We start from the raw sequence: 144179 nt of genomic DNA, 5'->3' as shown, positions 1-144179 counted from the left end.
GAGTGAAGATGTTTCTCCTCATCTCAGTTTTGAAAGAGCAGCCCCTTATTTTAAGATTGTGCCCCCTAGTTCTAGTTTCACCCATTATTGGGAACATCCTCACCGCATCCACCCGATCAAGCCCCTTCACAATCTTATATGTTTCAATAAGATCGCCTCTCATTCTTCTGAACTCCAATGAGTAGAGTCCCAATCTACTCAACCTCTCCTCATATGACCACCCCCTCATCCCCGGGATTAACCGAGTGAACCTTCTTTGTACTGACTCGAGAGCAAGTATGTCTTTTCTTAAGTATGGACACCAAAACTGTATGCAGTATTCCAGGTGCGGTCTCACCAATACCTTGTACAACTGCAGCAATACCTCCCTGCTTTTATATTCCATCCCCCTAGCAATAAAAGCCAACATTCCATTGGCCTTCTTGATCACTTGCTGCACCTGCATACTAACTTTTTGAGTTTCGTGCACCAGGACCCCCAGATCCTTTTGTACTACAGTACTTTCCAGTTTCTTGCCATTAAGATAATAACTTGCTCTATGATTTTTCCTGCCAAAGTGCATAACCTCACACTTTCCAGTATTGTATTCCATCTGCCAAATCTCTGCCCACTTACTTAGCCTGTCTATGTCCCTTTGCAGGTTTTTTATGTCCTCCTCACTCTCTACTTTCCGTCCCATCTTTGTATCATCTGCAAACTTTGATATGTTACACTCGGTCCCCTCCTCCAAATCGTTAATATAGATTGTAAAGAGTTGGGGACCCAGCACTGACCCCTGCGGAACACCACTAGTTACTGGTTGCCAATCTGAGAACGAACCATTTATCCCAACTCTCTGCTTTCTGTTAGAGAGCCAATCCTCCACCCACGCCAGAATATTACCCCCAATCCTGTGATTTTTTATCTTGAGCAATAATCTTTTGTGTGGCACCTTGTCAAATGCCTTTTGGAAGTCTAAATACACTACGGCCACTGGTTCCCCTTTATCCACCCTGTATGTTACTTCCTCAAAAAACTCCAGCAAATTTGTCAAACATGACTTCCCCTTCATGAAACCATGCTGAGTTTGTCCTATTAAATTATGTTTATCCAAATGTCCCATTACTGTCTCCTTAATAATGGACTCTAACATTTTACCAACCACAGATGTTAGGCTAACAGGTCTATAGTTTCCAGCCTTCTGCCTACTACCCTTTTTAAATAAGGGTGTTACATTAGCAGTTTTCCAATCTGCCGGGACCTTTGCTGAGTTCAGTGAGTTTTGGAAAATTATTACCAATGCATCCACAATCCCTACCGCTACTTCCCTCAAGACCCTAGGATGCAAGCCATCAGGTCCAGGGGATTTATCCACCTTGAGTCCCATTATTTTAACAAGTACCACTTCCTTAGTGATTTTAATCGTATTTAGTTCCTCCCCCCCTAGAGCCCCCTGTTTGTCCAGTGTTGCGATATTCTTGGTGTCCTCTACTGTAAAGACTGATACAAAATAATTGTTCAGTGTTTTTGCCATCTCCATGTTTCCCACCATTAATTTCCCGGTCTCATCCTTTAATGGACCAACATTTACTTTAGCCACCTTTTTTCTTTTTATATAACTATAGAAACTTTTACTGTCTGTTTTTATATTTTTTGCTAATTTACTTTCATAATCTATCTTCCCTTTCTTAATCAATCTTTTAGTTATTTTTTGCTGTCTTTTAAAGACTTCCCAATCTTCCATCCTCCCACTAGATTTGGCTACCTTATATGCCCTTGTTTTTAGTCGGATACTATCCTTAATTACTTTACTTAGCCACGGATGGCTATCTTTTCTTTTACACCCTTTTTTCCCTCAGTGGAATATATATTTTTTGGAAGTTGTAAAATAACTCCTTAAATGTACACCACTGATCATGTACCGCCTTACTCTTTAATCTATTTTCCCAGTCCACTCTAATCAATTCCGCTCTCATACCTTCATAGTCTCCTTTATTCAAGCTCAGCACGCTTGTTTGAGATCCAACCTTCTCACCCTCTAATTGAATATGGAACTCAACCATGTTATGGTCACTCATTCCAAGGGGATCCTTTACTAGGACATTTTAAATTCATCCTGTCTCATTACACAGGACCCAATCTAAGGTTGCTTGCCCCCTGGTTGGTTCAGTTACATACTGCTCAAGAAACCCATCCCTAATACACTCAATGAACTCATCCTCAAGGCTGCTCTGCCCAATTTGATTTGTCCAGTTAATATGATAATTAAAATCCCCCATAATTATAGCTGTTCCCTTATTACAAGCCTCAACTATTTCCTGATTAATACTCCGTCCAACAGAGTTGCAACTGTTCGGAGGCCTATAGACTACACCCACTAGTGTTTTTTTCCCCTTATTATTCCTTATCTCCACCCAAACTGTTTCACTATCCTGCTCCTTCGACCCAATATCATTTCTCTGTATTTCAGTGATTCCTTCCTTTATTAACATAGCCACCCCACCTCCTCTCCCTTCCTGCCTGTCCTTCCTGATTGTTAAATAACCTGGTATGTTTAATTCCCAGTCATGGTCACCCTGCAGCCATGTTTCTGTAATGGCCACAAGATCATACCCATATGTCGTTATTTGTGCCGTTAACTCATTCATTTTGTTACGAATGCTACGTGCATTCAGATAAAGAACTTTCAAATATGTTTTATAATACTTAGTTCCTGTTTTTTCCCTTTTTAGTACTTTACTTTTTGCTCCATACCTTCTGTCCCTTCCTGACACATTCTGCTTTTTAATTCCCCCACTGCTACCTAAGTCTATGACCTTCTCTGTTGTCATTTCTATTATTTGCTCTCTAGAAACCTACCCCCAAATAATTAGTTTAAAGCCCTCTCTACAGCCCTAGTTACATGATTCGCCAGGACTCTAGTCCCAGCACTGGCCAAGTGGAGTCCGTCCCAACGGAACAGCTCCCTCCTGTCCCTGTATTGGTGCCAGTGTCCCAAGAAGCAAAACCCATTTCTCCCAGTCTCTCTCTCTCTCACACTCCCACTCTCTCTCTCTCACTCCAGTCTCTCTCTCTCACACTCCCACTCTCTCTCACTCCAGTCTCTCTCTCTCACACTCCCAATCTCTCTGTCTCGCTCTCACACTCCCAGTCTCTCTCTCTCTCTCTCTCTCACTCCCAGTCTCTCTCTCTCACTCCCAGTCTCTCTCCCTCACACACTCCCAATCTCTCTCTCTCTCACACACTCCCAATCTCTCTCTCTCTCACACACTCCCAATCACTCTCTCTCACACTCCCAGTCTCTCTCTCTCTCTCACACACTCCCAATCTCTCTCACACTCCCAGTCTCTCTCTCGCTCGCTCTCACGCACTCCCAGTCAGTCTCCCTCTCTCTCACTCTAAATCTCTCTCTCTCTCACTCCCAGTCTCTCTCTCGCTCTCACACTCCCAGTCTCTCTCTCTCTCACTCCCAGTCTCTCTCTCTCTCACACTCCCAGTCTCTCTCTCGCTCTCACACTCCCAGTCTCTCTCTCTCTCACTCCCAGTCTCTCTCCCTCACACTCCCAATCTCTCTCTCTCTCTCACACTCCCAGTCTCTCTCTATCTCACACACACACTCCCAGTCTCTCTCACGCTCCCAGTCTCTCTCTCTCTCTCACACACTCCCAATCTCTCTCACACTCCCAGTCTCTCTCTCTCTCGCTCTCACGCACTCCCAGTCAGTCTCCCTCTCTCACACTCTAAATCTCTCTCTCTCTCACACACACTCCCAGTCAGTCTCTCTCTCTCTCACACACACACACTCCCAGTCTCTCTCTCTCACACACTCCCAGTCTCTCTCTCTCACACACTCCCAGTCCCTCTCTCTCACACTCCCAGTCTCTCTCTCTCACACTCCCAGTCAGTCTCTCTCTCTCACACTCCCAATCTCTCTCTCTCTCTCACACACTCCCAGTCTCTCTCTCTCTCACACACTCCCAGTCTCTCTCTCTCACACTCCCAATCTCTCTCTCTCACACACTGCCAGTCTCTCTCTCTCTCTCTCACACACTCCCAGTCCCTCTCTCACACTCCCAGTCAGTCTCTCTCTCACACTCCCAATCTCTCTCTCTCTCTCTCTCTCACACTCCCTATCTCTCTCTCACACACTCCCAATCTCTCTCTCTCTCTCACACTCTCTCTCTCTCACACTCCCAATCTCTCTCTCTCTCACACACTGCCAGTCTCTCTCTCTCTCTCTCTCACACACTCTCAGTCCCTCTCTCACACTCCCAGTCAGTCTCTCTCTCACACTCCCAATCTCTCTCTCTCTCTCTCTCTCTCACACTCCCTATCTCTCTCTCTCTCACACTCCCAATCTCTCTCTCTCTCTCACACTCTCTCTCTCTCTCACACTCCCAATCTCTCTCTCTCTCTCACACACTCCCAATCTCTCTCTCACACACTCCCAGTCTCTCTCTCTCTCTCACACACTCCCAGTCTCTCTCTCTCTCACACACCCAGTCTCTCTCTTTCACACTCCCAGTCAGTCTCTCACACACACTCCCAGTCTCTCTCTCTCTCTCACTCCCAGTCTATCTCTCTCACACTCCCAGTCTCTCTCTCTCTCTCGCACACTCCCAGTCAGTCTCTCTCTCTCTCTCTCTCTCACTCCCAGTCTCTCTCTCACACTCCCAGTCAGTCTCTCTCTCACACACTCCCAGTCTCTCTCTCACACACTCCCAGTCTCTCTCACTCCCAGTCTCTCTCTCTCTCACTCTCCCAGTCTCTCTCTCTCACACTCCCAGTCTATCTCTCTCACACTCCCAGTCTCTCTCTCACTCTCCCAGTCTCTCTCACACACTCCCAGTCTCTCTCTCTCTCTCTCACACACTCCCAGTCAGTCTCTCTCTCTCTCTCTCTCACACTCCCAATCTCTCTCTCTCACACACTCCCAGTCTCTCTCTCTCTTTCTCTCACACTCCCAATCTCTCTCTCTTTCTCACACACACTTCCAATCTCTCTCTCTCACGCCCAGTCTCTCTCTCTCACACACACTCCCAGTCAGTCTCTCTCTCTCTCACACTCCCAATCTCTCTCACACACTCCCAATCTCTCTCTCTCTCTCTCTCTCTCACTCCCAGTCTCTCTCTCTCACACACTCCCAGTCAGTCTCTCTCTCTCTCTCTCACACACTACCAGTCTTTCTCTCTCTCTCACACACTCCCAGTCTCTCTCTCTCTCACTCCCAGTCTCTCTCTCTCTCTCTCTCTCTCTCTCTCTCACTCCCAGTCTATCTCTCTCACACACTCCCAGTCAGTCTCTCTCTCTCTCTCTCTCTCTCTCTCTCTCTCACACTCCCAATCTCTCTCTCTCACTCCCAATCTCTCTCTCTCTCACTCCCGGTCGCTCTCTCTCTCTCACACACACTCCCAGTCTCTCTCTCTCACACACTCCCAGTCAGTCTCTCTCTCTCTCTCTCACACACTCCCAATCTCTCTCTCTCTCTCACACACTCCCAGTCTCTCTCTCTCTCTCGCTCACACACTCCCAGTCTCTCTCTCTCTCACACACTCCCAGTCAGTCTCTCTCTCTCACACTCCCAATCTCTCTCTCTCACTCCCAATCTCTCTCTCACACACACACTCCCAGTATCTCTCTCTCACACTCCCAGTCTCTCTCTCTCTCACACTCCCAGTCAGTCTCTCTCTCTCACACTCCCAGTCTCTCTCATACTTCCAGTCTATCTCTCTCTCACACTCCCAGTCTCTCTCACACACTCCCAGTCAGTCTCTCTCTCTCACACTCCCAATCTCTCTCTCTCACTCCCAATCTCTCTCTCACACACACACTCCCAGTATCTCTCTCTCACACTCCCAGTCTCTCTCTCTCTCACACTCCCAGTCAGTCTCTCTCTCTCACACTCCCAGTCTCTCTCATACTTCCAGTCTATCTCTCTCTCACACTCCCAGTCTCTCTCACACACTCCCAGTCCCTCTCTCTCACACTCCCAGTCAGTCTCTCTCTCACACTCCCAATCTCTCTCTCTCTCACACTCCCAATCTCTCTCTCTCTCTCACACACACACTCCCAATCTCTGTCTCTCACACTCCCAGTCTCTCTCTCTCTCACACTCCCAGTCTATCTCTCTCTCTCACACTCCCAGTCTCTCTCTCTCTCTCACACACACACACTCCCAGTCTCTCTCTCTCTCACACACTCCCAGTCAGTCTCTCTCTCTCACACACTCCCAATCTCTCTCTCTCACTCCCGGTCGCTCTCTCTCTCACACACACTCCCAGTCTCTCTCTCTCACACACTCCCAGTCTCTCTCTCTCACACACTCCCAGTCAGTCTCTCTCTCTCACACACTCCCAATCTCTCTCACACACTCCCAATCTCTCTCTCTCTCTCTCACACTCCCAGTCTCTCTCTCTCTCACACTCCCAGTCAGTCTCTCTCTCTCACACTCCAATCTCTCTCTCTCTCACACACACTCCCAATCTCTATCTCTCTCACAGACTCCCAATCTCTCTCTCTCTCACACTCCCAGTCTCGCTCTCTCACACTCCCAGTCTCTCTCTCTCTCACACACACTCCCAGTCTTTCTCTCTCTCTCACACACTCCCAGTCTCTCTCTCTCACACTCCAGTCTCTCTCTCTCTCTCTCTCTCACACTCCCAGTCTCTCTCTCTCTCTCTCTCTCACACTCCCAGTCTCTCTCTCTCTCTCTCTCACACTCCCAGTCTCTCTCTCTCACAATTTCTCTCTCTCTCTCACACACACACTCCCAATCTCTCTCTCTCCCACTCCCAGTCTCTCTCTCTCTCACACACACTCCCAGTCAGTCTCTCTCTCTCTCTCACACACTCCCAGTCTCTCTCTCTCTCTCACTCCCAGTCCTCTCTCTCTCTCTCTCACTCCCAGTCTCTCTCTCACACTCCCAGTCTATCTCTCTCTCTCACACTCCCAGTCTCTCTTTCTCTCACTCCCCAGTCTATCTCTCTCACACACTCCCAGTCTCTCTCTCTCTCACACTCCATCTCTCTCTCTCACACACTCCCAATCTCTCTCTCACTCCCAACTCTATCTCTCTCACACACTCCCAGTCTCTCTCTCTCTCGCTCACACACTCCCAATCTCTCTCTCTCTCACACTCCCAGTCTCTCTCTCTCTCGCTCACACACTCCCAGTCTCTCTCTCTCTCACACACTCCCAGTCAGTCTCTCTCTCTCACACTCCCAATCTCTCTCTCTCACTCCCAATCTCTCTCTCACACACACACTCCCAGTATCTCTCTCTCACACTCCCAGTCTCTCTCTCTCTCACACTCCCAGTCAGTCTCTCTCTCTCACACTCCCAGTCTCTCTCATACTTCCAGTCTATCTCTCTCTCACACTCCCAGTCTCTCTCACACACTCCCAGTCCCTCTCTCTCACACTCCCAGTCAGTCTCTCTCTCACACTCCCAATCTCTCTCTCTCTCACACTCCCAATCTCTCTCTCTCTCTCTCTCACACACACACTCCCAATCTCTGTCTCTCACACTCCCAGTCTCTCTCTCTCACACACACTCCCAGTCTCTCTCTCTCTCACACTCCCAATCTCTCTCTCTCTCTCACACACTCCCAGTCTCTCTCTCTCTCTCTCACTCCCAGTCTCTCTCTCTCTCACACTCCCAGTCTCTCTCTCTCTCTCTCACACACACACTCCCAGTCTCTCTCTCTCTCACACACTCCCAGTCAGTCTCTCTCTCTCACACACTCCCAATCTCTCTCTCTCACTCCCGGTCGCTCTCTCTCTCACACACACTCCCAGTCTCTCTCTCTCACACACTCCCAGTCTCTCTCTCTCACACACTCCCAGTCAGTCTCTCTCTCTCACACACTCCCAATCTCTCTCACACACTCCCAATCTCTCTCTCTCTCTCTCACACTCCCAGTCTCTCTCTCTCTCTCTCTCACACTCCCAGTCAGTCTCTCTCTCTCACACTCCCAATCTCTCTCTCTCTCACACACACTCCCAATCTCTATCTCTCTCACAGACTCCCAATCTCTCTCTCTCTCACACTCCCAGTCTCGCTCTCTCACACTCCCAGTCTCTCTCTCTCTCACACACTCCCAGTCTCTCTCTCTCACACTCCCAGTCTCTCTCTCTCTCTCTCTCACACTCCCAGTCTCTCTCTCTCTCACACTCCCAGTCTCTCTCTCTCTCTCTCACACTCCCAGTCTCTCTCTCTCACAATTTCTCTCTCTCTCTCACACACACACTCCCAATCTCTCTCTCTCTCCCACTCCCAGTCTCTCTCTCTCTCACACACACTCCCAGTCAGTCTCTCTCTCTCTCACACACTCCCAGTCTCTCTCTCTCTCTCACTCCCAGTCTCTCTCTCTCACACTCCCAGTCTCTCTCTCCCTCACTCCCAGTCTCTCTCTCACACTCCCAGTCTATCTCTCTCTCTCACACTCCCAGTCTCTCTTTCTCTCACACTCCCAGTCTATCTCTCTCACACACTCCCAGTCTCTCTCTCTCACACACTCCCAATCTCTCTCTCACTCCCAAACTCTATCTCTCTCACACACTCCCAGTCTCTCTCTCTCTCGCTCACACACTCCCAATCTCTCTCTCTCTCACACTCCCAATCTCTCTCTCTCTCTCTCACACTCCCAGTCTCTCTCTCTCTCACACACTCCGTCTCTCTCTCTCACACTCCCAGTCTCTCTCTCTCTCACACTCCCAATCTCTCTCTCTCTCTCACACACTCCCAGTCTCTCTCTCACACTCCCAGTCTCTCTCTCTCTCTCACACACTCCCAGTCTCTCTCTCTCTCTCTCTCACACTCCCAGTCTCTCTCTCTCACTCCCAGTCTCTCTCTCCCCCTCACTCCCAGTCTCTCTCTCACACTCCCAGTCTCTCTCTCTCTCTCTCACACTCCCAATCTCTCTCTCTCACTCCCAGTCTCTCTCTCTCTCACACTCCCAATCTCTCTCTCTCTCACACACTCCCAGTCTCTCTCTCACACTCCCAGTCTCTCTCTCTCTCTCACACTCCCAGTCTCTCTCTCTCTCACACTCCCAATCTCTCTCTCTCTCACACACTCCAAGTCTCTCTCTCACACTCCCAGTCTCTCTCTCTCTCTCACACACTCCCAGTATCTCTCTCTCTCACACTCCCAGTCTCCCTCTCTCTCTCTCACTCCCAGTCTCTCTCTCTCACACTCCCAGTCTCTCTCTCCTCACTCCCAGTCTCTCTCTCACACTCCCAGTCTATCTCTCTCTCTCACACTCCCAGTCTCTCTCTCTCTCACACTCCCAGTCTCTCTTTCTCTCACACTCCCAGTCTATCTCTCTCTCACACACTCCCAGTCTCTCTCTCTCACACTCCCAATCTCTCTCTCTCACTCCCAATCTCGCTCTCTCTCACACACTCCCAATCTCTCTCTCACTCCCAAACTCTATCTCTCTCACACACTCCCAGTCTCTCTCTCTCGCTCACACACTCCCAGTCTCTCTCTCACACTCCCAGTCTCTCTCTCTCTCTCACACACTCCCAGTCTCTCTCTCTCTCGCTCACACACTCCCAGTCTCTCTCTCTCTCTCACACACTCCCAGTCTCTCTCTCACGCTCACAGTCTCTCTCTCTCACACTCCGTCGCTCTCGCTCTCTCTCTCACACATACACTCCCAGTCAGTCTCTCTCTCTCTCGCTCACACTCCCAGTCTCTCTCTCTCTCACACACACTCCCAATCTCTCTCTCACACTCCCAGTCTCTCTCTCTCACACTCCCAGTCTCTCTCTCTCTCACACACACACTCCCAGTCTCTCTCTCTCGCTCACACACTCCCAGTCTGTCTCGCTCTCTTGCTCTCACACTCGCAGTCAGTCTCTCTCTCTCTCACACACTCCCAATCTCTCTCTCTCTCGCTCACACACACCCAGTCAGTCTCTCTCTCTCACACACTCCCAATCTCTCTCTCTCTCACACACGCACTCCCAGTCTCTCTCTCTCTCGCTCTCACACACTCCCAGTCTGTCTCTCTCTCTCACACACACACTCCCAATCTCTCTCTCTCTCTCGCTCACACACACACACACTCCCAGTCTCTCTCTCTCTCTCTCACACTCCATCTCTCTCTCACACTCCCAATCTCTCTCTCTCTCACACTCCCAGTCCCAGTCTCTCTCTCACACTCCCAGTCTCTCTCTCTCACACTCCCAGTCTCTCTCTCTGTCTCTCTCTCACACTCCCAGTCTCTCTCTCTCACACTCCCAGTCTCTCTCGCTCACACACCCCCAGTCTCTCTCTCTCGCTCACACACCCCGTCGCTCTCTCTTCCCCCCCAGTCGCTCTCTCTCTTCCCCCCAGTCGCTCGCTCTCTTCCCCACCAGTCGCGCGCTCTCTTCCCCCCAGTCGCGCGCTCTCTTCCCCCCAGTCGCGCGCTCTCTTCCCCCCAGTCGCGCGCTCTCTTCCCCCCAGTCGCGCGCTCTCTTCCCCCCAGTCGCGCGCTCTCTTCCCCCCAGTCGCGCGCTCTCTTCCCCCCAGTCGCTCCCACTCTTCCCCCCAGTCGCTCCCACTCTTCCCCCCAGTCGCTCCCACTCTTCCCCCCAGTCGCTCCCACTCTTCCCCCCAGTCGCTCCCACTCTTCCCCCCAGTCGCTCCCTCTCTTCCCCCCAGTCGCTCCCTCTCTTCCCCCCAGTCGCTCCCTCTCTTCCCCCCAGTCGCTCCCTCTCTTCCCCCCAGTCGTTCTCTCTCTTCCCCCCAGTCGCTCTCTCCCTTCCCCCCAGTCGCTCTCTCTCTTCCCCCCAGTCGCTCTCTCTTCCCCCCAGTCGCTCTCTCTTCCCCCCAGGTCTCTCTCTCTCCCCCCCCCCCCAGTCTCTCTCTCCCCCCCCCCCAGTCTCTCTCTCCCCCCCCCAGTCTCTCTCGCTCCCCCCCCCAGTCTCTCTCGCTCCCCCCCCCAGTCTCTCTCGCTCTCTCTCTCTCTCTCTCTTCCCCCCAGTCACTCTCTTCCCCCACCCCCAGTCTCTCTCTTCTCCCCCCAGTCTCTCTCGCTCTCTCTCTTCCAACAACAACATGCCCTCAAAAAACCCTCGGTACCGCCGGGCACTCCAGCTAGTAGTAGCATAAATAGAGGATTGGTTAACAGACAGAAAACCGAGAGTAGGGATAAATGGATCTTTTTCAGGTTGGCAGGCTGTAACTAGTGGGGTGCCGCAAGGATCATTGCTGGGGCCTCAGCTATTTACAATCTATATTACTGACCTAGACGAAGGGACCGCGTGTAATGCATCCAAGTTTGCTGATGATACAAAGCTAGGTGGGACAGTAAGCTATGAGAACACAAAGAATCTGCAAAGGGATATAGACTAAGTGAGTGAGCAGTAAGGTGGCAGATGGAGTATAATGTAGGGAAATGTGAGGTTATTCAGTTTGGTAGGAAGAATAGAAAAACAGAATATTTTTTAAATGGTGAGAAACTTTCAAATGTTGGTGTTCAGAGAGATTTGGGTGTTCTAGTGCAAGAAACACAGAAACCTAGCATGCAGGTACAGCAAGCAATAGGGAAGGCAAATGGCATGTTGGCCTTTATTGCCAGGGGGTTGGAGTACAAGAGTAAGGAAGTCTTGCTACAATTGTACAGGGCCTTGGTGAGACCACACCTGAAGTACTGTGCACAGTTTTGGTCTCCTTATCTAAGGAAGGATATATTTGCCTTGGAGGCGGTGCAACGAAGGTTCACTAGATTGATTCCTGGGATGAGAGGGCTGTCCTATGATGAGAGATTGTGTAGAATGGGCCTATGCCCTCTGGAGTTTAGAAGAATGAGAGGTGATCTCATTGAAACATTCAAGATTCTGAAGGGGATTGACAGGGCAGATGCCGAGAGGTTGTTTCCCCGGGCTGGAGTGTCTAGAACTAGGGGGCAGGTCATTTAAGACAGAGATGAGGAGGAATTTCTTCACTCAGAGGGCTGTGAATCTTTGGAATTCTCTGTCCCAGAGGGCTGTGAATGCTGAGTCTTTGAGTATATCCAAGCCAGAGATAGTTAGATTTTTGGACTCTAGGGGAATCATGGGATGTGGAGATCGGGCGGGAAAGTGGAGTTGAGGTCAATGATCAGCCATGATCTTATTGAATGGCGGAGCAGGCTCGAGGGGTCATATGGCCTACTCCTGCTCTTATTTCTTAAGTACTTAAGCCATGTGGGAATTCTTCACGTGAGCCAAATGTTGACAAGTTATTTAATGATGGGAGAATCTCAGCACAGCCTGATCCCATCCTCGTATAACTCAGTGTTCTTATACATTAGCAGCTGTATGCTTTGACATTCAGCTTCATAATTTGTCAATCTCTCCACTGATGCTGGCTGATCAGTTAAGTGTTTCCTGCATTTTCTGTTTTTATTTCAGCTTTATAATGCAGTGCAACCCATGATCAGATCGGCCCAACCAACTGAGCTGAAAGCAACAAGTCAGAGAGCTGGGACAATGGATTGGTTGAGGTGTTGTTAAAAATTAGGGGACCTAAAATGTATACGGTTATGCGAATGAAATTGTAACGCGAATAATACTGTGTTTAGATGATTGTATTAGAACTTGAGACAAATGTGTCTCTTCAGACTAGTATTAGAATAGCTGGATGCTTAGAATTTGCTTATGTTTTTGGTTCCCTGCGGATGTTATATGACTGGTCACAGTGCAGAATGTTATATGACTTTGCTTCCCAGGCTAATTATCTGCTGTTTGTAAATTAGGATTTCAACTTTGTTTAATGTATTTTTAATTTGACCAAACTAAGGTCCAACGCCTATGTTTCTTCCATTACTGCTAATAACCATATTATAATGCTAAGTTAGGATTTTGACTTTGTTTAACAAAGCTGCTTCAAAATGTGTAAGTTAACCAGTGTATAAAAATAGAATAGAGGATATCTTTGGGAATTTAATGATTCATTCCATGATACAATAGTCTGATAATGGAATGAAATAGTTTGTTTTGCACAGCTAAAGCTGCATGAACAGCTTGAACATAAATAACTGATAACAAGTAGCTACGAACCTCTGAAAGCCAAGAATGGCATGTCTGACTCCAAACTTGGGAGGATAAGGATGGGAGAGAGAAGAGGAATTCAGATAGATGGGCATTCAGTATGTATAAACAGGAAAGAAATGTGAGGGAAAAGCATGAGACCCCTTAGGGGAGGGTTTTCATCTGAAAGTTAAGACAAAGAACCCGACATTGGGCACCCTGGTTTAAGAGGAACCCTTACAGGTTAAATTATCTTATCAATATTCCATCCCAGGCGCACCCCTAAAAAAGGATATAAGAGAAAGACCTGAAAAGCCCTTAGCACAGACAGTGAAGTGGAGAGCTTCCAAAAGAGATCAATGGTCTAACACTCTTCCGAGGGTGGACCTGCGGGAAGGAGGGAGGAGGACAGTAGCATTATGTTTCTGTGTGTATGTGCTAGGCTGATGTAGCAGAGCCTGGTCTCCAATCATCTTGGATCCCCTTGCCATTGGACCAAGACTTTCCTCAGTCAAGCCCGTGTGGTAGCTGGTGTGCAACGGCCACCCCACGGTAAAAGAATTCCCGCACAGGCATCTTCCACCCTTTAAAATGAAGTTTGGGACCTGGAACGTCAGGGCCCTCATGGACAACCTCAACAGCGACAGACCGGAACATCGTGCTGCCATCGTTGCCCGGGAGCTCAGACGTTTCGACATTGACATCGCCGCCCTAAGTGAGACCCGGCAGGCAGGGGAAGGCCAGCTCAAGGAGCAAAGCGGTGGTTACACCTTCTTCTGGAAAGGCAAACCTGAAGAAGAATGCTGCCTCCATGGGGTAGGGGCTTAGCCATAAAAAATGAGCTAGTTGGACGTCTCAGAGACTCACTTTGCGGAATAAACGAACGCCTCATGACTCTTCGGCTCACCCTAGCCCAGAAACAGTGCGCTACGGTCATCAGTGTGTACGCCTCAACACTGGAAGCCACAGACGAGACCAAAGAGGAATTCTACTCCAGCCTCGAACAATCCCAGTCCCGAGTCCCAACGGGCAGCAAGCTGATCCTCCTTGGTGACTTTAACGCCAGAGTTGGAAAGGACACAGACCTCTGGGGAGGTGCGATCGGCAGAGAGGCGGTAGGGAAAGCCAACTCCAACGGCACCCTCCTCCTGACGAAATGCTTAGAACATGGCCTTGTCATAACCAACACCTTGTTCCATCAGACAGACAAGTACAAGGCTTCATGGGAACACCCTCGCTCCAAGCACTAGCATCTGCTGGACTACGCGTCGTCCGAGCGAGGGACCGCAAGGACGTCCGCATCACCCGCACCATGACAGGAGCTGACAACTGCTGGACAGACCACCGCCTAATCCGCTCTGTCATCTCCATCAATGTAGCCCCAAAACAGCAGTTGCAACAGAAACAATGCCATAGGAAAATCAACGCTGGAGTACTCAAAGACCCTGCTAAGAAAGCCCTATAGAGCCTGCGCCTCTCAACCAACCTGATGACTCCTAGTGATTCAGAGACACAGAGTGTCCACAGCACCTGGTCTGCACTCAAAGCCTCCATAATCAGCATCTGTGAAGAGGCGCTCGGTCACTCGACCAGGAAACACCAAGACTGGTTCGACGAGAACGACCAGGAGATCCAGGAGCTAATGAGCTGCAAGCGCAAGGCATTCCTGATCTAGAAACAGCAACAGAACTCGAGAACAAGATAGCAGCTCTACAGATGCCTGAAGGCCGAGGTCCAACAAAAAACTCGCGACCTAAAGAACAGATGGTGGGTGGAGAAAGCGCAGGAGATCCAGCAGCTAGCCGACAACCACGACATGCGTGGATTCTTTAGCGCAGTCAAGGCCCCCTATGACCCAAGCACCCAAGGTCCTACCCCACAGTGGGCCAAGAATGGAGAGGTACCCATCAAGGACAGAGAGGCAGTCAGTGCCCGCAGGAAGGAGCACTTCAAAGATCTCCTTAACCGAGACTCTGTCTTCGACACGAGTGTCCTCAACTCCATCCCGCAGCATGTTACCCGCCATCACCTCAGCACAACCCCAGCCTGGCATGAGGTTGAAAAGGCCATCCGATAACTGAAGAACAACAAGGCCTCAGGAGCAGATGACATCCCCGCCGAGGCACTAAAGCATGGCAGAGAAGCACTATTGGCGCGAATACACAAACTCATTTCTTTTATTTATTTATTTATGCCAGGGAATCTCAGAGACGCTGTAATCGTGACCATCTTCAAGAAAGATGACAAGTCTGATTGCGGTAATTACAGAGGAGTTTCCCTGCTGTCTGCCACAGTGAAAGTCATCGCAAGAATCCTCCTCAATCGCCTTTTCCCAGTGGCTGAAGAGCTCCTCCCAGAGTCACAATGCGGATTTCGCCCACTAAGGGGCAAAATGGACATGATCTTCACTGCGCGTCAAATACAAGAGAAATTCAGGGAACAGCACCAACCACTGTACATGGCCTTCTTTGACCTCACAAAGGCCTTCGACACTGTCAACTATGAGGGCTTATGGAGTGTCCTCCTCAAATTCGGCTGCCCTCAAAAGTTTGACACCATCCTCCGCCTGCTTCATGACAACTTGCAAGCCGTGATTCTGACCAACAGATCCACCACAGACTCAGTTCATGTGCGGACCGGGGTAAAGCAAGGCTGTGTCATCGCACCAATGCTCTTCTCGGTCTTCCTTGCTGCATTGCTCCATCTCGCCCTCAGTAAGCTCCCCGCTGGAGTGGAGCTAATCTACAGAACAAACGGTAAACTGTTCAACCTCCGTCACCTCCAGATCCAAGGTCGTCCCATACTCTGTCATTGAATTACAGTATGCAGATTACACTTGCGTTTGCGCACACTCTGAGGTCGAACTCTAAACCATCATCAACACCTTCACCGAAGCGTGAGCGCGCACGGGCCTTACACTAAACATTGGTAAGACAATGGTCCTCTACCAACCTGCCCCGCCCCGCCCCACCCCGCCCCGCCGATTATCAAAATCCATGACGAGGCCTTGGACAACTGTAGTGTATGTACCTTTAAGAGCCCCTGTGTACTGTAATACCGGTAGTGACCACTCGGGTATATAAGCCTGTATAGCGTCTTGTATCTTTTAGTTCACCTCCAGACTTTGTTCAGTAAACACCTGTTAAACCAACTCCTGCATTCCGTGTCTCCATTAACACACGGATACAACAGTGGCGACGAATTGGAAACGGACTTACCTGCAATTCGGCAGCACCTCAAGGAGATCGATTCCTCAGACTAAGGTCAAAGAAAAAAAAAAAACTGTGAGTTCACCAGCTAGCCGGGCTGGTGGCAGGTACTGCACTAATCCTTCCTGGGCGGCAGGCTGGGGCTCGATCGGGTGGCTCTGCAGCAGGGCCGAGCAGCGAGTCGGAAGGTGGAGGCAAACAGAGACGGAGGGTGGAGCACTCGGGAGACGGCCGGCGCTGCAAAGCAGGTCGGCGTTCGGACCAAGCAGAGGGAGGGAAAAGTCCCAGAGAGTCCGGCGGGAACGAGTCTCCAACTATTAAAAATATCTGTGTAAATAAAAACCGCGGAGAACAGCGTTGTCAGCAGCGGCAGCGGCAGGAAAGCGCGGGAGGCGCCATTTTTGATTTTCAGGATGCCTAAGACTGGCAATATTACTGCTTTCGATAGTGATATAGAGGATTGGACCACATATGTGGAAAGAGTGGAGGTATATTGCACAGCGAATGAAGTAGAGGATGATAAAAAGGCATCGGTACTTCCAAATCTGATGGGCGCAAGGGCATACGGGCTGTTACGAAACTTAATCGCTCCAGCCAAACCGATGGACAAGAATTTTAAGGAGATTGTTGATACCCTACAGGAGCACTTAAACCCAACACCGCTGCGGATAGCGGAACGATTCAAATTCTTCAGGAGGAATCAGCACAAGAATGAAAGGAACGCTGATTACCTCACCGAATTAAGAAAGCTGTCAAAGCACTGCCAATTCGGGGCAGGACTGGCAGATTTTCTACGAGACAAATTCGTCTGCGGTCTCCTAAGTGAAGGAACACAGAAAAGGCTACTTTCAGAGAAAGATTTGACACTGGACAAGGCTTTCAGTGTGGCTGTATCATACGAAGCAGCAGCAAGAGGAGCTGCAGAGATACAGCAAAAGCCACAGGACTTCGGCACCCATGAAATGACACGGGATTTCGAGAGATGTTATCGCTGCGGCAGATCCACCCATGACCAGAGGGACTGCTGGTTCAAGGACAAAGCATGCAGGCAATGCGGAAAGATGGGACACATTGCACGTGTATGCCGATCTGGAAACAAAAAATCCACTGACAGAAAAAAAATCGATAAGGAAAAGTACAGAAAGGTACAAATGATGACGGACAGTAGCTCCGAAGACCAGAAGAGCAATAGCGATTCTGGAAACAAGAGACTAAGCTGTCTCAAATTACATAATGTAATTGCCAAAGAAGATTACCAGACCATTTGGGTTACCCTCACGATAGCGGGGTCCCCAGTTAAAATGGAGCTAGATACAGGATCAGCTCTGACCGTCATAAGTCGACGGGATTACGAGCGGCTATTTCCGCATATACCTTTGAAAGACACATCCATTATCTTGAAGACATATACGGGGCAGAAAGTATACAACGGCAAGGAAATACAGAAGTTGTATTTATACATTCTGCAAGATGGTGGTCCACCGCTGTTGGGACGTGAATGGATCAGGAAGATACGTTTAGACTGGCACTCCATTCAGGCACTGACGGTGACCAGTAAGAAAAAAAATGATGATGACATCATACCTGAACGATTAAAAGACATCTTGGCCAACGCCAAAGAAGTGTTTCAACAGGAACTAGGAACCTTGAAAGGCGTCACCGCCTCAATAAAAGTAGAAGATGCAGCAATTCCCAAGTTTTTTAAGGCAAGGCCGGTGCCATACGCAATTCGTCCAGCAGTCGAGGCAGAGCTGGAGAATTTGGAAAAGGCAGGTGTGTTATCCAAGATAGATTGGAGCGAGTGGGCAACACCCATCGTCCCGGTCATGAAGAAAACGTTGAATAATGATAAATCTGAAGAACAGAGAAAAATTCGCATCTGTGGGGACTTCAAGGTGACTGTAAACCCGGTCCTTCACATGGTACAGTATCCTCTTCCGAGGATAGAAAATATTTTCGCCTCACTATCCGGAGGGAAACGTTTCACCAAAATTGACTTGGCACAGGCATATCTACAGATGGAGGTTGAGGAGGCCTCTAAAAAGTATCTCACGATAAACACACACAAAGGCCTGTACCAGTACAATCGGCTGGTTTTCGGAGTAGCATCAGCTCCAGCTATCTGGCAAAGAGCTATGGAGCAAGTCCTGCAAGGGATTCCGGGGACTCAATGCTACCTAGACGACATCCTTGTAACAGGAGAAAACGACAACGAGCACCTTGCCAATTTGGAGCAGGTGCTCACTAGGCTGAGAGAACGGGGCATACGAGCAAATCGCCCCAAGTGCGAATTTTTCCAGAAACAAATATCATATTGTGGCCATATAATTAACGAAGAAGGGTTGCATAAGTCACCTGAAAAAACTGAAGCGGTCCCAAAAGCCCCAGCACCTGAAAATGTCTCACAATTAAGGTCGTTCCTGGGATTGATAAATTACTATCATAAATTTTTACCGAACTTGTCAACTATTCTGCACCCTCTTAACGCACTGCTACAAACGGGAGTAATTTGGAAATGGAGCGAAGACTGTAAACGTGCCTTCCATAAATGCAAAGGCTTGATCACGTCCAAGGAAGTGTTGGCTCATTACAACCCATCACTGCCAATCAGACTGGCGTGCGATGCATCCCCTTACGGCGTAGGAACGGTATTATCGCTTAGATTCCCTGATGGCTCGGAGCAGCCAATAGCTTTTGCGTCACGCTCATTGAACTCAGCTGAGCGTAACTATGCCCAGATCGACAGGGAAGCACTCAGCCTGGTGTGGGGAGTGAAGAAATTCAACCATTACCTGCACGGACAAAAATTTACCTTGTTGACTGACCATCAACCCCTCGTCTCCATATTCAACCCTAAAAAAGGGCGTTCCCATTATGACAGCACAAAGGCTACAGAGGTGGTCCCTTTCCCTAGGGGCACACCAATATGACATAGAATACAAAGGATCAAAACAGCATGGGAATGCTGACGGTTTATCGCGCCTACCGTTGCCAACGGTAGAAGAGGCACCTACAGTGGACCCAGTGGAGATGTTCCACTCAACCATAGTGGAATGTCTACCAGTAACAAATTCTACCATTGAAAAGGAAACGAGAAATGACCCAACTCTCTCAGGAGTCTACGATTTAACGGTGAAGGGATGGCCAGCACATGGCGAACCGCTGTTGCCAGCATTCTCGCAAAGAAGAGAACAGCTGTCAGTGTGCCGAGGAACCTTGATGTGTGGATCCAGAGTGGTGATTCCACCCAAACTCCAAGATAAAGTGCTAAAGGAGCTTCACAAGGGGCATCTGGGTGGAGTGAAAATGAAGAACCTAGCCAGAGCGTTTGTGTGGTGGCCAGGTATCGATGGAGACATCGAAGAAATTACCAAGGGCTGTCTAGGATGCCAGAAGGTCCAAAACGCTCCACCACAAGCCCCTCTACATCCATGGGAGTGGCCCTCATCTCCATGGCAAAGGGTACACATCGACTTTGCTGGTCCATTTATGGACTCAATGTTCTTAATCGCGGTTGATGCACACTCCAAGTGGCCGGATGTAATAAAGATGTCCTCCACCACCACGGAAAAAACCATCACAGTATTAAGGACCATATTTGCCAGGAATGGGCTGCCTGAACAGATCTGTTCTGCTAATGGACCGCAATTTGTGTCCGAAGAATTCAGGAAGTTCTTAAAAAACAATGGGGTTAAGCACTACACGTCCGCCCCATACCATCCCGCCACCAATGGATTGGCTGAAAGGTTTGTCCAGACCTTCAAGAAGGCCATCAAGGCCATGGGTAATGAAGACATAAATCTACAACATAAGGTAGATAACTTCTTGTTTGCGTACAGGAATGCAACACATGTGGTTACAAACCAAACTCCCGCCATGATGTTTTTCAATAGAAGACGAAGATGCCGGCTGGATTTGATCAAGCCAAACATCAGAAGGGACGTAGAGAACCGGCAATTTCAAGGCATGAATGAAAGGCCAACTAGAACCTTCCAGATAGGTCAACAAGTTTTGGCCCGGGACTACCGTACCGAGAAATGGCAGCCTGGAACTATTTGCACACGACTAGGACCGCTGATGTATACCGTGGACATTGGAGAAAGCATAATAAGGCGCCATGCTGAACAGATCATAGAGTCATCCGAAAAGGGACAACCTACACCACAACTCTATACGCCTAATGATGAAGCAGAGATACCCATAGTATCTACCTCCGATCCGGTGATACTGGAACCAGATGAACCCGACACTGGCATTCAAGCCGAATCGACCTTGCCAAAAGAACCTACTACACCACCGAAAACTACTACACCACCGAGGCATTATCCGGACCGAGTCAGGAAGCCTCCAGAGAGACTGACTTATAATTGATTAACTGCAGCAAATGTGTAGATTATTGTTCTTGTAAACATGTTAATTAATGATTACTTAAAATGTTATGTACTAATTATCTAAAAGGGGAGGAATTGTAGTGTATGTACCTTTAAGAGCCCCTGTGTACTGTAATACCGGTAGTGACCACTCGGGTATATAAGCCTGTATAGCATCTTGTATCTTTTAGTTCACCTCCAGACTTTGTTCAGTAAACACCTGTTAAACCAACTCCTGCATTCCGTGTCTCCATTAACACACGGATACAACAACAACGAGGACCACTTTCCATACCTCGGGAGCCTACCGTCAACAAGGGCAGACGTCGAGGACGAAGTCCAATACCGCCTTCAGTGTGCCAGTGCAGCCTTCGGTCGTCTGAGGAAGAGAGTGTTTGAAGACCAGGACCTCAAACCCGGCACCAAGCTCATGGTCTACAGAGCAGTAGTGATACCCGCCCTCCTGTATGCTTCAGAGACATGGACCATGTACAGCAGATACCTCAAAGCACTGGAGAGGTACCACCAATGCTGCCACCGCAAGATCCTGCAAATCCATTGGCAAGATAGTGTTCTCGCTCAGGCCAACATCCCCAGCATCGAAACTTTGACCACGCTCGATCAGCTCCGTTGGACGGGCCACATCGTCCGCATGCCCGATACGAGACTCCCAAAACAAGCGCTCTACTTGGAGCTCCGACACGGCAGGAGAGCCCCAGGTGGACAGAGGAAACGCTTCAAGGACACCCTCAAAAACTCCTTGAAAAAGTGCAACATCCCCTCCAACACCTGGGAATCCCTGGCCCAAGACCGCACAAAGTGGAGGAGAAGCATCCATGAAGGCACCGAACACCTTGAGTCTCTTCACAGGGAGCAAGTGGAAGCCAAGTGCAAACAGCAAAAGGAGCGCACGTCAACCCAAGCACCCCACCCACCCGCCCCTTCAACCACTGTCTGCCCCACCTGTGACAGACTGTAGGTCCCGCATTGGACTCATCAGTCACCCGAGAACTCATTATTAGTGTGGAAGCAAGTCATCCTCGTTCCGAGGGACTGCCTAAGAAGGAGAAGAAGAACACTCTTCCGAGGGTGGACCCACGTTGACCCTAATTTAACACTCTTGCCGGTTCTAGAAGAGAGGAAGAGAGGGAGAAAGACCGTATGCCAAAGAGCTGTCCACGCACGCCAGACGTCTGTCCGATTGGGATCAGTACCAGCTGCTTATCACAGTCGTATGTTTTTGCTGCATAACTAGTGTATTATATTCCGTCATAAACTCCGATTAAAAGCAATATACCCATCATACTGGTTTGCACTTGATCCTGATTATTTGAAAGACCAGAGATAAGCTAATATCAACAGCGTGTACAAACCTCAAATTGTTAGCTATGTGCCTGCCAGTACCCAATCATGCGCACCCTCCTGCAGGGGTCACTGGATAGCAAATAGGACTAGGAATCCTGGCAGCTTTTTCTCTCCTCCTCCATTACCCAGAGATACTAATTGTAGTTCCCCCACCACTGCTGCAGCCAAGATCAGTTTAAATTACAGCTTATCTGACCTTGAGAGTCCATTTCTCATTTTTTTCTTATTCTCCTCCTTTCCCCAATTGGTTTTAGTCTTCTCTCCTGCACTTGCCTACAAAGTCATTTGTGCCCATTTTTCTTACCATATTTCATCTACCCCTACTTGCAATACTTTAGAGGAATTTTTGTATTACTAACTAAGATTTTTCACCTCTCTGCAGGATGAGGGTAACGCAGTGGATGTGGTATACATGGATTTCAGTAAGGTCTTCGATAAAGTCCCGCACAGGAGACTGGTCAAGAAGGTAAGAGCCCATGGAATCCAGGGTGCCTTGGCACATTGGATACAAAACTGGCTTAGTGGCAGAAGGCAGAGGGTGATGGTCGAAGGTTGTTTTTGTGACTGGAAGCCTGTGGCCAGTGGGGTGCCACAGGGATCGGTGCTGGGTCCCTTGCTGTTTGTGGTCTACATTAATGACTTGTGGTATGATCAGTAAGTTCGCGGATGATACAAAAATTGGTAGGGTGGTAAATAGCGAGGAGGGTAGCCTCAGCCTGCAGGACGATATAGATGGGTTGGTCAGGTGGGCGGAACAGTGGCAAATGGAATTTAACCCGGAAAAGTGCGAGGTGATGCACTTTGGGGGGGACTAACAAGGCAAGGGAATACACAATGAATGGTAAGACCCTAGGCAAGACGGAGGTGCAGAGGGATCTGGGTGTGCAAGTACACAGATCCCTGAAGGCGGCGGAACAGGTGGATAAGGTGGTAAAAAAGGCATATGGGATACTTGCCTTCATTAGCCGAGGCATAGAATATAAGAGCAAGGAGGTTATGATGGAGCTGTATAAAACACTGGTTAGGCCACAGCTGGAATACTGTGTGCAGTTCTGGTCGCCACACTACAGGAAGGATGTGATCGCTTTGGAGAGGGTGCAGAAGAGATTCACCAGGATGTTACCAGGGCTGGAGCGCTTCAGCTATGAAGAAAGACTGGGCAGATTGGGTTTGTTTTCCTTGGAGCAGAGGAGGCTGAGGGGGGACATGATTGAGGTGTACAAAATTATGAGGGGCATAGATAGGATGGATACTGAGGAGCTTTTTCCCTTAGTAGAAGGGTCAATAACTAGGGGGCATAGATTCAAGGTAAAGGGCGGGAGGTTTAGGGGGGATTTGAGAAAGAACTTTTTCACCCAGAGGGTGGTTGGAGTCTGGAACTCACTGCCTGGAAGGGTTGTGGAGGCAGGAACCCTCACAACATTGAAGAAGCATTTGGATGAGCACTTGAAATGCCATAACATACAAGGCTACGGACCAAATGCTGGAATATGGGATTAGATTAGACAGGGCTTGATGGCCGGCACGGACACGATGGGCCTCTATCCGTGCTGTATAACTCTATGACTCTATGACTCTATGATACACATCCAACCCTCATCAAAATACCTTTGTGAAACAACAACTATCACAACATGTTCAAAAATAGTTCAGTTTGGTCACTAATTGGCCATTGTCAATTTAGATCATTTTTTTTATATCAGGAGTTCATTTTAACATCCCCACCATAGTAAAACAAACTTTCATAAGTTTCAGCCTTATCGCCGAGTCAGAAGGTGTGGGTTCAAGCAACACACCGGAGACTTGACCACGTAATCTAGGATAACACTTCAGTGCAGTACTGAGGGAGTGGTACTGTCTTTTGGATGAGACGTTAAACCAAGGTATCATCTGCTAGCTCAGAAGGACTTAAAACATGCCAGGGCTCAACCAACACCACAAAAACAGATTATCTGGTCATTTACCTCACTGCTGTTTGTGGGAATTTGCTGTGCGCAAATTGGCTGTCACATTTGCCTATATATCAACATTGATTACACTTCAAAAATAATTAATTGGCTTTGTATCACTTTGAGACATCGTGAAGACATGAAGCACGCTATATAAATTGAAGTTCTTTCTTTTAAAATAATAAGATGGTGGTCGTTATCAAATATATATATTTTTTAAAACACAAACCTAGAACATGTAAAGTCACAAGATTGGTTCAACCATTTGAATCTGAAGATCCAGCTCTATCGACTTCCCAGTACAACATCTAGTTGTTCCTTAAATCAGTCCAATCTGGCCTAAACTTGCCCTTCACAATCCTTTGCTTGTGTGCTCTGTCCTACTTCCTTGACCTATACATTCCAGGTTTACTTCCTCTATCCCATTAAGTATCTTATATACTTCTATAACATCTGATATGTTACTTTATAAATGCAAGTCTTCCTTTCTTTTCAAGGCTGAAGAATCAAGTCATTCTTCATAGCTTATCACTTTAAATCCAAGTACAGGAAACTCTTTGGTATCCGGCACTGTCGGGACCGGGATGGTGCCGGTTGAATAAAAATTCCGGATGACGGAGAGGGTTATCTACCGAGGCTATTTTTAACAAAGGGCTCGATTTTCCAAGCCCCGAGGAGGTGGGTTTGGAGGCGGGAGTGGTGGGAAAATTGTAGAATCGGGGGACAGGAACCCATCCCGCCCCCAACCCGCCTCCGTGCCAATGTCCCAGGAGGTGGGTACCCGACCTGTGCTGGGAGCCGCCTCCCCGAGCCGGGAAGGGGATTAGTGCCAATTAACTGCCTGTTAACAGGTAGTTAACAGACAGTTTTTTGTCTAATCCCTATTTTTAGCCCTGAAGTGTGGGCTGTCCAACGGCTCCGAACCATGCCAAGTTAGCGAGGCGGACTACCGGTCTGCAGGGGTTGGAGGGGTCGAGATGTCCATTGTGCAGGTGAGTGATGGGTGCATGTGTGCAGAGGTAAGTGTGTGAGGTAAGTGTAAAGTGTTTTATTAAGTTTTACTTACCTTTACTTTCTCCTGCAGGCTTCCTTCCTTCAGTTCTCAGGAGTCCCTCAGCTAACCGGCACAGAAAGCAGAATGGCCGCTGAACTGTCAAAAGCTGCAGCCTCTGCTTTTTGGTCTGGAGAGATCTCTAACTGAGTCTGAGTAGAAGGACTCAAGTTAGAAGACAGATTGTCAGTGTTTGACAGCTTCACAGAGCTGTCAAACACTGATTTTTCATCTGTCAAAAGCTCTTGACAGATGAAATGTCAATCGCTGACATCACCAGTAACCAGGTGTCCCTTAATCAATCAAGGGAAAATCGCATGGGTTGGCCACAAGTTGATGGAGGCGGGACTACAACCCAAAAAGTGGGAGTCCCGCCTCCAAAAGCTCCCCATTGACAAAATCGAGCCCAAAGAGTCAGACTCCTGTTATTGAGGTGTTCGGACTTCCAACAGCGCCAAGAAGCCGAATATTGTAGTGGCAGTTTGGAGAACTACCCCCACTGACTAACTCGGCCACCACGGGAGACTCTGACTCGGACTCGGCAACATTTCCGGTTATTGAGGTGTTGTTTTCGGAGTATGAATTTTGCCAGTTAATAGAAAATTCCGGATATTTAGGTGCCGTTTAAACGAGAGTTTCTTAATAGCTTGATTACTCTCCTATATTTAGCCTCTTTCCCCCTTCATATCATGGATACCCAGAACAGTGCACAGTTCTTCAGGTATCCTGACCAGAGCATTGTATACCCTCTGCATGCATTTTGGGGATTTAACATAAAATATATGCAAAAAACATTCTTAAAAATTGTACTACATACCATATGACTTTCTAAGCTTTTCCCTACCTGTCTGTGTTTCAAGTTTCAGCACCTTTAAAAGGCCATCTTCCCCACCACAGGCAATAAATCCTTGGTCTTTATTCCATGAAACACATCTCAACTGAGTGTTATTAGGAATGGCAATCTGAAATGAAATACAAAAGGGAACATTGTACATTAACACAGATAACCTAAAATTGAATTAAGGAATATGCTTGACGATTTCTAAATACTGTACATAAGTAATAAACACATCCATGTTCATTAAAGATAAAATTGCTAACGTCATACAAAAGGACCTTCCCCAACTAAGAACAGTGCACCAAAACTCCAGATTTATTGTACGCCCTCCTCCCCATTTCGGGAAAGAATTTGCTGTCGCCCATGGCTTCCTCATCACAGTCATCACATACAAACTCCATCTTAATCTGGATTTTTACCTTCCCAGCAACAGGAAGTCAGTCTCAAACTCATCTTCTATTTCTTCATCCATTTCTTTGCTAATTCCTCAGAGTATGGATGAACATGGAAGAAGTGTCACACCAGGGAACAAGTACAGCAAAAGGTACCTCAGAATCTTAGCACACAGCAACACCAGTCAGTCATACAAACTACCACTACAGTTCCATACCAGCGAGGTTAGAATCTGCCAAGCACCTAACTTTCAACAACCTTAATCTCAACTTTTCTCGTTCACTCCAAGGTTCAATCTAATGCTTGAATAAACAGTAAGTAGCTTGAGGAATTATTTTATTCTCAGTTGGTGCCACAAGTGACACGTTACTTGCAGAAGCAGAAACTTCTCATAAATGCCATTCCTGTTCACAAACAATATCCTAGCATACCCAAATGACAGCATCAAAATGGGCATCATTGTTTATCAGAAGAAGCTTTTTGAATTTTTTCTTTCATTAAATTACAATACTATAATTTCTAAACTTTAATAAATATTTAACCTGAACATTTGTTTAATCTCAAATTTTTTGAAGAAAATGCTCCGCAAACACAGGACACTTCTACCACCAAATCTTTAGTCTATCAAATGGATTGTACTCTGGCTAGCTTCAGCAGGACAGGATCCTATTGTATACTTAGCAACAGGACAGATTATTACTTCTATAAAGGGGGTGGAATTGATCTTAGGCAGTAGCGCAAAACTGGCAATAGTGAATCAACAGCCATTTTACACACAGCCTGATTTTTTCCATTGAAGACCTGCAATTTTAAGGAAAAAAGGCAAATCATGTGAATATTGGAGATAGTTATTGAATTCTGCATACATGGGCAATGGGAATTGAATACATGCCAAAATGAACGGTAATTTTCCAACTTTGTGCTGCTGATGGGGAATCTCTCCCACCAAGAGCACATATCAGAAATTCAGGCATGCACGGCACGATTTTTTTTTATTACTTTAAATGGTTGGGAAAATCTGCACCACGCATGCCTGAATTTCCAACATGAGTTGTTGGCGGGAAATGTTCCCCACCAGCAGCACAGCTGTGGAATTACCTCAATAGTGTTCTGGTGGCCATCACTCTCTTCCTCAAAAAAATACCCTTCACCTAGCCATCCTCTCCAATTACTGCCCTATCTCTAAAACTCTTCCTTCTCTAAAAAGTATGCAAATCTGCAGTTGCCACCCAAATCCATGCCCATCACTCAAACTCCCTGTTCAAAAATCCCCTCATTCTGGTTTCCATCCTACTCACAGCAAGAAAACATTCCTTGCCAAAGCCACAAATTACATCCTCTGTGAACTGTAATGCATTATCCCGACTTGTCCTCCTCAAATTCTCTGCAGCATTTGACATCACCAAAACCACTTGCTTCTACTGCACCCCCACCCGACTACTACCAAAATCCTTATACAAGCTTTTGTCACCTCTCGGCCTGATTGTTTTTGAACATCCTCCAATTCTCCACTCTCCATAACCTTTAGCTTACCCAAAACGCAGTCACCCATATCCTGTCTTGCACTAAGTCCCACTCACTCATCACCCCTAGACTTGCTGACCCACATTGGCTCCTTATTCCCCCAACACATTGAATTTAAAACCCTTATCCTCATGTACAAATTGCCTCAACCTTCTTCTGCAACTTTATCCAGCCTCTTGTCCAGTCCTGCAATCTTTAGTACGCCAACCCCATCTTGCCATCAGTAGCAAAGCCTTCGGATAACTCAGCCCTCACTGTCTTGAACTCCTTCTCTAAACCCCTCTGTCTCCCTACTTTCTCTCTGTGCCTTTAAACACCTTCTTAAACCTCCTTTCAAATAAGTTTTCAGTCACCTCTTCTAAGTCTCTCACCATGGCATAGCATCAGTTGCTTTTGTTTGTTTTGGCCTGTATATAGAATAATAAATGCAAACTGTTGTTGATTCTAACTGGTATTGGCAAGCGGCAGAACATCCACAAAGTAGGAATATTTGTAAACAGAGGTTTTGGAATATTTGTAAACAAATGTTTTTAGAACTTATTAGTTCAAGGTCCTGATTACACATTCCTTTTGCAGATAATAATTACAATGGACAGGATGGATTTAAAAGATCCTGTAAGATCCACACCCACCCCCCTCCCAAACACAGCTTTCCAGACCTTCATAGAAATTTACATAGAATCATAGAAATTTATGGCACAGAAGGAGGCATCATGTCTGTGGCAGTCTTTGATAAATGGGATATTATCAAGTCATAGATATAATCTCAAGCATTGCCTGCACAGGAGGATTAAGATAAAGCTGATACTCAACGAACGTTTTGAAAAAGGACCATCTGTGCATCAACTCCACTCCATTCACACATGGTGCGGCCCATGTGCACCATTAACTTATTCCATCTTCAGTCCATTGATCGCCCTTTCAGCCTGTACCTCTTCCTTTCTGCACTTATTTCTGACAGTTTCTTTAGTTGGCTATGTACAGTTATGTTAAAAGCAAAACATCTGCCCAGTCAAGCAGGATCCTGTACATTCACACTTGGGGGGGGACCACTCCACAGTTGAATAAATGGCATCCATAAACTCTTTCAATTGTGAATTTGGCAGCTGTTTAAAAAAGGTGGAATATTAGAGGCATGTTAAAAGGTTTGGGCAAGGAGCAGGAGTGGGAGTAGATGAGGTGGCTCTTGTGTGGAAAAACAAACTATTCTGTGCAAGTAAAACCACCAATTTTCTAAGAGCAGAATAATAAACATTACTCACAAAAATAAACTAAAACTATAGCTGCTTCATAAATTAAATTTAAAAGTTACTAAAAGCAAAACTATTTTGTATAAATAACCCCCTCTTTTTAAGAGCAAAATAAGAAGCTCAGCAGACTCGAACTGATCGCAGTGCGCAATTCCCTCCGGCCCTTCGCAGCTCGAGCTCGGTCCGTTGCTGTTTAAACCCTTCCGAGCTCCCGCGGCCTAATCTGCGACTGCGACTGCGACTCCGGCGGCATCGGCTACCTCACCTTCTTACTCAAATAGATGAACATGGTTCAAAACCTCGATCACACGGCCACGAAGGAGGCGGGTTATCGGTGCTTCAATCCCGGCTCGTTCCCCGTGCTCTCGCCGCTTGGCTTCGCGTTATCCCTCGCTGCAGCAACCGACCGAGCCGCGTCTCCTGGTAACCACGGCCAGCAGCGCTCTCAGCCAATCACCGACCAGAAGCGCGGTACTTCACTCAACCAATCAGCTGTATAATGGTTCAGCCAATCATGGAAGAGAAGGAAGTTAGCCTTTAGCCAGTGAGCGACCAGCAGGGCTTAAATCACACTGGCAACGACGGGTGTTGGAGATGCTGCAGCGTGTTCTTAGCAGTAGTTACTTACACTGATAGAAACAGGAATGATGGAAATGCCGGATTGGCATAAGAGTTCAGTCAGCAGCTTGACAGGGAAAGATTATTTTCTCCTCTGAACAACTTGTATACGTTCGTATCACGTTCTAAGAACATAAGAGCATAAGAAATAGGAGCAGGAGTTGGCAATTCGGCCCCTCGAGCCTGCTCCGCCATTCAATAAGATCATGGCTGATCTTCTACCTCATCTCCACTTTCCTGCATTATCCCCATATCCCTTGAATCCCATAATACCCAAAAATCTATCAATCTTTGTCTTGAATATACTCAACGACTGAGCCTTCTGAGGTAGAGAATTCCAAAGATTCACCACCCTCTGAGTGAAGAAATTTCTCCTCTTCTCAGTCCTAAATAGCCGACCCCTTATTCTGAGACTGTGACCCCTGGTTCTAGACTCCCCAGCCAGGGGAAACTTCTTAGGCAGTCCCTCGGAACCGAGGGTGACTTGCTTCCATACTAAAAATGAGTTCTCAGGTGACTGATGAGTCCAATGTGGGACCTACAGTCTCTGTCACAGGTGGGGCAGACAGTGGTTAAAGGGGCGGGTGGGTGGGGTGCTTGGGTTGACATGCGCTCCTTCCGCTGTTTGCGCTTGGCTTCCGCTTGCTCCCGGCGAAGAGAATCGAGATGTTCAGCTCCTTCCCGAATGCTTCTCCTCCACATTGTGCGATCTTGGGCCAGGGATTCCCAGGTGTTGGTGGGGATGTTGCACTTTTTCAAAGAGGCTTTGAGGGTGTCCTTGAAGCATTTCCTTTGCCCACCTGGGGCTCTCTTGCCGTGTCGGAGCTCCAAGTAGAGTGCTTGTTTTGGCAGTCTCGAATCAGGCATGCGGACGATGTGGCTCGTCCATCGGAGCTGATCGAGCGTGGTCAAAGCTTCGATGCTGGGGATGTTGGCCTTAGCAAGAACACTGACGTTGGTGCGCCTGTCCTGCCAATGGATTTGCAGGATCTTGCGGAGGCAGTGTTGGTGGTAACTCTCCAGTGCTTAGAGGTGCCTGCTGTACATGGTCCATGACTCTGAAGCATACAGGAGGGCGGATACCACTACTGCTCTGTAGACCATGAGCTTGGTGCTGCGTTTGAGGTCCTGGTCTTCAAACACTTTCATCCTCAGGCGACCGAAGGCTGCACTGGCACACTGAAGGCGGTGTTGGACATCGTCATCAACATCTGCCCTTGTTGACAGTAGGCTCCCGAGGTATGGAAAGTGGTCCACATTGTCCAAGGCCTCGTCATGGATTTTGATAATCGGGGAGTTGCACTGTGTAGCGGGGGCAGGTTGGTAGAAGAACTTTGTCTTACGGATGTTTAGTGTAAGGCCCATGCTCTCGTATGCTTTGGTGAAGGTGTTGACGATGGTTTGGAGTTCGACTTCAGAGTGTGTGCAGATGCAAGCATCGTCTGCATACTGTAATTCGACGACAGAGGATGGGACGACCTTCGATCTGGACTGGAGGCGATGGAGGTTGAACAGTTTCCTGTTTGTTCTGTAGATTAGCTCCACTCCAGTGGGGAGCTTACTGAGGGTGAGATGGAGCATTGCAGCAAGGAAGATCAAAAAGAGTGTTGGTGCGATGATACAGTCTTGCTTGACCGGTCCGTACGTGAATTGGGTCTGTGGTGGATCCATTGGTCAGGATCACGGCTTGCATGTCATCGTGAAGCATGCGGAGGATGGTGACAAACTTTTGAGGACAGCCGAATTTGAGGACACTCCATAATCCCTCACGGTTGACCGTGTTGAAGGCCTTTGTGAGGTCAAAGAAGGCTGTTATAGATCTCATCATTCATCAAGAAACTACTCATGAAATAACGCTGGACGGCCAGCTGGTGGCGCCGTCCAAGGAGTATAAATACTCAGGCGTCGGCCCCAGCTTGCCACGGACATTTTGTAAGACAAGGAACTAGTGAAGTACAACTAGACCTCCATGTTCTGAAACAAGTTGATTAAAGCCTTGCTTTATGCTCAAACCAAGTGCGTAATGAGTTTTATTACGTCAATTTAATCAACTTGATATCGACTCCACGCTTTGGGTGATTCGGGAACAGCCAGCTATGACTTGAACCATAGAAGGGAACTCAGACAAGTAATCGATCCATCATGGAGAAACTACTCAGACCCACCCGTCTTGACCTGGACCCGAATTCACTTACAGCTGCTAAGGTATGGAAACACTGGTATCGTACCTTTAGCAACTTCCTTGAGGAGTGTGGTGAGAATGTTCCTAATAAGTTATGAATGCTTGCTAATTATGTAGCCCCTCATGTGTTTGATTATATCGAAGACTGTGTAGACTATGACGCCGCTATCCAAATACTACAGCAGCTATATGTCAAGTCGCAAAATGAAATTTTTGCTCGGCATCTACTGGCCACAACTCGACAACAACCCGGGGAATCACTTGACGAATTCCTTCAGAAACTTCGCAGGCTCAGCAAGGATTGTAATCTTAAAGCTGTTACAGCTGAGCAGTACCAGGAGGAGTTAATTCGTGATTCCTTTATTAATGGGATTGCGTCTCCCTTCATACGTCAACGTCTGTTGGAGAATAAAACCCTCAAGTTACAGGCTGCCTATGACCAGGCATGTTCTCTGGACTTAGCAAAGAGGAATGCAGACACCTATCTTTCATCACGTGCACGGGCTGCTGCTATCACTTTTAGTGACTCTTTCGATAGGCCTCAGGCGGAAGCCCTCACGGATGATGACTCCAACCTGGCTGATGACAACCCTACCCTAGAAACCTACACTGATGATGACCCCGCCCTAGCGGCATCTTGGCAATCTGGAAGGAAGTGTTTCTTCTGTGGAGGTGCATTCCATTATAGGAAATTTTGTCCTGCTCATAACACGACCTGCAATCATTGCAGCAAGAAAGGTCACTTTTCTAAGCTATGCCAGTCAAGAGCCGCTGTTAGTAAGAAAGGCCACTTTTCTAAGGTATACCGGTCGAGAGCTCCTGTTAGTTTTGTAGCTACTATCTATAAAACTGCTCCTCCCCCAAGAACCACTACTAAGGTTACAGCTGTCAAGGGTAAAACTGCCCCTCCTCCCATCACAGCTGTTTTTCCTCAAAGTCTGTCCCATGCAGCCATGAAGGTTTTGATAAATGGACATATTTTGAGTGCACTAATCGACTCATGCAGCGCTGACAGCTTCATTAGTGAGCGGGCTGTCAGTAAGTTAAAACTGCGTATTTACCCCTCGGACAGTGAAATTGCAATGGCTCTGACGACACTGACCACCAATTCTTCTGGCTTTTGTCTTGGTGACCTTATTCTCAATGGCCACACTTATTTCTCCACCCGGCTCAGGGTGCTCAAGAACCTATGCAGTGATGTGCTCCTGGGACAGGATTTCCAGAAACAACACAAAAGACTCACTTTCGAGTTTGGAGGGTCAAAGCCAGAGCTTACTATTTCCAAAGTACCATTTTGTGCGCTTTCGGGGCTTCGCTCGACGAGCCCTCCTTGTTTGCCAATCTTTCCCCCTGATGTAAGCCCATAGTCACTAAATCACGACGTTTCAGCCAAGATGATCGATCCTTTATCGAGACAGAAATCTCTTGCCTTCTAGTTGATGGTATCATTGAGCCATGTTCATCTTCCTGGCAGGCTCAAGTCGTCATTGTTAAAAATCCTCTGAAGCAACACAAGAAACGTCTTTGCATCGATTACTCGCAAACTATTAACCAGTATACCGAACTGGATGCCTACCCACTACCACGCATCGATGACATGGTCAATAACCTTGCCAACTACAAGGTATTTTCAACTTTTGATTTAAAGAGCACATATCATCAAGTGCCGTTAAATGACTCTGACAAGAAGTATACGGCCTTTGAGGCCAATGGTCGGCTTTACCAGTTTTGTCACCTTCCATTTGGGGTAACCAATGGGGTGGCCGTCTTTCAATGGGCAATGGATAGCCTAGTCAAACAGGAGAACTTAACGGACACTTTTCCATATCTGGATAATATCACCATTGATGGTCATGACCAGAAAGAGCATGATGCCAACCTCCAGAAATTTTTTGACGTTCTCCGTCATTGCAACTTAACCTTAAATGAGTCCAAATCTGTGAAATCAGTACCATCAGTCAACATCCTTGGCTACTGGGTGGGCAACGGTGTCATCAAACCGGATCTGGAGCGACTTCGTCCGCTTCAGGAGCTCCCTCCACCTACGAATCTCGGCTCTCTTCGTCAGGCACTCGGCATGTTCGCCTATTATGCGAAATGGATACCCCACTTCTCTGACAAGATCCAGCCCCTGCTTTACGCAAAGTCATTTCCATTAGAGGCTATTTCAGCTTTCAACCTCCTCAAGCGACAATTGGAAAAAGCCACGCTTCATTCCATTGATGAAAATCTTCCTTTCGTGGTCGAGTGCGATGCATCGGATGTGGCGATCTCTGCTACCTTGAATAAAGGTGGTCGACCGTTGCATTTCTGTCCAGAACTTTGCAGGGTAGTGAGCTCCGTTATCCTCCTGTCGAGAAGGAGGCTACGGCCATCATCGAAGCGGTACGTAAATGGAGTCATTTTCTCACTCGTCGCCATTTCACACTTATAACCGATCAGCACTCCGTGGCCTTTATGCTGGATAACCAGAAACGCACTAAGATCAAGAATAACAAAATACAACTCTGGAGGATGGAATTGGCCGCCTTTGGATACACCATACATTATCGACTCGGCAAAAAGAATGTGGCCCCGGATACCCTCACGCGGGCATTCTGCTCTTCTATGTCAACTTCGACTCTGGCGGATCTTCAGACTGACTATGCCATCCTGGCGTTACCCATATGTTGCACTTTGTGCGATCTAAAAATCTCCATTTTCTACGGAAGATGTGAAAAGAACGTGCTCCTCCTGTAGAATTTGTGTGGAATTAAAACCGCAATTCTTCCGTCCATCAGATGGCTCGCTCATACATGCCATGCAGCCTATGCAGCGACTCAGCATTGACTTTAAAGGGCCATTGCCTTCCTCAATGCAAAACACCTACTTACTGACTAAGGTGGACAAATATTCACGCTTTCCCTTTGCTTTCCCCTGTCCCACTATGCTTACTTCCACAGTGATCAAATGCCTTGATCAAGTCTTTTCCCTTTGCGGTACGGCCAATTTCATCCACTCTGATCGGGGTCCCTTCTTCATGTCAAGCGAACTCAAAAGTTATCTCTCCCAACGGGGAATCGCTGCAAGTAAAACAACACCGTACCATCCCATCGGTAACGGACAGGTTGAGAGATACAACACTATCATTGGGAACACTGTTCGTCTTGCGCTGAGGTCACGCAATCTACCAGACCAGCAGTGGGAAACTATGCTCCCTGATGTGTTGCATTCCATCAGGTCTCTCCTTTCTACGTCTACCAATGTCACACCTCAGGAGTGATTCTTCAGCTTCCAGCGTCGCTCCACCCATGGGACAATTCTACCGTCATGGTTGGCAGCTCCCGGACCCGTGCTGCTCCGAAGATTCATCCGATCATCTAAAACCGATCCTCTCATCGACGAGGTAGAACTCACGGACGTCAACCCCACGTACGCGCACGTGCGGTACCCCGATGGCCGGGAATCCACCGTTTTGCTCCGGGACCTGGCTCCCTGTCCGGCCAGTTCCACCGATAGAGGGACCCACGGGGATGATGCCGACACTCTGTGCTCCCCTGAAGATGACGCCCTACCTGGGGCATCGAGAGATCTGCCAGCTGCCCCACCGGATCCACTTGGGGAGCCGAGCGCTCCCCGTGGGATGGCTACCCGAGGCCAGGACGCCACTCAATCCCCGGCTATCCAACAGGATGAAGCCAGTTCTGCGCCTGTGTGGAGCCACACCCAGAGTCACGATCTGCCCAGCCTCCCTTGGGTCGATCAGAGCAACACAGGCCCTGTCAATCCACCGGTACGGATCAAGCGGCCCAGGGATCAAGACACAGTCCGGGGAGACGTGCCTTCTAGCCATAAACAAAAATCTAAAAGACTGCGGCTATTCGTGGTCCGCCTGATCCGCTAAGAGGAAGTCATCGGACTTCCAAATCTTTTAGGCAGGAAGAATGTTATAAATCTCATCATTCATCAAGAAACTACTCGTGAAATAACGCTGGACGGCCAGCTGGTGGCGCCGTCCAAGGATTATAAATACTCGGGCGTTGGCCCCAGCTTGTCAGGGACATTTTGTAAGACAAGGAACTAGTGAAGTACAACTAGACCTCCATGTTCTGAAACAAGTTGATTAAAGTCTTGCTTTATACTCAAACCAAGTGCGTAGTGAGTTTTATTACGTCAAAGGCCATGTACGATGGTTGGTGCTGCTCCCTGCATTTCTCTTGTAGTTGACGCATGGTGAAGATCATGTCCATTGTGCCCCTTAGTGGGCGGAATCTGAATTGCGACTCTGGGAGGAGCTCTTCAGCCACTGGGAGAAGACAATTGAGGAGAATTCTTGCGATGACTTTCCCTGTGGCAGACAGCAGGGAGACTCCTCTGTAATTACCGTAATCGGACTTGTCACCTTTCTTGAAGATGGTCACAATTACGGCATCTCTGCGATCCCCTGGCATGCTTTCCTCCTTCCAAATAAGAGAAATGAGTTCATGTATTCGCACCAATAGTGCTTCTCCACCATGTTTTAGCGCCTCAGCGACGATTCCATCTACTCCTGAGGCCTTGTTGTTCTTCAGTTGTCGGATGGCCTTTGCAACCTCATGCCGGGCTGGGGTTGTGCGGAGGTGGTGGCGGGTGGCATGCTGCGGGATGGAGTTGAGGACACTCATATTGAAGACAAAGTCTCAGTTAAGGAGATCTTCGAAGTGCTCCTTCCAGCGGGCACTGACTGCCTCTCTGTCCTTGATGTGTAACTCTCCGTTCTGGGTCCGCAGTGGGGTAGGACCTTGGGTGATTGGGCCGTAGATGGTCTTGACTGCGCTAAAGAATCCACGCAGGTCATGGTTGTCGGCTAGCTGCTGGATCTCCTGCGTTTTCTCCACTCACCATCTGTTCTTTAGGTCGCGAGTTTTTGTTGGACCTCGGCCTTCAGGCGTCTGTTGAGCTGCTTTCTTGCTCTCGAGTTCTGTTGCTGTTTCCAGATCAGGAATGCCTTGTGCTTGCAGCTTATTAGCTCCTGGATCTCCTGGTCGTTCTCGTCGAACCAGTCTTGGTGTTTCCTGGTCGATTGACCGAGCGCCTCATCGTAGGTGCTGATTATGGAGGCCTTGAGTACAGACCAGGTGCTGTGGACACTCTGTGTCTCTGAATCACTGGGAGTCGTCAGGTTGGTTGTGAGGTGCAGGCTGAATAGGGCTTTCTTAGCAGGGTCTTTGAGTGCTCCAGCGTTGGTTTTCCTGCAGCATTGCTTCTGATGCCGCTGCTGTTTTGGGGCTACGTTGATGGAGATGACAAAATGGATAAGTCGGTGGTCTGTCCAGCAGTCATCAGCTCCTGTCATGGCATGGGTGATGCTGACGTCCTTGCGATTCCTTGCTCAGATGATGACGTAGTCCAGCAGATGTCAGTGCTTGGAGCGTGGGTGTTGCCATGAAGCCTTGTACTTGCATCTCTGATGGAACAAGGTGTTGGTTATGACTAGGCCATGTTCTAAGCATTTCGTCAGGAGGAGGGTACCATTGCGGTTGGCTTTCCCTACCCCTTCTCTGCCGATCACACCTCCCCAGAGGTCTGTGGCCTTTCGAACTCTGGCGTTAAAGTCGCCAAGGAGGATCAGCTTGTCGCCCGTTGGGACTCGGGACAGGGATTACTCAAGGCTGGAGTAGAATTCCTCTTTGGTCTCATCTGGAAGGAGACACTGCGGGACACACTCACTAGAAGGAGACACACCGTGGGACACACTCCACTGGAAGGAGACGCACTGCGGGACACACTCACTGGAATGAGTCACTGCAGGACACACTCACTGGAAGGAGACACCGCAGGACACACTCACTGGAAGGAGACACCGCAGGACACACTCACTGGAAGGAGACACCGCGGGACAAACTCAGTGGAAGGAGACACCGTGGGAAGCATCCTCCCTGCATCTACCTTGTCAAGCCCTGTAAGAATTTTGTATGTTTCAGTGAGATTACCTCTCATTCTCTAAATTCTAGAGAATATAGGCCTAGTCTACGCAATCTCTCCTCATAGGACAATCCCCCCATCCCAGGAACCAGTCTGGTGAACCTTCGTTGCACTCCCTCTATGGCAAGTATAGCCTTCCTTAGGAAAATGCTGGAGTCTATTATTAAGGAGGTAGTAGCAGGACATTTAGAAAATCATAATACAGTCAAGCAGAGTCAGTATGGTTTTATGAAAGGGAAATCATGTTTGATAAATTTGCTGGAGTTCTTTGAGGATGTAACAAGCAGGGTGGATAAAGGGGAACCAGTAGATGTAGTGTATTTGGATTTCCAGAAGGCATTCGATAAGGTGCCACATAAAAGGTTACTGCACAAGATAAGAGCTCATGGGGCTGGGGGTAATATATTAGCATGGATAGAGGTTTGGCTAACTAACAGAAAACAGAGAGTCGGGATAAATAGGTCATTTTCCGGTTGGCAAACTGTAACTAGTGGGATGCCACAGGGATCAGTGCTGGGGCCTCAACTATTTACAACTATATTAATGACTTGGATGAAGGGACCGCGTGTAATGTAGCCAAATTTGCTGATGATACAAAGATAGGTGGGAAAGCAAGTTGTGAAGAGGACACAAAGAATCTGTAAGGGGATATAAAAAGGCTAAGTGAGTGGGCAAAAATTTGGCAGATGAAGTATAATGTGGGAAAATGTAAGGTTATCCACTTTGGTAGGAAAAATAAAGAAGCAAATTATTATTTAAATGGAGAGATTACAAAATACTGCAGTACAGAGGGATCTGGGGGTCCTTGTACATGAAACACAAAAAGTTAGCATGCAGGTACAGCAAGTAATTAGGAAGGCAAATGGAATGTTGGCCTTTATTGCAAGGGGGATGGACTATAAAAGTAGGGAAGTCCTGCTACAACTGTACAGGGTATTGGTGAGACCACACCTGGAGTACTGCGTACAGTTTTGGTCTCCTTATTTAAGGAGGGGTACACTTGCATTGGAGGCAGTTCAGAGAAGGTTCACTAGGTTGATTCCTAAGAAGAAGGGATTGTCTTATGAAGAAAAGTTGAGCAGGTTGGGTCTATACTCATTGGAGTTTAGAAGAATGAGAGGTGATCTTATTGAAACATATAAGATGCTGAGGGGGCTTGACAGGGTAAATGCTGAGAGGATGTTTCCCCTCATGGGGGAATCTAGAATTAGGGGGGCATAGTTACAGAATAAGGGGTCGCCCATTTAAAACAGAGATGAGGAGGAATTTCTTCTCTCAAAGGGTCGTGAACCTGTGGCATTCTCTACCCCAGAGAGCTGTGGAGGCTGGGTCATTGAATATATTTAAGGTGGAGATAGTCAGATTTTTGAACGACAAAGGAGCCAAGGGTTATGGGGAGCAGGCAGGGAAGTGTAATTGAGACCAAGATCAGATCAGCCATGATCTTATTGAATAGAGGAGCAGGCTTGAGGGGCCAAATGGTCTACTCCTGCTCCTATTTCTTATGCGCTTATGTTCTTAGGTAAGGAGACCAAAACTGTATGCAGTACTCCAGGTGTGGCCTCACCCGGGCGCTATATAATTGAAGTAAGGCGTCTTTACTCTTATACTCAAATCCTCTTGTTATAAAGACCAACATACCATTTGCTTTCCTAATCGATTGCTGTACCTGCATGTTAACTTTCAGTGATTTGTGTACAAGGACATCCAGGTCCCTCTGAACACCAACATTTCCCAATCTCTCACTATTTAAAAAATAGAAACATAGAAACATAGAAGATAGGAGCAGGAGTAGGCCATTCAGCCCCTCAAGCCTGCTCCGCCATTCAATGAGATCATGGCTGATCATCCAAATTCAGTACCCTGTCCCTGCCTTCTCTCCATATCCCTTGATCCCTTTAGCCTTAAGAAATATATCTAACTCCTTCTTGAATATATTTAATGAATTGCCCTCTACTGCCTTATGTGGTAGAGAATTCCACAGGTTCACCACTCTCTGGGTGAAGAAATTCCTCCTCATCTCTGTCCTAAATGGCTTACCCCTTATCCTTAGACTGTGACCCCTGGTTTTGGACTCCCCGGCCATCGGGAACATCCTTCCTGCATCTAGTCTGTCTAGTCCTGTTAGAATTTTATAAGTTTCAATGAGATCCCCTCTCATTCTTCTAAACTCCAGCGAGTATAAGCCCAATTGACCCAATCTCTCCTCATACGTCATTCCTGCCATCCCAGGTATCAGCCTGGTCAATCTTCGCTGCGCTCCCTCCATGGCAAGAACATCCTTCCTCAGATAAGGCGACCAAAACTGCACACAATACTCAAGATCTGGTCTCACCAAGGCCCTGTACAACTGCAGCAAGACATCCTTCTTCCTGTACTCGAACCCTCTCGCTACGAAGGCCAACATACCATTTGCCTTCTTAACCGCCTGCTGCACCTGCATGCTTGCCTTCAGCGACTGGTGCACCAAGACACCCAGGTCTCGTTGCACTTCCCCTTCTCCCAATCTATTGCCATTCAGATAATAATCTGCCTTCCTGTTTTTGACACCAATGTGGATAACCTCGCATTTATCCACATTATATTGCATCTGCCATGCTTCTGCCCAATCACCCAACCTCTCCAAATCATACTGGAGTTTTTCGGCATCCTCCTCACAGCACACACGCCCAAACAGCTTTGTGTCATCTGCAAACTTGGAGATATTACATCTAGTTCCCTCATCTAGATCATTAATATATATTGTGAATAGCTGGGGTCCTAGGACCAATCCCTGCGGCACCCCACTAGTCACTGCCTGCCACTCGGAAAAAGACCCATTTATTCCAACTCTTTGCTTTCTGTCTGCCAACCAGTTCTCTATCCAAGTCAACACCTTGCCCCCAATCCCATGTGCCTTAACTTTACACGCTAATCTTTTATGCGGGACCTTATCGAAAGCCTTCTGAAAGTCCAAATACACCACATCCACTGGTTCTCCCTTATCTATTTTACCAGTTACATCCTCAAAAAATTCCAGTAGATTAGTCAAGCACGATTTACCTTTTGTAAATCCATATTGACTTTGTTCGATTCTGTCACTTTTCCAAATGCTCTGCTATTACATCTTTTATAATGGACTCTCGCATTTTCCCCACTACCGATGTCAGGCTTACCTGTCTATAATTCCCCGTTTTCTCTATACCACCATTTTGAATAGTGGGATAACATTAGCTACCCTCCAATCCATGGGTACTGTTCCAGAGTCTATCGAATTTTGGAAGATGACCAGCAATGCATCTACTATTTCTAGGGCCACTTCCTTGAGTGCCCTAGGATGTAGATTATCAGGCCCGGGGGATTTATCGGCCTTCAATCCCGTCAATTTCCCTAACACCATCTCCCTACAAATTCTGATTTCATTCAGTGGCTCCCTCTCATTAGACCCTATGTTCCCGACATCTCTAGGAGGTTATTTGTGTCCTCCTTTGTGAAGACAGAACCAAAGTATGTATTTAATTGGTCGGCCATTTCTTTGTTCCCCATTATAAATTCCCCTGATTCTGACTGCAAGGGACCAATGCTTGACTTCATCAATCTTTTTCTCTTCACATAACTATAAAAGCTTTTACAGTCAGTTTTTATGTTCCCTGAAAGCTTACTCTCATACTCTATTTTCCCCCTCTTAATTAATCCCTTTGTCCTCCTTTGCTAAATCTTAAACTGCTCCCAATCCTCAGGTTTACTGCTTTTTCTGGCTAATTTATATGTCCTCTCCTTGGATCTTATGCTATCCCTAATTTCCCTTGTTAGCCACGGTTGAGTCACCTTTTTTTGTTTTATTTTTATGCCAAACTGAGATGAACAAATTCTGCAGTTCATCTATGCAATCTTTGAATGTTTGCCATTGCCTATCCACTGTTCACCCTTTGAGTGACATTCCCCAATCAATCCTACCCAACTCGCGCCTCATACCATCGTAGTTTCCTTTATTTAAGTTCACGACCATAGTCTCTGAGTCAAATACTTCACTCTCCATCTTAATGAAGAATTCTATCATATTATGATTGCTCCAACCCAAGGGGCCTCGCACAACAAGTTTGCTAATTAATCCTTTCTCATTACATAATTCCCAGTCTAAGATGGCCTGATCTCTAGTTGGTTCCTCGACATATTGGTCCAGGAAACCATCCCGTATACACTCTAGGAATTCCTCCTCCACAGTATTGTTACTAATTTGGTTAGCCCAATCCATATGTAGATTAAAGTCACCCATGATAACTGCTGTGCCCTTATTGCACGCTTCTCTAATTTCCCTTTTAATGCCATCCCTGACCTCCGCATTACTGTTTGGGGGTCTATATACCACTCCCACTAACATTTTCTGCCCCTTGGTATTTCTCATTTCTACCCATACAGATTCCACATCATCAGAGCTAATATCCTTCCTTTCAATTGTGTTAATCCGCTCTTTAACCAGCAATGCTACCCCACCTCCTTTTCCTTTTTGCCTATCTTTCCTGAATAATGAATACCCCTGGATGTTGAGTTCCCAGCCTTGGTCACCCTGGAGCCATGTTTCCGTAATCCCAATCATATCATATTCGTTTACCTCTATTTGCGCAGCTAATTCATCCACCTTATTACGAATGCTCCTCGCATTAAGACACAAAGCCTTCAGGCTTGTTTTTTTAATGCTCTTAGATCTTTTAGAATTATTATTTACTGTGGCCATGTTTGATTTAAACCCTTGATTTCTCTGACTGCCACCTTTGTTTTTCTCCTTCCTGTCTTTTGCTTCTATCCTTGTTTCACTTTCCTCTGTCTCCCTGCTCAGGTTCCCAACCCCCTGCCATTTTAGTTGAAACCCTCCCCCAGTGCACTAGCAAACACTCCCCCTAGGATATCGGTCCCGGTGTTGCCCAGGTGCAAACTGTCTGGTTTGTACTGGTCCCACCTCCCCCAGAACCGGTTTCAATGTCCCAGGAATTTGAATCCCTCCCCCTTGCCCCATTCCTCTAGCCACGTATTCATCTGAAATATCCTTCCATTTCTACTCTGACTAGCACATGGCACTGGTAGCAATCCTGAGATTACTACCTTTGAGGTGCTATTTTTTAATTTACCTCCTAACTCCCTATATTCAGCTTTTAGGACCTCATCCCGTTTTTTACCTATATCATTGGTACCTTTATGCACCATGACAACTAGCTAGTCACCCTCCCCTTCCAAAATGTTCTGCAGCCGCTCTGAGACATCCTTGACCCTTGCACCAGGGAGGCAACACACCATCCTGGAGTCTCGTTTGCGGCCGCAGAAACGCCTACCTATTCCTCTTACAATAGAATCCCCTATTACTATAGCTCTATCCCTCTTTTTCCTCCCGTCCTGTGCAGCAGAACCACCCCTGGTGCCAGGATGTTGGCTGCTGCTGCCTTCCTCTGGTAAGCCATCCCCCCCAACAGTACTCAAAGTGGTGTATCCGTTTGAGAGGGGGATGTCCACAGGGGACCCCTGCACTACCTGCCTGTGCCTAGTACTCTGTCTGTTGGTCACCCATTCCCTTTCTGCCTGTCCAATCCTTGCCTGCGGTGTGACCAACTGATCAAACGTGCTGTTCACGACCTCCTCAGCATTGCGAATGCTCCAGTATGTATCCATTCGCAGCTCCAGCACCACTATGCGGTCTGCCAGTAGCTGCAGCTCGATACACTTCCTGCACACATGGTCGTCAGGGACACAGGAAGTGTCCCTGATTTCCCACATAGTGCAGGAGGAGCACACTACCGGGCCGAGCTGTCCTGCCATGACTTACCCTTTAATTTAAATTAAATTAAATCAAAACCACCAATTAAATGATATACTCGAGGGCCCTTGGTTACCAACAGTCCCCGCTACAACACAGAGAGCTTAGAAACTATAAACCACAGAGTTTAAGTTTGGAAAAAAGAAGATAGAAATACTCACCAGCCAATCACTTACCTGCTTTCTGGTGATGGTAAGGGCGCGGTTGTGGATTTGTCTGGGTAAGTACCTTCTTTTCTCCATTAGAGATAGGGAGTAAAGTCTTTGTTGGGTACTTTAGCTTGTAGAGTGGAAAACTTCGGGTTTTGTTCTTCTGGTGGTGGTCTGGTCGTCAAGTTTCGTTGCGGTTGGGGTTCGACTGGCGGTCTTCGGTGTTGGCTCGGTCGCGGTGGCCTAGGTCACTACCTGTGCAGTGGTAATGATCTGAAGGTATGGTTTACCCGGTCCTTTGTTACCGCGGTGCTCGTGGTCGGTCTTCATGTAAGGCTGCGGTTGCGGCCTAGTCATCTTCGGTCGAGCCTGCCCCACCGTGCCTCCTCGCCGTGATGTTCCGTGAGCCTTCCGGTTGGATGCTCCTGTGGGCTGAAGGCTTCTGCGAGTGTTGTCAGCGAGCCTAGCCATGTCCTGCTTCTTTGAGTTTTGAGCCTCCCTGGTCCCGAGCGTGTGCCTGCTTGCGAGTCTGCTTGCCCTTGGTTACCGGTGGGCCTACAATTATACTGTTTTAGAGTTCGTTATCTGTGCGCCAAATCAGGGCTAGTTCTTTGTCTGATTTTTGGCAGGCTCGTTAAGGTGATTATAGTCGTTCACCTTAACTGGTTTTTGGGCAGTTGTCCTGTTGTTAAATGGTTTTTAATGTCTTGGTGTTTGTTTATGCATAATGTAAATCAGTGTCTTCCTGGCTTGGTAGCTAGTTTGAACTGTAGGCGATTATATATGCATAGTCTTGATGGGTTTTAAGTTTGTGCAAGATTAAGCCTCTTCCTGAGTTGATTTGTTTTAAAGGGAAGAATGCGTGTTCTGTCTCCTTCAGCTGTCTGGTTTGAAATCACAAATTAAAGCTGTCTTCCACAGGCCCGGGCATGTCAAGTTTGAGTTTTGAACCTGGCATGCTGCGCAGGGCTCTGCTTTTAACCTTGCAGGTCTTTGCCATAAAGTCCAAAAGCCATTGTCCTTCAGAGTTCCCTTATTTAATAACTTGTCCTTCAGGGTCCCTTATTTAATAACTTGGGAAATGTGGGAATTTTGTGAATCCTACACTGGAGGATTGCAAATGTTATACCCCTGTTCAAAAATGAGAGAGGGATAAACCCAGCAATTACAGGCCAGTCAGCCTAACATCAGTGGTGGGGAAACTTTTAGAGACTGAGGCCGCAATTTTAATTACCGAGGTGACTGGGAGTCGGGTTGCGAGGTGGGCGGGTTCCAGGGCCACATCCGTCGGGATCAGCTGTGGATTTCCGATTTTAATTAAATCACCTTGTTGACTTCATTGGGGCGTGCTGGCTGGTCCAATGAGTGCGATCGGGTCGGCTAGCCGCCTCTGATGATGTCATCATAGCTTTTAATGCTCCCATTCAGCCTCAGCCTTTGTCTTCTGCATTCTGATGGTCCGTGAATTTGTGACAACTACAATGAGTTCTTCCAGAGGCAAGGCAGCTCCACGCTTTAATGATGAGTCCCTCCATGCTCTTGTTGATGCTGTAAGAGGGTGCAGGGAAATTCTCTTCCCTCCGGATAGCCGTAGGAAGCCTCCTCAGCAGACCAAGGCAGCCTGGCTGCACATTACTGAGGAGGTCAGTGCAAGGTCCGTTTCTTCACGCTCAGGGATCCAGTGCAGGAAACGGTTTAATGATCTTGTGTGAACATCAAAACTGAGTATCCCATCACACTTACCTTCAATCTGCTCCCCTTCTCATCACCAGCACTCTGCATTGTAAGCCTGCTCCTCCACATCCCACCTTACCCTTACTTCCCTTGCTCCCTTACCTATCCATCTCTGTCTCATCCTGCCTATGCACCCCTTAGACTTGCTCTCTCTGTTATGCAGCAACAACAACTAACAACGCACAGGGAGCTAGCTTCCTCTTGGCACCTCACTCCATCTTGGTCTCCCTCTAAGCTTCTATGGTAGGGATTCTTCACACTCACTCCATCACTGTGGTTGAAACTCCACTTGTGTCCCTCCTTGCAGGAAAAGATGGCCCACAATAAGAGGGAGAGAGCACTGACTGGAGGAGGTACACCAACCCTAGCAATGTTGACAAGTGCTGAGGAGGCTGCACACAAAATTGTCAGGTGGCGAGGAGCTGGGAGTGGGCGATGGAAAGATGGGCACACTAGACGAAGCTGGTGACAGAATAGAGTTTCATCCCTCTCATTTACATTTGGTGATTGACTGCAATGGCATATGATGTTCATAGAGAATCACTTTGTATCATCTGCACAAAAGGATGTGTCTGCAACATCAATATCAGATGTCTAACTCATGCCTTTACTCTCCCACAGGACCATTGAGCGCCCCCCTCCCCACGATCCAGGACAAAGAGCCGGACGACTCCTCAGAGGAACCTGAAGCCTCTGAGGGAGCAGCGTCACTAGGACTCAGTGCACCCAGCACCAGCGCAGAAACGCACACCTCGGTGGGGCCATGGCGTGTTAGAGTAGTGTTGCCACCTGGTCTATCACAGCGCGCAAGTGAGCATCAGCAGATGGTGGAGACAGCGACAGCAGTGGAGAGTCCTTGGTGGAAGTTGCAGCAATCTCCTAGCTCTACTGAGCTGCATGCAGATGCTGTGCCTCTGGGGCAATCCAGAAAAAGAGCGGTTCGGGAAATACAGGAACAAGTGCAGGAGTCTCTGGAAGGGCTTGCCTCCAGGGTGTGATGAAATATTTCCATTCATCACTGCCTGTGACTGAGATCGGTTTCAGTGTCATTTCCCTTCCCCCAGACCTCATTGTATTGTGTACTGGAATGTGCTGTATTGTATACTGGAATGTGCTGTGTGTGGGGCTCCGCCCATACCTGGCCCCGTTTGTAAGCTAGCTTCAGTCTGGCCCCAGTCTCCAGAAGGACGACATCTCTCTCGCTTACGTGTTTCGTTCTAAGTTAATAAAAGCCTTGTTTTGTTCTGCTACCTTCGAGTCTCGGAATTATTGAGGCACATCAATTTTATTAACTTATTTTCAACACTATGGATCAACTCCTGAAACCCGAACGTTTGGATTTGGATCAACATGCTCCGGACGCATCAGCACGCTTCGGACACTGGTTTGAGTGTATGGAATTCTTCCTGGACAATTCCGCAGCCGTCAAAGACGCTACGGACGCTGCAAGGATGAGACTCGGAATTCTGCGGAATTGGGTAAGCCACCGGGTTTACCCCCTCATCCAAGACGCCGAGACGTACCTGGCCGCCTGCGACATCTTAAAGGTGCATTACCAGCAGCCTACGAATGAGGTGTATGCTAGGCACCTGCTCGCCACCCGCGCACAGCGACCTGGGGAATCGGTGGAGGAGTTCCTAAGCACCCTGAAAATGCTTGGCAAAGACTGCAAGTGCCGAGATGTAAAAGCCGCAGTGTACACTGACGAGCTTGTTCGCGATGCCTTCATCACAGGCCTCAGCTCCACTTACATCCGGCAAAGACTGCTGGAAAAAACGGGGTTGGACCTGAAACAGGCTGCGGACACCGCGCGATCCCTGGATGTGGCCCAGAGAAACTCGGACGCCTACTCTTCAGCCCGCGCCGTCCACGCCGCCACGTGTGCACCGAGGGCGCCGCCATCTTGGAAGGCATCTTCCCCGCCCGACAGCCCGACACCGGCTGGGCCCCGCTCTCCCCCCAGAAGCCCTACGACAGCCGCGACGCGTCAGGGACCCAACTGCTACTTCTGCGGGCAGCCAAAGCACACCAGAAACCTGTGCCAGGCGAAAGGCACCACCTGCTTTAAGTGCGGTAAGAAGGGGCACTTCGGGAAGGTGTGCAGAGGGAACCCCGCCGGAAAACCAACCGCCGGAAAACCCGCCACCGCCGCGTGTGCGCCGTGGGAGCGGCCATCTTGGACGCCATCTTGCCCGACCTCGTGGGGTCCGCCATCTTGTGAGCAGACAGCGTGGACGCCATCTTGTATCGATCAGGGCCCTACAGTGGCATCGGTCACAGTGGACCAGACCAGGCCGCACCCGCTATCCAGATCAATGGTGGACATCGAGGTAAACGGGTGCCGGGTTAAATGCTTAATTGACAGTGGAAGCACGGAGAGCTTTATCCACCCAGAACTGGCACAACAACTCTCCCTAAAGGTGGTCCCTACTCAGGGTACCATCTCTATGGCAGACAAAACCCAGACATCGACCATTCTGGGTTACTGCACGGTACAATTGTGCGTTAACGGAACTGTATATGATAATTTTAAAGTATTAATCATGAAGAACCTATGTGCGAGCGTGATCTTGGGCCTGGATTTCCAGTGCAACCACCTAAGCATCACGCTCAAGTACGGTGGGTCCCAGCCGCCCCTCACAGTGTGCGGTCTGGCTACCCTGAAGGTAAAGCCGCCTTCGCTATTCGCGAACCTTACCCCTAACTGCCGGCCAATAGTGACCAAAAGCAGGAGGTACAGCTGGGAGGACAGGCGGTTTATCGTGACCGAGGTAGACAGGCTCCTGAAAGAGCGCATTATTGAACGCAGCAACAGCCCGTGGCGCGCCCAAGTGGTAGTGGTAAGGGGTAGCGAGAAGAAACGGATGGTGATCGACTATAGTCAAATGATCAACAGGTACACCCTACTAGACGCCTACCCGCTACCCCGCATATCAGAAATGGTGAACCAAATCGCCCAATACCGGGTGTTCTCCACCATCGACCTCAAGTCAGCGTACCACCAGCTCCCTATCAGACCAGAGGACCGCCCGTACACCGCCTTCGAGGCAAACGGACGCCTCTACCAATTCCTCAGAGTCCCCTTTGGGGTGACAAATGGGGTCTCGGTCTTCCAGAGGGAGATGGACCGCATGGTCGATGACCACCACTTGCAGGCAACCTTCCCCTACCTCGACAACGTCACCATCTGCGGTCACAACCAGCAGGATCACGACTCGAACCTCGAGAGGTTCCTGAAAACCGCACAAAAACTCAACCTCACCTACAACGAGGACAAGTGCGTTTACAACACCACGCGCCTCTGCATACTAGGCAGCGTGGTGGAGAATGGGGAAATCGGACCAGACCCCGGACGATTGCGCCCCCTACGGGAGCTGCCCCTGCCCAACACTCCCAAAGCCCTGAAAAGGTGCCTGGGGTTATTTTCTTATTATTCCCAATGGGTCCCCAACTACTCCGACAAAGCCCGCCCCCTCTTGAAAGCATCCTCTTTCCCGCTCTCTGCTGAGGCCCACGCCGCCTTCAAAAGCATTAAGCAGGATATTGAGCGGGCCACGCTACAGGCAGTGGACGAGAACACTCCATTTCAAGTGGAAAGTGATGCGTCTGACTTCGCCTTGGCGGCCACCCTCAACCAGGCGGGGCGGCCCGTAGCTTTCTTCTCGAGGACCCTCCAAGGGCCCGAGATCAGACACTCCTCCGTGGAAAAGGAGGCCCAAGCCATCGTGGAGGCAGTGCGCCACTGGCGCCACTACCTAGCCGGCAAACGTTTCACCCTACTTACCGACCAGCGGTCGGTAGCGTTTATGTTCAATAATGAACAGAGGGGGAAGATTAAAAATGATAAGATTCTTAGGTGGCGGATCGAGCTCTCCACCTTCGAGTACGACATCATTTACCGGCAAGGGGCCCTTAACGAATCCCCTGACGCCCTCTCAAGAGGGATGTGTGCCAGCGCCACCGGGGATCGGCTACAGACCCTCCACAATGACCTCTGCCACCCAGGGGTCACGCGGCTGTTCCACTTCATAAAGTCCCGTAACTTACCCTACTCGATTGAGGAAGTTCGGTCCCTGACCAGGAACTGCCGCACTTGCGCTGAGTGCAAGCCTCGGTTCTACCGCCCAGATAGAGCCCACTTAATCAAAGCTACACGGCCCTTTGAGCGGCTCAGCTTAGATTTCAAGGGCCCCCTCCCGTCCGTCGACCGCAATGTTTACTTCCTGAACATTGTGGACAAATACTCCCGGTTCCCATTCGCCTTCCCCTGCCCAGACATGACCAGCGCCATGGTCATTAAATGCCTCAACAGCCTGTTCTGCCTGTTCGGTATGCCGAGCTACATCCATACGGATAGGGGGGCGTCCTTCATGAGTGAAGAGCTACGCCAGTACATGCTGTCCAGGGGGATCGCCACGAGCCGTACCACCAGCTACAACCCCCAGGGTAACGGCCAAGTGGAGCGAGAGAACGGGACAGTATGGAAAGCAGTCACTCTAGCTCTAAGGACCAAGGGCCTCCCTATCTCCCGCTGGCAGGAAGTCCTCTCGGATGTGCTCCATTCGATACGGTCGCTATTGTGTACGGCCACTAATACCACGCCTCATGAACGAATGTTTGTCTTTCCCCGGAAATCCACCTCAGGCGTATCCATGCCGTCATGGCTCTCCACCCCAGGTCCGGTACTCGTGCGAAGGCATGTGAGGGGCCACAAGACGGACCCTCTCGTGGAGCCAGTACACCTACTCCACGCCAACCCCCAATACGCATATGTCCGGCACGCCGACGGAAGGGAGGACACCGTGTCCATAAAAGACGTCGCCCCAGCCGGCATCGACAACAACCACGGCAATAGCGGCAACGACGATCACAGCAACTCTTACCCACCCACTACTCTTTCATCACCCCCGGAAGAACACCGACCAACGGCACCCCCACCAACTACCCCTTCAACAACCCTGGCGGCACCCCCGGCAGAGACCCAGGAGGCTACCGGGGACACCCAGCCGACACCCGCGGCACCGCAACAGCCACGTCGGTCGCAGAGGACTATCAAACCCCCGAACAGACTAAATCTATAGAAGGGGTGAATGTGATGAAATATTTCCATTCATCACTGCCTGTGACTGAGATCGGTTTCAGTGTCATTTCCCTTCCCCCAGACCTCATTGTATTGTGTACTGGAATGTGCTGTATTGTATACTGGAATGTGCTGTGTGTAGGGCTCCGCCCATACCTGGCCCCGTTTGTAAGCTAGCTTCAGTCTAGCCCCAGTCTCCAGAAGGACGACATCTCTCTCGCTTACGTGTTTCATTCTAAGTTAATAAAAGCCTTGTTTTGTTCTGCTACCTTCGAGTCTCGGAATTATTGAGGCACATCACAGGGTAAGTGCGAGTGTGGAGAGAATGGAGGAGTCCATCTGTAACATCAGCACTGTCATGGTGGAGGCAATAGTGCATGAACGCACCACCATGGATAGGATGGCAACCTCCATGGAAAGGCTGGCTACCGCCATGGAGGAAATAAGTCGCCAGAGTCAGGAAAACATGGTGAGTGTTCAAAATAGATTGTCATCTTTGGAGGAGAGATGGGCAGCTATTGAACAGAGAGACCAGAGCTTCATGGACATCCTTGTGATGAGGACTGTCAGTGCAGATATGGGTCCTCATAATTGTTGTGTATGTACCTTTAAGAGAAGAACTGATTTTATACTGCAGTACCGGCAGTGACCACACCTGTATAAAAAGCCCTAGCAGGCTTCTGTACTTCAGTCTTGAATTACTCTCTGTTCAGTAAATACCTGTTTTATTGTTCTCCTGCAGTCTGAGTATTATTGATCCTCGGACACTACAATGGCCCCCCTGGTGTGCAGCAATGTGCTCTCCAGCCACTTGCCAGCATTGAAATGCGGCTGACCCATGAGAGGAATGTTGGTGGCAGGCCACAAAGAAGTGTTGGTCTCCTCTCCAAGCACTCACATGATCATGCCACTGCAGAGCCCTCAGTCAGAGACCCACTTTGCAGAGTCAACTGAGATGGCCGTTTCAGCCCCTGCACAACCGCAGGAAGAGTAGACTGTTGAAGAGCTCTCCCAGGCTCCCAAACCCAGAAAACGCCTGCCAAAGGTGTCTAAGCAGGCGCAGCATCCTAGTCAGCAAGGTGCCTCCACATCTGCTGAAGCCACAGGTGTAGCACCACGCAGAAGCATGTGTAATAGAAAGATTAAGCACATATAGTCACAGGGGCACTCACATGGTGTTTTGTCATTATTTTTCCGACTGTACTTGCTTTGTGATCCTTTAGTCATGTCATAAAGAAAAATGATGGCAAACAATTGATTGTGTGGCCTATGTGTTCTGGGAAATGGCAAATGCGCATCGAGGGCTCAGGGCGACTTGCATTTGTAATGCTGATGGTGCAAGTGATAGGAAATAACTGGGTATAGCAGAGATGATGTATGACGTTGGACAAATGTCGCCTGCAATTAGAGAGCCATATGGTAGCCACCTATGGTTGAAGAGTAAGATTATGCTAATGTGGCATGCAGTGTGCATACCCTGCTTGACGAACAGCAGTGAACTGGAGGGATGCTGCATTGGTCATAATAGGGCACACAAGGCACGCCTCCTCATCCTCATCCTCCTCCTCCTCCTATTCTTCCTCTGCTTTCTCGTCCTCCTCTTCCGAGGAAGATATGCGCTGAGCCACACGGCTGTTGCTCCTCCGATTATGAGGGCCAGGATGAGAGGGCATAAATATTTCCCATCCCGTGGCTATAGATTTCATTTGAGGCAAGAAGCTTGCAAGCACACAGTCAAAGTGGCCTGAAATTATTCCACTCAGGTTGCACTGCAGATGGGTATCAGCTTGAACAGTCACAAGGTCAGTAGATGTGCAAAATCCTATCCCAAAGTTGTTGCATTTGAATGTCAGCCATGTTTCAGGAGCGCTTTTAAAGTGCCCCACCAATGACTACAAATCATGTCCTCCAGCAACTCGTCTCCTTGAAGCTGGCCTGTTTCTGACAAGAAGGGAAACAGGAGCCAGAAGCATGAAAATGGGAAACCGCTATCAAAATAGGATTTGCAAGGCAGTTAACAGGCTGTTAACTGCCTTAACTACCTGTCCTACCAGTTCCAGTCGGGTCAGTTTGGGAGCAGCTGACCCGACACTCACGAAAATCGCGTGGGGGTGGGATGGAGGCGGGTTAGCAGTCTGAAGCCATTTTTTCCAATTTTTGCTGTCAACCCACCTCTAAACCCACCTCCTCAGGGCTATTAAAATTGAGCACTGAAATTCAGGACAAAATTAATTAGCACTTGGAAAAATATGGGTTAATAAATGAAAGCCAGTATGGATTTGTTAAAGGCAAATTGTGTTTGACTGACTTGATTGAGATCTTTGATGAATTAACTAAAGAGAGTGGCTGAAGGTAGTGCAATTGAAGTTGTGTATATGGACTTTTAAAAGGTGTTTAATAAAGTACCACATAATAGACTTGTTAGCAAAATTGAAGCCCATGGGATTAAAGGGGCAGTGACTGCATGGATACAAAATTGGCTAAGGAACAGAAAATGGAGAGTAGTGGTGAATGGTTGTTTTTCAGACTGGAGGGAAGCATGCAGTGGTGTCTCACATGGGTCGGCGTTGGGACCACTGCTCTTTTTGATATATATTAATGACCTGAACTTGGGTATACAGGGCATAATTTCAAAGTTTGCAAATGGTATGAAACTCGTAAATATAGTAAACAGTGAGGAGGATGGTAACAGACTTCAAGAGGACATAGACAGGCTAGTGAAAGACTTCAGTTACATGGAGAGACTGGTATAACGTGGGATTGCTCTCCTTAGAGCAGAAAAGGTTAGGGGCAGATTTGGTAAAGGTGTTCAAAATCATGAACAGTTTTGATAGAGTAAATAAGGAGAAACTGTTTCCAGTGGCAGAAGGGTGGATAACCAGAGGACACAAATTAAAGGTGACTGGCAAAAGAACCAGAGGCGACATGAAGAAACATTTTTTACACAGCGAGTTGTTATGATCTGGAATGCACGGTCTGAAAGGATGGTGGAAGCAGATTCAATCATAACTTTCAAAAGGGAATTGGATAAATAATTGAGGAGGAAAAATTGCCATGGTTATGGGGAAAGAACAGGGAAGTGGGACTTTCAAAGAGCCAGCAGAGGCACAGTGGGCTGAATGATTTCCTTCTGTGCTGTATCATTCTATGATTCTATTCTATGATTATGTATATCAATATCTCAGGTCTAATCTCTCCTGATCTTCTATCCCAATTTTCAACATTATTTCTTGACCCCTGAGGAACCAAGCAGATTATGAGGAAAATATTTTAAAAATTAAAGAGAGGAGACAGAGTAATGTATGGAACATCATTTAACAACTTCTTCCTCTCATAGACTGAAAAGGCCTCTCAGAAATTCCCATATACACCCGACTCAATCACCAGGGAATGTAGATGCACTGCCCAGCCTAGGCAAACAGACCATTTGTTTGAAACAGGAGTGATGTCTGCTTATTACGTAAGTGAGTTATGTTCAGTGTCCTCACACGTATAATAAACAGCATATCACACCAATGTGGACAAGAATATTTAAACAACAGAAAAATATTCTGATTAGCACAAAAGTTATGTTGACAATGTTTTGAATTGAACTTTCTATTTGTTACTTACTTCAATGGCATACTACCTGAAGTGACATCTTAAGATGTCGTACTTGGAATCCCTTGTAAAATTCCAATGGATAATACCTGCTTTTTCTATCTCTTATTGACTTGGATTTATTGGGCCGAATATTCCAATCCCTATGGGTGTGTACGCTATGTACCCACCGTAGGGACATCGGAAATGCCAGTTTTAGGCATGCACTGCACATGCGCTGGAAACCGACATTTCTGATCTGTCAAGAAAGCTCTTGACAGATCCTCCGGCTGCCCTGGTGCAGGGCCTCTGTGGGCAGATAGTTCCGCTTTTTGGAGACCCTCCGCCCGCAGAAAACACTTACAATTCTTGCGCCTGGTAAAAGCAGGCGTAAGACCTGCTTTTACCAGGATAAGAGTTGAAAAAAGTAAAAACAAAAAATAACAACAGAAAATGCTGGAAAAATTCAGCAGGCCAGGCAACATCCGTGGAGAGAAAATAGAGTCAACGTTTTGGGTCAAACCCTTTGTCAAGACTGAAGGCCAGGCTGGGAGAGAACAAAAGAGAAGTGAAGAGACAGTAAGAGGTATTCAAAACAAGACGGGATGGTGATAGGACTAGTGGAGACAAAAGACGGCTCTAGATTAGGTGTGAAATGTGCTGGCAGAATGGGAGACAGCTGCCATGTGGGAGAGAAAAAAATAAGGGGGGGGGGGAGGGCCAAAACAAAGGTATGGATAAAAAATAAGTAAAAATGTAATGGGGGCCGAGGTTAGGATCTGAAATTGTTGAACTCGATATTGAGTCCGGAAGGCTGTAAAGTGCCTAATCGGAAGATGAGGTGCTGTTCCTCAAGCTTACGCTGAGCTTCCGTGGAACAATGCAAGAGCCCGAGTACAGTGAGGTCTGAGTGGGAATGGGGCGGTGAATTAAAATGACCGGAAGCTCGGGGTCATCCTTATGGCCTGAATGGAGGTATTCCGCAAAGCGGCCACCCAATCTGCATTTCGTCTCCCCAATGTCGAGGAGACCACATCGTGAGCAGCGAATACAGTATACTAGATTGCAAGAAGTACAAGTAAAGCGCTGTTTCACCTGGAAGGGGTGTTTGGGGCCCTGGACAGTGGGAAGGGGGAGGTATAAGGGCAGGTGCTGCATCTCCTGCGCTTGCACGGGAAGGTGCCGGGCGAAGGGGAAGGGGTGCTGGGGGTGATAGAGGAGTGGACTAGGGTGTCTCGGAGGGAGCGGTCCCTATGGAATGCTGAAAGGGGAGGGGAGGGGGAGATGCGTTTGGTGGTGGGATCACTTTGGAGGTGGCGGAAATGGCGGAGGATGATCCGTTGAATGTGGAGGCTGGTGGGGTGAAAGGCAGGCATAGCTAGGACCCATGCGGGTACTCATAGCAACACCTTTGATTTGGAGGAAATGAGTGGAGTCAAAGGAGAAGTTGTTCAATGTGAGAACAAGTTCAGCCAGCCGGAGGAGGGTAGTGGTGGATGGGGACTGGTCGGGCCTCTGTTCAAGGAAGAAGCGGAGCGCCCTCAGGCCATCCTGGTGGGGGATGGAGGTGTAGAGGGATTGTACGTCCATGGTGAAAAGGAGACAGTTGGGGCCAGGAAACTGGAAACTGTTAAAGTGGCGGAGGGCGTCCGAAGAGTCGTGGATGTACGTGGGAAGAGACTGGACAAGGGGAGAAAAGATAGAGTCGAAATAGGAAGAGATAAATTCGGTGGGGCAAGAACAGGAAAAAAAAATGTTTTCCACTGATTTATCATTTAAAAATACTTTTAAAAAAGGTACGTTTATTTTTAGCCCCGTAAAAAACTTTAATTATTTTTTTCAAAAATTTAAAGTTTTGTTTAAAATAGTTAATTTTTTGGACTTTCAAGTCATTTTAAAAATGTGATTTTTTTTTTTTTAATTTATTTAAAGTTTTACTATGTTTTTGGGGTGATCTCCATTCATATATTTGACAGGTCTTCCTGTCAAATGTATGAAGGGAGATTCCCTTCTTTGATTGGCTCCCCATGGCCCATGTGATCCCAAGGATACTGCGAACTACCTGCACCTCTGGGATATGTGGGTCCTGCACACCAGCAGTTTGGTGAGGCCCAGCATCGGAACGTTGCGCCTCCCGGGAGCCCTCAGGCAAAGGCGCAGATTTTTCCAGATCGCAGCCCTCTGCCTGCGGGAGGCCTGCGATCGGAATATCTGGGCCATTGTCTTTGCTTTCCCTAGACTACTTCCCTCATAATAGGCTGCAATGTTTTTGCCATTGCAAATATAAAATTAAGAGACCTATAATTTCCAAGACCACACTTCCAACTTTAAAAAAATGTCATCACACTAAAAGACTTTGAATCCTCTGCAGTCCTTGTTCACATTTAAGTTAACAAAATTTCTGCCACGTCACCTTCTCTCTACCTAGTATTTATTTTGTACTGTCTGTTACATTCCAAGCCTCCAAGTACTCCATTTTTTTAAATGAACATTTAATAGCTCGCCTATATTTTCAAAATGTTAGAGTCATCTCCCATCACTAGTGCTCAGGAATACTGCTGATGTTTTCCATAGTGACAACTGTGGTGAAGTTCACGCTATTAGCCTCCCCCATTATCTCACCTTTTTTGTTCTTCACAAAAGTGTGAGATAAGTATTAGCCAGAAAAATGTGTGCAAAATGTAAACATTGCAGCAGTGTTGAAACAGCTGCCTGGAATGAGGCAATCGTGTGCAGCATGATGGTGATAAACTATCATAGTATTCGTGTAGATATTGTTAAATGAAGTTGCAGAAGTGAGAGGAGAACTATTTAACAGCCTCTGATTGTGAGATTTTTAGTGCAACAGAGTATGGTCTAGGAGATAGAAAGAAATCTTAGCTAATTTTTATATCTAAACTATCTAAGGCTGACCAAGTCTATTCGCAATCTTGGTGTCATATTTGATCACGAATTGAGCTTCCTACCTCATATTCATTCTATCACTTAGACTGGCCATTTCCACTTTCGTAATATTGCCCAACTCCACCCTTACCTCAACTTATCTGCTGCTGAAACTCTCATCCATGCCTTTATCACCTCTAGACTTGACTATTCCAAAGCACTCCTGGCCAGCCTCCCTATTTGTACCCTCCATAAAATTGAGGTCACCAAAACTTTAAAATTCTCATCCTTGTTTTCAAATCCCTCCATGGCCTCGCTCCTCCTTACCTCTGTAATCTTCTCCAGCCCTATAATCCCCCTAGATCTCTGCACTCCACCTATTATGATCTTTTGAACATCCCCGATTTTAAATGCTCCACCATTGGCGGTCGTGCCTTCAGCTGCCTAGGTCCTATGCTCTGAAATTCCCTCCCTAAATCTCTCCGCCTCTACACTTCTCTTTCTTCCTTAAACACTCTCCTTAAAACCTACCTCTTTGGCCATGCTTTTGGTCATCTGCCCTAACATCTCCTCGGTGTCAAATTTTGTTTATTTTGATAACACACCTTGGGATGTTTTATTGTGTTAAAGGTTTTATATAAATATGTAAGTTATTGTTGTTTTTGTTGTTGATTAGTGTCTCCGTGGAGAGAAAGGAGAGAGAGCAACAAGCTGAGCAGAAGTTTACCTTTTATTTCTAGATTAAATAGGAGAAACTTCTATCATATACACAGCATGTAGGTATGCAGGATGGAAAATAAGTCATTTCTAGTCTATGAGGAGCGAATTAATCTTACGTGGGGTGACGGCAGGAGAGCTGCAATTGCCCTCAGCATCCTCAGGTTAGGGAAAGGAAAATCAGCTAGGATCCATACACCTGATCGTTTTCCAGTAATTCCTGCTGGAAGTGTGAACATCAGGTGCAGACAGGATTGGAGACAGCTATGATTCCCCCACAATTGAATAGCCTGCCGACACCCTCGTGCCAGAAGGTGTCCAGCACCATATCTCTGCAAGGAGTCAAAGATTTCAGGACAGAGAGGGAAGGAGAGAAACTTGGCAAGAAATTTTTTTTTAAATAAGTTGGGGCTAGGAGAAAGAGTGACACACATATGAAAGAAGTGTTTGGGTTTAAATTTAATATCATGCTGGAGTCTAATAAATATTTGTAATGAAATGTGTTTGGCTTGCCTGTATTCGTTTTGCACTCATGTATATTACCCTCCCCCACACGGTGTATAGTTTCACTTCCTCTTTCCTGACTAACCTGGAATGTTCCAGGTCTTGGCTCTTGGCTCCGCCCCGACTTCTCTTACATAAAGATCCCGGGATCTGTATGACTCATTCCTGCGAGCCAGTCAGTGTGTTGAGATGTTAGCTCTGATCTTAGTGATTAAAAGCCAACTTGTTAAAGTCTATAACTTCTAGTTTTGTGGTTATTGAAGGCACATCAATATTAATGGCACAGATTTTGCTGTCAAAATAACAGTAAGGCTAATAGCGCTTGCCGTTATTTTTGCATAAATAGTACAGCAACTTCAGGCGAGGGGCAGATGCATGGTTAAACGCGGTTATACAAAAGTTGCTATCCGAGTTCTGCCACTCCACTGTTAGCCTCACGAAAACAGCATCTTGCTGTCTGCCTCACCATTGAAATGCATTGAATGGCATGAAATTGCTGAGGTAGGTCAAGTGGAGCAAGTGTCAGTAGGTGAACATTTAGGGAACAGTGAGCATAGTATCATAAGATTTAGATTAGTTATGGAAAAGGACAGGAAGCAATCTAGAGTAAAAATACTTAATTGGGGGAAGGCCAATTTCAGTGGGATGAGAACAGATCTGGAATCAAATTGGAATTAAAGATTGGCAGGCAAAACCATAGTGGAACAATGGGCTGCCTTTAAAGAGGAAATAGTTTGGTACACTTTAGGTACATTCCCACTAGGGTGAAAGGTAGGGCAACTAAAGTCAGAGCTCCCTGGATGACGATAGAGATAGAGAGTAAGATGAAGCAGAAAAAGAGCACGTATGACAGATGTCAGGTCGAGAATACATCTGAGAATCAGGCTGAATATAGAAAGTTCAGAGGAGAAGTGAAAAAGAAAATAAGAGGGGCAAAGAGAGGGTATGAGTATAGAATGGCAGCTAACATAAAAGGTAATTCAAAAGTCTTCTATAGGCATATAAATAGTAAATGGGTAATAAGAGGAGGTTTGGGGCCGATTAGGGACCAAAAAGCAGACCTACACATGGAGGCAGAGGGTATGGCTGAGGTACTAAATGAGTACTTTGCATCTGTCTTCACCAAGGAAGAAGATGCTGCCATAGACATAGTGAGGGAAGAGGTAGAGAAGATACTGGATGGGATAAAAATTGATAAGGATGAGGTACTAGAAAGGCTGCCTGTACTTAAAATAGATAAGTCATCAGGACCAGATGGGATGCATCCTAGGGCGCTGAGGGAAGTGAAGGAATAAATCATGTAGGTACTGGCCATAATCTTCCAATCCTTCTTAGAAACGGGGTTGGTGCCAGAGGACTGGAGAATTGCAAATTTTACACCCTTGTTCAAAAAAGGGTGTAAAGATAAACCCAGCAATTATAGGCTGTTTAATCTCAGTAGTAGGGAAGCTTTTTGAAACAATAATCAGGGACAAAATTAACAGTTACTTGTACAAGTGTGGATTAATTAAGGAAAGTCAGCACGATTTGTTAAAGGCAAATCGTGTTTAACCAACTTGATCGAGTTTTTTGATGAGGTAACAGAGAGGATTGATAAGGGCAATGCGGTTGATATGGTGTACATGGATTTCCAAAAGACATTCAACAAAAGTGTCACATAATGGGCTTGCCAGCAAAGTTGAAGTCCATGGAATAAAAGGGACAGTGGCAGCATGGATACGAAATTGGCTAAGTGGCAGGAAGCAGAGTAGCGGTGACCAGTTGTTTATCGGACTGGAGGAAGGTATACAGTGGTGTTCCCCAGGGGTCGGTTCTAGGACCACTGCTTTTCTTGATATATATTAATGACTGAGACTTGGGTGTACAGGGCACAATTTCAAAATTTGCATATGACACAAAACTTGGAAGTATAGTGAACAGTGAGGAAGATAGTGCTAGACTTCAAGAGGACATAGACAGGCTGGTGGAATGGGCGGGCATGTGGCAGATTAAATTTAATGCAGAAAAATGCAAAGTGATACATTTTGGTAGAAAGAATAAGGGGAGCAAATATAAACTAAAGGGTACAATCCTAAAGGGGGTGCATGAACAGAAAGACCAGGGGTATATGTGCACAAATCGCTGAAGGTGGCAGGGCAGGTTGAGAAAGCAGTTACAAAAGCTTACAGAATCCTGGGCTTCATGAATAGACGTATAGGGCTGGATTTTCATTCAGAAGTCGGGAAGGAGGCGGGACTACAACTTTCGGGTTTTAGTCCCGCTTCCATCGAGATGCGGCCAATCCACGCGATTTTCCCTTGATTGACCTTATTGAGCCCGCCCAGCGGGCTCAGCAGGCCAATTAAGGGCCACCTGGCAACAGGTGATGTCACAGACTGAAATTTCATCTGTCAAGACGTGCTGACAGATGAAATATCAGTGTTTCACAGCTGTTTGAAGCTGTCAAACACTGACAGTCTTACTTCTAACCTGAGTCCTTCTACGCAAACTCAGTTAGAACTCTCGCCGGCACTGAAAGCTGAAGGCTGTCACTTTTGACAGCTCGCGGCCATTCTGCTTTCTGTGCCGGCTGAATGATGGACTCCCAAAGCCTAGAGGAAGGAAGGCTGTAAAGGTAAGTACAGGTAATTTAAACTTCTTTACACACTTTAGACACACCAAACACACTTACCTTTGCACTCATGCACCCATCACTCACCTGAACACCGACATCTCGACCCCTCCAAGTCCTTCAACCCGACGGCCCGCCTCCTCTAACCTGGCGTGGTTTGGAGCCGTCGGGAATCCCACACAACACCCTTCAAAATAGGGATTAGGCTAAAAACTGCCTGTTAACTACCTGTTAACAGGCAGTTAATTGGCACTAATCCCTTCCCGCCTCGGGTCGGCGGGTCCCAGTGCGGGGTGGGTACCCGCCTCCTTTGAAACTTACGTGGAGGCGAGTTTTGGGCGGGATGGTGTCGGGACCCCCGAATTCGGGATTTTTGCCCCCCCGCACGCCTAAAAGCCCGCCTCACGGCACACTGAAAATCGACCCCATAGAGTGCAAAAGTGTGGAAATTATGATAAACCTGTATAAAACACTTGTTCGGCTTCAACTGGAGTATGGTGTTCAATTCTGGGCACTGCACTTTAGGAAGGATGTGAAGGCCTTAGAGGTGCAGAAAAGATTTACAAGAATGATTCCAGGGATGAGGGACTTCAGTTACATGGCTAGACTTGAGAAGCTGGGGTTGTTCTCCTTAGAGCAGAGAAGATTGAGAGGAGATTTGATAGAGGTGTAGATTTGATAGAGGTGTTCAAAATCATGAGGGGTCTGGACAGAATAGATAGAGAGAAATTGTTCCCATTGGCAGAGGGGTCGAGAACCAGAGGACACAGATTTAAGGTAATTGGCAAAAGAAGCAAAGGTGACATAAGAAAAAGCTTTTATACACAGCGAGTGGTTATGACCTAGAATGCACTGACTGAAAGGGTGGTGGAGGCAGACTCGATCACTTCTTTCAAAAGGAAGTTGGATAAGTACCTGAAAGAAAAAAACATGCAGGACTATGGGGAAAGGGTGGGGGAGTGGGACTAGCTGAGATGCTCTTGCAGAGAGCTGGCATGGGCTCAATGGACCGAATGGCCTCCTTCTGTGCTGTAACCATTTTATGATTCCATGGTAGATATGAACTAAACTGGCCACGGAAAGTTAAGTCATTTCACGTTTACGTACTCTTTTAACGATGTGATAAGTGTTAATTATTGCAATACAACCGCTTTGGCACTGAAAAATAACTATTATAAGTGTAGAATGTCATTCCTTCAGGTTTTAATTGTTGTTGGAGATTTTAAAAGGTTTAATTTTTTTTAATTTTGTTTTTACTTTTCCTTTCTGTCTCTTTTTTCTCCCTCTTAATCCAATCTTACTTTCCCTCTCTTTATTTCTCGTTTTGTACCTGATTTGACATTGAATTCATTTACTCTAATTTATACTTCTTTCGTAGTCCTTCCGCTGTTTATTTCTTAATCCTTCAATCTGATTGGTTAAGGAGATATATAGTTGCTTTCCCAGTTCACTCAGGTCCCAGATCCCCTGTTTCCCTCACTGCAACAATATCAGCACGCACTTTCAGCAACTTGCCACACAAAAATTTAAAAACCTAATTATCAAAGAATATAAAAAAAATAATGAAGTGTTCTATAAACACATAAGTACCAAAAGAAAATTAAAATAGGGACACGGCCACTAAAGGTGAGCAAGATAAACTCACAGGTAATGACAGAGAAATGGCAGAAACATAGAAACATAGAAGATAGGAGCAGGAGTAGGCCATTCGGCCCCTCGAGCCTGCTCCGCCATTCAATGAGATCATGGCTGATCATCCAAACTCAGTACCCTGTCCCTGCCTTCTCCCCATATCCCTTGATCTCTTTAGCCTTAAGAAATATATCTAACTCCTTCTTGAATATATTTAATGAATTGGCCTCAACTGCCTTCTTTGGTAGAGAATTCCACAGGTTCACCACTCTCTGGGTGAAGAAGTTCCTCCTCATCTCTGTCCTACATGGCTTACCCCTTATCTTTAGACTGTGACCTCTGGTTCTGGACTCCCCGTCCATCGGGAACATCCTTCCTGCATCTAGTCTGTCTAGTCCTGTTAGAATTTTATAAGTTTCAATGAGATCCCCTCTCATTCTTCTAAACTCCAGCGAGTATAAGCCCAACCGACCCAATCTTTCCTCATATGTCATACCTGCCATCCCAGGTATCAGTCTGGTGAATCTTCGCTGCACTCCCTCCATGATAAGAACATCCTTCCTCAGATAAGGCGACCAAAACTGCACACAATACTCAAGGTGTGGTCTCACCAAGGCCCTGTACAACTGCAGCAAGACATCCTTGTTCCTGTACTCAAACCCTCTCGCTACGAAGGCCAACATACCATTTGCCTTCTTAACCGCCTGCTGCACCTGCATGCTTACCTTCAGCGTCTGGTGCACAAGGACACCCAGGTCTCGTTGCACTTCCCCATCTCCCAATCTATTTCCGTTCAGATAATAATCTGCCTTCCTGTTTTTGCCACCAAAGTGGATAACCTCGCATTTAACCACATGATACTGCATCTGCCATGCATCTGCCCAATCACCCAACCTGTCCAAATCATACTGGAGTTTCTCGACATCCTCCTCACAGCACACACGCCTATCCAGCTTTGTGTTGTCTGCAAACTTGAAGATATTGCATCTAGTTCCCTCATCCAGATCATTAATATATATTGTGAATAGCTGGGGTCCTAGGACCGATCCCTGCGGTACCCCACTAGTCACTGCCTGCCACTCGGAAAAAGACCCGTTTATTCCTACTCTTTGCTTCCTGTCTGCCAACCAGTTCTCTATCCAAGTCAGTCCCATGCCCCCAATCCCATGTGCCTTAATTTTACACGCTAATCTCTTATGCGGGACCTTATCGAAGGCCTTCTGAAAGTCCAAATACACCACATCCACTGGCTCTCCCTTATCTATTCTACCAGTTACATCCTCAAAAAATTCCAGTAGATTAGTCAAGCATGATTTACCTTTTGTAAATCCATGTTAACTTAGTCCGACCCTGTCACTGTTTTCTAAGTGCTCTGCTATTACATCTTTTATAATGGACTCTAGCATTTTCCCCACTACCGGTGTCAGGCTTACCAGTCTATAATTCCCCGTTTTCTCTCTACCACTTTTTTTGAACAGTGGGGTAACATTAGCTACCCTCCAATCCATGGGAACTGTTCCAGACTCTATCAAATTTTGGAAGATGACCAGCAATGCTTTTACTATTTCTAGGGCCACTTCCTTAAGTACCCTAGGATGTAGATTATCAGGCCCTGGAGATTTATCGGCCTTCAATCCTGTCAATTTCCCTAACACCATTTCTCTACAAATACTGATTTCATTCAGTTCCTCCCTCTCATTAGAACCTATGTTCCCCGACATCTCTGGGAGGTTATTTGTGTCCTCCTTTGTGAAGACAGTACCAAAGCATGTATTTAATTGGTCGGCCATTTCTTTGTTCCCCATTATAAATTCCCCTGATTCTGACTGCAAGGGACCTATGCTTGACTTCACCAATCTTTTTCTCTTCACATATCTATAAAAGCTTTTACAGTCAGTTTTTATGTTCCCTGCAAGCTTACTCTCATACTCTATTTTCCCCTTCTTAATTAATCCCTTTATTCTCCTTTGCTGAATCCTAAACTGCTCCCAATCCTCAGGTTTACTGCTTTTTCTGGCCAATTTATATATCCTCTCCTTGGATCTTATGCTATCCCTAATTTCCCTTGTTGAATCACCTTTTTTGTTTTATTTTTATGCCAAACAGGGATGAACAAATTCTGTAGTTCATCCATGCAATCTTTGAATGTTTGCCATTGCCTATCCACCCTTTGAGTAACATTCCCTAATCAATCCTACCCAACTCGCGCCTCATACCATCGTAGTTTCCTTTATTTAAATTCAGGACCCTAGTCTCTGAGTCAACTACTTCACTCTCCATCTTAATGAAGAATTCTATCATATTATGATCGCTCTGCTCCGAGGGGCCTCGCACAACAAAATTGCTAATTAATCCTTTCTCATTACATAATACCCAGTCTAGGAAGTATTGAATAACTACCTCACCTCAGTTTTTACTGAAGAAAATAACAAAGTAGACACTTCACGAGAGGATGAGCTTAAAAAGTTGGGATAAAAGGAGATAAAATAATTGACAAACTAGCAAAACTAATAGAGGATAAAACCCCAGGTATGGGCACCCACGCATACTCAAGGAAACTAGATAGGAGATAGCAGAGGCACTAGTTTATATATACAAAAGTTCTATAGAGAGGGGGTAGTGCCAGATGACTGGCGGACAGCTAATGTCGTTCCTATGTACAAAAAGAGAGATAGAACAAAACCTGGAAGCTATAGATCAGTCAGCTTAGTGTCAGTGATAGGAAAGATACTAGAACCTGTGGCGGTACCACTGGTTGTCCCTTACATTGAGATACATAATTCCCTTTAACTTACCTAACTGTATGTACTTAACTTACTTATATATGTTAGCTTACCTGTTGGGGCCGTTGCCCTTTTAACTTACCTGTTGGGGCCGTTGCCCCTTTAAGATTCACCCTAACGTGATGACATCACGTCACGTACGACATGATGTGCGTGCGCCGGCACAGCCCGGCCTAGCGTCTTCGGCCTCAATGGCCAGCCGACGGGAGCGACGCGATCTTCCGCTCCCGCGACAAGCACCGGCACAGCCCGGCCTAGCGTCTTCGGCCTCAACGGCCAGCCGACGGGAGCGACGCGATCTTCCACTCCCGCGGCAAGCACCGGCACAGCCCGGCCTCCCGACGTCGGCCTCAACGGCCAGCGACGCAACGGCGCGCATCACGTGATGCCCTAAGCGCGGGAAACGCGAGCAACGTGATGACGTCACAACACAAACGCGATGATGTCATCACGCTCCCCACAGGACTACGAACTCAGTCCTCGTGGAGTCCCCGCTGGGACAAGACCTACACCACGGTGCTCCTACAGTCAGCCATCTTACCTGCTATCTTACCTGATGTAATTAGCCTGTTCCTGTAAATAAATAACTTATTTATAGTTCGTCGAAGCCAAACTCTCTTATTTAGTGGCGATCTGCATGAACCGCTACATTGGTGACCCCACGACGTGAGTACGGGAGCTCATCAATTCCTACGCTACAATTGGTGAACCTGTATCCGTGAACGATTTTCACGGTAGCAACGCGCGCCTGAACCTCGTCTTCACTCAAGACGACCAACGCACAACCGACGAACAACCACGGAACAGCAACCGCCTAACACCGATTCCACCACAAGCGACCCCGTCTTTGCGAACGTCTTCGCAACGGAAGCGCAGCTTGGAGGTGAGCCCGTTTTTCACGAATGATTTCAAGAAGGTAGAGCACGACCAACGGCAACCGTCATCCACCAGCGCTACAATTGGTGGGTTTGTGAACGTTTTTCACAAACGAAGCACGCTATGGAAGCATCAGCCGTTCTGCTGTCGCTACCGCAATCCAGGGAGCCACGGTTTCCCTCGTGCTTTATGCAGGAGAACATCGATGCGGCACAGACCACGCACGTGCTCACGGTCTCCGTATTCAACTCTTCTACCGCCACACGGATCGTCCGCCTCTACGTCCAAAGCAACAGCAAGTATACATCTCTCCAAGCGTGAGGTACAGCATGTTCGGGCCCACAAGATCGGAGCACGCCCCGCGGGGATACCACGAGGACTCACCCCCGCAAAACATGAGGACGCACTCCTCGCACACGAGGACCCATCCCTCGTGAGCACCGACGACTTCTTCTCCGCCGACGGTGCACCAGCCCTTCAGCTTGCTGGTTGTGTTACTTACTACACGATTCGGCGTGAACAAAAAGCGTGCCACCCTCCCGGCTGTTTTCTCCTAAATCTACAACTGTTACAAGTGTTGCCGCCCTCCAGGCAGAGTTAACCCCTCCTGAAAGCAACAACAACCTGGACCATTGCCGCCCTTTCTCCAGTTTTCCCTTTAACAAACGCAAACATCTACTGAAGCTGCACACATCGAGGACGGGTCCAACGGGCATCCTGCGGCCGCGATCAGCCACGTGAAAGTTGCTAGCCTCCCCGATCACGGATCAACGCAGCAACTCTTCACCCTCCATTGTGTTCACGTCGTAGCACTATGGCACGCACCGTTCCGTGCGTTCCAGCCTCCCGAAGGTTTCGCTCACCAGCCAACGGAGACATCGCCCGCGTCCGCCCAACCTGCCCATCACTCTGACAAGGCCTGCTGTTTCACACGTCTCCACGGTCCTTCGCCTGACGGATACGTTTTATTCGCCACGACGCGCGTAAGGATCCGCTCACGAGCAGCATCTTCATACCTCGCCTACCAAGTCGAGACAGCACGACCGCCGTGACCACCAGCTCGTCAGACCATCTCATCCTTGGACTTTCGTTAAAGCAAATTCTGGGGGGGCCTATGTGGCGGTACCACTGGTTGTCCCTTACATTGAGATACATAATTCCCTTTAACTTACCTAACTGTATGTACTTAACTTACTTATATATGTTAGCTTACCTGTTGGGGCCGTTGCCCTTTTAACTTATCTGTTGGGGCTGTTGCCCCTTTAAGATTCACCCTAACGTGATGACGTCACGTCACGTACGACGTGATGTGCGTGCGCCGGCACAGCCCGGCCTAGCGTCTTCGGCCTCAACGGCCAGCCAACGGGAGCGACGCGATCTTCCGCTCCCGCGACAAGCACCGGCACAGCCCGGCCTAGCGTCTTCGGCCTCAACGACCAGCCGATGGGAGCGACGCGATCTTCTGCTCCCGCGACAAGCACCGGCACAGCCCGGCCTAGCGTCTTCGGCCTCGACGGCCAGCCGATGGGAGCGACGCGATCTTCCGCTCCCGCGGCAAGCACCGGCACAGCCCGGCCTCCCGACTTCGGCCTCAACGGCCAGCGACGCAATGGCGCGCATCACGTGATGCCCTAAGCGCGGGAAACGCGAGCAACATGATGACGTCACAACACAAACACAATGATGTCATCACGCTCCCCACAGGACTGCGAACTCAGTCCTCGTGGAGTCCCCGCTGGGACAAGACCTACACCACAGTGCTCCTACAGTCAGCCATCTTACCTGCTATCTTACCTGATGTAATTAGCCTGTTCCTGTAAATAAACAACTTATTTATAGTTCGTCGAAGTCAAACTCTCTTATTTAGTGGCGATCTACACGAACCGCTACAAACCTATACTAAAATAAGTTATAGAAAAGTATCTAGAGACTGAAAATATAATTTAAAAATTAGTCAGCATGGATTCCAAAAGGCTAAGTTGTGCTTAACTAACCTAGTATAATTCTTTGAAGAGGTAACGGAAAGGGTAGACAAGGGTAATGCAGTAGATGTCATTTACTTGGATTTTCAAAAAGCCTTTTGATGTAAGAAAAAGGAGACTTACCATCAAGTAACTTTAAAGTAAGCTTTAAGTAACTTATAAACACACTATATACACAAGAGAGGTCTTTACCATGCCTCTGGTAGAAGCCCCTTACAATACTGAACAGACCAGTATTTATACCAGTCCAACAGGAAGTGACATATGACAGGAAGTGAGGTATGTACACAGTTCATAGTTCATAGTTCATAGTTCACAGGAAGTGATGACATAACTTCCCGGAAGTTATCATTTTTATCACATTCTTCCCTCCTGCAGGATTAGGAGGCTGTGGTCTACCTTTTGGTCCGCAGCCGCCGAACAAGGAAGAGTCGCACCCATTTGGATTCCCGTCGTAGAGGGTCGCTGGTCCGCTTACATGCGGTTGGCCATTGGTCAGAGTCTGTGTGGCCTGGATTGCCCTGTGAAGGGTCGGGGAGATCATGGCTTCGAGTACGAGCCCCAATAGGTTCAAAGTCGGACTGCCTCTGTTCAGAGGGAGGTGCAGAGCTAGTCTGTGGCGGATCAGTACTTTCATGTGCGGTACTGGGAGGGTCGCAACCTTGAGCACGGGGTTCTACCGGCACCAAGCTAGTTGGTGTCCGATCAGGATCCTGGAGAGGGGTACCCGATAGGTCCCAAGAGTTTCCTGGTGAAATGCCATCACCCGATGTCCCACTAGGTCCTGGTGGGCAGGGAGCCAGATCCCGTAATGATACGGTAGATTCTCGGCCGTCGGAATATCGTATGTTTGCATAGGTGGGGTTGGCATCGGTTAGTTCGACCTCGTCTACAAGAGGGTCATTTTTAGACGTCCGAACGTATCTTCGGAGTAATACAGGTCCAGGAGTAGTTAGCCATGACGGGAGTGATGTCCCATGAGATGAGCGACGCTGGAATCCAAAGAACCGCTCATGAGGTGTAGTATTTGTGGCTGTAGAAAGCAGGGACCGTATAGAGTGCAATGCATCCGGAAGCACTGTTTCCCATTGCTGGTCTGGTAGGCCCCGAGGTCTTAAAGCGAGACGTACGGAATTCCAGATGATACCGTTATACCTCTCTACCTGCCCATTTCCGATGGGATGGTATGGTGTTGTTTTGCTTGTAGCAATTCCCCGTTCTGAGAGGTAGTCCTTGAGTTCCCTTGACATAAAGGATGGACCCCGATCTGAGTGAATATAAGCCGGCATGCCACAGAGAGAAAATACCTGCTCAAGGCAGCAGATTACTGTGGACGCCAGCATATTGGAGCAGGGGAAGGCAAACGGAAAACGTGAATATTCGTCGATCATGGTGAGCAAATATGTGTTCCGAGTTGAAGAGGGCACTGGGCCCTTAAAATCGATGCTAAGTCGTTGCATCGGTTGGGTTGCATGTATGAGTATACCATCTGAGGGGCGGAAGAACTGAGGTTTTAATTCCGCACAAAGCCGGCATTCTGAGCATATTTTCTTTACATCTCCAGTGGAAAAAGGGAGATTCCGTGATCGTACGAAATGTAGCGTGCGCGTAACGCCAGGATGACACAAACCATTGTGGACATCCATGAGAGTGGAGGATGACATAGTGGAGCAGAATGCCCGTGTGAGGGTGTCCGGGGCCACATTCTCCTTGCCAGGCCGATAAAGAATGGTATAACCAAAAGAGGCCAGTTCCATCCTCCAAAGTTGTATTTTATTATTCTTAATTTTGGTTCGTTTTCGATTATCGAGCATGAAGGCGACTGATCGTTGGTCCGTGATCAATGCAAAGTGCTGGCGAGCTAGAAAATGGTTCCACTTCCGTACTGCCTCTATGATGGCTGTGGCTTCTTTCTCAACCGGAGGATAATGTAGCTCGGCACCTTGTAAGGTCCTGGACATAAATGCTACAGGACGACCTTCCTGATTCAGAGTAGCCGAGATCGCCACCTCCGAGGCATCACATTCAACCACGAAAGGGAGATTCTCATCAATGGAGTGAAGAGCCGCTTTCTCCAACTGTTTTTTGAGAAGGTTAAAGGCTGCAACAGCCGCTGTTCCCAGTGGAAATGATCTAGCATGCAGCAAGGGTTGGATTTTGTCCGAAAAATGAGGAATCCATTTAGCGTAGTATGCAAACAGACCGAGAGCCCGACGTAAAGAAGCCGGATTCTTAGGTGACGGGAGCTCTTGGAGCGGGCGAAGTCTTTCTGGGTCTGGCTTAATGATACCATTGCCTACGCAGTAGCCAAGGATGTTGATGGTCGGTTGCGACTCAACAGATTTGGATTCATTCAGGGTCAAATTACAGCGATGGAGGGCATCCCGAAATTTTTGGAGGTTGGAGTCGTGTTCCTGTTGATCGTGACCTGCAATGGTAATGTTATCAAGATAGGGAAAAGTGTCCCTTAGGTTTTCCTGCTTAACCAGGCCATCCATTGCCCGTTGAAAGACAGCCACTCCATTAGTAACCCCGAATGGGAGGCGACGAAATTGGTACAGCCGTCCATTAGCCTCAAAGGCTGTGTACTGCTTATCTGAGACCTTCAAGGGTAACTGATGATAGGCACTTTTTAAATCGTAAGTTGAGAACACTTTGTATTCGGCCAGTTTATTAACCATATCATCAATGCGTGGCAATGGGTAGGCGTCCAAGTCGGTATATTGATTGATGGTTTGCGAATAATCGATGCATAGTCGCTGTTTGTGAGGTTTTAGAGGGTTCTTGACAATGACGACTTGAGCCCGCCAGGGCGACGAACATGGTTCAATGATATCCTCTGCTAGAATTCGAGAGATTTCAGCCGCAATAAAAGATTGGTCTTCCTGATTAAAGCGCCGCGATTTCGTTATTATCGGTTGGCATTGAGGCGGAATACTGGCAAATAATGAGGGTTCATCAAGTGAAGCTGCTGATAATGCACAAAATGGTAATTTAGATGGTATATTAGAAATAGTAAGTCCGGGTTTGGATCCACCAAACTCAATGGTGAGTTTCTTATGCTGTTTTTGGAAGTCCAGCCCTAAGAGGAGATCACTACATAAGTCTTTGAGCACCGAAAGTCGGGTGGAGGGATACATACGACCATGAAGTGTCATATCAACAACACAAAAGCCGGAGATTCTGGTATTAAGTGATGACTGGGCCATCGCAATTGCCTGGTCCGATGGGAAGACATATAGTTTCAATTTCGCAACAATCTGTTCCTTAATGAAACTATCAGTACTTCCTGAGTCAATTAAGGCATCTAAGGTATGCCCTTTAATTGAAATTTTTGTGGCTGCCTGAGACAGGTTCTGTGGGCAAGCAGCTGTAATTGGTGTCGTTGCACAGAGAGTGGCTAAAACTCTCGGTGTGCTTCTTCGGGAGAGAGCTCGAGAGGAAGCTTGATAGGTCCTAGCTGGAGCATCTTGATAGGCCCTAATTGGGGCAGTTCGGTAGGCCTTAGCTGGATTGGCCCTCGTAGAGGCCCTTGATAGGCAAACTTTAGCAAAGTGTCCTTTTTTCCCGCAATAACTGCAGATTGCATTGCGAGCAGGGCAGGTTTTCCTAGGGTGAAAAGCATCTCCACAAAAGAAGCATTCCTTCCTAGATTGCCAAGAGGCTGCTAAAGTGGGGTCGTCCTCCTCTTCTTCATCAGAATTATCAGAATTAGATTCCCCCATGATAGGGTTCACCTGAGACCGCTTGAATTGTCTGGTTGCAGCTACAGCAGCAGATCGAGATCTGGGCAGCTGATAGAGGTCTGCATTTCTCTTTGCCAAATCCAGTGAACAAGCTAGGTCAAAAGCTTTTTGTAGCTCAAGTGTTTTACTTTCTAGTAGACGCTGGCGTATAAATGGAGAGGCAATCCCGCAGATGAAAGCATCACGAATCATTTCTTGGCGGTACAGCTCAGCTGAGGCTGCCTGAAAGTTACAATCTACGCTGAGCCTGCGAAGTTCTTGCAGGAATTCGTCAATTGATTCCCCTGGCCCTTGTCGGGCTGTGGCCAGTAGATGTCTAGCATAGACCTCATTTGGGGTCTTCGCATACAGTTTCTTAAGTGCCCGAATCACCTCTTCGTAATTATCCCAGTCATCAACATATTCGAACACTTTTGGGGTCACATAATTGACAAGTATCTTCAATTTAGCAGGAGCATCCGCTTTACATTCATCCAGAAAATTCTCAAAAGTACGATACCAATGCTTCCATACCCTGCCAGCTGCTGGTGTATTCGGGTCCAAGTCCAGACGAATAGGTCGAAGGATTTTCTCCATGATGGGTGGTTCCCTGGATCCTTAACTTCCGAGTTTGTCTGAAGGTCTAGTATTTGTCAGTGTAAATACTAAGTTACTTAAATTGATGTAAGAAAAAGGAGACTTACCATCAAGTAACTTTAAAGTAAGCTTTAAGTAACTTATAAACACACTATATACACAAGAGAGGTCTTTACCATGCCTCTGGTAGAAGCCCCTTACAATACTGAACAGACCAGTATTTATACCAGTCCAACAGGAAGTGACATATGACAGGAAGTGAGGTATGTACACAGTTCATAGTTCATAGTTCATAGTTCACAGGAAGTGATGACATAACTTCCCGGAAGTTATCATTTTTATCACACCTTTGATAAGGCACCACACTGTCTGCTCATGACAAAGGTTAGGGCATGTGGAGTCAGGGGACAAATAGCTGAATGGATAGCAAATTGGCTGAAAGGTAGAACGCAGAGAGTAAGGGTAAAGGGTAGTTATTCAGTATGTTCCACAAGGATCAGTTCTGGGACCACTTTTATTCATAATTTACATTAATTATTTGGACTTAGGAACAAGTAACTCAATATCAAAATTTGCAGATGATAACAAACCGGGGGTATAGCTAACACTGCGGAAGAAGGCAACATAATACAAAAAGACATGGACAGCTAAGTGGTAATGTTATAAATCTCATCATTCATCAAGAAACTACTCAGGAAACAACACTGGACAGCCAGCTGGTGGCGCCATCCAAGGAGTATAAATACTCGGGCGTGGGCCCAGCTCTCCAGGGACATTTTGTAAGACAAGGAACTAGTGAAGTACAACTAGACCTCCATGTTCTGAAACAAGTTGATTAAAGCCTTGCTTTATGCTCAAACCAAGTGCGTAGTGAGTTTTATTACGTCAGGCAAATTAACTTTAACATAGATAAATGTGAGGAAAAACAAACATCACCTACACTGTTGAAAGTAAACTGAATGGGGTAGCAGAGCAAAGGGATGTAAGGAAACAGGTGAAAAAAAAACATTAAAAGCAGCATCGCAGGTCAGCAAAGCAACTAAAAATGCTAACAAAACACTGCGATTTATTTCTAGGGGTATGGAATTCAAAAGTAGTGAGGTTATGTTAAACTTGTATAGGACCCTATGTTATGGCTCTATGGGGGAGAAATTCGGTATCGCCCCGTTTGGGGCGCAATTATCGGCCGGGCGCAGAGTTTAGCGCCTGGCACTAATTATCACCTCCGACTGCAAACTTGGCCTCTATCGCCCCTGGAGGTGATTGGAGCGCTAAATCAGGCGCTACACACATCTCTTAAGGTGCTAACGCTGAGGAGCGAAGCTCATGTGATATCTGTCAGCAATGCCGGCCAGTTCTTAAAGGGGAGGGTCGATCTTGCTCTCCATCCACACCCTACTCATTGCAGCCTTGAATCTTGGCTTGGAGAGGCTTGTACATCAAATCTGCTGGAAAGAACAATGGAGAGGCCCAGCGAAAGAGCTCAGAGTGCAGCCCCCATAGTCTCTTCTAAATCAATGCAAGGAAGGTCAAATCAAAATGAACCTGTAAAGTCCTGCTCAGTACCCAAAACTCCTTCACACAGCGTTGAATCTCTCTAGAAGTCTCTCTCTCTCTCAGAATGCGTGCTGCAAAAATGTCACCGACAAAAAAAGGCAGGAAGTGGTCACCTTTAAATAGCGTTCCCCCAGTCCCTTCCCAACTGCAAAACGTTCTCCTCAATCTGTCATTGCTAGCAGCAGGCGATAATGCAGGGGGCACCACTCAATATTCCTACCGGGGTGTTGCACGCTCGACTGACGTCACGATCTGCAGGTGCAGGAGATCGTGTCGGTAGTGTTTAGCGCCACCGCAAAATGTCTGGTCAATTTCGCGAGCGGCGCAAACATCGCCGCACCCAAGCGCTAGATGCTTTGCACCCCATTAGCGCCCTCTTAGGGCGTTAACGGGAGGCGCAAAGCAACCAAATGACTCTATGGCCGCGATTTTCTGAGTGGAGGCAGGTTGGAGGTGGCTTTGATGTTTGGCGGGTTCCGGTCCCGCTGTTCCTTTGAGCCTCCCAGAAATTAAGATGTTAATTTAAGTGGCCTGATTAAGGCTGCCGTGTGCTCTACCCAGCCCAATCAGTGGCTTCGGGTCTGCTGCTCGCCTCTACTGATGCATGTCAGCCAGCTGCATTTAAGGGGCCCATGCAGCATTGTTTTTCAACCATCCTTTCCTGCTGCTTCTCGGTGTACCACTTGTGAAAATGACTGCTGCAAGACCCAAGGCATCTCCCAGATTTGATGATGACTCCCTCCATGCTCTTGTGGAGGGAGTGAGAGGGTGCCAGGAGCTACTGTTCCCCTCAAATGGACGGAGGAAGCCTCCTCAGCAAACCAAGGCAGCCTGGCTGCAAATTGCTGAGGAGGTGAGCGCCAGGTCTTTGTGTGATTGCACACCTGGGTTCAGTGCAGGAAAAGGTTCAATGACCTGCTACGCTCAGCAAAAGTGAGTAAAACATCACACTTACCTTCAATCCATCTTCTCTCATCACCAGCACTCTGTATTGTCAACTGACTCCTGCACATCCCACTTTACTCTTACATCCCTTGCACCCTTAACCATCCCTCTCTATGTACAGAATCACTTCACTATTCTACTATGCACCCCTCACACTCGCTATCACTGTTATGCAATGACAACAACTAACAATACACAGGGAGGGCCCTTGGTATTGGCACCTCACTCCATCTTTGTCTCCCTCTAAGCATCTATGCTATGGATTCTCTACACTCACTCCAATATTCTCACTCCAACTCCACTTGTGTCCCTCATTGTAGGAAAAGAGAGCCCACAATAAGAGTGAGAGGGCCAGGACAAGGGGAGGGCCACCTTCCATTGCCCACTTGAACACCTCTGAGGAGGCTGTTCTAGACATCGTCGGAGGTGCTGAGGAGCTGAAAGTGGGGGATGGTCAAACGGGCGCAGTAGAGCAAGTTGGTGACAGAATAGATTTGCAGCCCTCTCATTTAGATTGCATGAGTGACTGATATGGCATCTGATGTTCATACAGATTGAGTTATGATCATCTGCACAAGTCAATGTGCCTGCTACGTTAAAATCACATGTCTAACTCATGCCTTTACTCCCCCACAGGACCATCGAGAGCCCCCCTCCCCACTGTCCAGGGGGAAGAGCTGGAAGACTCCTCAGAGGAAGCTGCATCCTCTGAGGGCGCAGTGTCAGCAGAATTGAGCACACCCAGCACTAGCGCAGAGAAGCACACCTCGGTGGGTCCTTCGCGAGATAGAGTAGCGTTGTCACCTGGTGTATCACAGCTCACAAGTGAGCATCAGCAGATGGTGGAGATAGGGACAGCAGTTGAGTGTCCTCGTCAGGGGCCACAGGGCACTCCTAGCTCTGCTCAGCTGCAAATGGACCCTGTGCCTCTGGGGCCATCTAAAAAGAGAGTGGTGCTGGAAATTCAGGAACAAGTGCAGGAGTCTCTGACATCCAGGGTAACTGCAAGTGTGCAGAGAATGGAGGAGTCCATCTCAAACATAAGCAATGCCACAGTGGAAGCAATGGCGCATGAACGTTCCGCCATGGAGAGGGGTGGCATCTGCCATGGAGGACATAAGTCGCCAGACTAACAAAAACATGACGACTCTTCAAAATAGATTGTCTGCTATGGAGGAGAGATGGGCATCTATTGAGGAGAGACACCAGAGCTTCATGGACGTCCTTGTTATGAGGACTGTCAGTACAGAGACGGGTCCTCATAGCCCCCCTGATGTGCAGCATGGTGCTGTCCAGCCACTTGCTAGCACTGAAATACAGCTGACCCATAAGAGGGATGATGGTGGCAGGCAACAAGGAAGGGTGGGCTCCTCTCCAAGTGCTCACACTCCCACGCCACTGTGGAGCCCTCGGTCAGAGCCCTACCAGATTCCTCACACAAATGAGATGGCCGTCTCAGCCCCTGCACAACCGCAGGAGGAGCAGACTGTTGCCGAGCCCTCCCAGGCTCACAAACCCAGAGGACACCCGCCAAAGGTGTCGAAGCAGGAGCAGCATGAAAGTGCGCAAGGTGCCTCCGCAGCTGCTGAGGCCACAGGGGAAGCACCACGTAGAAGCACATGTAAGAGAAAGTTAACACACAGGTTCACTCGGTTAATCCCGGGGATGAGGGGGTGGTCATATGAGGAGAGGTTGAGTAGATTGGGACTCTACTCATTGGAGTTCAGAAGAATGAGAGGCGATCTCATTGAAACATATAAGATTGTGAAGGGGCTTGATCGGGTGGATGCGGTGAGGATGTTCCCAATGATGGGTGAAACTAGAACTAGGGGGCATAATCTTAAAATAAGGGGCTGCTCTTTCAAAACTGAGATGAGGAGAAACTTCTTCACTCAGAGGGTGGTAGGTTTGTGGAATTTGCTGCCCCAGAAAGCTGTGGAAGCTACATCATTAAATAAATTTAAAACAGAAATAGATAGTTTCCTAGAAGTAAAGGGAATTAAGGGTTACGGGGTGTGGCAGTGAACCAAACACTAGTACGATAGCAAAATACTGCAGATGTTGGAAATCCGAAATAACAACAGAAAATGCTGGAAAAACTCAGCAAGTCACGGGGAGTGGGCAGGAAATTGGACATGAGTCTAGGTTCGGAATGGTCATGGCCCTGTGGGTAGTGGAGTGGGCCCAGGGGCCGTGTAGCCTGGTCCTGCTCCTACTGTGTTCTAATTCTGTGTTAGATTTCAGGAGATGGTTTTATTCCTGTTCCTGGCTGGGGTGGAGATCGCCTTTACAGAAGGTAAGTACTGTAGAAAATATAGGGACAGAGTGATCTCCTGGAAGAATTTCGATCGCCTAGATGGGTCGGAGAGGAATTTCCCAGATTTTTTTCTCCCAAATTGGCCATTGGGTCTTTATCTGGTTTTTCGCCTCTCCCGGGAGATTACATGGGTTCGGGTGGATGCACAGTGATAGAAGATTTGAGGTTAGGATCAGATCAGCCATGATCTTATTGAATGGTGGAGCAGGCTCGAGGGGCCGATTGGCCTACTCCTGCTCCTATTTCTTATGTTCTTAAGTTCTTATGTAAGAGTAGTGACTTGAGTGTTTCAATGTAATACATATTTAAGATGATAATCGGCATTTCAATTGTAATAAAGAAATGCGATGGCAAACATTCAAAGAGTTGGCCTATGTGTGCCCAGAAATGGAAGTGTCACAGTGAGGTGTCAGGGCGCCTTTCATCTGTAATGATGGTGGTGAGAGTGATAGGAAACCATGATTTAGTGTACAGATTGTATATGGTGTGTTAAGAAGGTGGCAGCCACACGTGTTTGCTTCATTAACTTAAGCAAATCTGGCATGGATTAGTGCATCCCTTGCATCACGGCTAGCAATGTGCTCGTGTGCTGGTGAAACTGGCACATCTGCCTCCGCAAGGTCTTCCTCCTCCTCCTCAGAAGAGGAGGAGGCTGTGCACTGAGCCACTTGCTCCTCAGGCAGCGGTAAGCCACGCTGCTGTGCAATGTTGTGCAGTGCACAGCAGACCACGATGATTCTGGAGACCTTGGCTGGTGCATACTGTAGGACTCCACCTGATCTGTCGAGGCATCTGAATCGCATTTTGAGCAAGCCGATGGTTTGCTTGATGATGGCTCTGGTGGAAATGTGGCTCACATTGTAGCGCTCCTCATCTTCGTTTGATGGCCTCCTCATCGGTCTCATTAGCCACATCTTCAAGTAGCCATCCGGAAAGTTGGGGTGGCTGATTGAACAGCTGAGGCACAGTAGACTGCCGCAGGATGAATGCGTCATGGCAACTGCCAGGGAACTTGGCACAAACATGCATAATGTTCTTCCTGTGGTTACACACCAGCTGGACGTTAAGGGAGTGGAAGCCCTTGCGGTTGACAACTGGGTTGTGATGGGATGGCCTAATAGCCACATGTGTGCCGTCTACGACGCCCTGCACCCTTGGCAAGCTTGCCATAAATTTGCAAAGCCAACTGCAAGCGCAGTTACACTTGCTTCATCCATGGAGAAGTGGATATAATTGTGCGCCTTTGCAAAGAGGGCATCGGTCACAGTCTAAGGATAAGGGGTAAGCCATTTAGGACTGAGATGAGGAGGAATTTCTTCACCCAGAGAGTGGTGAACCTGTGGAATTCTCTATCACAGAAGGCAGTTGAGACCAATTTATTAAATATATTCAAGAAGGAGTTAGATATATTTCTTAATGCTAAAGGGATCAAGGGATATGGGGAGAAAGCAGGGACAACGTACTGAATTTGGATGAACAGCCATGATCTCATTAAATGGTGGAACAGGCTCGAGGGGCTGAATGGCCTACTCCTGCTCCTATCTTTTATGTTTCTATGTAACCTGCGTGACGCAAGTGTGTGCAGCCGACTGGGAGATGCCGCTGATGTCTGCTGATGATCCCTGGAAGGACCTTGAAGCAACAAAATTGAGGGCGGTGGTGATTTTGACAGCCACTGGTAAGGATTGTCCACACGCTCCTCTGGGCTCCAGGAGTTGATGCAGCATTGTGCAGATGTCAGTGACTACCTCTCACGAAAGTCTCAGCCTCCTTTGGCACTGCTGCTCAGTCATGTTGAGGAAGCTCATCCTCAGTCTGTAAACCCTGTGTTGGGGGCTTCTCCTGTGGCGAGGTGCAGCCCTGCGCTGATGCCCTCTGCCCTTTGCAGCCTCAGGTGGATGAGGAGGAGGTTGGCGCTGCTGTTGTGCCTGGTCCTGCTGCTGCCGTGGCTGCTCTTCCTCCGAATCTGAGGACCAGGATGAGAGGGTATAAATGGTTCCCATGCTGCTGGTCTATATGTCAGTTGAGGACTAGAAGTTATAAGCACTCAGTCAATGTGGGGAGAGGGTTGTCCAAGGAGGTCACAGTGCATATGGATCTCAGCTTCACCACTTACAAGCTCAATAGACCTGCAAAGAGTGTTCCAACACCTCAAAAAACAAAGTTCTGTCATCTGAAAGTCAGCCATGTCACAGGTCCGCTTTTATGTTGCAGCTGTCAAGAATTCAGGCACTTGCTGATCCCGGCGCAATCAGTTGGCGTGTTTTGTGAACGGCGTGGAACTCGCTGAAAATGTACTAAAATGGCAAGACCCTGCAAAAATCAGATTATGTAGGCAGATAACTAGCTGTTAACTGCCTTAAGTGCATCTCCCGCCGCTTGGTGGCGAGTCCGATCGGGATTCCCAGAGCCGGCACTTGGCAAAGCTGCATGGAGGCGGGTTGACGGTGGTGTCGGAACCCACCGTCAATCAAAACAAATTTACCCTCTGACCCGCCTCCAAACCCGCCCTCTGAGCGCTGGCAAAATCGCAGCCGATGACTCTATGACCCTGGTCAGGCCGAACTTAGAATACTGTGCACAGTTCTGGTCTCCATACTATTAAAAGGGCATAGCAACCCTGGAGAAAGTGCAAAAAAGACTTACAAGCATGGTACCAGATCTGAGAGATTACAGCTATTGGGAAAGAATGAACAAGTTGGGGCTTTTTTCTTTAGAAAAGAGATGACTTAAAGGAGACCTGATAGAGGTCTTTAAAATTATGAATGGATTGGACAGGTTGATGTGGAGAGAATGTTTCCACTTGTGGGAGAATCCAAAACTAGGGGCCATAAATACAAGATAGTCACTAATAAATTCAATATGGAAATAAGGAGAAATTTCTTTACTCAGGGAGTGGTTAGAATGTGGAACTCGTTACCACAGGAAGTGGTTGAGGCGAATACCTTAGTTGCTTTTGAAAGGAAACTAGCCGAGTACATGAGAGAAAAGGGAATAGAAAGATATGCTGAAAGGCTGAGATGAGGTAAATTGAATGGGAGGAGACTCATCGGGAGTATAAACACCAGCAGAGACTAGTTGGGCCGAATGGCCAGTTTCTGTGCTGTATATTCTGTGTAATTCTAAACGTGCAAGGGTAAGTCTAACTAACTGCAGGCCTACTACAGCAAAATTTGGCCCATTATGGCATTGGCGTAAATGGAGGCTACTTGACCAGGATCAGCATGGTATCTGATACATCTAATAAACACGTTATAGTATGCATATCCACCAAAGTCTAGTTATATAATGGCTTTTCTGTTACCTTTTTTGAAATATATGGATGGATGAATTTTTTTCCTGCAACAGTGTGGGAGAATAAATTATTTGTAAGTGGTTTGCGTACTAAGTGCTCCACCGAGATATATATGGCAGGAAGAATCAGTTTGGGAGAGTAGCAAGTTTTGCTAGGTTTTATGGGGGGTTTTTGTTAAGAAATGCCTTAAATAATTCAGACTTTGATTTCTGAACTTAGATTTTGATGTGAGATGGGATAATATTTTTGTTGAATATCACCGTGTAAATGTTAGGATCAGATCAGGTTAGATCTAGAGATAGGAGATGATAATGTAGCTCAGAAAAAGAAAACAATGTACAAAAAACTACGTAATTGAATAAAGACAAGGTATAATAAAATTTAAATTAATGCATGTTTGTGGAAGTGAATGAACATAAAACTAGCTGTTTGATGCATCGTGATATCCTTACTAAATCAGAACCTTCACAAGGCCCTTATTTAAGCTACAAATTATAGTTGGATTGGAAACACTAACAGTAGAGAATAAAACACAACACACAATTCATTTAACTCCTTTATTGTCAAATATACATTTTACTGATATTTAAAATAGAATACATTAAAATTTAATTCAAATATACATTATGCATTTTCTTGTCAATAGCATCACTTTTTATCAGTGATAAGAAATTATGTTCAGTTAAGTCCAGAACACTGTGTTTATGACAAATGAAATAGATCAATTAGCTAGTGATTTTCGTACATAATATATTTGAGCATTCTTTTACCCCTAATTTATTTTGTTATCTACCAACTTAGTTATTTGTTAAGTGTATACAGTCAAGACTAACACTGATATATAGCACTTATGTAATGTGTCACAGTAGTAAAATCAATACTTTCAGCAGCTGAGCCAATATGTAGTAACACCAGTTAGAGAGATTCAGGTAGTACACTGGCTTCAGTTTGCTTCATGGCATATGTTAATATTCTATGCCTTATTATAGCTCTTAAAACCTACAGTTGTAGCATGAAAGTAAAAGTAACTAGTCTGATCATGATTATAATAAAAGTTTGGAAAGAGCTTTGCTCAATAGAATGGACAGTTAGCCTAATAGCAGTGAGAAAATCACATGCACTCTTTAAACAGAGTGCTCACACAATGTTCAGTATCGACCCAGGTGGTATTCAAATGCTTGCATTCTTTTTGTTACTTGATCTAGTATAAAATAGTTAAGGATAACTACATTAGGTTGTTCAAAATAACTTTTCAACAATCATGAAAAATATACTACTGTACTACATCTTGCATTGTCTACACATAGAAACATAGAGGATATGAGCAGGAGTAGGCCATTCAGCCCCTCGAGCCTGCTCCGCCATTCAATGAGATCATGGCTGATCATCCAAATTCAGTACCCTGTCCCTGCCTTCTCCCCATATCCCTTGATCCCTTTAGCCTTAAGAAATATATCCAACTCCTTCTTGAATATATTAAATGAACTGGCCTCCACCGCCCTCTGTGGCAGAGAATTCCACAGGTTCACCACTCTCTGGGTGAAGAAATTCCTCCTCATCTCAGTCCTAAATAGCTTACCCCTTATCCTTAGACTATGACCCCTGGTTCTGCACTCCCCGGCCATTGGGAACATCCTTCCTGCATCTAGTCTGTCCAGGCCTGACAGAATTTTATAGGTTTCGATGAGATCCCCTCTCAATCTTCTAAACTCCAGTGAGTATAAGCCCAATCGACACAATCTCTCCTCATACGTCATTCCTGCCATCCCAGGTATCAGCCTGGTGAATCTTCGCTGCACTCCTTCCATGGTAAGAACATCCTTCCTCAGATAAGGCGACCAAAACTGCAGACAATACTCAAGGTGTGGTCTCACCAAGGCCCTGTACAACTGCAGCAAGACATCCTTGTTCCTGTACTCGAACCCTCTTGCTACGAAGGCCAACATACCATTTGCCTTCTTAACCGCCTGCTGCACCTGCATGCTTACCTTCAGCGACTGGTGCACAAGAACACCCAGGTCTCTTTGCACTTCCCCTTCTCCCAATCTATTGCCATTCAAATAATAATCTGCCTTCCTGTTTTTGCCACCAAAGTGGATAACCTCACATTTATCCACATTATACTGCATTTGCCATGTTTCTGCCCAATCACCCAACCTGTCCAAATCGTACTGGAGTTTCACGACATCCTCCTCACAGCATACCCTCCCACCCAGCTTTGTGTCATCTGCAAATTTGGAGATATTACATCCAATTCCCTCGTCCACATCATTAATATATATTGTGAAGAGCTGGGGTCCTAGGACCGATCCTTGCGGTATCCCACTAGTCACTGCCTGCCACTCGGAAAACGACCAATTTATTCCAACTCTTTGCTTTCTATCTGCCAACCAGTTCTCTATCCAAGTCAATACCTTGCCCCCAATCCCATGTGTCTTAATTTTGCACGCTAATCTCTTATGCGGGGCCTTATCGAAAGCCTTCTGAAAGTCCAAATACACCACATCCACTGGTTCTCCCTTATCTATTTTACCAGTTGCATCCGCAAAAAATTCCAGTAGATTAGTCAAGCACGATTTACTTTTTGTAAATCCATGTTGACTTTGTCCGATCCTGTCACTGCTTTCCAAGTGCTCTGCTATTACATCTTTTATAATGGACTCTAGCATTTTCCCCACTACCGATGTCAGGCTTACCGGTCTATAATTCCCCGCTTTTTCTCTACCACCTTTTTTGAATAGTGGGGTAACATTAGCTACCCTCCAATCCATGGGTACTGTTCCAGAGTCTATCGAGTTCTGGAAGATGACCAGCAATGCATGTACTATCTCCAGGGCCACTTCCTTAAGTACCCTAGGATGTAGACTATCAGGCCCTGGGGATTTATCGGCCTTCAATCCCGTCAACTTCCCCAACACCATTTCCGTACAAATACTGATTTCTTTCAGTTCCTCCCTCTCATTAGTCCCTATGTTCCCCGACATCTCTGGGAGGTTATTTGTGTCCTCCTTTGTGAAGACAGAACCAAAATATGTATTTAATTGGTCTGCCATTTGTTTGTTCCCCATTATAAATTCCCCTGATTCTGACTGTAAGGGACCTACGCTTGACTTCACCAATCTTTTTCTCTTCACATATCTATAAAAGTTTTACAGTCAGTTTTTATGTTCCCTGCAAGCTTACTTTCATAATTTATTTTCCCCTGCTTAATTAATCCCTTTGTCCTCCTTTGCTGAATCCTAAACTGCTCACAATCCTCAGGTTTGCTGCTTTTTTTGGCCAATTTATATGTCCTCTTTTTGGATCTTATGTTATCCCTAATTTCCCTTGTTAGCCATGGTTGAGTCACCTTTTTTGATTTATTTTTATGCCAAACTGGGATAAACAAATTCAGTAGTTCATCCATGCGATCTTTGAATGTTTGCCATTGCCTATCCAACGTCAACCCTTTGAGTGACATTACCCAATCAATCCTACCCAACTCGCGTCTCATACCATCATTGTTCCCTTTATTTAAATTCAGGACCTTAGTCTCTGAGTCAACTACTTCACTCTCCATCTTAATGAAGAATTCTATCATATTATGATCGCTCCGACCCGAGGGGCCTCTCACAACAAGATTGCTAATTAATCCTTTCTCATTGCATAATACCCAGTCTAAGATGGCCTGATCCCTAGTTGGTTCCTCGACATATTGGTACAGGAAACCATCCCGTATACACTGCAGGAATTCCTCCTCCACAGTATTGTTACTAATTTGGTTAGCCCAATCTTATATGTAGATTAAAGTCACCCATGATGACTGCTGTGCCCTTATTGCACGCTTCTCTAATTTCCCTTTTAATGCCATCCCCAACCTCTGCATTACTGTTTGGGGGTCTATACACCACTCCCACTAACGTTTCCTGCCCTTTGGTATTTCTCAGTTCTACCCATACAGATTCCACATCATCAGAGCTAATATCTTTCCTTACAATTCTGTTAATCCCCTCTTTAACCAGCAATGCTACCCCACCTCCCTTTCCTTTTTGCCTATCTTTCCTGAATATTGAATACCCCTGGATGTTCCAGCCTTGGTCCCCCTGGAGCCATGTTTCCGTAATCCCAATCATATCATATTCATTTACCTCTATTTGCACTGCTAATTCATCCACCTTATTACGAATGTTCCTTGCATTAAGACACAAAGCCTTCAGGCTTGTTTTTTAATGCTCTTAGACCTTTTAGAATTATTATTTACTGTGGCCATGTTTGTTTTAAACCCTTGATTTCTCTGATTGCCACCTTTGTTTTTCTCCTTCCTGTCTTTTGCTTCTATCCTTGTTTCCCTTTCCTTTGTCTCCCTGCTCAGGTTCCCAACTCCCTGCCATTTTAGTTTAAACCCTCCCCCACAGCACTAGCAAACACTCCCCCTAGAACATCGGTCCCGGTCCTGCCCAGGTGCAGACCGTCCGGTTTGTACTGGTCCCACCTCCCCCAGAACCAGTTCCAATGTCCCAGGAATTTGAATCCCTCCCCCTTGCACCATTCCTCTAGCCACGTATTCATTTGAAGTATCCTTCTATTTCTACTCTGACTAGCACGTGGCACTGGTAGCAATCCTGAGATTACTACCTTTGAGGTCCTATTTTTAAATTTACCTCCTAACTCCCTATATTCAGCTTTTAGGACCTCATCCCGTTCTTTACCTATATCGTTGGTACTGTTATGTCTGACATTGGTGATAGGTACTCGATTGCCTTGGACTGAGCACATGGAGTTTGATAGTGCTGTTATCGTTGTATTGTGTCTGACATTGGATATAGGCATTTGATTGCTTTTGCCTGTAAGAGTGTGTTTGGATCAGCCATTAAAAGCAACATGAACTGAGCTCTGCATACGGCCTCTGGATTATCTTTGCAAATGCAACATTTGGTGACGAGGATGGCTGAAATCTCTCTTCCACCACCTCCTCCCTTCCTTGCACTACCCGGTGAGCCCCCGATCCCATGGGTTCGCTGGTTACAGTCCTTTGAAACCTATCTCATTGCTCTTGGACTAGAAAATGTGAGTACATCACGGAAAAGGCACTGTTATCCCATTGCTTGGGAGCAGAGGGCCAGCGTGTTCTTGGGACATTATGCGCAGCAGACTCAATTCAAACGTATGATGTGGCTGTGGCTCTGTTAAGCACACACTTCTCTGCCCCACAAAGTGCCCTCCTGCGGCGATTCATTTTTAGACAGCGTCACCAACTCCCCGGCGAGTCGGTGCATCAATACGTGGCTAATTTGAGGGGGTTAGCTAGCTCATGCAAGTTCGGTGCAGTACAAGACGAGATGGTGTGTGAGCAACTAATAGAGCACACCAACAACGTGAGAGTGCGTGAAAGACTGTTACTCGAGTCCGACGATCTGTCGTTGTCACAGGCAGCCAACATTGCCTTTCAAGTGGAGTCTGCAGCCGAATGTGCAGTGAAACTAGTACACACACCCAGTGACAGCACCCTCGGCCCCGACAGCTCTGACACGGTAATGCTCGCGCGACGGCAGCAACGCGTACTACCACGGCAACAGTGTGGAAACTGCGGATCTCGTTCACATGCTACCAGAGTGCAGAATTGCCCCACGCGCGGCCAAGCCTGTCGCAATTGTGGAAAACAAAATCACTTTGCCAATGTCTGCCGCTCTGCCCCTATTGCTACAAATGAACACTGTCAGTCCTCAAGCAGTTGGCCTATAATTCACAACATGAGCTCTGGGCCAGTAGTGGCTTTCAAGTCATGCACTGAATGATGTGTGCATCCCTCTGTTGTTGGATACCGGTGCCAGCATCTCACTGCTGAATGTGGACACATTCAAATGCTTTTTCAGCTCCCTGCCACTCTCTGTGCCCTCCACTGCCCTTTGCGGGTATGGTAATTCGAAAATTGGACTAGTGGGCTCAGTCAACCTCACTGTACGCTATGGAACAAAAGTTTTGCCAGATTTTTGTTTTCATGTGGCACGCCAAGGAGCTAACCTGATGGGACTGGATCTTTTCACTGACCTGGGTTTTTCTCTCTTGGACACTGGCGGGCCTGCGATTCTGCACGTCGCCTCACCGCGGCGCCAAACATGGCCAGCACTCTTCGAGGGTCTGGGCTGCCTGACTGCCTTCACCCACCAGCCCACCCGCTTGCTCTCTATGACGGGGTCACAGCTGAACTAAAGCAGCTACTGGAAGCTGGCATCATCGAACCAGTTGAGGCCTCCCCATGGGTCTCCAACCTGGTGGTCGCAACGAAAAAGTCAGGTGGTCTACGCGTCTGTGTCGATCTTCGAGCAGTGAATAAGGCCGTAATCCCTGACAAATATCCACTGCCCATGTCAGAGGAACTCATAGCGCAGTTCTATGATTCCATCCTGTTCTCGAAACTGGACCTTCGACAGGGCTATCTACAGGTTCCCCTCCACCCCAGCAGCAGGGACCTCACTGCTTTTGTGACACATGCTGGCATCTTTCGGTACACCAGGATGCCATTTGGACTTAGCTCTGCACCCAGCTGCTTCCAAAAGGTGATGTCCTCTGTGCTCGCGGGCATTCCTGGGGTAGCCATCTACCTGGATGACATCGTCGTGCATGGGCCCTCGACCTCCACTCACGACGAACGCCTTCACAGAGTTTTCACGGCTCTAGCAAAACACAATCTCACACTGAATGGCGAAAAGTGTGTCTTTGCTGTTTCAGAGATCGAATTTGTGGGGTTTCGGTTGTCGGCTGATGGTATATCCCCACTCCAGTCAAACGTGGATGCCATTCACAGCATCCCAGAACCCAGCTCTGCAGCACAGGTTGCCTCCTTCCTTGGCATGACTGGGTACTACCTGAAGTTTTTGCCCCAGTACTCACCACATCCCCACTGCGCCAGCTCCTGCGAAAGGATGAGCCCTGGGTGTGGTCACAAGCCTGTACGGAAGCTGTTCGCCTCCTCAAATCGCAGCTCACGTCGCCTCCAGTGTTGGCTCACTTTGACGTCACCAGCCCCACCATCGTCACCTGCGACGCGTCCGCTGCAGCAGTGGGGGCGGTTTTTATCGCAAATACAGAATGGAGTGGAGAAACCAATCGCCTTTGCCTCCCAAGCCCTTAGCCCCACTGAACAGAAGTACTCAGTAGGCGAGCGTGAGACGCTGGCGTGCGTCTGGGCATGTGAGCGGTGGCACCTGTATATGTATGGCCGTGCCTTCACCCTGCGAACCGATCACCAGGCTCTCACTGCCCTGCTGTCGACATCCAGCATGGGCACAGACCACTGCGTCTACACCGCTGGTCTGACCGCCTCCGCCAATACAATTTCAGTCTCCAGTTCACACCAGGACGTGACAATGTTGTTGCAGATCTGCTCTCCTGCACTGTCTCTGCCCCAGCCCCACTCGTCAGGTCTGAACATGTTGAACAGGATATCGTCCAGATGCTGCACATGCCTCTCCAAACCACAGTCTCTCTCCAGGAGCTCAAAGAGGCCTCTGAACAGGATCCGGCCCTCTCCCAGCTGTGCACCTTCACCAGAGATGGCTGGCCTTGCAAGGTGCCTGAGGAACTGTCTGCCTACTCCAGAGTCAAAGAGGAGCTCTCCTGCTGGAATGACTCCTGTGTTGCACGTGGGCTCTGCACTGTGGTCCCAAGTGCCCTTCATGCGCGTGTTTTATTCATGGCGCACGAGGGCCACTTGGGCATAGTGAAGCTCAAACAACGATGCCGAGACCTAGTGTAGTGGCCGGGTATCAACAGGGAAATCGAGGCCCTGGTCAAGGACTGTGCAGCCTGCCTTGTAAGTGGCAAGACTGGCCACCAAGCTCCTCCACCCCTGCAACCCCTTGCCTGGCCCTCTCAGCCCTGGGAGCACCTGCAGCTGGACATCTGCAGGGAGATCCATGGTGTCCCCCACCATCAACGTTTCCTAGTGGTGACCTATGACCTGCACTCAAAATGGCCAGAGGTCACTGCCGTGGGCTCCGTCACCTCTCGGGTCATCATCGATATCCTTGAGTCCCTCTTCTCCCGCTGGGGGCATCCAAAGGCCATCACCACAGACAATGGCCCCCAAATGGTCTCTCCAGAACTCTCCTCTTACCTTGAGAGCAAGGGCATCCATCACATATGCACAGCGTACTACCACCCCGAGTCAAATGGGGGGGTGGAGCGTTTTAACCAGACACTGAAAAATGGCCTCAGAGCACACCTATCCCAGGGGTGTGTGTTTGACAAGGCCCTACCCCACACACTGCTGCACTACAGAGCATCCCAGCATTCCACTACAGGGGTCTCACCTGCATCCCTCATGCTAGGCCGTGAGCTCATGCTGCCCCTTGGCAGGCTCCGCCCCTCGCTAGCTCAGAGCCCTGCTCCATGGGCTCAAGCTACAGTCGCTAGACAGCAGGAGGAGATGAAACTCCGCTTCGACCAGTCGAAGAGGGCCAAGGCGCCCAACATCTCAGTCTCCGATTGGGTCAGAGTCCGCAGGCCTCACCGCAACAATAAGATGGCCTCATTCTGGTCCTCCCCTCTCCAAATCAGCCGCCAACTTGGACCAGCCACTTTCTGCCTCACTGACAGCTCTCGCTGGCATGCCAGCCGCCTTTGAAAGGTGCCAGCACCCCCTGATGCGGGATTATACGGACCTAATCCCCAAGCCTTACCCCCAGAGTGGCGGGATGCACATGTGGCTCAGCCAGCCAACCCTCAAGCAGATATTGTGCCTCAGCCTGCTCTTCACCAGTCCGCACCTCGGCCTGTTCGTACATGTTCTCGCCCTGGCCACCTACAGTACTTTGTCACTACATTTCATGTTTGAAATTCTGTGAGGGGGGAGGAAATGTTATGTCTGACATTGGTGATAGGTACTCGATTGCCTTGGCCTGAGCACATGGAGTTTGATAGTGCTGTTATCGTTGTATTGTGTCTGACATTGGATATAGGTATTCGATTGCTTTTGCCTGTAAGAGTGTGTTTGGATCAGCCATTAAAAGCAGCATGAACTGAGCTCTGCATACAGCCTCTGGATTATCTTTGCAAACGCAACAGGTACCTATATGCACCACCACAACCTTTCCAAAATTTTCTGCAGCTTCTCCGAGACATCCTTGGGATAGGTGTGCTCTGAGGCCATTTTTCAGTGTCTGGTTAAAACGCTCCACCCCCCCATTTGACTCGGGGTGGTAGTACGCTGTGCATATGTGATGGATGCCCTTGCTCTCAAGGTAAGAGGAGAGTTCTGGAGAGACCATTTGGGGGCCATTGTCTGTGGTGATGGCCTTTGGATGCCCCCAGCGGGAGAAGAGGGACTCAAGGATATCGCCTATCTATTCCCCTTACAATAGAATCCCCTATTACTATAGCTCCACCCCTCTTTTCCTCCCGTCCTGTGCAGCAGAACCACCCCTGGTGCCAGGAGGTTGGCTGCTGCTGCCTTCCCCTGTTAAGCCATCCCCCCCAACAGTATCCAAAACGGTATAACGGCATACACAAAAAGAGACTATGAAGATTACACTTAATTTTTCTTTCAATGTATTCCAATTTTTTACTATCTTTCTAATCCTTTCCTATAGACATGACAGTGGGATAGTAGATGTAATCCAGCTATACCCATCTGTATCATTCCATAGAATAGAACAATTCTTTATATGGGAGGATATGAATCAGTGCTGAATTTCTCCACTGCCATGAAATACTCCATGTGAATGAATACCAGCTAAATTCATCCATTGAGGACAGCCAAATTTTAGCAATATCCTCCTACTGAGAGTCCAGTGTTCTGCTACATTTATCAGGCTGCTCAAAAAGCTAATGTTTGTGTAGTACTGCATAATAAAAGTAACGAGTAAACAAAATTCTTCATTTATCTTATTATATTCTACTATTTCTTCAACAGCTGTTTTTAGCATCTGATAGATTTACGGAGCCAATGAAAATTAGTTACAAAAACCATTAACCAATCTGTAACATGTAATCTGGATGGAGATAACAAATTAAGTATTAAAAGGATATGTCTGCTAGCCAGTGTTTGAAAAGTAGATTGGACATCCCTTTGGAAATCGAGAAGAGCTTCACACTTGCATGGATCTTGAATAGTGAGTTTTCTCTGAGCTTCTTCTGCAAAGTAAAATTCTATTCTGTGATTATAGGCATGGTTAAGATTCAGTCTTATTTGCAGTAAATGACTAATAATTTAACTGCTTCTGTAAACTGAGATAGCAAATAGTTCAGTATTTTTAAAATTAAAATGATCCATGCATGAATGCCAGAGTAAATGGTGTTCATTAAAATCATGATTCACTCATACATAACTGGTCAATAAAATGCTGCATGATGACAATATTTTAAAAGTGAGACAGGCAAGTGTCAGGAAAATTAAAGCGATACGTGCCATTCAATCAAAGAATCCAGGGGTGCCACCTCAAGATTAGGATTAGTTGACACAACATCAACATCCTTCCAATAAATTAACAAAACAATAACAATCTGTCACCAGCATTAACCCAAATAGCAATATGACCAAGGATAGAAGAAACTATTGCTCATTATCTTGTAAAATAATAGCATGTGTAATATTGTGGAAAAGTGTTCTAAAGGAAAACTAAAAACAAGTATTGTATATTTGAATAAACATGCAATATCACAAAAGCATCTACTTCATGCATTAACTAGAGAAACAGACAATTAGTGGAGCAAGTCTAGAACAGATCACAGCATCATTTTTTGCATCTCACCCTTTTATTTTATTTGAACAATACATTGAAAAATATAACAATAAATGTGGCACAATAAGCTGTTGTTTTCTATTCTTACCACTGCAGATTTTAATATTTAATTTATCTGCAAAATATTTTGATTGCGTTAAAATGAGTAATGTGAACTATATGATTCTCAAGGGGGAGGGATTCAAATTCCTGGGATATTGGAACCGGTTCTGGGCGAGGTGGGACCAGTACAAAATGGACGGTTTTGTAACATGTAATCTGGATGGAGATAACAAATTAAGTATTAAAAGGATATGTCTGCTAGCCAGTGATTGAAAAGTAGATTGGACATCCCTTTGGAAATCAAGAAGAGCTTCACACTTGCATGGGAGTGTTTGCTAATGCTCTGGGGGAGGGTTTAAACTAAAATGACAGGGGGTTAGGAACCTGAGCGGGGAGACAGAGGAAAGGGAAACAAGGATAAAAGCAAAAGACAGGAAGGAGAAAAACAAAAGTGGCAGACAGAGAAATCAAGGGTTTAAATCAAACATGGCCACAGTAAATAATAATTCTAAAAGATCTAAGAGCATTAACAAAAAAGCCTGAAGGCTTTGTGTCTTAATGCGAGGAGCATTCGTAATAAGGTGGATGAATTGGCTGCGCAAATAGAGGTAAACGAATATGATATGATTGGGATTACGGAAACATGGCTCCAGGGTGGCCAAGGCTGGGAAATCAACATCCAGGGGTATTCAATATTCAGGAAAGATAGGCAGAAAGGAAAAGGAGGTGGGGTAGCATTGCTGGTTAAAGAGGGGATTAACACAATTGTAAGGAAGGATATTAGCTCTGATGATGTGGAATCTGTATGGGTAGAACTGAGAAATACCAAGGGGCAGAAAAAATTAGTGGGAGTGGTATATAGACCTCCAAACCATAATGCAGAGGTCGGGGATGGCATTAAAAGGGAAATTAGAGAAGCGTGCAATAAGGGCACAGCAGTTATCATGGGTGACTTTAATCTACATATAGATTGAGCTAACCAAATTAGTAGCAATACTGTGGAGGAGGAATTCCTAGAGTGTATATGGGATGGTTTCCTGGACCAATATGTCGAGGAACCAACTAGAGATCAGGCCATCTTAGACTGGGTATTATGTAATGAGAAAGGATTAATTAGCAATCTTATTGTGTGAGGCCCCTTGGGTCGGAGTGATCATAATATGATAGAATTCTTCATTAAGATGGAGAGTGAAGGAGTTGACTCAGAGACTAGGGTCCTCAATTTAAATAAAGGAAACTACGATGGTATGAGGCGTGAGTTGGGTAGGATTGATTGGGGAATGTCACTCAAAGGGTTGACGGTGGATAGGCAATGGCAAACATTCAAAGATCGCATGGATGAACTACAGAATTTGTTCATCCCAGTTTGGCATGAAAATAAAACAAAAAAGGTGACTCAACCGTGGCTAACAAGGGAAATTAGAGATAGCATAAGATCCAAGGAGAGGACATATAAATTGGCCAGAAAAAGCAGTAAACCTGATGATTGGGAGCAGTTTAGGATTCAACAAAGGAGGACAAAGGGATTAATAAAGAGGGGGAAAATAGAGTATGAGAGTAAGCTTGCAGGGAACATAAAAACTGACTGTAAAAGCTTTTATAGATATGTGAAGCGAAAAAGATTGGTGAAGTCAAGCGTAGGTCCCTTGCAGTCAGAATCAGGGGAATTTATAATGGGGAACAAAGAAATGGCCGACCAATTAAATACATACTTTGGTTCTGTCTTCACAAAGGAGGACACAAATAACCTCCCAGAGATGTCAGGGAACATAGGGTCTAATGAAAGGGAGGAACTGATAGAAATCAGTATCTGTAGGGAAATGGTGTTAGAGAAATTGACAGGATTGAAGGCCAATAAATCCCCAGGGCCTGATAATCTACATCCTAGGGTAGTTAAGGAAGTGGCCCTAGAAATAGTGGATGCATTGCTGGTCATCTTCCAAAATCTGATAGACTCTGGAACAGTACCCATGGATTGGAGGGTAGCTAATGTTACCCCACTGTTCAAAAAAGGTGGTAGAGAGAAAACAGGGAATTACAGACCGGTAAGCCTGACATCAGTAGTGGGGAAAATGCTAGAGTCCATTATAAAAGATGTAATAGCAGAGCACTTGGAAAACAGTGACCGGATCAGACAAAGTCAACATGGAGTTTCAAAAGGTAAATCGTGCTTGACTAAGCTACTGGAATTTTTTGAGGATGTAACTGGTAAAATAGATAAGGGAGAACCAGTGGATGTGGTGTATTTGGACTTTCAAAAGGCTTTTGATAAGGTCACGCATAAGAGATTAGCGTGTAAAGTTGAGGCACATGGGATTGGGGGCAAGGTACTGACTTGGATAGAGAACTGGTTGGCAGACAGAAAGCAAAGAGTTGGAATAAATGGGTCTTTTTCCGAGTGGCAGGCAGTGACTAGTGGGGTACTGCAGGGATCGGTCCTTGGACCCCAGCTATTCACAATATATATTAATGATCTGGACGAGGGAACTAGATGTAATATCTCCAAGTTTGCAGACGACACAAAGCTGGGTGGGCGTGTGTGCTGTGAGGAGGATGCCGAGAAACTCCTGTATGATTTGGACAGGTTTGGTGATTGGGCAGGAGCATGGCAGATGCAATATAATGTGGATAAATGCGAGGTTATCCACTTTGGTGTCAAAAACAAGAAGGCAGATTATTATCTGAATGGCAATAGATTGGGAGAAGGGGAAGTGCAACGAGACCTGGGCGTCCTTGTGTACCAGTCGCTGAAGGCAAGAATGCAGGTGCAGCAGGCGGTTAAGAAGGCAAATAGTATGTTGGCCTTCGTAGCGAGAGGGTTTGAGTACAGGAACAAGGATGCCTTGCTGCAGTTGTACAGGGCCTTGGTGAGACCACATCTTGAGTATTGTTTGCAGTTTTGGTCACCTTATCTGAGGAAGGATGTTCTTCACATGGAAGGAGTTCAGCAAAGATTCACCAGGCTGATATCTGGGATGGAAGGAATGACGTATGAGGAGAGATTGGGTCGATTGGGCTTTTACTCGCTGGAATTTAGAAGATTGAGAGGGGATCTCATTGAAACTTATAAAATTCTAACAGGATTGGACAGACTAGATGCAGGAAGGATGTTCCCGATGATCGAGGAGTCCAGAACCAGGGGTCACATAGAAACACAGAAACATAGAACATAGGAGCAGGAGTAGGCCATTCGGCCCCTCGAGCCTGCTCCGCCATTCAATCAGATCATGGCTGATCATCCAAATTCAGTACCCTCTTCCTGCCTTCTCTCCGTGTCCCTTGATCCCTTTAGCCTTAAGAAATATATCCAACACCTTCTTGAATATATTTAATGAATTGGCCTCTACTGCCTACTTTGGCAGAGAATCCCACAGATTCACCACTCTCTGGGTGAAGAAATTCCTCCTCATCTCTGTCCTAGGCGGCCTTCGAGACACATGACAACGCAAAATCGTCGAGCAGAAACTGATAGCCAAGTTCCGCACCCATGAGGACGGCCTCAACAGAGATCTTGGGTTCATGTCACGCTACATGTAACCCTACCTGACGCAGGGTCATCCAGACTCGAGTCGACATTGGCTTGTTCTCTCTACACAGATGCGGCCGGACCTGCTGTGATTTCCAGCCAAAAAAAATTTTTTTTGTCTGTTTTTTTGTTTTTCACACAGACCCCAGCATCTGCAATATTTGACCCCTTGTGACCCCACCTCATTGTTCTTTGATGTAATGTTTCCCTGACTGACCTGTTTGGACACCATTCACACCTTTGACTGCTGTGATTATCTCTCTGCCGAGGTGTGATAAATGGCAGTTGGAAAGGTTACCTGTAAACATCTGACATGATTCTCTGACTATATAAGCTGTGTCTTTATGCATTTCTCCACTTCACCTGAAGAAGGAGCAGCGCTCCGAAAGCTTGTGATTTCAAATAAAGCTGTTGGACTATAACCTGGTGTTGTGTGACTTCTTACATCTGTCCTAAATGGCTTACCCAATATCCTTAAACTGTTCCCAATCCTCAGGATTTCTGCTTTTTCTGGCCAAATTATATGTCCTCTCCTTGGATCTTATGCTATCCCTAATTTCCCTTGTGAGCCATGGTTGAGTCACCTTTTTTGTTTTATTTTTATGCCAAACTGGGATGAACAAATTCTGTAGTCCATCCATGTGATCTTTGAATGTTTGCCATTGCCCATCTACCGTCAACCCTTTGAGTGACATTCCCCAATCAATCCTACCCAACTCGCACCTCATACCATCGTAGTCTCCTTTATTTAAATTCAGGACCCTAGTCTCTGAGTCAACTATTTCACTCTCCATCTTAATGAAGAATTCGATCATATATTATGATCGCTCCGACCCAAGGGGCCTTGCACAAGAAGATTGCTAATTAATCCTTTCTCATTACATAATACCCAGTCTAAGATGGCCTGATCTCTAGTTGGTTCCTCGACATGTTGGTCCAGGAAACCATCGCGTATACACTCCAGGAATTCCTCCTCCACAGTATTGTTACTGATTTGGTTAGCCCAATCTATATGTAGATTAAAGTCACCCATGATAACTGCTGTGCCCTTATTACACGCTTCTCTAATTTCCCGTTTAATGCCATCCCCGACCTCCGCATTACTGTTTGGAGGTCTATACACCACTCCCACTAACGTTTTCTGCCCCTTGGTATTTCTCAGTTCTACCCATACAGATTCCACATCATCAGAGCTAATATCCTTCCTTTCAATTGTGTTAATCCCCTCTTTAACCAGCAATGCTACCCCACCTCCTTTTCCTTTCTGCCTATCTTTCCTGAATATTGAATACCCCTGGATGTTGATTTCCCAGCCTTGGCCACCCTGGAGCCATGTTTCCGTAATCCCAATCATATCATATTCGTTTACCTCTATTTGCACAGCTAATTCATCCACCTTATTACGAATGCTCCTCGCATTAAGACACAAAGCCTTCAGGCTTGTTTTTTTTAATGCTCTTAGATCTTTTAGAATTATTATTTACTGTGGCCATGTTTGATTTAAACCCTTGATTTCTCTGCCTGTCACTTTTGTTTTTCTCCTTCCTGGCTTTTGCTTTTATCCTTGTTTCCCTTTCCTCTGTTCCCCCGGTCAGGTTCCCAACCCCCTGCCATTTTAGTTTAAACCCTCCCCCAGAGCATTAGCAAACACTCCCCCTGGGACATCGGTCCCGGCCCTGCCCAGGTACAGTCTAAGGATAAGGGGTAAGCCATTTAGGACAGAGATGAGGAGGAATTTCTTCACCCAGAGAGTGGGGAACCTGTGGAATGCTCTACCACAGAAGGCAGTAGAGGCCAATTCATTAAATATATTCAAGAAGGAGTTGGATATATTTCTTAAGGCTAAAGGGATCAAAGGATATGGGGAGAAAGCAGGGACAGGGTACTGAATTTGGATGATCAGCCATGATTGCATTGAATGGCGGAGCAGGCTCAAGGGGCCGAATGGCCTACTCCTGCTCCTATCTTCTATGTTTCTATGTTTCAACCAGGTTAGAAGCTATCTCTTCAGCAATACTGATGTTTCCATACCCATAACATGTATTTTTATTCCTGAAAAAAATGATCTCGGTGTCAACTTTTTTAGTTGTAAGTGGCTTACTTGCGCAAGTTTTCTGGTCCTCATTCAACAGAAAACCTGTGTGGCACCTGCAATAATAGCCTGTTGTAGTGCTCACGCATATTTGCTCACAGTCATGGCTTCCAATGGCACACATATCCACACCTGAAACATTTCATTAAACTGAATGTATCTTATCCATAACAACTGATGAAGAAAAACAGCCTAAAATTCATTGCTGTATTTAATGGTGGCAATAATCACAAACAAAATGTTAACATCGCCCACTTAAAATGTTTTATTAAAAATATTTTAGATAGGCAATGTGACCAAAGCTGCAATTAGTGCCCTGAGAAGGTGGTGGTGGGCCTTCTTAGAGATTATTTGTACAATTGAATTGCTCACTAAGCCACATCAGAGGGCATTAAGAATTAACCACGTAGTGTTTTGACCAGAGTTAAATGTAGCTCTCTACCTCTCCTCCTTTAAAGCACTCATTAGTGCCCTATCCTATTATCTCCTTATGTGGCTCGGTGTCAAATTTTGGTTGATAACGCTCCTATGAAGTGTCTTGGTACATCTTATTACGTTAAAGGTGCTATATAAATGCAAGTTGTTGTTGTTGTTGAATATGGGTATTGTGCTGGATATGTGAACTTCATAATGTCTCTCAGAGATGCTTAGTTCCATTTTGAAGTATTGTTTTCACTATTTCCTCCCATGCACTGAAGTGAAATTAGGAGATTTTCACTGAGATGTTACATTGAAGGAAAATACCCTACTTATGGAATTACGTACGTATGAGTGACTTATTAACAATTTTATGAATCGGGCCATGTAAAGGACACACTCAAACCATTTTTATCTTCCCTATTGTCTCCACATCCATTAAACACCAAAGAAGCCATTGTAATGGCCATATTGGTAGAATGGGATCTGTTGTATGTTCTGTATTGGTGTGAAAGCAAACCTAATTTTTTATACTTTTTGACATTTCTCTATGTCGGAACATCAAATAACTTACAGGAAGTATCTAAAAATACATTTTCCTTCTTTGGACAATCCATTCATCATATTTTTAGTGTATAATGTTTCCGCAAATTGAACAATTATCAATATCTACACTCACAGGGCTGAATTTTGCTGGCTCTCAGAGGGCAGGTTCAGAGGTGGGTCCGCTGTCAAAGTGGCACTGATTGACAGCAGGGCGGAAGTCCACTCTGAACCTGCCTCCTTGTTAATTTCCCAAGTATTGGCTCTGCCTGCGGTTTGCAGACCTGGCATTAAGCGGTAGGTCAGGCAATGATACTTAAGAAGCTGCTTAAAGGTATTTAAGCAGCATTTTACCATGTCCTAATGATTTTTCCATGTTTTTTACGAGGTTCCCGGCGCTCAGGGATCACGTCAGGTAAGTGTGTCAGGTTCTCAATGACTCTGCATTGCTGTGAATAGTTGACAGCTGCAAAAGTGGTATAAAAGCTACCATTTCACAGCTGTTCACTTTCAATCTTAGAGGCTGGAGCCTTCAGGATTTGGAATATGGAGGTTTGAAGTGAACTCTCTATCCAGTGTCACCTCCTTGGAGCAAGCTCTCTCACCATTGACAGATCGCTTCTGTCATCTCAGCTTCAGCTGCCATCTATTCCAGCATTGGTGCCCTTGAAAAAATCTCACCTTGGTCCTCAGAATCCCACCATGATCAGCCCCAATACCAACATCACCAGGCACACCAGCAGCACCAACAATAGCACCAACCTTCTCCGCAATCACCTGGTGCTGCACAGGACACAGGGCATCAGCACCCAAGCACAGGGCATCAGCACCCAAGCACATTGCTGCACGGGAGGCCAGGGATGGCCTCATCATGGCCACTGATTTACTTCACTTCATGCTGTACACCCTGGTTGCCACATGATGCACCAGGTTGGCACCACCCCACACCAACATCATAAAGCATCCCTACAATGCCCAAGCCTTTTCTTTCACACTCATCACCATGGGGGGGGGGGGGTACCATTATGTCTCCCCATTCATTGCAACTCACCATGCCACTTCCAAAGGTGCACACAAATCTGTCCAAGAAGGCAAAGTGTTGAAAATAAAGATTTCAATGTTTGACAACACATTAACAGAAACTTTACATGAACCTTGCGATAACACCCAAGTACCTACCCTTGTGTGTTGTTAGTTGGTATGATTGGACAAAGATGAGGGTGAGTGTGTGGGCTGGCGAGTGAGATGGGGAAGTGATAATGTTGATAGAGAGGGATGGGTGGAGGTGCAAGGTAAGTTGGTGTGAGTAAGGATGTGCAGGAGTAGGGTAGGGAAGGCAGAGTGATGAGGATGTGATGAGTGGCACAGCAGGATGAGACTGAGTGTGACTTTGCAGTAATGTTTCATGATCTACTGATATCATTGAAAGGTTTGTGTCACTGCAGCCAGATCCACTTGATGACATCCTTGCTTGAGCCCTCCTGTGCAATGTGCAACCAGGCTGCGTTGCTCTCCTGGGGAGGTCTCTTCCGCCCATTGGAAGGGAAGGGAACCTCCCTGTGTGCTGTGACTCCCTCCATAATCATATGGAGGGAGTCATGGGAGAGCCTGGGTGCAGCTGTGCACCTTTATGCAGTGCTTGTAAGTGTTTGCAGCACTTCAATGCTGTAGAACACTGACAGCACAAATGTCAAAATGAACGTGGCCGTGCTCCCTTTAAGGAAACCAGCTGGTGACGTGGCATCAAATGACATCATCAGACCCACTTCCTATTAATTGGCCGGGAACCTCGCAGGGCAGGCGTAACAAGCCCCATCAACGGAAAATCTTGTTGGAGGCCGGGATCAAGACAGATGTGGGGTCCCCACACACCACGGACGCCGCCCGCCCAGGACCCGCCAAGGTTGGAAAAATCCAGCCCACAGTGTGAGAACAAAAAGGAGATAAAATCATCCCAAGAGCTGTATAAGAGAGAAAGAACATATGATGATTATTTTTCATATCATAAAGACAAAGGCAATTTTCCAGCTCATACCACTTGCAACCAACTATGACCTCACAGAACAACCCATGTCTATCACAACACGGCAAACCCCTAAAGGTAAGTGGCTTACTTGAGCAGGTTTTCTCGTCCTCGTTCAGTATAAAACCTGGACGGCACTTGCAGTAATAGCCTGTTGTAGAGTTCACGCATATTTGCTCACAGTCATGGTTTCCAATGGCGCACATATCCACACCTGAAACATTTCATTAAATTGAATATATCTTATCAATAAAAATTGATGAAGAAAAACAACCAAAAATTCATTGCTGTATTTTAATGGTGGCAATAATCACAAACTAAATGTTAACATCCCCACATAAAATGTTTTATTAAAAATAGTTCATGTGGGTAATGTGAGCAAAGTTGCAATTAGTGCCCTGAGAAGGTGGTGGTGGGCCTTCTTAAAGATTATTTGTGCAATTGAGTTGCTCACTCGGCCACATCAGAAGGCATTAAGAATCAACCATGTCGTGTTTGACTAGAGTTAAATGTAGCTCTCTACCTCTCTCTCCTCCTTTAAAACGCTCCTTAAAACCTACCTCTTTGACCAAGATTTTGGTCACCATTCCTAATATCTCCTTATGTGGCTCGGTGTCAAATTCTGTTTGATAACGCTCCTGTGAAGTGCCTTGGGATGTATTACTATGTTAAAGGCACTATATAACTGCAAGTTGTTGTTATTGTTGAATATGAGTATCGTGTTGGAATGTGAACTTCATAATGTCTCTCAGAGATGCTTATTTCCATTTTGAAGTATTGTTTTCACTATTTCCTCCCATGCACTGAAGTGAAATTAGGAGACTTTCACTGAGATGTTCTATTGAAGGAAAATACCCTAAATATGCAATTACATACCTATGAGTGATTTATTAACATTTTTATGAATCAATTTAATTGCTTTTCAACATTAACAATGAGTAGAACAGCAAAAGTCAATAAAAGAATAAATGTGAAAGGCTGCAGAGGATAGTGAGAGTTCTCTCGATTACAAAATATCAAAGGGAATGTGTTCTGAAACTTATGGACAGTCACCCCTTTATCAGGAATGTTGTATTGAATTATAAACTGAAGAAACTCGTTTTATTAGAAATCACAACAGCAGTTCCAGTATTTACTTCCAATCCCTGAATCTGTAGATTTCAATATTAGGACTGATGCATTAATTCAGAAAACATGGATTTGTTGACTTTGTTAGTATTTGGCGGGGGTGTTGAGTGGATTGGCCTGCAGAAGTTTGGATAGAGAACACGTTAGCAAAATAAAAGTTGCATAAAGAGAAAGACAACAAAATAAATCTATAACCATTGAGCCAGAACCTTGTGTATTATCAACTATATTATCACAGGAAGGTAGAAATGAGAAGAATGAACATTTAACCCATCTCACTCACCCTCTTTTGGTCCATGTAAAGGACACACTCAAACCATTTTTATTTTCCCTACTGTCTCCACATCCATAAAACATCAAATGAGCCATTCTGATGGCCTGAATGGGAGAATGAGATCTCTTGTATTTTCTGTATTGGTGTGAATGCAAACTTAATGCTTTATACTTCTTGGCTTTTCCCTATGTCAGAACATCAAATAACTTACAGGAAGTATCTAAAAATAGTTTCCTTCTTTGGGCAATCCATTCAACCTATCAGCAAATGGAACAATTATCAGTTTCTACACTCACAGTGTGAGAACAAAAAAGGAGACAAAATCATCCCAAGAGCTGTATAAGAGAGAAAGAATGGATGATGATTATTTTTCATATCATAAAGACAAAGGCAATTTTCAGGCTCAAACCACCTGCAACCAACTATGACCTCACAGAACAACCCATGTCCATCACAACACGGCAAACCCCTAGTGGTAAGTGGCTTACTTGAGCAGGTTTTCTCGTCCTCGTTCAATATAAAACCTGGACGGCACTTGCAGTACTGGCCTGTTGTAGAGTTCACGCATATTTGCTCACAGTCATGGTTTCCAATGGCGCACATATCCACACCTGAAACATTTCATTAAACTGAATGTATCTTATCCATAACAACTGATGAAGAAAAACAACCTAAACTTCATTGCTGTATTTTAATGGTGGCAATAATCACAAACTAAATGTTACCATTGCCCACAAAGAATGTTTTATTTAAAATATTTTATGTGGGTAATGTAAGCCAAGCTGCAATTAGTGCCCTGAGAAGGTGGTGATGGGCCTTCTTAGAGATTATTTGTACAACTGAGTTGCTCGCTCGGCCACATCAGAGGGCATTAAGAATCAACCATGTCATGTTTGACTAGAGTTAAATGTAGCTCTCTACCTCTCTCTCCTCCTTTAAAACGCTCCTTAAAACCTACCTCTTTGACCAAGCTTATGCTCACCATTCCTAATATCTCCTTATGTGGCTCGGTGTCAAATGTTTTTTGGTAACGCTCCTGTGAAGTGCCTTGGGGCGTATTACTACATTAAAGGCGCTATATAAATGCAAGTTGTTATTGTTGAATATGTGTATTGTGTTGGAATGTGAACTTCAGATGCTTATTTTAGTTTTGAAGTATTGTTTTCACTATTTCCTCCCATGCACTGAAATTAAATTAAGAGACTTTCACTGAGATGTTCTATTGAAGGAAAAAATCCTAAATATGCAATTACATACATATGAGTGATTTATTAATATTTTTATGAATCAATTTAATTGCTTTTCAACATAAACAATGAGAGGAACAGCAAAAGTCAATACAAGAATAAATGTGAACGGCTGCAGAGGATAGTGAGAGTTGCCTCGATAACAAAATATCAGAGAAAGAATGTATGATGATTATATCAGGCTCATACCACCTGCAACCAACTGTGACCTTGCAGAACAACTCATGTCCATCATGACATGGCAAACACTTAGTGGTAAGTGGCTTACGTGAGCATGTTTTCTGGTCCTCGTTCAATACAAAACCTGGACGGCACTTGCAGTAATAGGCTGTTGTAGTGCTCACGCAAATTTGCTCACAGTCATGGTTTCCAATGGCGCACATATCCACACCTGAAACAAGTATTTTTTTTAAAAATGTTTTTACACCAACATTAGGTGAAAATAAAAGAAGTATTAAGAACACAAATGGTGCATCTTAGTTTCTTATTTGTGTATCAACAATAAAAGTAGCCTATGAAAATGGTTTTTACTCTCCAGTGTTAAGTGGCCCATCCTAATAAGCCTTAACCTTATGTAGTTAATATTTTAACCTTGGCTGTTTGATACAATTCGTTAATCTATCACTGCGTATTTGAACCATGGTACCTGTAGGCACCATTTATTTGATAAGTATAAATAAATAATCTGTTAAAAAATAAGCAATAAAGTGTGCTCACCACATTTTCCTTGTTTGGGCCATCCATTCAACACATTTTTAGCAAAAGGCTTTTCATGATTTACAGATACTTAGGCACAACAAAAAAACAAAATGTTGATGCTATTGTGGGATATGTGAGTTTTCATTTAGTTATTTTCTCTCCATTCAATCTTGGCAAGATTATTCAGAGGTTACATTTTAATGATCTATAATTTGATCTTTATTCTTTCTCCCTTTTTTGTTGTTTTGAAGAGTATTTTCTAAATTATCATTATAAGTTTCATTGATACATGTGATGACTATAGATATTAATTAGAATGTGATCATGTTCAGTATGCTTATTCACATAGAAACATAGAAGATAGGAGCAGGAGTAGGCCATTCGGCCCCTCGGGCCTGCTCCGCCATTCAATGCGATCATGGCTGATCATCCAAATTCAGCACCCGGTCCCTGTTTTCTCCCCATACCCCTTGATCCCTTTAGCCTTAAGAAATATATCTAACTCCTTCTTGAATATATTTAATGAATTGGCCTCTACTGCCTCCTGTGGTAGAGAATTCCACAGGTTCACCACTCTCTGGGTGAAGAAATTCCTCCTCATTTCTGTCCTAAATGGCATACCCTTTATCCTTAGGCTGTGACCCCTGGTTCTGGATTGCCCGACCATCGGGAACATCCTTCCTGCATCTAGTCTGTCCAGTCCTGTCAGAATTTTATAAGTTTCAATGAGATCCCCTCTCATTCTTCTAAACTCCAGCGAGTACAAGCCCAATCGACCCAATCTCTCCTCATATGTCATACCTGCCATCCCAGGTATCAGCCTGGTGAATCTTCGCTGAACTCCTTCCATGGCAAGAACATCCTTCCACAGATAAGGCGACTAAAACTGCACACAATACTCAAGATCTGGTCTCACCAAGGCCCTGTACAACTGCAGCAAGACATCCTTGTTCCTGTACTCAAAACCTCTCGCTATGAAGGCCAACATACCATTTGCCTTCTTAACCGCCTGCTGCACCTGCATGCTTACCTTCAGCGACTGGTGCACAAGGACACCCAGGTCTCGTTGCACTTCCCCATCGCCCAATCTATTGCCATTCAGATAATAATCTGCCTTCCTGTTTTTGCCACCAAAGTGGATAACCTCACATTTATGCACATTATATTGCATCTGCCATGCTTCTGCCCAATCACCCAACCTGTCCAAATCATCCTGGAGTTGCTCAGCATCCTCCTCACAGCACACACACCTACCCAGCTTTGTGTCGTCTGCAAATTTGGAGATATTACATCTAGTTCCCTCGTCTAGATCATTAATAGATATTGTGAATAGCTGGGATCCAAGGACCGATCCTTGCGGTACCCTACTAGTCACTGCCTGCCACTCGGAAAAAGACCCGTTTATTCCAACTCTTTGCTTTCTGTCTGCCAACCAGTTTTCTATCCAAGTCAATACCTTGCCCCCAATCCCATGTGCCTTAACTTTACATGCTAACCTCTTATGTGGGACCTTATCGAAAGCCTTCTGAAAGTCCAAATATACCACATCCACTGGTTCTCCCTTATCTATTTTAGCAGTTACATCCTCAAAAAATTCCAGTAGATTAGTCAAGCACGATTTACCTTTTGTAAATCCATGTTGACTTTGTCCGATCCTGTCACTGTTTTCCAAGTGCTCAGCTATTACATCCTTTATAATGGACTCTAGCATTTTCCCCACTACCGATGTCAGGCTTACCAGTCTGTAATTCCCCGTTTTCTCCCTACCACCTTTTTTAAATCGTGGGGTTACATTAGCTATCCTCCAATCCATGGAAACTGTTCCAGAGTCTATAGAATTTTGAAAGATGACCAGCAATGCACTTACTATTTCTAGGGCCACTTCCTTAAGTACCCTAGGATGTAGATTATCAGGCCCTGGGGATTTATCGGCCTTCAGTCCCATCAATTTCCTTAACACCATTTCCTTACAAATACTGATTTCTTTCAGTTCCTCCCCTTCATCAGACCCTACCTTCCCCGACATCTCTGGGAGGTTATTTGTGTCCTCCTTTGTCAAGACAGAACCAAAATATGTATTTAATTGGTCCACCATTTCTTTGTTACCCATTATAAATTCCCCTGATTCTGACTGCAAGGGACCTACGCTTGACTTCACCAATCTTTTTCTCTTCACATATCTATAAAAGATTTTACAGTCAGTTTTTATGTTCCTCGCAAGCTTACTCTCATATTCTATTTTCCCCTTCTTAATTAATTACTTTGTCCTCCTTCGTTGAATCCTAAATTGCTCCCAATCCTCAGGTTTACTGCTTTTTCTGGCCAATTTATATGTCCTCTCCTTGGATCTTATGCTATCCCTAATTTCCCTTGTTAGCCACGGTTGAGTCACCTTTTTTGTTTTATTTTTATGCCAAACTGGGATGAACAATTTCTGTAGTTCATCCATGCAGTCTTTGAATGCTTGCCATTGCCTATCCACCATCAACCCTTTGAGTGACATTCCCCAATCAATCCTACCCAACTCGCACCTCAGATCATCATAGTTTCATTTATTTAAATTCAGGACCCTAGTCTCTGAGTCAACTACTTCATTCTCCATCTTAATGAAGAATTCTATCATATTATGATCGCTCCGACCCACGGGGCCTCGTACAACAAGATTGCTAATTAATTCTTTCTCATTACATAATACCCAGTCTAAGATGGCCTGATCTCTGGTTGGTTCCTCGACATATTGGTCCAGGAAACCATCCTGTAAACACTCCAGGAATTCCTCCTCCACAGTATTGTTACTAATTTGGTTAGCCCAATCTATATGTAGATTAAAGTCACCCATGATGACTGCTGTGCCTTTATTGCACGCTTCTCTAATTTCCCTTTTAATGCCATCCCCAGCCTCCGCATTACTGTTTGGAGGTCTATATACCACTCCCACTAACATTTTCTGCCCCTTGGTATTTCTCAGTTCTACCCATACAGATTCCACATCATCAGAGCTAATATCCTTCCTTACAGGTGTGTTAATCCCTTCTTTAACCAGCAATGCTTCCCCACCTCCCTTTCCTTTTTGCCTATCTTTCCTGAATATTGAATACCCCTGGATGTTGAGTTCCCAGCCTTGGCCACCCTGGAGCCATGTTTCCGTAATCCCAATCAAATCGTATTCGTTTACCTCTATTTGTGCAGCTAATTCACCCACCTTATTCCGAATGCTCCTTGCATTAAGACACAAAGTCTTCAGGCTTGTTTTTTTAATGCTCTTAGACCTATTAGAATTATTATTTACTGTGGCCATGTTTGATTTAAACCGTTGATTTCTCTGACTGCCACTTTTGTTTTTCTCCTTCCTATCTTTTGCTTTTATCCTTGTTTCCCTTTCCTCTGTCCCCCTGTTCAGGTTCCCAACCCCCTGCTATTTTAGTTTAAACAAGGTTTTCACAAGGTACTTATTGACCCAGTGCATACCAGTTCACAGTAATAAACTGCACAGTATTTATTCATTGCTTAACTTTCAGCAAGCAATTCTGAATTGGTATATCTGCTGTCAGACATTAAGTAATCACAGAATAATAGAATGATATAGCACAGAAGGAGGCCATTCGGCCTATTGTGACTGTGCTGGCTCTTTGAAAGAGCTATCCAATTAGTCCTACTCCCCTGCTCTTTTCCCATAGACCTGTAACTTTTTTCCGTTTCAAGTATTTATCCAATTGCCTTTTGAAAATTACTATTGAATGTTCTTCCACCACCCTTTCTGGGAATATATTCCAGATCATAAAAACTCGATGTGTAAAAAAAATTCTCCTCATCTCCCCTGGTTCTTTTAACAATTATCTTAAGTCTGTGTCCTCTGGTTACCAGCCCTCCTGCCAGCAGAAACAGTTTTTCCTTATTTACTCTCTTAAAACTGTTCATAGTTTTGAGCACCTATATTAAATCTCATCTTAACCTTCTCCGCTCTGAAGAGAACAATCCCAGCTTCTCTAATCTCTCCATATAACTGAAGTCCCTAATTTGCCTGTTAGCATGCATTCAACTATTGCAAATTATTATAATAGATGATATGTGCCAGCTTTACTTCACGAGTAATAATAGTGCTACCTGCATTATTCATTGGCTGCCGCCTGTTTGGGGGGGGGGGCAGGAAATCAGGCTTTACTGGTGCCAGTTAGAGGCAGCCAGCACCTCTTAAAGGGGAGGTGCACTCTGGCTGCAGGCAACAGGGAAAATTTGTAAGGAGACAAATGGCTGCAAGACCTGCAGATTGTACCCCCAGATTCCCTGATGACACTTTGATGGCCCTGGTCCAGGCCGTGGGGAGGACGAGGAAGAACCTGCCCATCCCATCATCATCTCCCGGGGTGAGGCAGAAAGCCCTCCAGGCAACACCTCCACCAACGGTGGAAAGCGGTTGCAGAGCAGGATAATGCCAGCTTCCAGGACATGTTTGCAAAGCAGGACAAAGTTAAATGATCTCATTGGAGTTGTCAAGAATCTTACCTCTCACCTCAATTATTCTCTGCTCACACCTCCACCACCCGCAGTTTCACTGCTCTCAATACTGCTTCCTTTCACTGCCCTGCAATCACTGCACTGAACCTCCTTCTCCTCACACACTCTGCACCTCCTACTCTCAATACTATTGCAACCCTCACTTCCTCATAGGAGGAGACGTCATGCAGGGTTTCTTCACACCTTATCCTCTTTTCCTTTTTTACTTCTATCTCACCCACACACTCTACATGACAAACTGCAGCTGCTTTCAGCAGCCACCCATCTCTCTCTCTACTCTCCTTCACACCAAAAGCTAAGCCTTGACACTTTCCTTCATTTTAGGTCCTGAAAATGTTGATGCCCCTGTGCACTTCAGAAAGAGGAGGCCAGCCTTCCTAAAGATGCAGCGTCATTCGCTCTGACCCTCGCAAGCACCAGCTCAGAGATTGGTACCACGTGTACTTTAGAGGATAGGCTAGAGGAGGGGTCTTAACATGGTGATTCACAAGAGTGCAGGATCTAAGGCAGGGGGATAGGACACCACAGGTGGAAGCTCGCTGGAGTGCAAGATTGCATATCAGCTCTGCTGCAGCGGACTCAGATGCTGACTTTAAGGGCCTAGGCTACCGAAGAATGGTTTGGGCATACAACAGAAAATGCTAGGGGTGCTGGGAAGCTTGTCAGCGAGCAGGTATGCAATGGCTTAAAGCATGGAGGCGTCCAGCTCCAACTTGTGTTGGGGCTTCGCACACAGAATGGAGACCATTCTGTCCAACATGGAGTGAGTGATCAGCTAAATTGGCTGTCACCTTGGCTCTGGGGGCCAGTGTGGACAGGTGCTTCCACAACGTTGTGGCTCCATTGGAAAGGCACCTACGATCATCTCTCAGGATGACAGTGTGCTTGTTCACTGCCACCCACTCCACCAGTGCCATTGTTAGTGCCACACAACCAGCTGGGCCAGAGTGCCCAGCCCACGCCAAGCTCTTGCAGTCTGCAACCAAGCCCTCAAAGTCCAGAGCTGCTCGATAACACCCACCACAGCCATCTGAAGTGCCCTCAATGGAAGCTCAGCAACCTTCTACCTCCCAAGCCTTAGCCACTGGGGAACACTTTAATGAAGAAATGGCATAGGTAAATGAGCATACAAGACAGGAATTAAGGAGGTGCACAAGAGTAATTCTTAATTATGCTTGCTAAACATTATACACAGATAGAACTGAGTTGCTGGTTTACAATTTCTTTTGGGGATTTTGTGTTGGTGTTAATATTTGTAGTCAATTGACGGCAAGACCTATAATGCTGGACTGAAGGAAGGAAGTTGGATGCTGGTAGTAAGGACAGTGGTGATAGGGTGGGAAGGGGAACATAAGAACATAAGAAATAGGAGTAGGCCAATCGGCCCATCGAGCCTGCTCCACCATTCAATAAGATCATGGCTGATCTGATCCTAACCTCAAATCTTCTATCACTCTCCATCCACCCGAACCCATGTGATCTCCCGGGAGAGGCGAAAAACCAGATAAAAAACCCAATGGCCAATTTGGGAGAAAAAAATCAGGGAAATTCCTCTCCGACCCATCTAGGCAATCGAAACTCGTCCAGGAGATCACTCTGTCCCTATATTTTCTACAGTACTTACCTTCTGTAAAGGCGATCTCCACCCCAACCAGGAACAGGAATAAAATCATCTCCTGAAACCTAACACAGAATTAGAACACAGTAGGAGCAGAACCAGGCTACACGGCCCCTGGACCCACTCCACTACCCACAGGGCCATGACCATTCCGAACCTAGACTCATGTCCAATTTCCTGCCCGCTCCCCATAACCCTTAATTCCCTTTACTTCTAGGAAACTATCTATTTCTGTTTTAAATTTATTTAATGATGTAGCTTCCACAGCTTTCTGGGGCAGCAAATTCCACAAACCTACCACTCTCTGAGTGAAGAAGTTTCTCCTCATCTCAGTTTTGAAAGAGCAGCCCCTTATTCTAAGAGTATGCCCCCTAGTTCTAGTTTCACCCATCATTGGGAACATTCTCACCGCATCCACCCGATCAAGCCCCTTCACAATCTTATATATTTCAATAAGATCGCCTCTCATTCTTCTGAACTCCAATGAGTAGAGTCCCAATCTACTCAACCTTTCCTCATATGACCACCCCCTCATCCCCGGGATTAACCGAGTGAACCTTCTTTGTAATGACTCGAGAGCAAGTATGTCTTTTCTTAAGTATGGACACCAAAACTGTATGCAGTATTCCAGGTGCGGTCTCACCAATACCTTGTACAACTGCAGCAATACCTCCCTGTTTTTATATTCTATCCCCCTAGCAATAAAAGCCAACATTCCATTGGCCTTCTTGATCACTTGCTGCACCTGCATACTAACTTTTTGAGTTTCGTGCACCAGGACCCCCAGATCCCTTTGTACTACAGTACTTTCCAGTTTCTTGCCATTAAGATAATAACTTGCTCTATGATTTTTCCTGCCAAAGTGCATAACCGCACACTTTCCAGTATTGTATTCCATCTGCCAAATCTCTGCCCACTTACTTAGCCTGTCTATGTCCCTTTGCAGGTTTTTTATGTCCTCCTCACTCACTACTTTCCATCCCATCTTTGTATCATCTGCAAACTCTGATATGTTACACTCGGTCCCCTCCTCCAAATCGTTAATATAGATTGTGAAGAGTTGGGGACCCAGCACTGACCCCTGCGGAACACCACTAGTTACTGGTTGCCAGTCTGAGAACGAACCATTTATCCCAACTCTCTGCTTTCTGTTAGAGAGCCAATCCTCCACCCACGCCAGAATATTACCCCCAATCCTGTGATTTTTTATCTTGAGCAATAATCTTTTGTGTGGCACCTTGTCAAATGCCTTTTGGAAGTCTAAATACACTACGTCCACTGGTTCCCCTTTATCCACCCTGTATGTTACTTCCTCAAAGAACGCTAGCAAATTTGTCAAACATGACTTCCCCTTCATGAAACCATGCTGAGTTTGTCCTATTAAATTATGTTTGTCCAAATGTCCCGTTACTGTCTCCTTAATAATGGACTCTAACATTTTACCAACCACAGATGTTAGGCTAACAGGTCTATAGTTTCCAGCCTTCTGCCTACTACCCTTTTTAAATAAGGGTGTTACATTAGCAGTTTTCCAATCTGCCGGGACCTTTGCTGAGTCCAGGGAGCTTTGGAAAATTATTACCAATGCATCCACAATCCCTATCGCCACTTCCCTCAAGACCCTAGGATGCAAGCCATCAGGTCCAGGGGATTTATCCGCCTTGAGTCCCATTATTTTACCAAGTACCACTTCCTTAGTGATTTTAATCGTATTTAGTTCTTTATCTGAATGCACGTAGCATTCGTAACAAAATGAATGAGTTAACGGCACAAATAATGACATATGGGTATGATCTTGTGGCCATTACAGAAACATGGTTGCAGGGTGACCATGACTGGGAATTAAACATACCAGGTTATTTAACAATCAAGAAGGACAGGCAGGAATGGAGGGGAGGTGGGGTGGCTATGTTAATAAAGGAAGGAATCACTATAATACAGAGAAATGATATTGGGTCAAAGGAGCAGGATAGTGAAACAGTTTGGGTGGAGATAAGGAATAATAAGGGGGAAAAAACACTAGTGGGCGTAGTCTATAGGCCTCCGAGCAGTTGCAACTCTGTTGGACGGAGTATTAATCAGGAAATAGTTGAGGCTTGTAATAAGGGAACAGCTATAATTATGGGGGATTTTAATTATCATATTAACTGGACAAATCAAATTGGGCAGAGCAGCCTTGAGAATGAGTTCATTGAGTGTATTAGGGATGGGTTTCTTGAGCAGTATGTAACTGAACCGACCAGGGGGCAAGCAACCTTAGATTTGGTCCTGTGTAATGAGATAGGATTAATTAAAAATGTCCTAGTAAAGGATCCCCTTGGAATGAGTGACCATAACATGGTTGAATTCCATGTTCAATTAGAGGGTGAGAAGGCTGGATCTCAAACAAGTGTGCTGAGCTTGAATAAAGGAGACTATGAAGGAATGAGAGCGGAATTGATTAGAGTGGACTGGTAAAATAGATTAAAGGGTAAGACGGTACCTGATCAGTGGTGTACATTTAAGGAGTTATTTTACAACTTCCAAAAAATATATATTCCACTGAGGAAAAAAGGGTGTAAAAGAAAAGATAGCCATCCGTGGCTAAGGGAGGGATGGTTCATGTAAAACTGTCTTGGATGAGTTGCTCTCGAAGAGCTCTGACAACTAGGGGCAATAGTGGTCAATGCTGCTCATGCTCCTCCTCCTCTTGCATTTCTTGCTGCCTCGATGGTGGTAAGGATTGGTCCTTCGTTATTGTTGTGTTTTGAGTTTTGCTTCAATTAAGTTTGTCCCAGTTCCCGGGTGTTACCTGAAGGGGGTGCTGGGGGGCTCGGTTTTACTTTGTCTTTCACTTTCGGGTTCTGCCTTGCAGACAATGTGCTGTAATGTCCACCCATTTACTCAATAAATAGTAAAAGGTACATTCCGTCTCCTCTATTCATTACTGTTCGGTCAAGATGCAATAGTTATCGCAAAGTTATGCAGCATGCAACACACAACCACAAATCAGGGCTGTACTGCAAAGCTCCTTTTGAGCAGCCTAGGCAGCAAAAGCGTTGCTTGAGCACACTGAGAGTCAGCTTGATGAGGTTCCTGGTGGTGATTTGCTCTCGTTGTATGCTAGTTCAACAGCTGTGCCTAGGTTCCTGACATGAGTCATGAGCCTTGTTTAAAGGGGATACAAAAGCAAAATACTGCGGATGCTGGAAATCTGAAATAAAAACAGAAAATGCTGGAAATACTCAGCAAGTCAGGCAGTATCAGTGGAGAGAGTTCTGATGAAAGGTCATCAATCTGAAACGTTAACTCTGTTTGTAGGATGAATGGATTATGACTGCTGCTAGGATACCAGGCACAGACAAGCATGATGAACTGCCTGTGGTCACAAACAAGCTGGATGTTTAGCGTGTTTAATCCTCTGCCATTCAGAAAGATACCAGGATGGTGATGGAGAGCATGCAAGGCAATGTGGATGAAATCTATGGCAGCTTGGACCCTGGTGAAGCCTGCAATACGTCGAAGCCCATTGCTCCCTCATCCTACTTCATTGTGTCCATTGGGAAAGTAATTTAGCTGTTGCTCCTGGCGTAGAGAGCCTCATTCACCTCCATGATACAATGTTGAACAGCAAACTGGGAGATGTCACTGATGTCACCTGTTGCTGCCTGGAACAACCCTGTTGCATAAAAGTTAAGGACCACGGTGACCTTGACACCACAGACAGTGCTGTCCATGCTCTGGTTCGAGGCTCCAGTCGTGGCTGTAGCAGGTGACACCAAGATTCCCACTTTAGCTCGGTAACAGCCTCTTTGGTGAAGCGTAGGTCCCTGATGCATTACTCCTCAGTGAAGTTAATATAAGAGAAGTGCTCGGTGAAGACCTGCTGTTGGCATCATCTCCTGCGCAATTACCTCCTCCTCCCTCTTCTCCCAGCTGCTCCTGCTCTCCTGTCTTCTTGGCTGCTCCCTCTTGTCCTCCAGCCCCAAAGACAGACTCATCAGACCACCCATGACTACAATAAAACCGGTTTAAAGGCAGACAAAGCAGGCCAGCACCAGTAAAAAAATATTAGCAGTAGGCACAAATCAGTAATAGAACAAGTTGTAGAATAGGCGAAAAAGCCCAGAAGTTAACCAGCAGGCTAAAATGATGAAGCAGCAACTAAATCATATGGAGTGGACGAGCCTTTAGTTAAGGTTCTGAAGGGTCCTTCCTTAGGGTTGTCATCTCTGGTTGGACATATTCCTGGAGGTGCCATCACATGACCTGCCTCCAACCGGCCTACCCCAACCCCACACTCTTGCCATTGGTCACCCAGTACACCCATACTCATGATGCTCCACCTTCCCATATTGGAAAGTGAATGGACTCTATTACCTAATTGGATGATTATTGATTGTCAATTAAACAGCCTTTTTTCCAATGTCTGATATTTTTATAACTAATGTGTTCGAAGAATTTTTTTTTTAAAACATTATTTTTATTGCCCCTTTGATTTTCCTCCTGGGTTGCTCAAAGCAATGTCTTGGAGATTAATCTTTAATTTCTAAAGACTCTAGGGCAATCCTGGAGGTTTGGCAACCATATCCTTCCTGCCTGTTGGTGCCATGAGTTGCTGAGTGAGTTTATGACGTGACGAGTCAGGCGCTGCGGCAGACCAATGTCACAAAATGGTCCTACAACAAGCATAGGACGCTAATTTAAATACTATAATGAAGCTTTTTAATACTTCCTGTGCGTGTCCTAGACGCCTACAGAGAAGCCTTATCCACGGGCGGTGCACTTCCAGCTCAGAATTAGTGCACACTCGTTGCCCACCATATTGAACCTTTAGGCGCCCATTTTATGCCTGTAAAACAAGCACTGCATAATTGAATTTCTAGGCCAATGACTTTATGAATTATTTTGTTTTGAGATTAGATCATTTTTACATAGAATGCTTAGTGCATTCAATATGGCATTGATTAGATGTTGACACAGGACAAATTGCCTTTATTTTTGAGTAGTTATTTGAAAATATAATTTGAAACACATTAGGATCTGATTCTAGAGTCAGTGCTCAATCTGACACCAGAGCAAATAGAAGTGAAACACACTGGAGGAGGTCTTACGCCCCTTCACTTCAGAGTCAATTCAAGCCTTGACACACGATTTACATTCCACCATTACAGCATTGATGCAAAGCTGAAACTGCTTCATATAACTCTAACCTTAAATTACATAACATTTAGAATTTAAGTAACATTTGCACTAAATAGTCCCAATTAAAATTTATTAAAAAAATTATGGCCCAGAATTTACTTTGAGCTATTTCCACTCCACCGCCGTAACTTCACTGGAAGTGTAACGGAAACCCCATTATAGTTTAAATTCTGATCATAGAATCATAGGGCTGGATTTTGTCAATGGGGGCACATTGGGGGCAGGACTGCTGATTGTTGGGTTTCAGTCCCGCCCCCAATGACGTCTGGCTAACCCATGCTATTTTCCCTTGATTGACCTTGTTAAACCCGCCCTTGACAGATGAATTGTCAATGTTTGACAAATTTCAGAAGCTGTCAAACACTGACAATCTCTGTTCTAAGGTGAGCCCTGTACTGAGGGCTCACCAAACCTCTTTCCTCAGCAGAAATCAGATGGCAGCTGCATCTGAGAATGCATTCTGCCATCTCTGCCATTGAGATGAGGCACCCCCGGATGCCCAAGTGTTGAAGCCTGCAGAAAGAAGCAAAGGTAAGTATACTTTTTCTAACACTTTACACTCACCTCTCATACTTACCTTTGCACACTTGCACCCATCACTCACCTCCACAGTGGACTTTTTGATCCCTCTCAGCCACGCAGACCCACTGCTCGCCTCGCTGACCCTGGCAAGGTTCCCAGCCGTCGGGAAGCCCGCACTTGCAGGGGTAAAATGGGGATAATCCTCTTAACTGCCTGTTAACTACCTAGAAACATAGCAACATAGAAGATAGGAGCAGGAGTAGGCCATTCGACCCCTCGAGCCTGTTCCGCCATTTAATGAGATCATGGCTGATCATCCAAATTCAGTACCCTGTCCCTGCTTTCTCCCCATATCCCTTGATCCCTTTAGCCTTAAGAAATATATCTAACTCCTTCTTGAATATATTTAATGAATTGGCCTCAACTGCCTTGTGTGGTAGAGAATTCCACAGGTTCACCACTCTCTGGGTGAAGAAATTCCTCCTCATCTCTGTCCTAAATGGCTTACCCCTTATCCTTAGATTGTGATCCCTGGTTCTGGACTCCCCCGCCATCGGGAACATCCTTCCTGCATCTAGTCTGTCTAGTCCTGTTAGAATTTTATAAGTTTCAATGAGATCCCTTCTCATTCTTCTAAACTCTAGCGAATATAAGCCTAATCAACCCAATCTCTCCACATACGTCATTCCTGCCATCCCAGGTATCAGTCTGGTGAATCTTCGCTGCACTCTCGCCATGGCAAGAACATCCTTCCTCAGATAAGGTGACCAAAACTGCACACAATACTCAAGGTGTGGTCTCACCAAGGCCCTGTACAACTGCAGCAAGACATCCTTGCTCCTGTACTCGAATCCTCTCGCTATGAAGGCCAACATACCATTTGCCTTCTTAACCGCCTGCTGCACCTGCATGCTTACCTTCAGCGACTGGTGCACAAGGACACCCAGGCCTCGTTGCAATTCCCCTTCTCCCAATCTATTGCCGTTCAGATAATAATCTGTCTTCTTCTTTTTGCCACCGAAGTGGATAACCTCGCATTTATCCACATTATACTGCATTTGCCATGCATCTGCCAAATCACCCAACCTGTCCAAATCATACTGGAGTTTCTCTGCATCCTCCTCACAGCACACATGCCCACCCAGCTTTGTGTCATCTGCAAACTTGGAGATAGTACATCTAGTTACCTCGTCTAGATCACTTATATATATTGTGAATAGCTGGGGTCATAGCACCGATCCCTGCGGTACCCCACTAGTCACTGCCTGCCACTCGGAAAAAGAGCCATTTATTCCAACTCTTTGCTTCCTGTCTGCCAACCAGTTCTCTATCCAAGACAGTACCTTACCCCCAGTCCCGTATGCTTTAACTTTGCACACTAGTCTCTTATGTGGGATCTTATCTCAAGCCTCCTGAAAGTCCAAATACACCACATCCACTGTTTCTCCCTTATCTATTCTACCAGTTACATCCTCAAAAAATTCCAGTAGATTAGTCAAGCATGATTTACCTTTTGTAAATCCATGTTGACTTTGTCCGATCCTGTCACTGTTTTCCAAGTGCTCTACTATTACATCTTTTATAATGGACTCTAGCATTTTCCCCACTACCAATGTCAGACTTACCGGTCTATAATTCCCCGTTTTCTCTCTACCACCTTTTTTAAATCGTGGGGTTACATTAGCTATCCTCCAATCCATGGAAACTGTTCCAGAGTCTATAGAATTTTGAAAGATGACCAGCAATGCACTTACTATTTCTAGGGCCACTTCCTTAAGTACCCTAGGATGTAGATTATCAGGCCCTGGGGATTTATCGGCCTTCAATCCCATCAATTTCCCTAATGCCATTTCCCTACAAATACTGATTTCATTCAATTCCTCCCTCTCATTAGACCCTATGTTCCCCGACATCTCTGGGAGGTTATTTGTGTCCTCCTTTGTGAAGACAAAACCAAAGTATGTATTTAATTGGTCGGCCATTTCTTTGTTCCCCATTATAAATTTCCCTGATTCTGACTGCAAGGGACCTACGCTTGACTTCACCAATCTTTTCTTCTTCACATATCTATAGAAGCTTTTACAGTCAGTTTTTATGTTCCCTGCAAGCTTACTCTCATAATCTATTTCCCCCCTCTTAATTAATCCCTTTGTCCTCCTTTGCTGAATCCTAAACTGCTCCCAATCCTCAGGATTTCTGCTTTTTCTGGCCAAATTATATGTCCGCTCCTTGGATCTTATGCTATACCTAATTTCCCTTGTTAGCAATGGTTGAGTCACCTTTTTTGTTTTATTTTTATGCCAAACAAGTCTGAACAAACTCTGTAGTTCATCCATGTGATCTTTAAATGTTTGCCATTGTCTATCCACCGTCAACCCTTTAAGTAACATTCCCCAATCCATCCTAGCCAACTCGTGCCTCATACCATCGTAGTTTCCTTTATTTAAATTCAGGACCCTAGTCTCTGAGTCAATTACTTCACTCTCCATTTTAATGAAGAATTCTATCATATTATGATCACTCCTCCCCAAGGGGCCTCACACAACAAGATTGCTAATTAATCCTTTCTCATTACATAATACCCAGTCTAAGATGGCTTGATCTCTAGTTGGTTCCTCAACATATTGGTCCAGGAAACCATCCCGTATACACTCCAGGAATTCCTCCTCCACAGTATTGTTACTAATTTGGTTAGCCCAATCTATATGTAGATTAAAGTCACCCATGATAACTGCTGTGCCCTTATTGCACGTGTCTCTAATTTCCCATTTAATGCCATCCCCGACCTCAGCATTACTGTTTGGGGGTCTGTATACAACTCCCACTAACGTTTTCTGCCCCTTGGTATTTCTCAGCTCTGCCCATACAGATTCCATATCATCAAACCTAATATTCTTCCTTACTATTGTGTTAATCTCCTCTTTAACCAGCAATGTTCCCCACCTCCATTTCCAGTTTTCCTGTCTTTCCTGAATATTGAATACCCCGGATGTTGAATTCCCAGACTTGGTCATCCTGGAGCCTTGTCTCCGTAATCCCAATGATATCATTTACGTTTACATCTTTTTGTGCGGCTAATTCATCCACCTTATTACGAATGCTCCTCGCATTAAGATACAAAGCCTTCAGGCTTGATTTTTTAACACTCTCAATCCTTTTAGAATTATTATTTACTGTGGCCCTGTTTGATTTACACCCTTGATTTCTCTGCCTTCCACTTTTGCTTTTCTCCTTCCTATCTTTTGTTTCTATCCTTGCTTCCCTTTCCTCTGTCTCCCTGCACAGGTTCCCAACCCCCTGCCATTTTAGTTTAAACCCTCCCCAACAGCACTAGCAAACACTCCCCCAAGGACATTGGTTCCGGTCCCACCCAGGTGCAAACCGTTCAGTTTGTACTGGTCCCACCTCCCCCAGAACTGGTTCCAATGTCCCAGGAATTTGAATCCCTCCCCCTTGCACCATTCCTCTAGACACGCATTCATCTGAAATATCCTTCTATTTTTACTCTGACTAGCATGTGGCAGTCGTAGCAATCCTGAGATTACTACCTTTGTGGTCCTATTTTTTAATTTACCTCCTAACTCCCGATATTCAGCTTTTAGGACCTCATCCTGTTTTTTACCTATGTCGTTGGTACCTATATGCACCACAACAACTGGCTGTTCACCCTCCCCCCTCCAGAATGCCCTGCAGCCGCTCCGAGACATCCTTGACCCTTGCATCAGGGAGGCAACATTCCATCCTGGAGTCTCGTTTGCAGCCGCAGAAACGCCTATCTATTCCCTGTTAACAGGCAGTTAATTGGCTGTAATCCCCTTCCGGCCTTAAGGAGATGGGTCCCTGCGTGAGTCGGTGACCTGCCTCCTAGGAAGATGGCACGGAGGTGGGTTGGGAGCGGGTTCAGTACCCACTCCCAGTTTCTGCCATTTTCCCAGCAGTCCCGCCTCCCCCCAGGGCTGGGAAAATTTCCCCCATAGATTCTTACAGCACAGAAGGAGGCCATTCGGCCCATCAAGCCTGTGCCAGCTCTTTGAAAGAGCTGTCCAATTTAGTCCCACACCTGAGCTTTTCCCCATAACCCTGCAAATTAGTCCTCTTCAAGAACATGTCCAATTGCCGTTTGAATGTTCCGGTGGAATCTGCTTCTACCACCCTTGCAAGTAGTACTTTCCAGATCGTAACAACCCTCTGTGTGAACAAATTTCTCCTCATTCCCCTCTAGCTCTTTTGCCAATTATTTTAAATCGATGACCTCTGGTTACCGACCCACTTGCCAAAGGAAACAGTTTCTCTCTTTTTGCTCTATCAAAACCCCTCATAATTTTGAAGGCCTCTATTAGGTCTCCCCTTAACCTTCTCTGCTCTAAGGAGAACAATCCCAGCTTCTCCAATCTCTCCACATAACTGAAGTCCTTCATCCCTGGTATCATCCTGGTAAAACTCCTCTGTTCCCTCTATAAGGCCTTGACATCCTTCCTAAAGTGTGGTGGCCAACGTGCATAAACGGGGCTTCTACCGCATTGCCGGTGGTTATGGTGACAGAGTGGGAACAGCTCCAAGGAAATTCAGGCGTACATTTAAAAAGAACAGCATAAATTAGTATTTTATATTTATATTTTCAAACTGAAAAATACATGACTATTTTAATATTTAATGAGTTGACCACACTTGAGATGTGTTACTTGCTAAGTTTAGTAATGGTATTGTTTATGCAATTCATTGTCTTTTTTTATTCCATCTGTTGAGTTTTGTATTCATAAAGGAATTTATTCAAAGTGTAAATTGGCCTCGTGTATTTGTGAAAGACGCAACACTCTAACTTCACCCATTAACTCCATTTTTCAGATTTCTGTGGCTCTTCTGCCAAAGTTACAGTGGATGAGCAGGAGAACCTCCTCGGAAGTTCTCCCCCAAAGTCTTATCATTTCTATTTATACTGAGATGGATTCTTTAGTTAATTATGTCTTTTTTCCCCATTGTTGAATGCTTTATTGGATTTTTCTTCGATTTGAAATTCGTGCATTTAAAATGATTTGTTATTTTTCTGAAGAACTCTCATTTTCTTTGATCCTGAGCTTCAACTCTTTCTTTCATTCAACTAATATGAACTACAAATTCTGGAAAGCAAAACTTGCAAATTACTACAGGCAATAAAGGATCCTGTAAAAGTACAGTATAGTATTAGACACTATTTTGTTCACTTAATTTGCATCTCCATATTTTAGTGGCTCCAGCAATAGCTTACCACAAAGTGTCTCCATGAACCTAGAAGTCAGCTTCTCGATCACACCATATGTCTCCACATAGAAGACATGTTCATCTAATGGTTCACTGGCCATTAGTCTGAGAGACTGCATGTCAGCCCTGTCCACCCCAACAGCATAGATTTCAATACCAGCTGCCCGAGCACTTGCAGCTATTTCTGCCACCTGGTCCTGGGGCCTTCCATCTGTCACAATGATGGCTACTTTGGAGATACCAAGGTCCTTAGGTCTTGCTCCCGAAGTCTCCAGGAAAGCCTTGTCCATTGCATTCTCAATGGCCAAACCTGTCATAGTACCGGTTGCAAGGGGTTCAATTTGAGAAACTGCCTGCTTCATGTCTTTCTTGTTATTGTAGGTTTTGAGCATGAACTCTATCTTCACACTGCTTGCGTAGTTGATAATTGCCACTCGGGTACTGTCAGGTCCGACATCCAATGTGTCAATCATATCGGTTAGGAACACTCTCACCTTCTCAAACTCCTGGGGTCGGACACTACGGGAACTATCGATGATAAAAACGAGATCATGGGGTCGACTTTTACATTGTGATTCTGTGAAAGGAACAAATAAGAACATTGAAAATACAGTGTAATTAACCAATCAAAATATAATTTTTGCATTCATGAAAACATAACATATTTACATAATTTATATAAAACTGGCAAATTGCCTGTGACATTGTGTACATTCAGTTGATGAATATAAGATTTTTTTATGTATAAGGTGGAAGAGAGACTTCAGAACCTCGCTCCACAAAGCCACCTACTGGCCAGAGTCTGCAACTACATTGTGACATTTGTCCTAGAAAAATTGAATATAGCAAAATATTAACATAGCAATTGGTAATTGCAAATTTTGACAGAAAAGTGTGACCAAAATCGTAACAACAGGAAGTATGATTTCTAGACAGGAAGTGCATGCCCTATGCAAAATTTTTTTTTTAATGTAGATATATTCCCTCTTTTGGTCCTCCTTCCTGATGCTCGCTGTATTGAAATCATGAGTCATCGCACAGTCTCTTACTATAACTCATTCTTTCCCAGGACTTTAAAAATTGTGGACTGCTTACCTTCCTCAGGCTTCCCTTCCTCCTCTAATCTATAGGCTTTAAAAATCCAAACTTGCTATCTCCAAATGGTTACTTCTTGATCTACTTCATCTTCTTCCCTCCTTTTTTAACTATGATGATGTCCTGCATGATGGGGTTCCTCATAATAAAACTAATCAAATTGTATATCTATAGATTAATTGTAAATCTATCTTTAAAAGCATACAGTGAACCTGCCATATTGTACACTGTTCCAGTAGTCACATAAAACGGTAACATTTTTGCTGTTGGAATGTTTGAGACTCCTTATGGAAATTATACCTGACAGGAAACTTTATCTAGTGAGTTTTAAGAACATAAGAAAAAGGAGTAGAAGTAGGCCATTCGGCCCTTCGAGCCTGCTCCGTCATTCAATGAGATCATGGCTGATCTTCTACCTCAACTCCACCTTTCCGCACTATCCCCATATCCCTTGATTCCCTTAATATCCAAAAATCTATCGAGCTCTGTCTTGAATATACTCAATAACTGAGCATCCACAGCCCTCTGGGGTAGAGAATTCCAAAGATTCATGACCTCTGAGTGAAGAAATTTCCCCTTAACTCAGTCCTAAATGGCCAACCTGTTATTCTGAGCCTGTGACCTCTAGTTCTAGGCTCACCAGCCAGGGGAAACATCCTCCCTGCATCTACCCTGTCAATCCCCCTTAAGAATTTTATATGCTTCAATGAGATCACCTCTCATTCTTCTAAATTCGAAGGAATATAGGCCTAGTCTACTCAATTGCTCCTCATAGGACAATCCCCCCATCCCAGGAGTCAGTCTGATTTTACTTCCTGTACTATGAATAGCAGTGCAATTGTGCAAAAACAGATATATCATCCTGCAGTAGTGAGTCTCTAATTGATGCTTTAAAATATTGAAAGTTTGTCCTGGGTGCGTCCAAGAACATACATATCTGAAACTCGACATTTTTTGTTTCTTTTCATAAACACTGACCAGCCTCTCATTAACATGAGTAGATTGTAATTCATGGAGGTCATTAACATAAACTCAAGCACATAATAAACATTTAGCTTATCAAAGCCATGCCTTTGACAGACCAACTCACCTTATCCTTAATCATACCAAATGTATTTAATCTTCTGAGGGAAAGTTCTTCTATATTCCTGAACCTTAAAGTAATCAAGTGAAGCTCCAGACTCTCAGTTTAGTTTTACAAATGGAATTCAACCTGACTAGCTTTTGCTAATAAGTAACAATGGTGACGTAGCAATTGTAGTGAGACATCACAACAAGAAGTTACATTATCATTTAAAATGTCCAAACACTTCACAGAGAAGAAATGGATGGTGAGTAGTGGTAGAAGAATTAGGAGAGATGACCAAAAGCATAGTCAAATATATAAATTGAGGAGAAAGGCCCAGAGGTTTATGGAAGGAGTTCCAGAGAGTAGGGCCCATATGGCTGAGGAGTCTACCACCATTGGTGTAGCAAAGGGACAGTGGAGTGTACCGGAGGCCAGAGTCTGAGCCCACAGCAAGAGCAATGAAGTAAATCAAGAAGTAGCCAATTAGTGATGGCTGAAGATACAAGCCTAGATGAATGACTAGAGCAGGTTACAGCTGTAGGGAGGGGTGAGACTGTTACAAATTTTGAGTCTGCCTTAGATAGTCTCTCGGGTTCAGCAATGCTGGTTGCTCCGTAAATGGTCCCCATATCTTTCTTTCAGGAGTTGCCCATACTGCCCAATATGTAATCACTAGCTGAAGTGCCCGGCGGTGCCGAGGCTTTTTCGAGGGAATGTTGTTGTTGGAAGAGAGAGAGAGAGCGACTGGGGGGAAGAGAGAGCGACTGGGGGGAAGAGAGAGAGCGACTGGGGGGAAGAGAGAGAGCGACTGGGGGAAAGAGAGAGAGCGACGGGGGGAAGAGAGAGAGCGACTGGGGGGAAGAGAGAGAGCGACTGGGGGGAAGAGAGAGAGCGACTGGGGGGAAGAGAGGGGGGGAGGGGGGGAGGGAGGGAGGAGAGGGAGGCGGGGAAGGGAGGGCGAGGGGGAGGGCGGGGAAGGGAGGGGGGAAGGGAGGGCAGGGGGAGGGGAAGGGAGGGCGGAGGGAGGGGAGGGAGGGGAAGGGAGGGCGGGGGGGAGGGGAAGGGAGGGCAGGGGGGGAGGGCGGGGGGGAAAGGGAGTGGAGGGAGGGCGGGGGTCGCCCCCCCCCCGAGGGTCGCCCCCCGAGGTGAAGACCGCCGATTGCGCCCGCCCCCCGAGGGTCGCCCCCGCCCAGGTGAAGACCGCCGATTGCGCGCGCAGCAGGAGCTGAGACGCGGCGTCTCTCTCGGCCGGCGGGCCCGGTTGCCAGGGTAACCGTGACGCTGACCAAGCCAGAGAGAGAGAGACGCCGCGTCTCAGCTGCTCCTGCTGCGCGCGCGGCCCCCCACCCCCCGCCCGAGGGTCGCGGCCCCCCCCCCCCCGAGGGTCGCGGCCCCCCCCCCCCCCCGAGGTGAAGACCGCCGATTGCGGCTGTGGGAGACGTGGGCCCGGTTGCCAGGGTAACGCTGGACGCTCAGCAAGCCCCGCCCCCGGCCAGCCAGAGAGAGACAGCGCGTCTCAGCTCCTGCTGCGCGCGCACCCTAGCGGCGCTGGGCTGAGGCTCGGCCCTCCAGCCTTCGAGTGGGGCCGGGAGGTGCCTAGCTCGGGCGTGGGTGCGGAGGAGACGCCGAGGCTTCTAGGCCTACCTGGAAAAACGGGGAAAGGTAGGAAAATTAATGAGATTAGATAAGTTAATTACTTTCTAAATCATTTTTTAAAAAAACAATATGTGTTTTAAAAGCAACGTTTTTTTTTAAGACGCAGAAAGCGGGAAAAAGAAAGGAAAAGTTTGGAATCAAGATGGCGGCGACTCACCTCGGTTCAGAACGATAAAGCCCGGCCACACACGCACCGATTGGCCCGGCGGCACACGCCAGCAACCCGGCGTACGATTGGTCGAGCTCGAGGTCACTCTGTCGCTAATGAGCGGATAATGAGATGCTAATGAGCGGAATGTTGAAGGTTTTTGGGATACCGCGGGCGCAATTTTAGCCCGGCCGAAACGTAAATACGCTTAAAACCGTCTCGGAAGTGTAAGCTTTCTTTGGAGGTAACGCGCGCGTAGGTACGCCCTGTAACTTTCGAGTGCATACCCATAAGCACACGCGATGACAGACAGATAGACAGATAGACAGACAGAATGACAGAAGTACCGATTTATATATATAGATATGATAGCATATCCAGGGGAGGTGTGGGTAGAGTATAACAATAATAACCTTCTCGGGTGGATGGCACACTGGTATCTGAAGTGAGACAACAAATTACTTATTAGGACTTAAGTAACTTATTGTCCCTTGTTATTGTGGAAAACAGTAAGGATAATTTGCTCCATGAACACATCAATTTCCCCTTTGTAAGTAAGATTCTGAACCTGTGTGAACTCACTTAATTTTAAAGCAAAGTGCTTAAACAGAACTTATTCACAAATCCTTTCTGTGGAGGAATTGTCAAAAAAATGTGGCAGAGACCGTGAAGAGATTTGTAAATGCAAATGATGATTTTGAACTCAGTGCACTTCAGTGGAGCCAATGGAGGTTAGTGAAAACAAGGTGATGGGTGGGATCTTATTGTGGGGTATGATGTGAGGTAGAGTTCACATTTAGGAATTTGGCATTGAAAGTACAAAACTACAGAAAAACAATCCTCGCCTCTGTATAGTAACCATCAGATCTCAAAGTGATGACATGTCAAGTGGTTGGTATGAAAGAGGAAAAGATGAGTATGATCACCTTCCTTTTCAGAAGCAAATAAATCAGCTTGTTGAATTTTTTTAAAGTGAACACATACCACAGTCTCATTTCAATTTCGGTATGCACATTAAAAGGATAGAAAATATGGCCATATAAAATGTCATTGGCCCAGATTTTGTTGTAATAATAATGGCGAGGCTATCAGCACTCGCCATTATTACAGGGTAAATCTGACAGCAGCATCTGGTGTCCGCACATATGCAATTAAACGGAAGTCCAGAGGTTGCTATCAGAGATACCCTGCTCCTCCACAGGGTGCGCTGTTGTAGTCCTCGCCGACAGACTCGGCATTGAATCACTGTAATGGCATGAACTTAGGGTACTTACCCACTAGTTCCGTACTAAAGACTGCTGAAAAAGGTAGGGCTTGTGCATTTAGGAGTAAGTGAGTTTATAACGGCATAGTAAGTGATAATTACCGCTGAACAACCTCTCTGGCCCTGAAAAATTAATTTTATAAATGTGGAGTCTCATTCCCTCAGAAGAAAATTAATGTTGCAGATTTTTTTTAAATGTAAAATTATTTTTTGTTTGTCTTTTATCACTCCTTTAATCCCATTTGTATTTCCCAATCTTTATTTCACTTTCTCTACATAATTTAAATCTCATTTATGGCCTGGATTTTGCTGTAATAATAACGAGGCTGTCAGCGCTCGCCGTTATTACAGGGTAAATCTGACAGCAATTTCTGGCATCTGCACATGCACAGTAAAACGCGGAAATCTAGAAGTTGCTGTCAGAGATACCCTGCTCCACCACAATCTTTATTTTGCATTCTGTACTAAATCTAATTTATATTTCCTGCTTTATACTTCCTGGTTTAGACTCTGTGAGCCTCAGTGAAGATTCTTCAATATGATTGGTTGACAAGCCTCACTGTTTCTTGCCCTGTCCGTAGACACCACAGATCCCCTGGAGATGACGCTGTGCTGAAACAGACGCCCGTGACAGGAAGTCTCCGCTCTAAAGCCTGTCAAATCTTTGTAGGCACCTGTCAGTGAGGTGAACAGCGAGTGCCATTCCTTCACAGCTAACAGAAAAATTCGGGCCAGATAGAGAAATGCCAGGACTTTTTGAGCCTGTGGGGGTGAATTTCCTCAGGTGTTCTCAAGCTCATCCGCGATGACTTCGGGAAGAGCTGTGGAAATGTTTACGCAGTTTTACCAGGTTCCCGCATCTCTTCCACCAAAGATACAGCAGACAAGCGGGTTAGGATGATTGGCTATGATAAATTGACCCTTAGTGTTAGGGGGATTAAATACGTGGGGTTACGGTGATCGGGTGGGATATGTGTCGGTGCAGGCTCAGATGGGCCGAAATGGCCTCTATCTGCACTGTGGGGTTTCTGTGAACCCTCACGGAAATTCACAATGGGAAGGTTCTGCTTATATCAGAGACCAGAGTTTGTGCCAAAAGTCGGAAATTCTACTGCAGCCACTGGTGGTCATTTTTAGTTAGTGGTAAACAATCTTTCCTTTGTGAATTCCCCTACATGCGATAGCTTTTTCCACTAGCATGATCACGTTTGTCTGTCTTCCTTTACCACTGCTGTGTTTGGCCAATTCTAAGCAGCGTGACCATAGTTACAAAGATTTCTTCCTTTAATAAAAGTGCAGTTCCTCTGTCCCTATTCGCTCGAAGATCGCGAACTCTGCTGCCTTATGTGGTTTATGCTGCATTTTCCCTAACTATTTTTTTAAAAGCTTGCAAGAAAAATACAAGATAATTTCAGAATTTGTTCCCTTGCATCTTAGCTTGGCAGAGTAATCGCACAGTTTCATGTGATGATATCCTGGTTTGGACTGGGAGGGGGATGAGGGATAGCATGAAGAAACAGAGTTGGAGAGAAGGCAGAAAAAAAAACTCGAATGTCTGGTTGAGAGGAGAGTGACTGAAACACACTCTAATAGAGAGAAAGAAAGGGAGCGATTGGCAGTTAAACAAATCAAATAAATACACAGCAACGGAGAAAATCAAAAACGAGATGTGCAATTAGACAAAAAAGCAGATTAATGTTCACAATGTGCTGATACTTTTCCTGCAGTTCCTTGTTGACTTTCATGTGCACACAGAATGTGGATCAAAAATGGAAACAGGCAATTTGTTTCCATATTTCCTCGGTGTTCTCCCATATGAGAGGAAGAAAAACCCAAGGAAATACAGGAAAATACAAGGGAAATGTTTAGTCTATGGGAAAGTATGAGAGTATTGTGGTGCACCAGTTTTTTTTACTATTCAAGCTTTATATCATCTGCCAACAAGGCGGTCACATTTTGGCTTTCTTCTGTTATAATACCCAGTTTTACTGCCTGAATTTTGCATCAAGTCACAAGAAGAGAACTCTACAACTATTATGACAATGACACTAATGGCAATTAAAAAAACAAACTTCATGAAGTAGAGGGTCACACACTGCTTGGATAATAGGAGTCTAATGGGGTAGAGGAGCAGCGGGATCTGGGGGTACAGATACACAAATCACTAAAAGTACTGAAGTAGGTTAATAACGCCATAAACAAAGAAAAACAAGCACTGCTGTTCATTTCTAGGGATATAAAATTGAAAAGCAGAGAAGTTATGTTAAACTTGTATAGAACCTTGATGAGATCACAATTGGAGTGTTGTGAACAGTTCTGGTCTCCATATTATAAAAAGGATATAGAGGCACTGGAGAAGGTGCAAAAAAGATTCACAAGGATGATACCAGAACTGAGAGGATATATTTATCAGGAAATACGGAGCAGGCTGTGGCTCTTTTCTCTAGTAAGAAGTCACACAACACCAGGTTATAGTCCAACAGTTTTATTTGAAATCACAAGCTTTCGGAGCGCTGCTCCTTCGTCAGCTCCACTTCACCTGACGAAGGAGCAGCGCTCAGAAAGCTTGTGATTTCAAATAAAACTGTTGGACTATAACCTGGTGTTGTGTGACTTCTTACATTTGTCCACTCCAGTCCAACACCGGCATCTCCACACCATCTTTTCTCTAGAAAAGACAAGGCTGAGGGGTGACCTGATAGAGGTCTTTAAAATAATGAAAGGGTTTAATTGGGTAAACATAGAAAAAATGTTTCCACTTGTAGGTAGTCCAAAACTAGAGGTCATAAACAATGTTCCTCGTAATTTCTTTTTTGGGTGCACTTTAAGCGACTGCACGGTTCATTCAGTTTCGCGCATGCGTGAACTTTAACTGCAAAAGCCGGCTGCGCGGGACCAGAGAGCTTATATGGAACGTTGGTCATAAATATAAAATAGTCACTAATAAATCCAATAGGAAATTCAGGAGAAACTTCTTTACCAAAGATTGGTAAGAATATGGAACTCGCAACCACAAGGAATAGTTTGGGCAAATAACATAGATGCATTTAAGGGAAAACTGGATAAGCACATGAGGGAGAAGCGAATAGAAGGGAGTGCGATGAAGAGGGGTGGGAGGAGGCTCGAGTGGAGCAGAAACGCCGGCACGGACCAGTTGGGCTGAATGGTCTGTGTCTGTGCTGCAGACTCGATGCAATTACAACAGTGACTATGTAATTAATCTGACAGGATTGATCAATTTTACACACGAAAATTGTATTTGCCCCGGCACAGTCAAACTCTGGAGCCAATGACAGCAGGCCCACTGGAACATACAAACGAAATTCTGCTTTCACAGAATCACAGAAACCCCACAGTGCAGATAGAGGCCATTTCAGCCCATCGAGCCTGCACCGACACATATCCTACCCGATATCCCTGTAACCCCTACACCAACACCTATCCCACCCATGGTCAATTTATCATAGCCAATCAACCTAACCCACACATCTTTGGCCTGTGGGAGGAAACCGGAGCCCCCGGAGAAAACCCACACAAACACGGGGAGAATGTGCAAACTCCACACAGACAGTCACCAGAGGCCGGATTCGAACCCGGGTCCCTGGCTCGGTTGAGGCAACCGTGCTAACCACTATGCCACTGGCTGCAGTTTAAAGCTTTAACTGGATTCTTTCTAAACCTGGTTTAACATTTAAGAGGTTGACAGTGTAACAGCTGGAGTTATACCGCCACCAATGTGCACTAGCCGGCGGTATGAGGGCTAACTCTTCCAAACCAAAGGTTCCAGGTTTCCGTGGCGCGGTGCACAGGATACCAAAAGGCGCACTATAACTCGGCATAAGTACATAGGTTATTAGGAAAATAAGAGCTCTTCTGTAACTCTCACTCGGTGTATCACCAGGCTGTGGCTGGGAGCTGTGGATTTTAGGGAGAATGCTGTACTTTACCCATGATTGACATCAGAAACGAATTTCAGAAGCCTTGCAGAAAACGGTTACCCCCAAAGGAAACTTCACAGAGTGTTGCAAGGATTACCCTATGCTTTTCGATTGCAATATGTAGCAGTGTGGGAAATAATTTAGAATAGCTAACATTTGCTTTACATTAAACCTTTAAAAATGCGGGCTCTGCTTTAATCAATCTGATCAAGAAAATGTTAAGTTTAACGTATAAGGAATGTGTAGAATCTCGAGAACTATATTACGATGCCCAGAAGCGACGTGGCCTCTTTTAGTTGCGCTTATCTGAACGAATAATTATCGTTACTGACGGAGACACAACATTGATGGAAACCAATAATTCCATAAATCAGTCTTGGAGATTAGGACTTCTCAAGTGATGGAGAAAAGAGAATAGAATAGGATTATGATGTGAAGTACAGTATTAGACACGTTTGAAGTGACACTGAGCTATTTGCCTCCAGGTTATGACCCAAATTCCCAACAAATCCGTTGCAATCACTTTGCCGTCTGATCCTTTGTATTCTGTTGTGTTCTGACATGTCATTGGACATTGTTAAATAGACATATTATGCATATTAAATAAATCATATTATTTGGCCTGATAGATGCACAGCTGTAAATATGATTGCTGCTAAATTATTAAAAAGATGGACTGGAAACCAAATGTGTTAGTTACAGTTATACAATTGCCCAATCAGAAATATGGATGGAAATAAAAGTGGAATTCACAATCATTATAAATTTGTTTCTGTGTCAAATTGAAATATTTATTTCTCACAAAAGATATTTGCAGTTCGATAAATGTCCTGTTTGTGGCGAAATGAGGGGAACTAAGCACGTTACGTCCATTTGATAGAATTGAACGTAAAGTTATTTATTTACATTTATTTCTCGACTATTTAACGTTTTTTTTCCGGGGACCTGCTTGCCAAACAATTACCGTTCTTTGCAAATAAACCTCAAAAAACATTTTTACAAGAGTTGTCATCATTAACTAGTCAAACGATAAGAATTGAAATAAGAAATCATCGGTATAAAATCAGAGATGACTTTTTTCAATCAAGGGAATGGCTTGTACAATGTTGCTATTGTTTCTACTGTACAGGTGAAAGAGGGAAGCTTTCTCTTATTTTCCAATGTACCTTGTACAATGTTACTGCGCTGTGGAAGAGCTGGTTTGGTGTATCGGACCGTCGGTGGGAGCTGAATCCTCTGGGTCGGGAGTCTCGGGACCCTGTAATAACGGTAATTAAGTCCACCAACTTGAACGATGAGCACAAGGACACAGCAGAGAACGCCGCTCCACAACAGCTTCATGATGTATGTCTCCTCTTTTTCTCACAGTCCTTCTCTTTCTCACAGGTATCCGAGAGTTTTGCAGTTCACTTGGAGATTGCAGCCGGTCTGAGTAAACTTAAAGCTCCCAGTCTGGGCCACGTGTGAAATACTGAACCAATCACCAATAAATCTTTTAAAGACGAGAGCTATGAATTCTGAGCACGATCGAGTTTACGGTCCTTGAGGCTGGGCTGGTGGTCCCACCCCCTCGAACCATTGGCAAGCTCTCGACCAGAACTAAGGGCTTGTTGTGTGTTGATGAGGGAGACGGTGGGTGGGGGTCTTGCTGTGTTGGTGAGGGAGACGGTGGGTGGGGGTCTTGCTGTGTGTTGATGAGGGAGACGGTGGGTGGGGGTCTTGCTGTGTTGATGAGGGAGACGGTGGGTGGGGGTCTTGCTATGTGTCAGTGAGGGAGACGGTGGGTGGGGGTCTTGCTGTGTGTGGATGAGGGAGACGGTGGGTGGGGGTCTTGCTGTGTTGATGAGGGAGACGGTGGGTGGGGGTCTTGCTGTGTTGGTGAGGGAGAGGGTGGGTGGGGCTCTTGCTATGTGTCGTGGGAGATGGTGGGTGGGGGTCTTGCTGTGTCAATGAGGGAGATGGTGGGTGGGGGTCTTGCTGTGTGTTGATGTGGGAGACGGTGGGTGGGGGTCTTGCTGTGTGTCAGTGAGGGAGACGGTGGGTGGGGGTCTTGCTGTGTGTGGATGAGGGAGACGGTGGGTGGGGGTCTTGCTGTGTTGATGAGGGAGACGGTGGGTGGGGGTCTTGCTGTGTTGGTGAGGGAGAGGGTGGGTGGGGCTCTTGCTATGTGTCGTGGGAGATGGTGGGTGGGGGTCTTGCTGTGTCAATGAGGGAGATGGTGGGTGGGGGTCTTGCTGTGTGTTGATGTGGGAGACGGTGGGTGGGGGTCTTGCTGTGTGTCAGTGAGGGAGACGGTGGGTGGGGGTCTTGCTGTGTGTGGATGAGGGAGACGGTGGGTGGGGGTCCTGCTGTGTGTGGATGAGGGAGACGGTGGGTGGGGGTCTTGCTGTGTGTCAGTGAGGGAGACGGTGGGTGGGGGTCTTGCTGTGTGTGGATGAGGGAGACGGTGGGTGGGGGTCTTGCTGTGTGTCAGTGAGGGAGATGGTGGGTGGGGGTCTTGGTGTGTGTTGCTGAGGGAGACGGTGGGTGGGGGTCTTGCTGTGTTGATGAGGGAGATGGTGGGTGGGGGTCTTGCTGTGTGTCATTGGAGATGGTGGGTGGGGGTCTTGCTGTGTCAGTGAGGGAGACGTTGGGTGGGGGTCTTGCTGTGTGTTGATGTGGGAGATGGTGGGTGGGGGTCTTGCTGTGTGTCAGTGAGGGAGACGGTGGGTGGGGGTCTTGCTGTGTGTGGATGAGGGAGACGGTGGGTGGGGGTCTTGCTGTGTGTTGTGGGAGACGGTGGGTGGGGGTCTTGCTGTGTGTCAGTGTGGGAGATGGTGGGTGGGGGTCTTGCTGTGTCAGTGAGGGAGATGGTGGGTGGGGGTCTTGCTGTGTGTCAGTGTGGGAGATGGTAGGTGAGGGTCTTGCTGTGTGTTAGTGTGGGAGACGGAGGGTGGGGGTCTTGCTGTGTGTTGTGGGAGATGGTGGGTGGGGGTCTTGCTGTGTGTTGATGAGGGAGGCGATGGGTGGGGGTCTTGCTGTGTTGGTGAGGGAGACGGTGGGTGGGGGTCTTGCTGTGTGTTGTGGGAGATGGTGGGTGGGGGTCTTGCTGTGTTGATGAGGGAGACGGTGGGTGGGGGTCTTGCTGTGTGTTGGAGATGGTGGGTGGGGGTCTTGCTGTGTTGATGAGGGAGACGGTGGGTGGGGGTCTTGCTGTGTCTTGATGTGGGAGACGGTGGGTGGGGGTCTTGCTGTGTGTCAGTGAGGGAGACGCTGGGTGGGGGTCTTGCTGTGTGTGGATGAGGGAGATGGTGGGTGGGGGTCCTGCTGTGTGTGGATGAGGGAGACGGTGGGTGGGGGTCCTGCTGTGTGTTGTGGGAGATGGTGGGTGGGGGTCTTGCTGTGTTGATGAGGGAGACGGTGGGTGGGGGTCTTGCTGTGTGTTGTGGGAGATGGTGGGTGGGGGTCTTGCTGTGTTGATGAGGGAGACGGTGGGTGGGGGTCTTGCTGTGTGTCATTGGAGATGGTGGGTGGGGGTCTTGCTGTGTGTCAGTGAGGGAGATGGTGGGTGGGGGTCTTGCTGTGTGTCAGTGTGGGAGATGGTGGGTGGGGGTCTTGCTGTGTGTCAGTGTGGGAGATGGTGGGTGAAGGCCTTGCTGTGTGTTAGTGTGGGAGACGGAGGGTGGGGGTCTTGCTGTGTGTTGTGGGAGACGGTGGGTGGGGGTCTTGCTGTGTGTTGATGAGGGAGACGGTGGGTGGGGGTCTTGCTGTGTGTCATGGGAGATGGTGGGTGGGGGTCTTGCTGTGTGTTGATGTGGGAGACGGTGGGTGGGGGTCTTGCTGTGTCGGTGAGGTAGATGGTGGGTGGGGGTCTTGCTGTGTGTTGATGTGGGAGACGGTGGGTGGGGGTCTTGCTGTGTCAGTGAGGGAGATGGTGGGTGGGGGTCTTGCTGTGTGTTGATGTGGGAGACGGTGGGTGGGGGTCTTGCTGTGTGTCATGGGAGACGGTGGGTGGGGGTCTTGCTGTGTCAGTGAGGGAGATGGTGGGTGGGGGTCTTGCTGTGTGTTGATGTGGGAGACGGTGGGTGGGCGTCTTGCTGTGTGTCAGTGTGGGAGACGGTGGGTGGGGGTCTTGCTGTGTGTTGATGAGGGAGACGGTGGGTGGGGGTCTTGTTGTGTTGATGAGGGAGACGGTGGGTGGGGGTCTTGCTGTGTGTCAGTGTGGGAGACGGTGGGTGGGGGTCTTGCTGTGTGTCAGTGTGGGAGACGGTGGGCGGGGGTCTTGCTGTGTCAGTGAGGGGGACGGTGGGTGGGGGTCTTACTGTGTGTCAGTGTGGGAGACGGTGGGTGGGGGTCTTGCTGTGTCAGTGAGGGAGATGGTGGGTGGGGGTCTTGCTGTGTGTTGATGTGGGAGACGGTGGGTGGGGGTCTTGCTGTGTGTCAGTGTGGGAGACAGTGGGTGGGGGTCTTGCTGTGTGTCAGTGTGGGAGACGGTGGGTGGGGGTCTTGCTGTGTGTTAGTGTGGGAGACGGTGGGTGGGGGTCTTGCTGTGTGTTGTGGGAGATGGTGGGTGGGGGTGTTGCTGTGTGTTGATGAGGGAGACGGTGGGTGGGGGTCTTGCTGTGTCAGTGAGGGAGATGGTGGGTGGGGGTCTTGCTGTGTGTTGATGTGGAAGAAAGTGGGTGGGGGTCTTGCTGTGTGTCAGTGAGGGAGACGGTGGGTGGGGGTCTTGCTGTGTGTCAGTGTGGGAGACGGTGGGTGGGGGTCTTGCTGTGTCACTGAGGGAGACGGTGGGTGGGGGTCTTGCTGTGTGTCATGGGAGACGGTGGGTGGGGGTCTTGCTGTGTCAGTGAGGGAGATGGTGGGTGGGGGGTCTTGCTGTGTGTTGATGTGGGAGACGGTGGGTGGGGGTCTTGCTGTGTGTCAGTGTGGGAGACAGTGGGTGGGGGTCCTGCTGTGTGTCAGTGTGGGAGACGGTGGGTGGGGGTCTTGCTGTGTGTTGTGGGAGACGGTGGGTGGGGGTCTTGCAGTGTCAGTGAGGGAGATGGTGGGTGGGGGTCTTGTTGTGTGTCAGTGTGGGAGACGGTGGGTGGGGGTCTTGCTGTGTGTCAGTGTGGGAGACGGTGGGTGGGGGTCTTGCTGTGTCACTGAGGGAGACGGTGGATGGGGGTCTTGTGTGTCATGGGAGATGGTGGGTGTGGGTCTTGCTGTGTGTTGATGTGGGAGATGGTGGATGGGGGTCTTGTGTGTCATGGGAGATGGTGGGTGGGGGTCTTGCTGTGTGTTGATGTGGGAGAAAGTAGGTGGGGGTCTTGCTGTGTGTCAGTGAGGGAGACGGTGGGCGGGGGTCTTGTGTGTCATGGGAGACTGGGTGGGGGTCTTGCTGTGTGTTGTGGGAGATGGTGGGTGGGGGTCTTGCTGTGTGTTGATGAGGGAGACGGTGGGTGGGGGTCTTGCTGTGTCAGTGAGGGAGATGGTGGGTGGGGGTCTTGCTGTGTGTTGATGTGGGAGAAAGTGGGTGGGGGTCTTCCTGTGTGTCAGTGTGGGAGACGGTGGGTGCGGGCCTTGCTGTGTGGATGAGGGAGACGGTGGGTGGGGGTCTTGCTGTGTGTTAGTGTGGGAGACGGTGCGTGGGGGTCTTGCTGTGTGTTGTTATGGGAGATGGTGGGTGGGGGTCTTGCTGTGTGTTGATGAGGGAGACGGTGGGTGGGGGTCTTGCTGTATGTTGTTATGGGAGATGGTGGGTGGGGGGTCTTGCTGTGTGTCGATGAGCGAGACTGTGGGTGGAGGTCTTGCCGTGTGTTGATGAGGGAGACAGTGGGTGGGGGTCTTGCTGTGTGTTGTGGGAGACGGTGGGTGGGGGTCTTGCTGTGTGTCAGTGTGGGAGACGGTGGGTGGAGGTCTTGCTGTGTGTTGTTATGGGAGATGGTGGGTGGGGGTCTTGCTGTGTGTTGATGAGGGAGACGGTGGGTGGGGGTCCTGCTGTGTGTGGATGAGGGAGACGGTGGGTGGGGGTCTTGCTGTGTTGATGAGGGAGACGGTGGGTAGGGGGCTTGCTATGTGTAGTGGGAGATGGTGGGTGGGGGTCTTGCTGTGTCAATGAGGGAGACGGTGGGTGGGGGTCTTGCTGTGTGTTGATGTGGGAGACGGTGGGTGGGGGTCTTGCTGTGTGTCAGTGAGGGAGACGCTGGGTGGGGGTCTTGCTGTGTGTTGATGTGGGAGACGGTGGGTGGGGGTCTTGCTGTGTGTTGATGAGGGAGACGGTGGGTGGGGGTCTTGCTGTGTTGGTGAGGTAGACGGTGGGTGGGGGTCTTGTCGTGTGTCTTTGGAGATGGTGGGTGGGGGTCTTGGTGTGTGTTGATGAGGGAGACGGTGGGTGGGGGTCTTGCTGTGTTGATGAGGGAGACGGTGGGCGGGGGTCTTGTCGTGTGTCATTGGAGATGGTGGGTGGGGGTCTTGCTGTGTCAGTGAGGGAGACGGTGGGTGGGGGTCTTGCTGTGTGTTGATGTGGGAGACGGTGGGTGGGGGTCTTGCTGTGTGTCAGTGAGGGAGACGGTGCGTGGGGGTCTTGCTGTGTGTGGATGAGGGAGACGGTGGGTGGGGGTCTTGCTGTGTGTTGTGGGAGATGGTGGGTGGGGGTCTTGCTGTGTGTCAGTGTGGGAGACGGTGGGTGGGGGTCTTGCTGTGTGTGGATGCGGGAGATAGTGGGTGGGGGTCTTGCTGTGTGTCAGTGTGGGAGATGGTGGGTGGGGGTCTTGCTGTGTGTCAGTGTGGGAGACGGTGGGTGGGGGTCTTGCTGTGTCACTGAGGGAGACGGTGGGTGGGGGTCTTGCTGTGTGTCATGGGAGACGGTGGGTGGGGGTCTTGCTGTGTCAGTGAGGGAGATGGTGGGTGGGGGGTCTTGCTGTGTGTTGATGTGGGAGACGGTGGGTGGGGGTCTTGCTGTGTGTCAGTGTGGGAGACAGTGGGTGGGGGTCCTGCTGTGTGTCAGTGTGGGAGACGGTGGGTGGGGGTCTTGCTGTGTGTTGTGGGAGACGGTGGGTGGGGGTCTTGCTGTGTCAGTGAGGGAGATGGTGGGTGGGGGTCTTGTTGTGTGTCAGTGTGGGAGACGGTGGGTGGGGGTCTTGCTGTGTGTCAGTGTGGGAGACGGTGGGTGGGGGTCTTGCTGTGTCACTGAGGGAGACGGTGGATGGGGGTCTTGTGTGTCATGGGAGATGGTGGGTGTGGGTCTTGCTGTGTGTTGATGTGGGAGATGGTGGGTGGGGGTCTTGCTGTGTGTCATTGGAGATGGTGGGTGGGGGTCTTGCTGTGTCAGTGAGGGAGACGTTGGGTGGGGGTCTTGCTGTGTGTTGATGTGGGAGATGGTGGGTGGGGGTCTTGCTGTGTTGATGAGGGAGATGGTGGGTGGGGGTCCTGCTGTGTGTGGATGAGGGAGACGGTGGGTGGGGGTCCTGCTGTGTGTTGTGGGAGATGGTGGGTGGGGGTCTTGCTGTGTTGATGAGGGAGACGGTGGGTGGGGGTCTTGCTGTGTGTTGTGGGAGATGGTGGGTGGGGGTCTTGCTGTGTTGATGAGGGAGACGGTGGGTGGGGGTCTTGCTGTGTGTCATTGGAGATGGTGGGTGGGGGTCTTGCTGTGTGTCAGTGAGGGAGATGGTGGGTGGGGGTCTTGCTGTGTGTCAGTGTGGGAGATGGTGGGTGGGGGTCTTGCTGTGTGTCAGTGTGGGAGATGGTGGGTGAAGGCCTTGCTGTGTGTTAGTGTGGGAGACGGAGGGTGGGGGTCTTGCTGTGTGTTGTGGGAGACGGTGGGTGGGGGTCTTGCTGTGTGTTGATGAGGGAGACGGTGGGTGGGGGTCTTGCTGTGTGTCATGGGAGATGGTGGGTGGGGGTCTTGCTGTGTGTTGATGTGGGAGACGGTGGGTGGGGGTCTTGCTGTGTCGGTGAGGTAGATGGTGGGTGGGGGTCTTGCTGTGTGTTGATGTGGGAGACGGTGGGTGGGGGTCTTGCTGTGTCAGTGAGGGAGATGGTGGGTGGGGGTCTTGCTGTGTGTTGATGTGGGAGACGGTGGGTGGGGGTCTTGCTGTGTGTCATGGGAGACGGTGGGTGGGGGTCTTGCTGTGTCAGTGAGGGAGATGGTGGGTGGGGGTCTTGCTGTGTGTTGATGTGGGAGACGGTGGGTGGGCGTCTTGCTGTGTGTCAGTGTGGGAGACGGTGGGTGGGGGTCTTGCTGTGCGTTGATGAGGGAGACGGTGGGTGGGGGTCTTGTTGTGTTGATGAGGGAGACGGTGGGTGGGGGTCTTGCTGTGTGTCAGTGTGGGAGACGGTGGGTGGGGGTCTTGCTGTGTGTCAGTGTGGGAGACGGTGGGCGGGGGTCTTGCTGTGTCAGTGAGGGGGACGGTGGGTGGGGGTCTTACTGTGTGTCAGTGTGGGAGACGGTGGGTGGGGGTCTTGCTGTGTCAGTGAGGGAGATGGTGGGTGGGGGTCTTGCTGTGTGTTGATGTGGGAGACGGTGGGTGGGGGTCTTGCTGTGTGTCAGTGTGGGAGACAGTGGGTGGGGGTCTTGCTGTGTGTCAGTGTGGGAGACGGTGGGTGGGGGTCTTGCTGTGTGTTAGTGTGGGAGACGGTGGGTGGGGGTCTTGCTGTGTGTTGTGGGAGATGGTGGGTGGGGGTGTTGCTGTGTGTTGATGAGGGAGACGGTGGGTGGGGGTCTTGCTGTGTCAGTGAGGGAGATGGTGGGTGGGGGTCTTGCTGTGTGTTGATGTGGAAGAAAGTGGGTGGGGGTCTTGCTGTGTGTCAGTGAGGGAGACGGTGGGTGGGGGTCTTGCTGTGTGTCAGTGTGGGAGACGGTGGGTGGGGGTCTTGCTGTGTCACTGAGGGAGACGGTGGGTGGGGGTCTTGCTATGTGTCATGGGAGACGGTGGGTGGGGGTCTTGCTGTGTCAGTGAGGGAGATGGTGGGTGGGGGGTCTTGCTGTGTGTTGATGTGGGAGACGGTGGGTGGGGGTCTTGCTGTGTGTCAGTGTGGGAGACAGTGGGTGGGGGTCCTGCTGTGTGTCAGTGTGGGAGACGGTGGGTGGGGGTCTTGCTGTGTGTTGTGGGAGACGGTGGGTGGGGGTCTTGCTGTGTCAGTGAGGGAGATGGTGGGTGGGGGTCTTGTTGTGTGTCAGTGTGGGAGACGGTGGGTGGGGGTCTTGCTGTGTGTCAGTGTGGGAGACGGTGGGTGGGGGTCTTGCTGTGTCACTGAGGGAGACGGTGGATGGGGGTCTTGTGTGTCATGGGAGATGGTGGGTGTGGGTCTTGCTGTGTGTTGATGTGGGAGATGGTGGATGGGGGTCTTGTGTGTCATGGGAGATGGTGGGTGGGGGTCTTGCTGTGTGTTGATGTGGGAGAAAGTAGGTGGGGGTCTTGCTGTGTGTCAGTGAGGGAGACGGTGGGCGGGGGTCTTGTGTGTCATGGGAGACAGTGGGTGGGGGTCTTGCTGTGTGTTGTGGGAGATGGTGGGTGGGGGTCTTGCTGTGTGTTGATGAGGGAGACGGTGGGTGGGGGTCTTGCTGTGTCAGTGAGGGAGATGGTGGGTGGGGGTCTTGCTGTGTGTTGATGTGGGAGAAAGTGGGTGGGGGTCTTGCTGTGTGTCAGTGTGGGAGACGGTGGGTGCGGGCCTTGCTGTGTGGATGAGGGAGACGGTGGGTGGGGGTCTTGCTGTGTGTTAGTGTGGGAGACGGTGCGTGGGGGTCTTGCTGTGTGTTGTTATGGGAGATGGTGGGTGGGGGTCTTGCTGTGTGTTGATGAGGGAGACGGTGGGTGGGGGTCTTGCTGTATGTTGTTATGGGAGATGGTGGGTGGGGGGTCTTGCTGTGTGTCGATGAGCGAGACTGTGGGTGGAGGTCTTGCCGTGTGTTGATGAGGGAGACAGTGGGTGGGGGTCTTGCTGTGTGTTGTGGGAGACGGTGGGTGGGGGTCTTGCTGTGTGTCAGTGTGGGAGACGGTGGGTGGAGGTCTTGCTGTGTGTTGTTATGGGAGATGGTGGGTGGGGGTCTTGCTGTGTGTTGATGAGGGAGACGGTGGGTGGGGGTCTTGCTGTGTTGATGAGGGAGACGGTGGGTAGGGGGCTTGCTATGTGTAGTGGGAGATGGTGGGTGGGGGTCTTGCTGTGTGTCAGTGTGGGAGACGGTGGGTGGGGGTCTTGCTGTGTGTGGATGCGGGAGATAGTGGGTGGGGGTCTTGCTGTGTGTCAGTGTGGGAGATGGTGGGTGGGGGTCTTGATGTGTGTCAGTGAGTGAGACGGTGCGTGGGGGTCTTGCTGTGTGTGGATGAGGGAGACAGTGGGTGGGGGTCTTGCTGTGTGTTGTGGGAGATGGTGGGTGGGGGTCTTGCTGTGTGTCAGTGTGGGAGACGGTGGGTGGGGGTCTTGCTGTGTGTGGATGCGGGAGATAGTGGGTGGGGGTCTTGCTGTGTGTCAGTGTGGGAGATGGTGGGTGGGGGTCTTGATGTGTCAGTGAGGGAGACGGTGGGTGGGGGTCTTGCTGTGTGTCAGTGTGGGAGACGGTGGGTGGGGGTCTTGCTGTGTCACTGAGGGAGACGGTGGGTGGGGGTCTTGCTGTGTGTCATGGGAGACGGTGGGTGGGGGTCTTGCTGTGTCAGTGAGGGAGATGGTGGGTGGGGGGTCTTGCTGTGTGTTGATGTGGGAGACGGTGGGTGGGGGTCTTGCTGTGTGTCAGTGTGGGAGACAGTGGGTGGGGGTCCTGCTGTGTGTCAGTGTGGGAGACGGTGGGTGGGGGTCTTGCTGTGTGTTGTGGGAGACGGTGGGTGGGGGTCTTGCTGTGTCAGTGAGGGAGATGGTGGGTGGGGGTCTTGTTGTGTGTCAGTGTGGGAGACGGTGGGTGGGGGTCTTGCTGTGTGTCAGTGTGGGAGACGGTGGGTGGGGGTCTTGCTGTGTCACTGAGGGAGACGGTGGATGGGGGTCTTGTGTGTCATGGGAGATGGTGGGTGGGGGTCTTGCTGTGTGTTGATGTGGGAGATGGTGGATGGGGGTCTTGTGTGTCATGGGAGATGGTGGGTGGGGGTCTTGCTGTGTGTTGATGTGGGAGAAAGTAGGTGGGGGTCTTGCTGTGTGTCAGTGAGGGAGACGGTGGGCGGGGGTCTTGTGTGTCATGGGAGACGGTGGGTGGGGGTCTTGCTGTGTGTTGTGGGAGATGGTGGGTGGGGGTCTTGCTGTGTGTTGATGAGGGAGACGGTGGGTGGGGGTCTTGCTGTGTCAGTGAGGGAGATGGTGGGTGGGGGTCTTGCTGTGTGTTGATGTGGGAGAAAGTGGGTGGGGGTCTTGCTGTGTGTCAGTGTGGGAGACGGTGGGTGCGGGCCTTGCTGTGTGGATGAGGGAGACGGTGGGTGGGGGTCTTGCTGTGTGTTAGTGTGGGAGACGGTGCGTGGGGGTCTTGCTGTGTGTTGTTATGGGAGATGGTGGGTGGGGGTCTTGCTGTGTGTTGATGAGGGAGACGGTGGGTGGGGGTCTTGCTGTATGTTGTTATGGGAGATGGTGGGTGGGGGGTCTTGCTGTGTGTCGATGAGCGAGACTGTGGGTGGAGGTCTTGCCGTGTGTTGATGAGGGAGACAGTGGGTGGGGGTCTTGCTGTGTGTTGTGGGAGACGGTGGGTGGGGGTCTTGCTGTGTGTCAGTGTGGGAGACGGTGGGTGGAGGTCTTGCTGTGTGTTGTTATGGGAGATGGTGGGTGGGGGTCTTGCTGTGTGTTGATGAGGGAGACGGTGGGTGGGGGTCCTGCTGTGTGTGGATGAGGGAGACGGTGGGTGGGGGTCTTGCTGTGTTGATGAGGGAGACGGTGGGTAGGGGGCTTGCTATGTGTAGTGGGAGATGGTGGGTGGGGGTCTTGCTGTGTCAATGAGGGAGACGGTGGGTGGGGGTCTTGCTGTGTGTTGATGTGGGAGAAAGTGGGTGGGGGTCTTGCTGTGTGTCAGTGTGGGAGACGGTGGGTGCGGGCCTTGCTGTGTGGATGAGGGAGACGGTGGGTGGGGGTCTTGCTGTGTGTTAGTGTGGGAGACGGTGCGTGGGGGTCTTGCTGTGTGTTGTTATGGGAGATGGTGGGTGGGGGTCTTGCTGTGTGTTGATGAGGGAGACGGTGGGTGGGGGTCTTGCTGTATGTTGTTATGGGAGATGGTGGGTGGGGGGTCTTGCTGTGTGTCGATGAGCGAGACTGTGGTTGGAGGTCTTGCCGTGTGTTGATGAGGGAGACAGTGGGTGGGGGTCTTGCTGTGTGTTGTGGGAGACGGTGGGTGGGGGTCTTGCTGTGTGTCAGTGTGGGAGACGGTGGGTGGAGGTCTTGCTGTGTGTTGTTATGGGAGATGGTGGGTGGGGGTCTTGCTGTGTGTTGATGAGGGAGACGGTGGGTGGGGGTCCTGCTGTGTGTGGATGAGGGAGACGGTGGGTGGGGGTCTTGCTGTGTTGATGAGGGAGACGGTGGGTAGGGGGCTTGCTATGTGTAGTGGGAGATGGTGGGTGGGGGTCTTGCTGTGTCAATGAGGGAGACGGTGGGTGGGGGTCTTGCTGTGTGTTGATGTGGGAGACGGTGGGTGGGGGTCTTGCTGTGTGTCAGTGAGGGAGACGCTGGGTGGGGGTCTTGCTGTGTGTTGATGTGGGAGACGGTGGGTGGGGGTCTTGCTGTGTGTTGATGAGGGAGACGGTGGGTGGGGGTCTTGCTGTGTTGGTGAGGTAGACGGTGGGTGGGGGTCTTGTCGTGTGTCTTTGGAGATGGTGGGTGGGGGTCTTGGTGTGTGTTGATGAGGGAGACGGTGGGTGGGGGTCTTGCTGTGTTGATGAGGGAGACGGTGGGCGGGGGTCTTGTCGTGTGTCATTGGAGATGGTGGGTGGGGGTCTTGCTGTGTCAGTGAGGGAGACGGTGGGTGGGGGTCTTGCTGTGTGTTGATGTGGGAGACGGTGGGCGGGGGTCTTGCTGTGTGTCAGTGAGGGAGACGGTGCGTGGGGGTCTTGCTGTGTGTGGATGAGGGAGACGGTGGGTGGGGGTCTTGCTGTGTGTTGTGGGAGATGGTGGGTGGGGGTCTTGCTGTGTGTCAGTGTGGGAGACGGTGGGTGGGGGTCTTGCTGTGTGTGGATGCGGGAGATAGTGGGTGGGGGTCTTGCTGTGTGTCAGTGTGGGAGATGGTGGGTGGGGGTCTTGATGTGTCAGTGAGGGAGACGGTGGGTGGGGGTCTTGCTGTGTGTCAGTGTGGGAGACGGTGGGTGGCGGTCTTGCTGTGTCACTGAGGGAGACGGTGGGTGGGGGTCTTGCTGTGTGTCATGGGAGACGGTGGGTGGGGGTCTTGCTGTGTCAGTGAGGGAGATGGTGGGTGGGGGGTCTTGCTGTGTGTTGATGTGGGAGACGGTGGGTGGGGGTCTTGCTGTGTGTCAGTGTGGGAGACAGTGGGTGGGGGTCCTGCTGTGTGTCAGTGTGGGAGACGGTGGGTGGGGGTCTTGCTGTGTGTTGTGGGAGACGGTGGGTGGGGGTCTTGCTGTGTCAGTGAGGGAGATGGTGGGTGGGGGTCTTGTTGTGTGTCAGTGTGGGAGACGGTGGGTGGGGGTCTTGCTGTGTGTCAGTGTGGGAGACGGTGGGTGGGGGTCTTGCTGTGTCACTGAGGGAGACGGTGGATGGGGGTCTTGTGTGTCATGGGAGATGGTGGGTGGGGGTCTTGCTGTGTGTTGATGTGGGAGATGGTGGATGGGGGTCTTGTGTGTCATGGGAGATGGTGGGTGGGGGTCTTGCTGTGTGTTGATGTGGGAGAAAGTAGGTGGGGGTCTTGCTGTGTGTCAGTGAGGGAGACGGTGGGCGGGGGTCTTGTGTGTCATGGGAGACGGTGGGTGGGGGTCTTGCTGTGTGTTGTGGGAGATGGTGGGTGGGGGTCTTGCTGTGTGTTGATGAGGGAGACGGTGGGTGGGGGTCTTGCTGTGTCAGTGAGGGAGATGGTGGGTGGGGGTCTTGCTGTGTGTTGATGTGGGAGAAAGTGGGTGGGGGTCTTGCTGTGTGTCAGTGTGGGAGACGGTGGGTGCGGGCCTTGCTGTGTGGATGAGGGAGACGGTGGGTGGGGGTCTTGCTGTGTGTTAGTGTGGGAGACGGTGCGTGGGGGTCTTGCTGTGTGTTGTTATGGGAGATGGTGGGTGGGGGTCTTGCTGTGTGTTGATGAGGGAGACGGTGGGTGGGGGTCTTGCTGTATGTTGTTATGGGAGATGGTGGGTGGGGGGTCTTGCTGTGTGTCGATGAGCGAGACTGTGGGTGGAGGTCTTGCCGTGTGTTGATGAGGGAGACAGTGGGTGGGGGTCTTGCTGTGTGTTGTGGGAGACGGTGGGTGGGGGTCTTGCTGTGTGTCAGTGTGGGAGACGGTGGGTGGAGGTCTTGCTGTGTGTTGTTATGGGAGATGGTGGGTGGGGGTCTTGCTGTGTGTTGATGAGGGAGACGGTGGGTGGGGGTCCTGCTGTGTGTGGATGAGGGAGACGGTGGGTGGGGGTCTTGCTGTGTTGATGAGGGAGACGGTGGGTAGGGGGCTTGCTATGTGTAGTGGGAGATGGTGGGTGGGGGTCTTGCTGTGTCAATGAGGGAGACGGTGGGTGGGGGTCTTGCTGTGTGTTGATGTGGGAGACGGTGGGTGGGGGTCTTGCTGTGTGTCAGTGAGGGAGACGCTGGGTGGGGGTCTTGCTGTGTGTTGATGTGGGAGACGGTGGGTGGGGGTCTTGCTGTGTGTTGATGAGGGAGACGGTGGGTGGGGGTCTTGCTGTGTTGGTGAGGTAGACGGTGGGTGGGGGTCTTGTCGTGTGTCATT

General features: G+C 47.4%; 1 protein-coding gene across 3 annotated transcripts; it reads right to left on the bottom strand.

The window, feature by feature from the left end:
• Positions 1–90285: 90285 nt before the first annotated feature.
• matn3a (matrilin 3a) lies at positions 90286–130865 on the bottom strand. Of its 3 annotated transcripts, none has more exons than XM_085996854.1 (7): positions 130552–130864; positions 120223–120792; positions 102708–102830; positions 101681–101803; positions 99882–100004; positions 96817–96939; positions 90287–90539 (listed from the first exon to the last, which is right to left on the bottom strand). In XM_085996854.1, exons 1-7 carry the CDS (start codon positions 130724–130726, stop codon positions 90325–90327), a joined length of 1452 nt encoding a protein of 483 aa, XP_085852980.1. In that variant the 5' UTR covers positions 130727–130864; the 3' UTR covers positions 90287–90324. The 3 variants fall into 3 exon arrangements, with proteins under 3 accessions (XP_085852982.1, XP_085852980.1, XP_085852983.1); XM_085996857.1 differs by lacking the exon at positions 130552–130864 and adding an exon at positions 122401–123152; XM_085996856.1 differs by lacking the exon at positions 96817–96939 and having other exon boundaries at positions 90286–90539; positions 130552–130865.
• Between the last annotated feature and the right edge of the window lie 13314 nt (positions 130866–144179).

Source organism: Somniosus microcephalus, chromosome 9 (assembly GCF_052327205.1).
Source record: "Somniosus microcephalus isolate GS21.2 chromosome 9, FLI_Smic_1.0, whole genome shotgun sequence".
Lineage (NCBI taxonomy): Eukaryota > Metazoa > Chordata > Chondrichthyes > Squaliformes > Somniosidae > Somniosus > Somniosus microcephalus.
This window is presented reverse-complemented; position numbering and strand designations above follow the sequence as displayed.

What these genes read in the sequence shown, in the direction of transcription:
- matn3a (XM_085996854.1), bottom strand. Translation starts at nt 130,726, where the DNA reads ATGAAGCTGTTGTGGAGCGGCGTTCTCTGCTGTGTCCTTGTGCTCATC. An exon ending in GTTCATGGAGACACTTTGTG is followed by an intron (nt 102,831 to 120,222) that starts GTAAGCTATTGC and finishes TACTTGTTTCAG; the next exon opens with GTGTGGATATGTGCGCCATT. An exon ending in GGACGAGAAAACCTGCTCAA is followed by an intron (nt 100,005 to 101,680) that starts GTAAGCCACTTA and finishes GAAATGTTTCAG; the next exon opens with GTGTGGATATGTGCGCCATT.